At 36.3% G+C, this 129,251-nt stretch overlaps 2 protein-coding genes and 2 non-coding genes across 6 annotated transcripts in view; 2 read left to right on the top strand and 2 right to left on the bottom strand.

The window, feature by feature from the left end:
• The first annotated feature begins 27,013 nt into the window (after positions 1-27,013).
• On the top strand, positions 27,014-27,132 carry LOC149414197 (5S ribosomal RNA). Its single transcript, XR_016304174.1, has one exon. It is a non-coding gene; the product is annotated as a 5S ribosomal RNA (ribosomal RNA).
• Positions 27,133-27,454: 322 nt separating this feature from the next.
• LOC149414196 (5S ribosomal RNA) lies at positions 27,455-27,573 on the top strand. Its single transcript, XR_016304167.1, has one exon. It is a non-coding gene; the product is annotated as a 5S ribosomal RNA (ribosomal RNA).
• Positions 27,574-29,198: 1,625 nt separating this feature from the next.
• On the bottom strand, positions 29,199-99,808 carry mahj (LisH and WD40 domain-containing protein mahjong). The gene is made up of 29 exons (XM_089643655.1): positions 99,471-99,808; positions 89,488-89,638; positions 86,510-86,647; positions 84,624-84,748; positions 83,953-84,128; positions 83,409-83,516; positions 82,925-83,056; positions 80,788-80,873; positions 78,276-78,443; positions 76,428-76,673; positions 75,185-75,409; positions 74,678-74,838; positions 73,490-73,712; positions 69,067-69,189; positions 68,470-68,623; positions 52,373-52,518; positions 51,690-51,881; positions 51,014-51,195; positions 48,607-48,840; positions 46,637-46,835; positions 46,172-46,291; positions 44,635-44,726; positions 42,571-42,767; positions 42,053-42,150; positions 40,698-40,775; positions 39,959-40,076; positions 35,503-35,660; positions 33,006-33,075; positions 29,199-29,885 (listed from the first exon to the last, which is right to left on the bottom strand). Exons 1-29 carry the CDS (start codon positions 99,566-99,568, stop codon positions 29,485-29,487), a joined length of 4,599 nt encoding a protein of 1,532 aa, XP_089499781.1. The 5' UTR covers positions 99,569-99,808; the 3' UTR covers positions 29,199-29,484.
• Positions 99,809-122,851: 23,043 nt separating this feature from the next.
• LOC149414194 (uncharacterized) overlaps positions 122,852-129,251 on the bottom strand; it is a 16,697-nt gene continuing 10,297 nt past the window's right edge. For 2 of the 3 annotated variants that reach the window (XM_089643669.1, XM_089643668.1), the window contains exon 2: positions 122,852-125,244. In XM_089643669.1, coding sequence (XP_089499795.1) covers positions 123,273-125,219 — 1,947 coding nt within the window. In that variant the 5' untranslated portion in view covers positions 125,220-125,244 and the 3' untranslated portion in view covers positions 122,852-123,272. The remainder of the gene's footprint in view (positions 125,245-129,251) is intronic. The other variant, XM_089643670.1, reaches the window with a different exon arrangement.

Below are 129,251 nucleotides of genomic sequence, written 5' to 3'. Positions count from 1 at the left end.
ATAATCTCTTTAAAATTTTAATAGTATTATTCGAGTTGTGTGAATTTATTTCCACGCAAAGTAACCATTTTAATGTTGAATCTATAATCACTAAAAAATACTAATTTGCAATGGGCCCAACATAGTCAATATGTACCCTACTCCAAATTTCTTCAGTTATTGGCCATGGAGTCAATTCACTTTTAGCTAGTGATGGTTGAATCTCCGACCAATTTTCGCATCTTCTCGCTAAAGGTTCAATTTTACTATCTATACCCGGCTACCAAAAATAGCCCCTAGCTAACCCGTTCATCTTTGCTATGCCCAGATGAGATCTATGCAATAAGTTTAAAAAAAAATCTTAAACTTACTGGAATTATTAGCCTATCCTCGACATCTATTGGCATGTCACTGTTGTTAGCCTATCCTCGACATCTATTGGCATGTCACTGTTATTAGCCTATCCTCAACATCTATCGGCATGTCACTGTTATTAGCCTATCTTCGACATCTATAGGCATGTCACTGTTATTAGCCTATCCTCGACATCTATTGGCATGTCACTGTTATTAGCCTATCCTCGACATCTATTGGCATGTCACTGTTATTTTTGAATAAACATAAAAAACATCTTCTTCGACTGCCTCATCTACACGTGATAAATAATCAGAACAATTTAAAGCTGACTTGACGTATTGTGCTTTGTAATTGAACGAAGAAAGAATTACACCAAAGCGTTGAGATCTATTGCACGCTAAAACTGGAATACCTTTCTTTTCCCCAAAAATTCTACATAAAGGTTCATTCAAAGGCTTCCAATAAGCGCTTTGTTGGGAAGTCGCTGGGTTTTTTTAAAAATATGATTTAATTATTATTCTCGTATAAGGAGAAGTCTGGAAAAGGTTAGTTTTATATGCAGTTCCCCAACTAATGATAGCTTATTGTAGAGTTGATTGGAGTAAGGCGTAGTTTATTAAATATAGGGTTTATACAGACAAAAAATTCTGTTTCTTAAAAATATATTGGTATATATATATATTCATTTTCAATCAACTTTCGTATTTGATTTGATGTTTGTTGTTGTTTATTGTGAGTTTTGAAATTGTTGTGTATGATGACTTCAAAGTTTTTAGGTATATCATTTATTGTATCGTCGGTGGATAAAGTAATTTGTCCATGTATTGATTGAAAACAAACTAAGTTAACATATATAGTGAAAAGAATTGTCCGGAGTACCGTACCTTGGAGGGTTTCAAAGTCTGATATTTCTTTATCACTTTTGATCTGATTGATTTTTACGACTTTTGGGCGATTTTGAAGTAGTCGGAATTTCTTTGCATTGTTTTTTTATTCCATTATTATTTAATTTTCTTGGTAGAATCTAATAGGATATGCTATCAAAAGCTTTTTTGAAGTCAACACATATCTAATGATTCGTAAATGTATGAATTTTCATTAGCAAAAGCTTTTTGTGTGCAGACTGTTTTTATAAAACCGAACTGGTTTATGTGTAGAATTTTATTACTCTCTAGAAAATAGACCAATTGTTTTTTCACACTTTTTTCAAAGATCTTTCCTACGTTTGATAATTTAGGGCGATAATTAGTTACTTGTCGTGGATCTCCAGCTTTATAAATAGGTGAAATTATTGTGTTCTTGGTTTTATTCAATGGAGTTTCATGGATTTTAGAATATGTACCGTAATTTAATCAAATCCGGGAGATGAACCTCCTGTCACGTTTTGCATTTAGAATATGTAAAGATGAACCTCCTGTCATGTTTTGCATTTAGAATATGTAAAGATGCACCTCCTTTGATGTTTTGTATTATTTTGAAAATTTCACATTCTGTTGTTTCAAAATTTGATAAAATCTTTTGATTACTTGCTTTTCTGGGATAAGAGGTTTATAAATATTGTTTTTTAAAAAAAATCAATTAAATATGTTCGCACATTGTTTACGTTGGATATTAGCATCTATAATTTTGTTTTCGTGTTCAATGTACTTTATGTTATGTGTTTTTTAGTATTGCCCAAATTAATTGTTTTCCACATTTGTTTATGGAAGAAAGTATTTGCTTTTTGAAAAATTCCTCTTAACTTTTTTAAGAGTAACTGGTTGTTAATTTATTTTTAATTTTTTTGTACGGTTTTTCATTTTGTGGCTTTTTTATTGCTATTTTCTAAAGTTTCTCTTTATTTCTGATCGATTTTATAAGTCGTTGGCAAGATCCAAGGCTTTAAACATCTATGTTTTGATTTATAGTTTCTGTAGTCGAGTTATTAATTTGCTGAGATAATATTTTTTCAAAGTTGTTTGAAAACGTTTCGGTATCATCACTGTTTACATCACTGACCCACTGTTCATTTTTTTAGTTTTTATGATAAAATAGTCATCTTTAGGTTGATGTTTTGGTTGTTTAATTATCATAATTTAGGTTTAATTATATTACCTATCACAAAGCATATTATGCATGAATGGTGATCAGTTACCTACATTAGTTTTCCATATAGTTGACTTTCACTTTGTGGAGATCTATAATATTAATATTTGTCCAGATGTGGAGTGTGACCTTTTATTTAATAATTAATAATATTTGGATGATTTAAATCGCGCCGTTTTTGTGCAAAATCACAACAAGGGTGCGGTATTTTTATTTATATACCATATGAAGTTAAGTTCAGTCATAAAATTAATATATTATTGTCTAAATTCACATTCATGTTTAAGTTAAAGTCTCCTGCAATAAAGCATAGCTTATTTTTAAATTTTGATAATATATATTTGAAATCTATGTGGTAAATTGATTTGTTAAGTTTGAATTGTATTTCGATACAGTTTATTAAATCTATTAGGTGTTAAGTTTCTGTGACAATACTAAATTTATTGTGTACGAATATTACAAAGTCTACTATTTTAATTTTAACATGATTATATTCTGGCAAGTAATAAGAAGGTGATGCGTCATTAGTATAGGTTTCTGATAACACTATCAAGTCCTGTTTTTTTCTATTTAAATCATTAATTTTTAGAATTAATTCATCCCAATTTATATTCCATACCTTGTATGTTAGTATACATAGTGAAGATACGTATCATTGAGATTTTTGGAGATAATTTAATTACAGGAATCAGTGCATGGATATTGATATGAATTTTACAATTATTGTCTAGTTTGTTGGCCATTAAGTCTTCCTTTTGACGCAGTTTGGGTTAATTTATTAGATAAAGGAAATAAATACATATTAAATGCGACTAAACATAAAAATGTCAACTCAAATCAAAACATAGAAAAATTCACCTTGGACAACCTAATGAATACTTCAATAATAATTCATCATTCATAAAGAAAAACTATTTTATCAATCCCGAAAACAACCTAACGATTTTACCATTTTAGAATTATATAAAAAAATAAGACAACTTGATAAAAAAAAGTGCAAAAAAAGGAAAGTTGTAAAGATAATAAAAAAATCTGGTCTAAAATCAATAACATCATTGGGAAAGGTTATAAAAATAAACAAATAACATATAATAACGAAATAATAGAGACTAAAAAAGAAGCAACTAAAATAGCTAACATTTTTAATAACTACTTCGCTAAAGTCGGAAAGACCAGAGAGCTAAAGCAATCGACTCTAACCTAATCTTAAAAATACAACAATTACATCCGCACAAACTTGCCCAAATGTTTTGAAAAATGCACACAAGTACAAATAGAAAAATATTTTAAATTATTTCTATGTTATATGCTTCGTCCCAGTTTTTTTTGTATGATCAAGACTGTGTCGTCGGCTTGTTATATAGTTTGTATGATCAAGATCAAGGCTTGTTATATTATTTGTATGATCAAGATCAAGGCTTGTTATATTATTTGTATGATCAAGATCAAGGCTTGTTATATTATTTTTCCAGTTTTCGGAATGAATAATAATTGACTTAACTCTTTACCTTGAGGGATTCCAAATTATTAAGTTTTACATGTTGGTGTCGTTTAGATTCTTTAGATTCCCTTATGATCTATGTTTTTATTAGTTTTCTGCGGCATATCCCGTGAAAAGCTTTTCGTAAGTCGATAAATATATTTAAAAATTTATTGAAATATTTTTCAATAAATGAGTCATGAGCATTATAAATTGTTAAGGTTATTTTCTTTTTGCAATGTTGAAAGGAGCAGACATCCACAAAGCGGATAATGATGGCGTGTCTGCATTAATGATGGCTGCAAGTAATGAACACCTAGGGGTCGTCGAACACCTAATGTTGAAAGGAGCAGACATCCACAAAGCGGATAATGATGACGTGTCTGCATTAATGATGGCTGCAAGTAATGAACACCTAGGGGTCGTCGAACACCTAATGTTGAAAGGAGCAGACATCCACAAAGCGGATAATGATGACGTGTCTGCATTAATGATGGCTGCAAGTAATGAACACCTAGGGGTCGTCGAACACCTAATGTTGAAAGGAGCAGACATCCACAAAGCGGATAATGATGACGTGTCTGCATTAATGATGGCTGCAAGTAATGAACACCTAGGGGTCGTCGAACACCTAATGTTGAAAGGAGCAGACATCCACAAAGCGGATAATGATGACGTGTCTGCATTAATGATGGCTGCAAGTAATGAACACCTAGGGGTCGTCGAACACCTAATGTTGAAAGGAGCAGACATCCACAAAGCGGATAATGATGACGTGTCTGCATTAATGATGGCTGCAAGTAATGAACACCTAGGGGTCGTCGAACACCTAATGTTGAAAGGAGCAGACATCCACAAAGCGGATAATGATGACGTGTCTGCATTAATGATGGCTGCAAGTAATGAACACCTAGGGGTCGTCGAACACCTAATGTTGAAAGGAGCAGACATCCACAAAGCGGATAATGATGACGTGTCTGCATTAATGATGGCTGCAAGTAATGAACACCTAGGGGTCGTCGAACACCTAATGTTGAAAGGAGCAGACATCCACAAAGCGGATAATGATGACGTGTCTGCATTAATGATGGCTGCAAGTAATGAACACCTAGGGGTCGTCGAACACCTAATGTTGAAAGGAGCAGACATCCACAAAGCGGATAATGATGACGTGTCTGCATTAATGATGGCTGCAAGTAATGAACACCTAGGGGTCGTCGAACACCTAATGTTGAAAGGAGCAGACATCCACAAAGCGGATAATGATGACGTGTCTGCATTAATGATGGCTGCAAGTAATGAACACCTAGGGGTCGTCGAACACCTAATGTTGAAAGGAGAAAACATCCACAAAGCGGATAATGATGGCGTGTCTGCATTAACTGCAGCTGCAAGTGAAGGGAATCTAGTGGTCGTTGAACATCTACTATTGAAAGGAGCAGACATCCACACAAATAATGATGATGGCTGGTCTGCATTAATACACGCTGCAAGTGATGGACATCTAGAGGTCGTTGAACATCTACTGTTGAAAGGAGCAGACATCCACTCATCGAATAATACAGGATGGTCTGCATTAATGGCAGCTGCACATAAGGGACATCTAGGGGTCGTCGAAAACCTACTGTTGAAAGGAGCAGACATCCACAAAGCGAATAATGATGGCTGGTCTGCATTAATAATAGCTGCAAATGATGGACATCTAGGGGTCGTTGAACACCTACTGTTGAAAGGGGCAGACATAGACACAGCGAATAGTGATGGCGTGTCTGCATTAATGATAGCTGCAAATAATGGACATCTAGGGGTCGTCGAACACCTACTGTTGAAAGGAGCAGACATCAACACAGCGAATAATATTGGCGTGTCTGCATTAATGAAAGCTGCAAGTGAAGGGCATGTAGAGGTCGTCAAACACCTACTGTTGAAAGGAGCAGACATCAACACAAGGGATGATAATGGCTCGTCTGCATTAATGATAGCTGCATGTAATGGACATCTAGGGGTCGTCAAACACCTACTGTTGAAAGGAGCAGACATAGACACAGTGAATAATGATGGCGTGTCTGCATTAATGATAGCTGCAAAAAATGGACATCTAGGGGTCGTCGAACACATACTGTTGAAAGGAGCAGACATCAACACAGCGAATAATATTGGCGTGACTGCACTAATGAAAGCTGCATTTGATGGACATCTAGGGGTCGTCGAACACCTACTGTTGAAAGGAGCAGACATCAACAAAGCGAATAATGATGGCTGGTCTGCATTAATAATAGCTGCAAATAATGGACATCTAGGGGTCGTCGAACACCTACTGTTGAAAGGGGCAGACATAGGCACAGCGAATGATGATGGCGTGTCTGCATTAATGATAGCTGCAAATAATGGACATCTAGGGGTCGTCGAACACTTACTGTTGAAAGGAGCAGACATCCACAAAGCAAATAATGATGGCGTGTCTGCATTAATGATAGCTGCAAGTGAAGGGCATGTAGAGGTCGTCAAAAACCTACTGTTGAAAGAAGCAGACATCCACAAAGCGAATAATGATGGCGTATCTGCATTAATGATGGCTGCAAGTAATGGACATCTAGGGGTCGTCGAACACCTAATGTTGAAAGGAGCAGACATCCACAAAGCGGATAATGATGGCGTGTCTGCATTAATGATGGCTGCAAGTAATGAAAATCTAGGGGTCGTCGAACACCTAATGTTGAAAGGAGCAGACATCCACAAAGCGGATAATGATGGCGTGTCTGCATTAATGATGGCTGCAAGTAATGGACATCTAGGGGTCGTCGAACACCTACTGTTGAAAGGAGCAGACATCCACACAAGGAATGATGATGGCTGGTCTGCATTAATAAGAGCTGCAAATGAAGGGCATGTAGAGGTCGTCAAACACCTACTGTTGAAAGGAGCAGACATCCACAAAGCGAATAATGATGGCGTTTCTGCATTAATGATGGCTGCAAGTAATGGACATCTAGGGGTCGTCGAACACCTACTGTTGAAAGGAGCAGACATCAACACAGCGAATAATATTGGCGTGTCTGCATTAATGATAGCTGCAAGTGAAGGGCATGTAGAGGTCGTCGAACACCTACTGTTGAAAGGAGTAGACATCAACACAGCGAATAATATTGGCGTGTCTGCATTAATGATAGCTGCAAAAAATGGACTTCTAGGGGTCGTCGAACACCTACTGTTAAAAGGAGCAGACATCCACAAAGCGAATAATGATGGGGTGTCTGCATTAATGATGGCTGCAAGTAATGGACATCTAGGGGTCGTCGAACACCTACTGTTGAAAGGAGCAGACATCCACAAAGCGAATAATGATGGCTGGTCTGCATTAATAATAGCTGCAAATTATGGACATCTAGGGGTCGTCGAACACCTACTGTTGAAAGGAGCAGACATCAACACAAGAGATGATAATGGCTCGTCTGCATTAATAATAGCTGCATGTAATGGACATCTAGGGGTCGTCGAACACCAACTGTTGAAAGGAGCAGACATCAACACAGCGAATAATGATGGCGTGTCTGCATTAATGATAGCTGCAAAAAATGGACATGTAGAGGTCGTTAATCTTCTACTGTCGAATGGAGCAGACATCCACAGAAGGGAAAATGAGGGCTGGTCTGCATTAATGATAGCTGCAAGTAAGGGACATCGAAAGGTCGTTGAACACCTACTGTTGGAAGGAGCAGACATCCACAAAAAAAATAATAATGACTGGACTGCATTAAACATTGCTGCAAGTCTTGCACATCTAGAGGTTGCAAAACTGCTACTGTCGAGTGGAGCTGATTTAAACTCCCGGGATCTAGACGGTGATAGTCCTCTTCTCCAGGCGGCTGCTAATGGTCACGCTGAGATGGTGGTACTTCTGCTGCACCGCGGTGTTGATGTCAACTCACAGCGTTATGATGGCAGAACATCCTTGTCATGGGCTTCTCTAAAAGGACATATGAATGTTGTGGAGGTCCTTCTGCAGTACAATGCTGATGTCTCCTGTCAGGATAGGGATGGGAAGACGGCTCTCTCTTGGGCAGAAGAAAAGGGACACGGAGAAGTGATTGCGTTTCTGCGCAGCCACCTGGAAGCTAACCCGATGGAGTGAGTCTTGTAGACCGTACCACCATATCGTGACAACAGTCTTTAAGGGCAGTGCTTCTACAATTCAAGTCCACTACAATTTAAACTGTGAAGGACTAAAATAAACACAAACAATAATAACGTTTCAATATATGTTCTTAACACATAAGCTTTGTGAAACCCTTATAAATGTTAGAACCAACTACGTTAGATCAATATTAAAGCATTTTTAAGGTTTAAAATATACCCTAGTGAAATAATAACACACGTGAATATTAAATAAATAAAGTGAGCTGTCCTCTAATAGTCTAACACATAAAAACTATACACTATCTTATTAATACGTAATGAAAAACTAATCAAGTGCGGTCTTGGTTAAAACACTTGTAACAGAATGTCCCCATGAAACATGCACTAAAGTGTACATCAGTCTGTAGCAGTGACAAGTTAGTATTTAGTAGAATAGTGAAGCTATGGCTACCCTGGCCAGTCTATGCAATACGCAATCCAAGCAAGAGACAAGGCAGATGCAGCGCCTGCTGACTGAACACTGAACACATGCTCCAGGAATTCACTGTAATAATGACAATCTAATCAAGTGCGGTCTTGGTTAAAACACTTGTAACAGAATGTCCCCATGAAACATGCACTAAAGTGTACATCAGTCTGTAGCAGTGACAAGTTAGTATTTAGTAGAATAGTGAAGCTATGGCTACCCTGGCCAGTCTATGCAATACGCAATCCAAGCAAGAGACAAGGCAGATGCAGCGCCTGCTGACTGAACACTGAACACATGCTCCAGGAACCTCCTGCTCAACTCACTTCAACAGGTAAACTTATCTTTCTTTAAACTTGCGCACCTAGTTCATTTTCTAAAATGCTTTTTTTTGTTTAGCTTTTAGCTGAATATACTCCCCCATTTGGGGTACAATGTGAAACAGAAGGGAATGGGAAATGGAAGTACATAGCTATTCAAAGCTCACAAAATACTGCTTAAGTCATTTCTAGCAACCTTTCATTTCTAAATGGTGGTCTTTCTCAAGGGCGATACTGAGAGTATCTTCCGCTTTGGAATGTTCCGAGATGTTAACTCGAGATTCCACATGTTACTTGAAATGGTTTTAGCCATGTTTGGTTACCAGATTTGAACAGATAGTTACTGCCCAACCTTCCCCATCTCTTACTTTTTCTTATATCCTTCAGCCCTAGAGCATTACCTTATTGAATATGCCATAACCCTACAGACTCTAGATGGTTGGGTGCAGTTTATAATCTTGTGCGGTGGTCATATTTAAAAATGCCTGTGATTTGGTACACTGCAACCAAATAATGCAGTTTCTCAGATTATAAAGGTGGGTTTACAAGTTGCAGTAGGAATAACAAACTGCATGGGGTTAAATATCAGAAATAAAAAAGGTTAAATCATTTGTGCTTTCAAAGCATTCATTAAAAAGGGGTAATCTATAATAATTCTGGCGGGATTTTAAAATTCGCCTCTAAAAATGTACAAATTAAGAATTTTCCGAATAACAAACTTCACAAATAAAACATTTCCTGAACAAATCATCTCTACGATTGAACAACAATTGTATTTTCACTGTTTTTTTGTTATTCTCGAAAAAAATACCATTGTGACAGCAGTTTTTTTTTTTTTTTTAGGTTGACGAATAAATTTTCTATATCATTTTAAAATGTGACATTTTTGATTTGCTGCTAAAACGACTTGTTCGTGAATTTGGCGGCGTTAAGGTCACATTGGCATTTTCATTTTCATAGTCCCCGTACATCAGTATTTTTTTGATGGTGTCACTTGCCAGGGCTCCTACCAGGAAGCAACTTGACAAAAGTAAATATCTCTATCACAGCGAGGGTAGGGAGTTGGCATCGTTTCGGAGTGTGGGGTTTAAGATCGTTTTTAAATCAATATTTATGAATAAAAATATTCAAATGAAACATTTTTAGTATGACGATCAGAATCTTTAAAAATGAACTTTATATCTTCTGCACATAATGACCGAATGAACGATTTCTTGGCTCGCTAACATCCTGAATGAACATGTTTGAGAATTATCTACCTGATTCTGTCTGCCTCTAAAGTGAACAATTTCTTGAATAAACAACTTCCTAAATTACCAACTTCCCAAAAAATCCACATTCCGAAACCCGAATGATCATCAAATATTAGTTAACGTTTATTTATTTGTTTGTTTGTTTGCTTAAAGCCCTGCCTCCATTTGAGTACCGCGCTGAGTTCATGAAGAGACTGTGTAAGGATCAGGACCAGGATCAAGACATCGTACTCTCGGGAAGACTGATTTATACAGATCCCCCGCTGGTGAGTCACTAACTAGTTAATCATCACGCGGTTTCATGATAGACCGCCACTCAACTCTGTTTTGCTATACACTCCTTGCTTCATACACATTCATATACTCTTGTTATTCTGGCTCTTGACCATGACCTGACTCAAGTTTTTGATTTATTTGATCGTGCTGTGTCTTCCTCGGGCATTCCCGACTTCTTTTACCATTTACTTCCTTCCACTCCTTTCTTTGTTCATCCGCTCTAAGCGTCACTTTTATTTATCTTATCCATTACGCCTTGTATTCTTTACGGATCTTCAGATTTGTAACACGGTAGTACATGATTTTACCACACGTATGTCTCAGGAAGCACATTTTTAATTTCAGTCCACCTTCATCCTTAATCTGCCAGTTCCATGCCTAACTGCCATACATCAGGGTTGGTATCAGCACTCCATGGTGGATTCGATTACTTATTTAATCCATAAAGAGGCGAACATCCATGCGTAGGTAATTTATTAATGTACGCAATATCCAATGATTAATTTTAACATTATCTGTTCTTATCTAATCACATTGCTAAAATAAGATTTAGATATATTATTCTCTTTCAACCATTACTACCTTTTAAGTTTATTATATATAGTTCTTTCAAATGTGTAGATATAATATTAATCATTACTATATGAACATTGTTAGTTAAATGTTATCTTCCGAGATATTTATTTGAAATACGAACAATCTGTTGCAGGGAATCACTTGATGGGGGCAACACTCTCAAGGCAGCCACAGTCTATCTATAACACTGGACATCACTTGGGAAGCAACACTTTTAACGCAGTCACATTCTATCTACGCCACTGGACATCACTTGAGGAGAGCAACAATCTCATGGCAGCCACATTCTATGTATGACCCTGAACCCCCCCTGACGCTGGACATAATGTGCGAGTAGCAACACTATATAACTTATTTTGAATACCTGCTCAGTTACACTTTCTTGCTTAATTAAAAATTTAAAACAGGTTACGATACTTATTATTAATTTTAAATCATTTACCATTTTTTAATTAAATAATTTACAAAAGATAACCAACTTCTACATACATCGAAAAATACACTTAAATCGGTTTATCCAAAGTCTTTGAAAAAATTTGATAAGTTCTCACCGCAGAGTAATGTGACGTCAGTTCAGTGGTAGTAGTATCAACTCTCATTTTGTGATTTTAATATAAGTACTTAGGTTTATTGTGACCTTTTGTTGTTGTTCAGTTGTTGCCGCATTGCTGTGGATCGTGACCATTTCTCTGATGAACTCGACTCCTCGACTCCTCGTGGTCCTGCGCTGCATGCAGAGCCAAGGACACCGGACATAGCTGATATTTGGTCATTCCATCGCATCGGTGAACTTGTGCTTCTCCTGCCAAACAAACACTTTGCCAGTGTTTCTCCAGGTTGGAGTTCTCAGTTTGGAGAGCGACGTGACAGAAGCATCTCAGAATACGCTGTGGGCAGACAGTTGTTGATAGTCTATTGAATGATATATCAGTGCATCCTTCGTCACTTATAGACCAGCCTAGGTATATGAACTTGTTCACAGTGAGTAGTTTGTTTTTAACTAGCGCAGACCTGTGAAAGATCACAAAATAGTCTGAATTCTTCACGCATTCTTTTTTCTGTTATACTAAACAAATATATATTATTGGTGGTATTTGAGTTCATTGAACCAGATTTCACGAAGGACTAACTCACAGACAGCGGAAATTATTATGTTTGAAACTTTTCTAATAGCTTGGGAGGTACCTCTTTATTTTTTATATTAAATATCACAATATTCATTTTGAATACAGCGTTATAGTTAGTTATTGTTAAAAATATATATTTTTAGTACCTACTTATATGAAAAATATTTATAAATATAGTTTTTTTAATACCGTTATAAATTAGGAGGCAGGATTCATAATATCTATTTATCTTGCAGATTGTATACTCCTGTTTAATTGTTGCTTTCTTTCCCGAAGCCAAGATGACAATCCACGTAAGTAACATGGATTATCATCTTGGCTTAGGAGATATTCAATATTAATCAATAATCTAAGTAAGCTTTACAATTAATATTGAATATCTCCGTAAGCTTATACAACCTCAGCCTTAAACTTTAGTCATTCATAATATATATTATTTTAAAAACAAATATGTACATGAATTATCTTAACACAGCTTTAATATATTTAAAAAAAGGCATTTTTGAAAAGTTAACATGGTCCTGTATATTATTATTATCTGGCTGCACATAACACAAATAATATGTACATCGCAGGATCACGTTCCTTGGTGAAATGCATTGCACATTGCTACTTTACTTTTAATGATAAATTGCCCTTTATTGGTGAAATGCATTGCACATAACAATTGCATCGAAATATTATTTTTACAGTTTTGTACAATAAAAACAACAATATAAGAAGGTATATGCTATAATTAATTTTCCGCATTTTTTTTAAATAAAAAAAGAAAATTCCTAATTGGGGAATGTTGTGAGACTGAAAATGAAATGGGGAAGGAGATGGGTAAGATATAGCGCCCTTCGTGGCAGCAGGACGCGTCCTAACGCGTCCTACAATCGCTTTGTATTTTCAAGGGAAATGAGGCAACATCCCTTTGAAATTATTTGTAAAATCAATCAATCAACATTTGAACTTAAATAAAAATAAACTTTATAATTATTAGAACTTTGTAATATGTGATTTGAGTGCAGTGTTTTAAAAGTGAATAATCGGACATTTGCTCAAAAATATTGGACATTCGAAACGAACGGCGATCGGTAAATGCACTCCAGATGTTTTCAACGTGATTCTCGGAAACTGGGGAAGTTTGGACCGTGGCAAGTTTTTTTTTTCTAAGCCTAGGGTAATTTGTGAACTGTCGATTTTTATTGCGGGCAGAATGCACCACTTCAACAATTACCAGGAACAGGATTACATGGAGATAAATGATGGACTTGCCCAACGTCAGAGCGGTGCTGCCAGGGTCTCTTATTCATGTGAGGTGTCAGCGCTTTATTATTAGCAGCAGATACATACCTGGACGCTGTAGTTGGATGCGGTGGACTCTCTTGCTGCAGCAGCTGGTCCAGTTCCTTCACCATCTAGGATTCTTGCTGCAGAGTCTCCATCTTTTATCTTCGTAGAATGTCACAGCGGTGCTGCCAAGGTCTGGTATCTGTGAGAGGATAGTGTGTCAGCGCTTTATTAGCAGCAGACACATGCCTGGACGGATGACGAACCTCGTGCTGGCACTGTTGGTGGACGCGGTGGACTCTTTCGCTGCAGCAGCTGGCCCAGTTTCTTCACCACCTAGGATTCTTGCTGCAGAGTCTCCATCTTCTATCTTCGTGTCACCTGTTCCTAAACTTAATTTTACTTAACTTAACTTCACTCTATTTTTGTAATATTTATATTTTTTGTAATACCTGCATCAACTGTAAAGCGCCCCTGAGGTGATATCTCACAAAAGCGGCGCTATACAAATTATCCAATAAATAAATAAATAAATAAATAAAAAGATGGTGGGAAAGTACCTGGCTATAAAAAAAATATTCAGATCTATTCACCACACACGGCCAAAGCCATTGCAAGCAATACTTCAATTCTGAGAGTATCTTCCTTTCTGGAATGCGCCGCAAATAATTTATATATTGTTTAAATGAATAAATTTAATGAAATAAAATTGACTGCGCCCGCCGGGATTTGAACCAGCGACCTCCGCTTTACTTGTTGAGCCTTACGCCTCGACCACGAGGCCGTCATAATTGATTCATACATAATTTAATTGTATCCTTTACATTACCTGCCTCACTAGGTGTCACCAGTTCTATAAGTTAGGTGACAGAAATGTACTATTCAAATATATCGGTGCAACGTTATTGACAGATTAGTTAGTGTTAATGTTGTTATTATCGGTAGTTATATATTTTAAGGAAAAATAAAAACAAAGTATTATCAGTTTCAGTGCCGGCAACCCGGCCCTTTATTTAATTGTGATTTTTTATTACTTCCATAGTTTTGTTTCCCCGCCTCACTAGACAATGTCTGTTCTGAGGAGAGTTATTTATTTAGAATTAACGCCACAAGTGCCATTTACATATATGGCAGCTATTGATAGTCATACAATAATATGGAAAGAAAGGACAATTATATAAGTGTAATTAAATTATATAATGTCATTAAAACTCATTATCTGTTGATTCTTAATGAAATACAAGTCTAAAATGACTACATTATGAAATTAAACTAAACTAAATAGGAAAAGAAAGCTTTGAAATTTATGTTTGGATTAATTGAAAAATATTTTTTGATTATTTTAACCAAATTTTGATGCTTAAATATTTGTTTTTTTTTTTAAATTATGTTGATGTTTTTTTACAGTTTTATAGTTTTTGAAATTAAAATATTTTTACTAAAAATAATATTTCTATAGATCGTATTTTGGTGGATTTAATTAATTTGAATTCGTTTTCAAAAAAAATTCTGTATTTTTTTTATATTTGATTTAAATTATGTTTAATTATATTTAAATGTTATGAGAAAAGACATACAGATAGCAATGTAAGGATATATTATTTTTAAAGAAATAATGAGGCATACAGGTAACAATACATTGTATTTTAGAGGATTTGTCTTTTTTACTTAATGTAAATATAATGAACAGTGTTATAAAATTTGTTTTTTTTTTAATTGAATATACAAACTCATTACAATAATTTACAAATGTAGATATTTCGAGGCTGATTGCGAAAAAATTTGAAATTTTTAACAAAAATTGCCCAACTCAATTGAGAAATTATTTCTCGTGTTTGAGTTGGGGAGTGTTGTGAGTCATTATGGTTTATAGGTTGTTAAATTTCACTAGTTGATGTAGCTTAAAATTAACAAATAGCTATAAAACTAGTTGATAAATTTGATAACACTATATACCTAATTAAGAAAATAAGAAATTTAATTACAATCTAAAAAATATAACTTAAATAATATAATAGTTATTAAACTTAGAAAAAATAAGATATAAAAATAAAAATGTACTTATTAGGTACGAAATAATTGAAGGTATTACATTTATGAATTTCTAAGTTACTACGTGATCGGTTACTTATTTTTGTAGAAATTGTTGAATTGAAATGGTCTTTATGAATTTGTAACAGTGCATTCTTTTAAAAAAAATTGTTTAAGCTAAGAACCCTAAACGAGTCAAACAGCTCCGTGGTTGGAAATATCGATGGTTTTCTTAGGATGACTTTCAAAATTAACCTCTGAACCTTTTCTACAGGTGAAAGGTTAGTTTTGAAAGTCCCTCCCCAACCGATTATACCATATTGTAATATGGATTGGGCAAAAGAAAAATATATTATTTTAATCATATTATATGATAGGATGTTTCTCAATCTAATGAAAAAGTAAATAAGTTTTCTTACTCTGGTTGCCGTATTTTGGACTTGTTCGTTCCATTTTAAGTGTCTATCTACTATGATACCCAGATACTTTATACTATTTTTGCATGTTATTGGTAAACAATTTACATTACCGCATTCTTTTTTATTTTCACACTGTGATGAATGGATTTTAATGGTAATATTGTTTTCGAAATTTTTTCCTGCAAAGAGAAATATCCTGTAATATCAGGAGAATTTATTTATGTCAATAAATTATTTTCTAAATCCAAACAAGTTGCATTTTAAAATGTTCATACATAATTTATTTGCTCTTTTACTTGAACTTTGTTATTAGATAATCATTTACTGTACCATTTTACACCGAGACCCGGAGTGGTTCTCAACATTGGGTTGGATATTAATCCCTTTGTTTTGAATCTATCGCTGACCAAATCCACTCTGGTTGCAGGGAGACTTTAGATGCCCATTTCCACTCATTTAATTTATTTATATTAAGAATAAGGTAGGACCCAAAACGCTTCCTTGAGGCACGCCGTAGCTAATTGGTAATTGATTGCTGTTGCAGTTATTGATTTTCACAATTTGCTTTCGGTTTTACAGGTAATCGCTAATAATAGTAAGTTCATTACCATTTATACCAATGTTAGATAGTTTTTGTAATAGTTTAGAGTGTGAGATAGTATCAAATGCTTTGCACAGGTCTAAGAATATTGATATGCATTTTGAACCCTTGTCTAAGTTTTCATTTAGAAAATCTGTAACTGTTGCCAAGGCTTCGGAGGTGCCTTTTATTTTTCCTGAATCCAAATTGGCTGTGGGATAGTATGTTATTTTGTTCAAGGTATTCTATTAGTTGATTATTTATAGCTTTTTCAAAGGCTTTAGATAGTGAATTTAGTAATGTATGTATTGGACGATAGTTAGTTATGTCCGCTCTAGAGCCTCCTTTATATATTGGGATTATGATTCCGTGTTTTAGTTTGTCGGGGAATTGGTTTCTTAGGATGCTTAGGTTATTACGATTTGTTAAAGATTATTACTGATACAAGTTTTTATTTTATTGTATTTGTTGTTGATTAGCAAAGAGTTTATAAAATTTCAAAGGTAGGTGAATATTGATGTATTATCTATTTTAAATTTCTTCATTAGTTACTATGTTACTTTTGGCAACAATCAATGTCTAGTTATTTGGTAATTACTCGAGCCTGAAGGTAAATCTACAATGGCTTGCTAAAGGATTTATTTACTTGGGAAATAATACTTATGTCCTGTGAGTACTTTCATTGTGTTTTATTATTTGTGGAATTTTAAATAAGTCTCAAGGGCCTAAGGCTGTTTATAATTAATCAATAAGTCATTAAATTATTTGGTCATTAATGTAATTACAAAATGAATCTATTTATTTACTTAGAGAAATGTTGTTGGTTCTCATTAATCGTTTCATTCTATTATATATTTATAACTTCTATTTGAATGTCTCTCTTCTTGCTTTTATTATCTTCTGCTGTTTTATTTCCTTTGTAATTGTTGAATTATTAATTTCTTTTGAATCTTCTCTGTATTATGTGTGTAGTTAAGTTTTTCTTTGATATAAATAAGATGTTCTCACTGACGTGCAAAAACTGCAAATAAAATATAAATGTAAACTTCCTAATATATCATGTAATTTAACAGTAACAATGATGACGTATTATTTATTTTCTACTCCCTCTTGTACTCAATATCTATACAATTTGACATCTATGCCATGATCAGTACCTACTACCAAGTACCCTAAGTCAACGAAAGTACCTGGGTGATGATTGTTTCCATGTTTTTTCATTATTTCCATTATTTTCATGCTTTATTTATTTATTTATTTATACGCCCATTGGGCTTTTACATACATATTTCATAAAAAAATAATATTTTGAAGATTGCAAGTTCATAAAAGTAATAGTAAAAATACATATAACCATATCCATTTGACATATGCAAGAAATAGTACAAAAATAAGATTATTCCTACTCCTAAGTTATACAGACTTAAATTAGTAAAGTTTATATGTAAATGCTAGGTAGTGGCAGCAGTAACATGATACAATATGACACATATGAGGCCTTTGAGAAAGCTAACGAAATAATTATTGGTAGTATTGTTAACAAATATACTGCGTTTGACTGGTTGTAGTGGCCTGCTAAATCGAGGGCGACCGGTCAGCCATTTTACATAGTTTATATAAAAAAAATATGGTGAAAATTATAAATATAGAATAGTAAAGCAATAATATAACATTCACCTTTAGACATATAAAACCAAGCAAAAAGCAAATCTAACATGATAGTTAGTAGGTATAAGCCTGTTTTGTCAATCTTGAGGAAATAATTCAATAAGAAGTGCAATAGCTAGATGTTTATTATTTTATTTTAAAAGTTCTAATATTTTGGTTTTGAATTTGGAAACCGATTGGAAATGATAGACATCGATTGAACTATATTTGTTTCCAAGTGTATGAAGCCTTTGAATTGGAGAGTTTACGAAGTAATTATTGGCAGATTTGGTAACAAAATACAGAGCATTTAAACGGGTATCACGGGTAGGTATACGCAAATTAATTAAGCTCGTTAAATCGAGGGCGTTCAGGTTGCCATTTGATATATTGAAAAGGCAAACTAAGTCACTCACTGTGCGTCTTGTAGTTAAATCGCTTAGGTTTAGTAATTCCATTAGACATGTATAATTAAGTTCTTCGATTGGTATTCCAAGTTTGTAATTAATAAACCAACCTTAGAAACTTATGTTGTACTCTTTCGATTTTTTGCTGATGAGTCTTATAAAATGGAGCCCAGATTGTTGAGTTGTACTCCAAATTACTTCTTACCAACCCAGTATAAAGCAATTTGAAGGAATTAATTGTTTTAAATTCTTTTATCGTCCTCAGAATGAACCCCAGGCATTTCATGGCCTTGTTGGTTATTTCATTTATATGAGGAAAAAAGGTTAATTTACTGTCAAATAATATACCAAGGTCCTTAATTTGTTCGACTCTTTTTAGGACATTGTTGTTGATGCTATATTGATATTTAATGGGATTTTTGATTCGGGTAAAAGTTATTAATTGACATTTTTCAATGTTGAGAAACAGTTCATTAAGGGTGCACCACTCTTGTAGCCTCACAAGATTTGATTGCAATACGCTACAGTCATCATGATTAGTTATTGTTTTGTAAATTTTTAAATCGTCCGCAAATAAAAGTATCATAACTCCATCGAAGATGGAAGTTATGTCATTGATAAACAAGGAAAATAACACTGGGCCCAGATGTGACCCCTGTGGGACTCCGGTGAAGATTTCAAAGTGATGTGAAAAATGTGAATTGATTTTTACTGATATTTTTCTTTTGTGAAGATAGCTTTCGAACCATCTTAAAATATGCCCAGTTATACCTAGGGATCTTAGTTTGTTTAAAAGAATTTTATGTGAGACTTTGTCGAAAGCCTTACTAAAGTCTGTGTACACTACGTCTGTTTGAAGACGATTGTTCATGGAATTAGTTATATATTCCTGATATATCATTAAGTTTGTTAGAGTAGATCTTTTTGCTATGAAACCGTGTTGTCGATGTGAAATTACTTTATTGATTTCAGGCGAGAGTTTAGAGAGCAGGACAGATTCAAGTATTTTCGGGATTGACGACTGGATACAGATAGGTCTATAGTTTGATATATCAGATTTATCACCTTTCTTGAATATTGGAGACAGAAAGCTTGTTTTCCATTTTATCGGAAAAATGCCAGTTTTTATGGACAAATTAAAAAGTTTAGTTAGAGGATAAGTCAATACTGATGAGCATTTCGATAAGAAGATTGGTGATTTAGATAAATTGAAGCTTTTCCTATCGCTTCGCTTGAGTAGAATACAAATAAAATAATAAATTACTCAATTAAAAATATAAATGTCAACTATTAAAAAATATTTTTTTTCAATAGAAATGTATGAACGCATAAAGGAAATAATTTTACAAAAATACAGTATTATAGCTAAGATTATCTGTGACAGTTTCACTTGATTAATTTTTTGCTTTCTTATAAAAAAATTTTACAAAATAAAAAAAACAGTTTTTTGCTTGAAATCGAATGTTTCTAAACTCCGTTAGTCAAGCGATTTAAATGCCTATTACCTACAGTATAAGGTATAGCAAGAATATACACATTTTTGGCTTGTAGCTTCCTCTTAATTCGATAATCCATTTTTCTAGAATGACGCATGGGCAAACTTCACAATTGCGATCTGACAGATTGTATGTACTACGATGTACCGATTACTGGTGATAACTACCCGACTATTTGGCCAAATAACGCAAAGAAAACCCAACGATTCAATTTTTTAAATGCATTTAAGCGTTTTCTATCCAGACGCGGACCGGTTTCGTGTATGTACAGTGACAATGCGACAAGTTCAACTAAAGAAGTTCTTCGCAATGAATTTAACATTCGGAGAATTGAATGGAAGACGATTCCACCCCGCGCTCCTCACTTTGGAGGATTATGGGAGTCAAATATTAAATGCATTAAATCGCATCTGTATAGGGTTGTGGGTACTCAACTTTTATGTTATGAAGCTTCTCACAGTTCTGACACAAATAGAGGCTGTACTTAATTCACGGCCATTATGTTTATTAAGCAGTTCTCATTATCCAGAAGCTCTTACTCCGGCTCATTTTCTGATGTCTACCCCGATTCAGCATCTACCTGCTTATGATTTGACTAATGAACGCATTAGTCTACTGAAAAGGAAAGAGCTTTTGGACCACCTCGTTCAATCTTATTGGAAGAAGTGGCATATAGAGTATCTTCACTCTCTGCAGATGAGAAAAAATGGAATAGTCCCGCGAATAACATTCTAGTAGGTACCATAGTATTGGTGCATCAAGAGGATGCGCCCCACTTTATTGGCCGGTGGGCGTTTTTGAGGAGGTGTTCCCTGGTAAAGACGGAGTGGTTCGGGTCGCACGCGTAAGGACCCCTTCCGGGAACTTCAAACGACCAGTCGTAAAATTGTGTCCTTTGCCTACACAATAATTATTATTTCTTTATTTCATTATTTTTTTAATTTTCGTTTTAACTTTGTAATATTAATAGCGTATTGATAAGAATATTTATATTTCATCTTACTTTGTTTTACATTTGATTCTTTACTTTATTTGAAAGTACCTATAATTTCGGAAGTTACTTTCAACGCCGGGAGAATGTTCGCGCAATATATAGGGGATTGTTAGGTATGCATCCACAGGCTTAATGGACAAGTGTTATGTCAATACAAAATCCTGCAAATGTCCTACCTACCCTTTTACCCATCCCAAAATGTCACCATATTAAAATGATTGTTGCGACACATGTAAAATCGGACAAGTAGTGTCAATTGCTCATCAGAGTTCGTAGTGATAACTAATATCAGACAGGGCGATTATATATTTGTGAAGTGAAATTATCCAAAACTCGTTCCTGGACATTACTTGGGGGAAGAACACACTCAACACAGCAGTATTCTATCTCTATATAAATATATATACCAGTTTTCCTTAATAAATTTAAAAAATATATTTATCTAGTAGACGAATTTCATTACCCTCATAGGAAATCCACACTCAACACACTTTAGAATTTCATTACCCTCATTGGAAATCCACACTCAGCACACTTTAGAATTTCATTACCCTCATTGAAAATCCACACTCAGCACATTTTAGAATTTCATTACCCTCATTGGAAATCCACACTCAGCACACTCTAGAATTTCATTACCCATGATAGAAATCCACTCAGCACACTTTGATAAGTTGACCACCATCTTTTTAAGCGTATTTTCAGATATGTATATCTATTCGAATTTAGATTTTATTTTCTTGATTGAATGAATGAAGTGGAAATTAGCCCACTTGCCTACATCCGATCAAGGTGACACTCAGCAGATAGACTTTTTGTCGATGACAATGCATTCTACCAACTTTTGATGGCGCATATGCACACACACGCATTTTTGTGAAATTGGATGACATTATATTTAATAAATAAAAATTTACCTGTTACCTATTTTTTTATGTGAACTTCACACACATATCCCAACTGCTCCCAACCATCTGGAGCCAGTGCAGAGATGTGCAAAATGGGTACCCAAAACCATTTGAAATGCAAAATGGAAATGGGTCAAAGCTTTTCCATTTGAAAATGCAAAATGCAAAATGGTTTTTAGAAAGGCATTTCAAATGCAAAATGCAAAATACCTATTTTCAAAATACATTGAAAATGCAAAATGGTTTCTCGGGTCAAACAATTAAAATAATTATAGAATTTTCAACCAATTTTGTCATTTAATAATGGACATCAATGTAGAACAAACATATTACATGATGGTAAACGACTACAGATTATGAAACCACAAAAAATTTGGGAAGGGAGCAACTTGACAAATGTAAATTATCTCTCATAGCGAGGTTGAGGACTGACTGATATTTGGGGCTTATGAAAAAAAGATGAGTGGAGATAGTAGGAAGAATGTTGCAAAAAAGCATTTAAAATGGAAAATGCATTGAGAAAAGCATTTAAAATGCAAAATGCAAAATGGTTTTTAGAAAAGCATTTAAAATGCAAAATGGAAAATACCCATTTTGAATTTTGTATTTCCATTTGAAATGGATTTATTTGAAATAAAGCACATCTCTGAGCCAGTGGTACTATGGTATCCCCAATCGGGGTATGTTGTAGGGCTGAAAACAGTGGGTAGGGGAAGGGGAAGAGAAAGGTGGGCGGTTTAAGCCATTTCACGTAATGTTTCAATTTTGAACGATGGTCTTACTGAAAGTTTCTTCCAATCTGGAAAGTGCCGTAAAAAATATACTATTAATTATTTTAAATTGTGAAAGAACACAATTTGCCGGGATTTGAAGCCGCAACCCCTGGATTGCTAGTCAAGAGCCTTACCCCTCGCCCACGAAGGCTGTCCGAACAAACTGGCATCCTGAACCTAAAAGTGCCACTCATACATCGACCTCATCCCGACGAAGTCCTGGATTGCAATTAAAGGAAAGGATGCTTTGTTTGTCCTTCTTGCAAAGCGTGTCCATCCAGACCTGCTGCTGCTGACCTGAGTCTGGTCAACTTAAGAGTACCTACTCAACACACTAGGCATAAGGACCTATTTTAATGTCACCATTCACAAACAAATTATGCAGCAAATTCGCCAATTCCTTGCCTACATAGTTTAGCAAATGAAAATAACAACGATATACTTTGTTAATGCTTTCGATCGCATAATAAACTCAATTCTTTTGAAAAAGCTGGACCTACTTGCAGTGGCAGCTCGTGAATTTTGGGTGTAGTAGAATGCTAATATTACAAAAAATGGCATTATTGATGTTGCTGTAGCCGAAAATGTATTTTTATTTTATTCGAAAATTCGGTTTTTTGTATGAAGATTTGTCAGGAAATCCGTGAAAAAATCGAATTTTCGAAAATAAAAAAAACCATTTTGGATTAAACAACATCAATAAGGTCGAATTTTTAAAACTTATCACTCCCATCACACTCTAAAGTAACCCACTCCCTACTTGGTATATATGGTGACCTGTTTAGATGGATTAAATTTTACATTAGTACCCGTTATCAGGTAATCTTAATCAACGGTGTCGTCTTAAAATCTATCGAGGTAAAAACTGGTGTCCCCCAAGGGTCCCACCTAGGTATTCCGGTCACTCGAGCATCGTTAGGGTACAAAATTAAACTGAGTTTGAGTTTTGTACCCTGACGATGCTCGAGTGAAGCGAAACCGGTCGGTCTTAAAATTAATAAAAATTCGTGGTTTTAAACAAAAAATATTGTTTTATTTCATTAAAATGTTAAACCACAAAGTGATTGCTTTCTACGAAAATATAAGATATTATTTCTGATAATTTCAGTTTGTGATAATTATTGTTATTTTATCCAATTGTAAACCACTGTAATGTAAGAAATTATTTTTGCAACTATTGTAAAAACTTGTAAACATTTCAATGTACCCAAATGTAAAAGCCCCGTGGGAGTATAAAAAGAGAAAATAAGTGTGAATGCGGAAGAAGTCGGAGATGCCCAAGAAAGACATTAGCAATAGCTAATATGCCCACTATATATGTCCAAAAGTATGTAAATAAAAATATCAGATAACAATGCCTATCTCGCCACCCAAGCAGGACTGACATAAAATGTTAAAATACCCTTCTCTTAGTCTTGTCTGCGCAGCCTTCATCGGAGCATCTTCCATTGTAATACCTACCTGACACCTGTGCTCTAAAACCGCCTGTTAAGAAAGGGGAATAAAACGGTCCACCCGTTTCTGCACAGTCAGAGTTTTCTCCGGACCAGAGGTGGCTGCCAAAATACCAAAAAACTGTGGGGCGCACTTGAGATTGCAGGGTCAGCATTTGTGTACTATTAAAGTATCTGTGGGCACTGTACAGTACGCCCAGCTTCTGTGAGGGTAACTTGACTCTTGCTTCGATGGAGCCTCCGTGCCTGAGCTGGTCACTTAGAGTTACACCAAGCATATCAATTGAAGGCTTGTTGGGAAGATTGCTTCCGTTGAAGGAGACTAGATTGTCATTGGATCCCTTTTAGACGTGATTGGGTCTTTGAAACATTAAATTCGCCTAAGTTATTCTTACCCCTCTAGGGAACCCTCTCGAGGTAACCGCCCATTCTCTGCTTTAAAACCCTCCGAGCTGTTGGAGTTTGTATATCCTTTGGGGGACAAACCAAAATCTATGTCGTGGCGAAAATTTTTCATCAGCACTCCAAGAGTTAAAGAACGATTTTAGACGCAACTTAGAAAGTTTTTGGTTATTTTTTTACATAGTCAACACCTGACTAGAGGCCCAACTGCTCCCAACCGTCCCCAATTGAGGTATGATGTGAGGCTGAAGGTTATGGGAAGGAGATGGGGAAGAGGAAGGTGGGGGAGAACCTAGCTATTCAGATCTGGTCACCAAACACGGCTAAAAGCCATGTCAAGCAAAGTTTCCATTCTGAATGGTGGTCTTACACCAGGGCGATACTGAGAGTATCTTCCACTCTGGAACGTGTGTTATGAAAATAACATACGATTATTACTCTAAGTAGGAACCTGTCAAATCTGTGATTTATCTTGTCTATTGTTTATGCTCTGGCAACTTAGAACTTTAACAGGAAGTGAGAAAAAATTCAAGATGGTGGCACTTCCCGGCCGGTGACAAGAGAGACAGGCTGTCCGGTCGGGGGGTCAATTATTATTTCTGGAGGTCTGAGGCTCTAATCGAAAGTTATTTCATGGATTTGCGATTAATACCGAAATGTTCAGTTTGTGCTTCGAGATTAGAAGTCTAGTCATATTTCCCGCGAGTGGAATTCGCCCCGGGTGGCGTGAATAATGAAAACGTTTTTACCATGTGTGGCCGTGGGGGTAATCATAGTTTATCCAAGCGATCGGTGATTATTTCTGCCGATAAACTGTTTTCGCCGTGTGCATTTTGATTCAGAGCATTATTAAGTTCCACCTTGCCTCGTGGAAGGGCAACTTACGGATTAACCGTCTACTCAGGGCTGGACCACACTGGGCCGTAGGCCAGCCACATTCTGATGCCGTCTACTCCTCTTGGCTGGACCTCACATCTGATGCCGTCGTCTACTACCTACATGGCTGAACCTCACATCTGATGCCGTCGTCTACTACCTACATGGCCGGACCTCGCGAGGCCGTTGGCCAGCCACATTCTGATGCCGTCTACTCCTACTGGCTGGACCACACTGGGCCGTCGGCCAGCCACATCCTGATGCTGCCGTCCTCTAGCTACATGGCTGATTCATCTACTCCGCCATTCGCGGCACTCAGTGTTCGTTCCTCATAACTAAATACGTTCTTATTATTTTAGACAGGGTAGATAGATTCTACGTTCTGGTCGATGGGGGTAAGTTTTCACCTTTTTTGTATTTCTCTGTGAAATTTATCAAATATAATTTGTTACGGCCAGTCCAAAGTTTATCCAGATTACTTTCATTCTACAACCTTGCAACTTCCTTTCAAACATCATGTAGATGGGATATATTTTTCCCCGCCCTGAATGGAGAATTATGCTCTACCGTCGGTAGGTCGGTTTGGCGAGCTCTTTTCCAGTTCAACCACTGGAAGGGACTCTGGCGCGTTGGCCTTCAAAGACCAACAAAGTCAAACTTGGCCACCCACTATTCAATCATAATAACAGTCAATAATGTACTTAGAAAAACCACACACAATAACAGCCTATTAACACATCTGTGGGCTAAGTAAGTATCTTAACATTGTGTCAAATACATATTCATAACACGTGCCACAAGTATACTATATATTATTTTAAACGATTCCTTTCGGCATATATTTATATAGTAGGTTGGACAAAATGCCTTCCTTTAATGGCGTATATTTATTTAGTAGGTTGGACAAAATGCCTTCCTTTAATGGCGTATATTTATATAGTAGGTTGGACAAAATGCCTTCCTTTAATGGCGCATATTTATATAGTAGGTTGGACAAAATGCCTTCCTTTAATGGCGTATATTTATATAGTAGGTTGGACAAAATGCCTTCCTTTAATGGCGCATATTTATATAGTAGGTCGGACAAAATGCCTTCCTTTGATTAATCGATTTCTTTAATGGCATATATTTATATAGTAGGTTGGACAAAATGCCTTAGTTTAATGACGTATATTTATATATGTAGTAGGTCGACAAAATGCCTTCCTTTGATTAATAAATTCCTTTAATGGCATATATTTATATAGTAGGTTGGACAAAATGCCTTCCTTTGATTAATCGATTCCTTTAATGGCATATATTTTATAATTTGAAACACAAATAAAAAAAATGGGTGTGTCAAGCCTACGCAAGACAGAAGTGAAACTTCTAGTATTCTTCTCTCTCTCTCTTTTCATTTCATTCTCTCTTTTTTTCTGTCTATTGACATATTTATAAGTAGCATGTGATAAAAAAAATTAAAAGTTATAAAAAAAGAAAAAAAAAATTAGTTAAAGCGGGGATCGAACCTCGGTTCTTCACGACCACAGTCGTGCGCTCTGCCTGTAGACAGCGAAGATGAGTTAGGAGAGTGAGTTAAACTAGGTATATAATATTTACACCTTGCTAATGTTTTCAGTATTATTAGGGCTTTTTTATACTAATTTTCATATATTTATTGGCAGGTAGAGTAGAAATTAATATTGTTTAGCGTTTGCCAACGACCATACCATGTTGAACACACCGGTTCTCGTCCGATCACCGAAGTTAAGCAACATTGGGCGCGGTCAGTACTTGGATGGGTGACCGCTTGGGAACACCGCGTGCCGTTGGCCTATTTTTTATTTTAATTTCATGTTTTTTTTATTTTTTTATCATTACTATAATTAATAATATCATAAAATTCTTTAACTTTTCAAGTATGCTACAGGCCTAAAATATTACTTAGTGGATTGATATTATGGTCAACCATTGAAAAAAAAAATTCCTACAAACTTATTAATGTAATTACGATCTTTTTCAAGCGCGTATGTAATGATTATTTTTATCAACCTCGCACACACCTTGCTAATTTTTTCAATATTATTAGGGCTTTTTTATACTAATTTTCATATATTTATTGGCAGGTAGAATAGAAATTAATATTGTTTAACTTTTGCCAACGACCATACCATTTTGAACACACCGGTTCTCGTCCGATCACCGAAGTTAAGCAACATTGGGCGCGGTCAGTACTTGGATGGGTGACCGCTTGGGAACACCGCGTGCCGTTGGCCCATTTTTTATTTTAATTTTATGTTTTTTTTCATTTTTTTATCGTTAACATCATAAAAAATTTTATATCATTCTTTAACTTTTCAATTATGCTACAGGCCTAAAATATTACTTAGTGGATTGATATTATGGTCAACCATTAAAAAAAAAAAATTCCTTAAAAACAAAAAAATAATATTCCATGGCCGAGAATCGAACTCGGATCAACTGCTTCGAAAGCAACTATGCTGACCATTACACCACCAACGCCAGTTGTCGAGATGAGCTAAGAAGCATTTATATTTTACTTCAAAACTTTTACTACATCAAATGAACTTTAATCGGTCCCGCATTTTCGTTTCGGTCATGAGTTGGTTTTACTCCTCGAAATTGCATGACGCGCGTAAAGAAGTTTCACTTCAATAAAGTAGCATCCATCAGTATTGGACTACTACACCATCTGATTAATAAATTAATTATTCAGTTTGGTATTATGGGCTCAAAACAAAGCTTTGTATGAAAAAGTCTGCGCAGTCGGTAGGGAATCCACATAAACCGAGAGCGCTCCATTGTTGCGTACTTCAAGTGCACAGCTTCTCACTGCGCTCGCTGAAAGCAGGCTCTCTGGATCTGCTGCTTAGTACTACTGTAACCCTCGTATGATCTCACAGAAATCCCCTTACTGTTGTGATGACAAATCTAAAAGTCTGCGCAGTCGGTAGGGAATCCACATAAACCGAGAGCGCTCCATTGTTGCGTACTTTCAGTGCACAGCTTCTCACTGCGCTCGCTGAAAGCAGGCTCTCTGGATCTGCTGCTTAGTACTACTGTAACCCTCATATGATCTCGCAGAAATCCCCTTACTGTTGTGATGACAAATATAATCTAACGGTGTTAGATAGAGGAAACACCACGCTTTATATTCAAATCTAAAAGTCTGCGCAGTCGGTAGGGAATCCACATAAACCGAGAGCGCTCCATTGTTGCGTACTTCCAGTGCACAGCTTCTCACTGCGCTCGCTGAAAGCAGGCTCTCTGGATCTGCTGCTTAGTACTACTGTAACCCTCGTATGATCTCACAGAAATCCCCTTACTGTTGTGATGACAAATATAATCTAACGGTGTTAGATAGAGAAAACACCACGCTTTATATTCAAATCTAAAAGTTAACCACAGTAGAATTGAAATGAGCACCTTTATGAAACCAAAGGTTCTGACCGCAATTTGAAAAACAAAACTTATGAGCAATAAAGTGAGGTGACATTATGGTTCATATTACATTTGTCTAATAAAATATCAGTAATTTTAGTTACAACAAACGTAATGTGAATCATTTGTATTATGAGAAGCCTTATAGTACATTTGTCTATCGAAATGTGTTGTTTCTAAATACTCCGACTTTCTGACAGATTACTCTGATCTTCTCACAGAATACTCTGATCTTCTGTCAGAATACTCTGATCTTCTGTCAGAATACTCTGATCTTCTGTCAGAATACTCTGATCTTCTGTCAGAATACTCTGACCTTCTGACAGAATACTCTGATCTTCTGTCAGAATACTCTGATCTTCTGACAGAATAGAATTCTGAGGAGTTGAAGTTTGAAAAGAGGTACACAGACACAGTTTGAAATTAAAAAGAACCACAATTGTTGAAAAACTGTCTTTAAAACAATATATTATAAATCAATTGCACTTGGCTATTCAATACATCTTTGTACAACAATAATTACTTTTATTATCATAACAGAAAGGCAAATAAGTGGTAAATCCAGACCGCAGAATCATTATTTATTTATTAATCCCTCCTTTCCATTTCATGCATACTGTCAAATCATTTGAGGATATGATTTGATAGTAGAGTTAGAAATAGGTTTTCTATGATAAAACCTTTTATAATGATTCTGAATTTGGTTACACCTTGAGAACATTACTTCAATCCGTGTCGGGGAAGACAAAGTGGGCAAGGTGATCGCTGTCTTCGTTAGCCTCGTCGTGGTCATTGGCCTCGTCGTTGTCATTTGCCTCGTCGTTATCGTTTGCCTCGTCGTTATCATTAGCCTCGTCTTGGTCGTGGTTGTTGGGCTCGCTGCGGCGGCGGCGGCCCCGGCGCCTGGCGGCCCTCCGACCTGTGGCCATGGCCCGGAAGCCCCTCTGGCGCAAAATGGGCGGCAGCCAGTTGCGGTCGTCTTCGCCGTCAGCCGAGTCCGGGCTGCTGCTCGAGCTGCCGTCGCTGGCGTTGCCGTCCGAGTGGCTCGCAGCGCCCGCCTCATCGGTGGATGCATCCCCGTCCGCCACCAGCTCCGCAAGAGCGTCACCGTCAAACACCACCGAACCTGCAATAAGTTTAAAGATTAGATTCCACAAAGATTGCTAAATAATAATGTTAATAAATTTCAGTCCACAAGATGTGGCTACTGGCGTCAAATCTCTTTTATTTAATACCTCCAGCTTTTTAGGTTCATATATGACCGGGCATCTTTTTTTACTGTTTTTCTATGATGCGGAAATACATAATTTTTTCGATGTTAGAAAGAGAAATAATAATTATTTCCAGTTTGCCTCAAATATTTAGACTGGATGCCATTAATAAAATTTTAAAAATAGCCAAAGATTGAAAATAATTTCTTATTTTTTATTACATGAAAGAGATAAAAAGTGAAGTTACAAATTCCCTGAACAAAATGAATGTGTTTTCGAAAGATCGAGTTCTCTCTATTTTTCTACGTTTGGAGCATAGACATATGAATATTAGTAGACCTGCCCTAAGTGATTAAAAGCGTATTATCCCCACTCCCCATACCGGTTCCATTGAGCCGGCTGGGCTCGCATATGGCCTCAAGTGAAATTTGAAAACGTGACGTCATCATTCTTGTGCGAACTATGGTCGAGGCATCATCGGTTCATTTTACGAAATAACACGGCAAAATGTTGACTTGTACTATGAAAACTTGTAAAAATAGATGTGAAAAAGAGAATAAACCCAATTGTCGTATTACATTCTATAAGTAAGCATTATTTTGCTTTATTTTAATCACACCGTATTATATGAATCAGTTTTAGAAACATATACAGTAGAACCCCGTTAATTCGAACCCCGATAATTCGAAAAAACGCGTAATTCGAAATTTTCGCCAAAAAAATTTCCGCTGAAAAATTTTTTCATACAAATTTTTTTTTAATTCGAAATTCGTTAATTCGTAATTCGAAATTTATTTTTGTCCGCGCGCGAAAATTTGTTCGTGTAATTCGAAAAAATTTGATTTTTGCAAAAATAAATCATAATATTTAGTAAATCTGAATCTAAAAGTCAGCCGTGGCGGTAAAACGCCGAAAAATGTATTTATACGTCGTCCTAATTAGTATTATTATTTTGTAAATCTGAATCGATTTACACTGGAATGTCGTACTTTTTCAAATTTATTTCGAATATCCGAGTTTGAAGGGCCGAGAAAATACGTTTTACGCGGATATATGTCGTAGTTTTACGAGTTTACACCAAATATCTGAATTTAAAGGGTCGGCCGCGACGAAACTCAACCGCGAAATTTCGATTTACGCGTAAATGTATCATATATTTACGAATTTATTTCGAATATTTGAATTTAAATGGCCCGCTGCGACGGAAATCGGCCGTGAAATCTCGATTTACGCGTAAATATATCGTATTTTTACGAATTTATTTCGAATATCTGAATTTTAAAGGGCCCGCCGCAACGGAAATCACGCGATATTTCAATTTAAGCGGAAATATATCGTATTTTTACTAATTGTACTTCGAATATCCGAGTTAAAAAAATACGGCGCGACGGAAATCGGCCGAAAAATTTCGATTCACGCCGAAATATGACATATTTTTACGAATTTACTTCAAATATCTGAACTTAAAAGGCCGGCCGCGACGAAAAACTGCCGATAAAATTCGATTTACGCGAAAATATATCATATTTGTACGAATTTACATCAAATATCTGAATTTAAAGGGTCGGCCGCGACGGAATACGGCCGCGAATTCTCGTTTTACGCGGAAATATATCGTATTTTTGCGAATTTATTTCGAATATCCGAATTTAAAGAGCCGGCCGCGGCAGAATACGGCCGCGAATTCTCGTTTTACGCGGAAATATATCGTATTTTTACGAATTTAAATTCATATATTTGAAATAAAAGGCCGGCCGCGACGGAAAATTACCGCGAAATCTCGATTTACGCTGAAATATATCGTATTTTTACGAATATCTCAATTTAAAGGGTAGGCTGCGACCGAAATCGGCAGCGAAATCTCGATTTACGCGTAAATATATAGCATTTTTACGAATTTATTGCGAATTTCTGAATTTAAAGGGCCCGCCGCGACGGTAATCGGCCGCGAAAATAAAGAAATAATTGGTATTAATACGAATTTACAACTAAAATACCATCCGGATTTGAAGAGGCGGCCGAGAAAATCGATTTTCGGCGTATTTTTTTAATTTTTTTTTTCATAAAATTTCGAATTACGTGGGAATTCGTTAATTCGAAATTTGATTTTTGATGTCCCGTGGATTTCGAATTAACGAGGTTCTACTGTACTATCACATCACAATGTAGCGATTCTCAAGTGTGCTCATCGTTGTTTACTGGGGTAAGTAAATTATGAGACATTTGTAAAAGTGTCTTAACTAAATACTCTGAAACTAACTACGACTCTGAAAATAGAAGCTGCCTTACTTTGCCGAATTTGGACTTCGCAAATTAGTTCATAACGTGGCGAGTAATTTGCGCTCCCATGTAGAAATGTCTATTCATTCAAAAGCAGATTTTACTTTTAAGAACTAAATGGTGATATTATAATGCGAGATGCCTATTTACCTTCAGATTGATTTATTGACGAATCACAGTCAGCCTTACTCCCTTCGTTCTTCAACAGATGATTTTACCCCTCGCCATTATCTTCTCGTCTATTAATTCCTATGTCTGTGGTTTGGAGTACAAAATGTGGATTTTGACAACACTTGTCACGTTACAATTTTATTATTTAGAATTAGTAAAGTTTATTTTAAATACATAATTAATTTCTAAAACGGTATATGTTTTTAGGAAAAATGAAAACAATAAGATATCATTTGAAATACATAGAAAACATTGCAACTGAACAAGAAGTTAATGGTAAAAAAGCAGGGGAGCTGTATTGCCAGCCGCTTGGGCAGCGTTGCGAGGAGGGTTAAGGTAGCGGCTGTCGTATATGTGTAATATGTCTCTCAACTTTAATAAAACGTTTGGCAAAAAGTCATAATAATCTGGTTTTATTATGTTTATAACCAGTGTGAAAGAAAAACATTTGTTTGTTATATGCTAGAGACCCAGCGTCTCTTACAAAGAGACTTATGGGGTTAAATGAAGGAGCTTGGGTGATCTACGGCAGATATTTAGGTTAAATGTATAATGAATGGAAGTGGAAAAAGAATGTACGTTACCTTCGTTATCGGAACCGGAATCCGACCCTTCGTTGTCTGAATTCCCAACTTCCTCTTCTTCGTCCTCTTCCTGAAACAAACAAAAATTACATCATTAATGTTTGTTCAACACATCCGAGAGGGGAAGGAGAAATGAAGGGGAACTTGCTTAACTAGATTGGCAACCGACTGTCAACTGAGTGGTGACCCTCAAGGATCACTTCTGGGTCCAGGCTATTTATTTTTTACTCACAGATCTGAATACCAATTATTCCGGGATGTTCACATTGATTGAACAATAGATATATGATCCAAATATAAGCCCAATTCGGTCCTATACATACTTCCATTCAAAACTGTTCCACCATGATCACGAAATTCAAATGGGATAGCGATATACAATTTAAGGCAAGCCCAAGAGAGACAGACTTCATGCTAAATGGTCTAGAACTAAAGGGTACTAAGTCAGCGGCACATTTGCTTTCATTCAAATTTATCTGGAAGGCACTTCTAGTTTTCTTCTTTATTCTATGGCCACGACTAACTGCAAAATGACTTAAATTAAATAAATCATTGGACTAAAACTCAATGTTGAAAAATGCATTGTCCTACATATTGGAAAAACTAACCCCAAGCTTGCATACAAACTTACCATCATGTTGTTTCCTCTCGGGGGTAGGCAGAAAGAATTGAACACCAAACAACTCTGTCGTGGCACATTTTATGTGACACCTTACAAGAGCGACACTGTCTGTACACTGTAAAGGTAGGGGAGCTATGTCGCCACCCGGTTGGGCAGCGTTGTAAGGCGGGTTAAGATAGGGGCTGTAGAGTCCCTAATTATATGAAGGAGGAAAAACAGATACCGGTAACTCGTTCCGGTTGAAGAAGCGGCCCGTTCTAATGAAGCCAACATCAACTGTGAACGGGTGTTCCTCTTGTGTACGTAGAGTTTACTTGGACTAGCTGGCTCAATCAGACGGACTGCCCTCCTTTGCACAGAATCAAGTAGGTTTATCAAGTATTGTGGGGCTCCAGCCCAGAGGTGGCCCCCTACGTTGAACGTGCTTGAGATTTGTACAGGTTAAGCAGCAGGTTACTATTGAAGAATCTGCCAGCCCTACACAAGACGCCCAGTTTGTTGTGCTCCAGATTTACTCGGGCTTCAGGCTGATATACTTACTCCAAGCATTTCAATGGACTCTTTATTGGGGAGGGTGCTTCCATCAAATGTATAATACATAACTAAAATGATCCATCTCATCACTAACTATATACTAGACTAAGGGGGTATTTCACTATGTCGGGCTAAATATCTGACTAGCTAGCCGTTGGCTGGCTTTAAAGATCAGAATAACTTCGTTATTCAACGGCGACCGTTTCACCATTGTTGCCGAGCTTCCGGATAGATAACACTCCAAATAGTCTGGCAACATCGCAAAATGTTTGCAGTTACCCCATCTACTAGCACGGCTTTCATGTTTTGCCGCAATGTCTATGGAATGCTAGCGTTACTATCCAGTTTCCCGCCACAGTCCGCACACCGCAAAGTGTGCATTTTTTTGGTTATGTTATGTTGATTATCAGGTCATTTTAGATAGATTCGTGTCGAATTAATACATTGTTTCTTATTTTGAACACAATCAAATAATTCAGGATGGATCATACAAGCATTCAAATTCATTCGAGCTCTTAAAACTCGCGGCCTTCGCATTGCCGCCCTTTCACCTGCTTCTGCCTCCTCGATCTCTTCTATTAAATCAAAAACCTCGGTATCCATAATAATTCGCAACAAAATTCGACTCACTTCTCCGCTGTCAAACTCGGAATCTTTTGACGCCATCTTTGATTCGAGGAACAGCGCCTAACGTGAGGTTCGAGCACTGATTAGTCAAATCGAACTCTAACCCGAGCGTTAGCGTTATTCAGATATAGTGAAAACGAAAAAATGACTAATCCGCGGATTAGTGCTTAGTCAGAACATAATCAGAGATAGTGAAATGCCCCCTAACTATCATCAACCTACGGGTAACGGACTGCATCCACTGGTTCGTCCATCACTAATACAAAACTTCACGAACAATGCACATATATTATTATTTATATTCTGCACAGGCCGCATAATATACAGTACCATGTTTGCCTGGGAAGTCACTTGAGACGAACACTGTTTATTGCTTATTACACAAAATTAGATACGGTTTGCATGCAGAAGACAAAATTGTAATTGGAAATCGAAATGCCATCATCAATTCTAGTATTCAATTTAATAATATATATTTATGTTCTTTAATGAGCGTGTTTAGGAAAGGAAAATCAAATTGGGCAGTACAACAGTACAAGGATTTATTGTTGGGCTGTACAACAGTATAAGGATTTTTATCCATATTTGTGAAATAACACAATATAAATTATATGCCGGGATTTGAACCCGCGACCTCCGCATTCATAGTAGAGGATCTTAAGCACTCGACCAATAAATGAATATATGCTGCCACTGATTGGTTATGGTACTCACCGCCTCGTCGTCCTGGTCCCTGCGCCGTCCCACGTCGTACAGCTTCAGCACGCTCTCCTGCACGGCGTCGTACTCCCCCAGGTTCTCAGCCAGCGCCACCTGCCCGCCCCAGCCAGCCACGCCCAGCGCGCAAATATTGCGCTTCACATCGATCGTGGCTAAAAACAACCAAACACACACACAGACTTTAAGAACGCATATTAAAGTTAAAGGTATTGCAATCTGGACTTATAAGAACACACTTCTCAAACAGAGGCATTGCTTGACTGCTGAATATTTGTTATTCAACTTATATAAAGAATTTTTAAAAAGGTACAATAAGGAGGCAACCGAAGCCAAACAATTACCGGAAGTTTGAAAATATGGCTTATTATAAAATATTGCAAAGAAGTTGAGATTTATGAATGGTTGGATTTTTTAAATAATTTTGTTTTATAAGCCCGTTTAAATTAAGCCAAATTCTGTTGATTAGTAAGAGCTGAGGGAAGTTTATTCCAGATGAGCGGGCCTGTTACACTAAAAGAGCGATCATAGTAAACGGCTCGATTTGACATAGAAAGTTCAATTCAACGATTACAGTAGAATCTCGTTAATTCGAAATCCACGGGACATCAAAAATCAAATTTCAAATTCCCACGTAATTCGAAATTAAATGAAAAAAAAAAATTTAAAAATACGCCGAAAAAAGATTTTCTCGGCAGCCTCTTCAAATCCGGGTGGTATTTTAGGAGTAAATTCGTATTAATACCAATTATTTCTTTATTTTCGCGGCCGATTATCATTGCGGCCGGCCCTTTAAATTCAGATATTCGCAATAAATTCGTAAAAATGCTGTATATTTACGCGTAAATTGAGATTTCGCGGCCGATTTCGGTAACGGCCTACCCTTTAAATTGAGATATTCGTAAAAATACGATATATTTCCGCGTAAATCGAGATTTCGCGGTAGATTTCCATCGCGGCCGGCCCTTTATTTCGAATATCTGAATTTAAATTCGTAAAAATACGATATATTTCCGCGTAAATCGAGAATTCGCGGCCGTATTCCGTCGCGGCCGACTCTTGAAATTCAGATATTTCGTGTACTCCTAAAACTACGACATATATCCGCGTGAAACGTATTTTCTCGGCACTTCAAACTCGGATATTCGAAATAAATTTGAAAAAATACGACATTCCAGTGTAAAAGGATTCAGATTTACAAAATAATAATACTAATTAGGACGATGTATAACCACGTAAAAATACATTTTTCGGCGATTTACCGCCACGGCTGACTTTTAGATTCAGATTTACGAAATATTATGATTTATTTTCGCAAAAATCAAATTTTTTCAAATTACACGAACAAATTTTCGTGCGCGGACAAAAATAAATTTCGAATTACGAATTAACGAATTTCGAATTAAAAAACCATTTGGTATGAAAAATTTTTTTTGCCTAAATTTTTTTGGTGAAAATTTCGAACTACGCGGTTTTTCGAATTATCGGGGTTCGAATTAACGGGGTTCTACTGTACTAACATCTTGATCTGCTGGTCTTAGAGTAATCTGTGAATGTGAAAATGAAGGTGAATTTTATAATTGTCTGATTCATTGTATAGGGAAAGAGTTTGCCATAAACATAACACAAGATTCACTCAAAATGAAGGACTGGTAGTTCCGAAATGTACTAATAAATATGGTGAAAGAACTTTAAACTATATAGTAAAAATAATAACATGTATACTGCTAATGTTAAATATAATCTAAGGAAATGGTTATTGGATAATAATGATTTATACTGATGCCCCTGAAATGGAATTCATATTGTTAGAAAATGGAAAAACAATTATTTTGTAATACCTGACTACCTACCTCTATTTATGAAACTATTGATGTACTTGTTGATAATACTAATTTGTTCATACATTTATTTTTACTTACTTATTATATAAGGCTTTTATGCTGCTATTTAAACTTTTCTGCAATGTAACCAATTTATGTAATTATGTACCGTTCAAATTGTATCTTATGAATGTATAAATGTTGTCTCTATGTCCCTGCTGACAAACTACATAAGTAGTTTAGCGGGTTTAAATGTGAATAAATTTAAAAAAAAAAAAATATGTGAAAATGAGGGTTAGTATGTGAAAATGAAGGTGAATATATGAAAATGAGGGTTAATATGTGAAAATGAAGGTGAATATGTGAAAATGAAGGTGAATATGTCAAAATAGAGGTGAATATGCAGTCTTTTTCACCTCGATGAGACGAATTCAGTAGTATTAATAACTCAATTTTTATCAAAAGAGTGACAATTTGAAAAGCACCATTTATGCTTCTACATTGAAAACAAGTGTTAACCCATTGGCCTCAAACGAGCTTGTGTACAGCGATGTGTCTTAAAATCAAACGACTGAGGGTCTGATGTCTGTCGGCTTAAAAACCAAAAAGGGATACATTATTGGCATCTGGGTTTAAAATTTTAAATGCCAATCGCTCTGTAGATAAAGCATTTGTTTCGTAGTAATTGGCAGGACTCCGTTGGTACAATTTTTTCCTGATATTTACGATTGAAATTTTGTTTTATTTCAGATTCATTGAATTTTTTCAAAATGGTGTGTGGTTCGGGAATTGACAAGCTTGTTCGTAAAACGCATGGTGGGCTGCTAACAAGAGCCCAAATGGCAAAAAAATATATATTATGGTAAAAAGTATGATTAATGTACAACTTTTCTTAATTCAATTATAAAAAAATGAAGAAAAAAATTGGTTTTTGAAAAAAAAAAATTTTGATATCCTCGTTTAATCATATTATTTTTTTTTTTAAACAATGCATACATTTTTTACATACCCTGATTCAATGCACAAGTAAATTAAAAAAGATTGTTTCGTTTGCATGTTTAGTTTAAAAGTTATGTAAGATTTAGTACACCACTGCACTTAAAACTTTTGGTACAAAAGTAATTCGGATGTGAATGACAATTTTTTAGCCAGACAATTCGGAGGCCAATGGGTTTAGCTACTCCTCGTTTGCAACGTTGCCAGACATACAGAGAGTAGAAGGCGTGAAAGAGACGGAACGCTACGAGTGGCTATGAACATATGCCAGAAGTCAATTTATACAGATAGAGCAGAGAGAACCAATTTACACGTTGAGTCCAAAGGTCTCAAAGGTGTAAATTGGAGACGTGGGTTTTATTCTAAATGAATATCTTAGAATCTCGAGCGTAAGAAATGCAAAGTGGGCGTGTTTCATGATCCAAAAGTCTGCTAAATCGGGCTTAAATCATCATTATGAAATTCGAAATTTATTTTTATCCGCGCACGAAAATGTCTTTGTGTAATTCGAAAGAATTCGATTTTTGCGAAAATAAATCATAAAATTTCGAAAATCTGAATCTGAAAACGACCAAAAATGTATTTTTACGTGGTTATACATCGTCCTAATTAGTATTATTATTTTGTACATCTGTATCGATTTACACTGGTATGTCATGTTTTTTCTAATTTTTTTTCAATAGCCGCGAAAATTCGTTTTACGCGGAATATGTTGTATTTTTACGAATTTACTTCAAATATCTGAATTTAAAATGCGGTTAAATGTGTGGTATTTTTATTTACTTTGAATAACTGAACTTGGGGCCGACTGAGGAACTAAATTTCGGCATCTTTTTAAAAAAAATTTCATGATATTTCAAATTACGTGGGAATTCGTTATTTCGAAATTTGATTCGATTTTTGATGTCCTGTGGATTTCGAACTAACGAGGTTCTACAGTTTTTAATTCAAATTTCGATAATTCATGATTCGTGTGTGAAAATTTGCTTGTTATTCAAAAAAAAATGGATTTTTCTCAAAAAAATGACATAATTTCGTAAATCTCAATCTAACAGAAAGTAAAGTGCCGTTAAATTCGATTTAACGGCATTACTTTTAAAATCAGAATCTAAGGACGGGTTGTTTCGGAGAATCTGAACAATTCATCAAATTTCAACGTTCATTTTCAACGTTCAACGTTCTGTGAAATATTTTAAGTTCTGTTTTTATATCATTGTAGGTTAGTTGCTTGACAAAACTGAAATAAAAACAGAACTTGAAAAAATCTTTCACAGAACTTGAAAATGAACGTTGAAATTTGATGAATTGTTCAGATTCTCCGAAACAACCCGTCCTAAGTATTTTTACTTCAAATAGCTGAATATAAAGGCCCGGCCAAAATTCAAGTTACTGATTTTAATCAACTGCGAAAAAATTATGAATTATGAATTTACTTAACATTTGAAGTTGAAAGGCCAACCGCGGCGGTATTCGAACCTACCCGGATTTGGAGGGGCGGCCGAGGAACACGTTTTTTGGTATTTCTTGTTTTTTTCTCTTAAAATTTCGATTTACGTGAGAATTTGTTAATTTGAAATTTGGTTTGTGATGTCCCGTAGGTTCTAGTGTATCTATTCAGTTATTTAAACACTCACCTATACTGGAATAATCGTAGGAATCCAAAGTCTTGAAACTTGACTCGTATTGGCTCTTATCATCCGTGTCCTGTTCCATACACACAGAATAGATAACTCCTAGAGGGGAGAATATCACCTGAAATGGGAAATACATAATATATATTATAAAAATGTGTTAATAATGGCTACTGCCACTCCGAGAACTATTCGTTAACCAAAACCTGTCAAAGGTGCCGAGCGGCAAGCTACGGCCGACGATTTAACAGATTAATAGATGATTTGCCCACCAGCTTTGAGGAGCCTCTTTGACCTCTTCAGCAGGACTCTCTCGAGCCGGCGCCGTGCACCGCAGTTGGAGGGATGGATTCATAGGTCCGTCACTCCTGGACACACTGTCTCCAGGTTCCTACCCACACCTCACACCTTTTTCCTTCTTCAATTTATTTTCACACGCTGTGATTGGAACCCGCGACCTCTGAGTGTGTTGGTCGCCTCGACCTTAATAATTGCGAAAGCAATTTGTTCGTTGTGTGGCTGGGTTAAAATATGTTAGAATTTCTCACAATCAAACTAAATATATGAACTTGTGCTCAATTTTGTGAAACTTCAAAATACAATTGAAAAAAAAATTTATAAAAAAATGTAGGCATTAAAAAATTTTTAGGATTAGGTTAGGTTAATGGTTGACAGAGACTGGATGAGGTTCCATCCTCCTGGCCTACACCTGTAACTAGAAAATATGGAAAAAAAGTCTTACCTCTGATTTGTCTAATGTCGGAACTGTTCGCAATAAATGAAAAGTCCTTAAATCCCAAACTTCAGTATTGGAAATAATCTGAAAACAAAAACAAAAAATAAATAAAATAATGAAATTCGTTAAATTAACCCTCCCGCACCAGAGGGGGTAATACACGTACCCCAAAAGAGATTTAAAGATTCAGAGATATCTCACAAACATTCTTTACATCACATACTCTATAATTTAGGTAATCTTAGAAAAACTAATCGGTAATTAATCTGCATTTAAAAAAATTTATTAGTTAAAATTATTATTACTAATTATACAATTATTAAAAATGAATTAGATATTAAATAATACCTATCCAATTCCAATAAAATTACTGTCTCCCCGAATCCCCGTTACTTCACCCGGCGAGTGAGACACGAAAAGTGCATTTTACTGAAAACAGTTACAATAAAATGGATTTGAGTCACACTCATTTTGTACTATCCCTTTTACCATTTTAAATTACCGATTAATGACGTTCTAATATCTGAGTGTCACCTTAAAGGGAAAATAGATTATTAAGATATAATAAAAAAAAAAAAAGATACTTGATATATGGGGGACCCAGTGTTCAGTGTTCAAAGTGTTCAAATCCCGAAACGTCCATAGGAAAACCAAAATAACCCTGTATAAAACAATTATTAGAACGGTCTTGGCCTATGGATGTGAGGCGGGAACACTGACAGCAAAGTCTGCGGAACGGCTGGACACCTTCGAAAGAAAGGTACTTCGAAGAATGTTAGGAGCGGTGCGAGAGGGAGAGGCATGGAGAATCCGCCACAATAAGGAGCTATATGACATCTACCAAGCTCCCAGACTCTCTACTCATTTACGGCTCCAAAGACTAAGATGGGCCGGACATGTGCACCGAATGCCAAGCACACGTGTACCAAAGAAGGTTCTAACAGGACACCCGGGAGGCAAACGAAAGGCGGGCAGACCTATGCTGAGATGGGAGGACGATGTCAGGAAAGATGCCAGAGGACTACTCCATGTTGCAGATTGGAAGATGACGGCCGAGGACAGAGGGCGGTGGAGGCTCATGTTAAAGGAGGCCAAGGCTCGAAATGGGCTGTAGCGCCATTGAAGAAGATATGGGGGACCCTTGTTACCCCCCTTAGTGATTTTTACGTTAACGTAACTAAAGGTTAAAGACAAATTTTATCTTACTTCAGGTGAATGACTTGTCAAATAGCCCCATTTTAAATATATGCCCCTCCACTTAATTTTACCCACACCACCCCCTCGCCCCCCGATTAGCAGATTACCTGCCATTCGTATAGGTATAAGGGCGATACTGACAGGATCCTGATTTGCAAACTTACTTCTAGTCCGTTAGGGTGGAAGACGCCGCTTAAGGATTGGTTTAGCTTGTCAAACTTGTGGATCTCCTTGCCCGCCTTCAGGTCCCACAGTACTCCGTCTGTCGGGGGAAAAGTCACCTTATTAGTAAGGATTCATACAGTTCACTGGTGTTTGGGAATAACTTTATGAACAGTATGTTAACACACTTCCCGTGGCACAGGTAGATTTAGCTTCTGCGCCGGTCCTGCTTGAACGGCCGTGACGTAGCGATGCGAAGAGATAAGATTTGTGAGCTCAGAGCATATGACCAATGAGAATAGGTAATAATGCTCCTGAAACTGGAGGTGCGGCAACTATACTAAGCCTGTAGAATTCTGGGAAAACGTTTTACGACATAAACATGAAATATATAAATGTAATTTTCAGGCAGTTGGGTTTTTTTTTACTTTTTCCTATTCCGATGTTCAATAGGAAAGCTTCAATTCAGAGCGGTGGTTTTTCAAGGGGGCAATAGATACGGAGAATATGCAAGACTCACCAGAGAGGACCAGCTCATCGCTGGGACTGAAGGTGGCCCTGTTCTTGGTGTACTGGTTGCTTAGCACGGGCTGCAGCTTGTTGACAATCTGACCGGTGGTGATGTCGTAGACGCGTGCCTGCTCGCTCTTGGTGCCGATGACGCGGTCCTCCGCCACCTTGCTGAACTCCACGTACTCCTCGTCATTCAGCGTTAGCCTGTTAAGAGAACGAACAAACAGATAATATTATTGTAGCTGGTACACGAGTCCAACACACAGATAATATTATTGTAGCTGGTACACGAGTCCAACACACGGATAATATTATTGTAGCTGCTACACGAGTCCAACACACGGATAATATTATTGTAGCTGCTACACGAGTTCAACACACAGATAATATTATTGTAGCTGGTACACGAGTCCAACACACAGATAATATTATTGTAGCTGGTACACGAGTCCAACACACGGATAATATTATTGTAGCTGCTACACGAGTCCAACACACGGATAATATTATTGTAGCTGCTACACGAGTTCAACACACAGATAATATTATTGTAGCTGCTACACGAGTCCAACACACGGATAATATTATTGTAGCTGCTACACGAGTTCAACACACAGATAATATTATTGTAGCTGCTACACGAGTCCAACACACAGATAATATTATTGTAGCTGGTACACGAGTCCAACACACGGATAATATTATTGTAGCTGCTACACGAGTCCAACACACGGATAATATTATTGTAGCTGCTACACGAGTTCAACACACAGATAATATTATTGTAGCTGCTACACGAGTTCAACACACAGATAATATTATTGTAGCTGCTACACGAGTCCAACACACAGGTAATATTATTGTAGCTGCTACACGAGTTCAACACACAGATAATATTATTGTAGCTGCTACACGAGTCCAACACACAGATAATATTATTGTAGCTGCTACACGAGTCCAACACACGGATAATATTATTGTAGCTGCTACACGAGTCCAACACACGGATAATATTATTGTAGCTGCTACACGAGTTCAACACACAGATAATATTATTGTAGCTGCTACACGAGTCCAACACACAGATAATATTATTGTAGCTGCTACACAAGTCCAACACACGGATAATATTATTGTAGTTGCTACACGAGTCCAACACACAGATAATATTATTGTAGCTGCTACACGAGTCCAACACACGGATAATATTATTGTATTATTTTAAAACATACCTAAAGGTGCAGATAGGACCCTATGCAAGCAGCTAGGGCATGCCATTCCAAGATGTTGCTACATTTTAAGTATATATTTTCCTTCAAAGTATGTCCAACGAAAATTTGGCACAAGATTGAACCTCAAAATCAGAAATTGTTAAATAGATTATGAGAATTGGTCTTTGCAAAATGTTGACACCCAGAACATGAAAGATTGCCTCGAACAACAACCAACAGTCAGACACAAACAAAATGGCGATTGCAAATGGTTCAGTGATGTTAGAACCTTTTAAAATAAATGGGAGCTTTAAAAGCTTGATGTCAGAACTTCGTCATACAAGTGTCTACTGAAATACAACACAGATGGCTGTAAAAATATGTTGGTTATAGAAATGGTTTTTTATGTATTTTCTAATGTGCGGAGAAGTATTTATTCATATAATCTTGGTAGTATCCGCTTGCATTTCCACTCCCCGAGCGATGGGTTCACCACACTCCCAGAGCGATGGATTCACCACACTACCCGAGCGATGGGTTCATCAAACTCCCCGAGCTCTGTGTTCACCACACTCCCAGAGCGATGGGTTCTCCATACTCCCCGAGTGATGGATTCACTAAGCTACCCGAGCAATGATTTCACCACACTCCCCGAGCGATGGATTCACCACACTTCCCGAGCGATGGATTCACCGAGATGGCGCCACTTTAGTTCACAGTTTGCATACCAATAATTCCAGCAGGTCGGTATAAGCTTCAAAACTGTATCCTTAATTTGACCTGACTGGCGGAATAGACTGGCGATAGTTTTGGCGCACCACCCATTTTAGTGAGTACAAGCCGTCACTGGTCCTACTTACTGTATGTTGTAGTGTTTCATATTCCAGAGCGCGGAGATGGGTCTTCTCCAGGTGCTGGACGAAGCCAAGAGCAGCGAACCTTCTCTGTTGGCCTGAAACGCATTAATTCAGAGGATAGAACGCAAATATACAGAAAATAGGGACACTTATGAGTAATCAGCTGTCATTTGGCAATTTGTGAGTAATCAGCTGTTTAATGTTTTTTATAATTTGATGAAAACCGCTATCAAACAGGTCTAAAACCATTAATAATAAACCATAATAATGGACTATTGTTTTTCAATCTGCTGAGTTTTTTTTTGTAATGATTGTAGACATTCGACAAAAAAATTAAATAAAAATGTAAATGTTCGTTTGTTCAAAATCTTAAATCTCCGAAATTTCTTCACCGATTGCTTTGAAATTTCATCACAACGTTGCATTTGAATATGCGTGTTTTTATATACCTATAGTTACAGACACCCATTCATAGCATTAACGATAAATGGTGTTTTTAGCGATAGTAAAAAAGATTTTTTAGTCGCTATAATCAAATTCAAATAACATTTATTGCACAAAAATACAGAGTACAAAGGGTATAGCTTATAGGTTACATCCTATTTCTTCCAGTTAACCCAACAAATACACATTATATTAATCTTGTATAGACATATCGTAGAACGAACATGACGCACTCTACTGTAGAGACATGTGCCATGTTGAGATTCAATCAATAATACAATAAACATGTTTCAAGTGATTTTGCTAATTTAATTGTTTTTCCCCTCTTGCCGACTCTCATTCCTTGACGTTATCCTATTTAGCTATGAAAACACAAAATTAAAGCTATTTTTTCAATAATTAATGCTACATTTGTTAAAAATTAAACCTATGAATGGGTGTCTCTACCTATAGTATACACCTGAGTGACATGTTTATTTAAAGCTGCGCCATCTGATGGACGTAAAAGCGACACGTGCTATTGTTTCTTTTCTGCACAGACAGACTGAGCCACAGCACCACATGGCGGGTTACAGCTAGTAATAAATAACACTGTACAACTTCGACATTGTTTATAGCATTTAATGATTGTAGACAATATTTTTCATTTAAACCACGTAGATAATACACACATCCGTGGAATTGCCGTATCTTTTTATCGTCATGATATCTGTTATAAATAATTGAATAAATACTTCATTCATTACAAAAATTTCGTTGATCACTTGGCCATTTTCGTTGATTTCATCATTCCGTCGTAGAAGCCGGTGGCTTACGGAGTGGCACTATGTGCTGTTTGATTTTCGGCCTCTTTAAACGTAAAAATTCCACGTAAAGCCGAAGTAATAGATTGAGATCTTTGCAATCGTTTAACAAGGCTAGAAAATAATTAGTTTAATAAAACATCTATAAATATGCACAGTTATGACACAGGAATGTACTTTGACAGTTTTATGTGCTATGTAGCATCTATGTTAAAAGAATCCAGCGTTTCTTAAAGATTATTGTTGGCGACTATACTGTACTCAATGAATTGATTATCTCGTAGTCGGCCTACCTGCATGTGGTAGATATACGAGTCGTGCAGCTGGTAGGTGCTCTCCTCTTGACCGCTGGACAAGTTGAAGAGTTTTACGTCCCCGGCGGACGTGCCCGCTAAGAGAGTCTGCTGCGTGGGCTGCAACACACAAACACAAAATTTTGATTCACTCGATCATGTCTCGTCTTTCAACTCAAGTAAGGATTTTTTAGTGTAAGACTCAATGATTTTTGTTAGTCATTACGCAAGTAATGTTTTGTACTGATGTGGCAGAAGTCGTGAACTCCATCAAAACCTTGTTCCTGTCTTGTCTTAACATTACAAGATCGCTACACATTTCTCTCTTCAGTGTGTGCTAATATAAATGAAAGCGAGTACAGTTCTACCACTTATCACAATCAGAGCCATCTGTTGAAGTTTTGTCAAATGAACTAATCAGATAGATAGATAGATATATATATGTGTATGTATTGCGTGTCTCACGTGGAACATGCAGCAGGTGAAGTAGCTGTCGTCATCGGGCAGGCGGAAGGTGCGCACAGGGAAGAAGTGCGAGTGCAGCAGGCGGCAGTCGAGGCGCGAGCGTGGCGCACACAGCCCGGCCTGACGCAGTGGTGCGCGCGCGCAGGCGTTGGTGGGCGGTGCCCGGCGCGAGCCCGCTCCGTCGGGGCACTTGTGTGGTCTGGATTAGAAAACAACACATTATGGATGGAACGCAACATATTCAAACACTAGTCACTAACAACTTACAATACACTAGTAGTTCTGTAAACAGTAGACTTTGCGTTAAAAACACTAGTCACTGCTAACCCCTAACAACTTACAATACACTAGTAGTTCTGTCAACAGTAGACTTTGCGTCCAAAACATTTTGTCTCTTATTTAATAAATCAAAACCAAAATTTTATGTAATTTTAACTATACAATTTTTCCAAAGAAATGTCATTATCTCAATGACAAATCTTTTTTTGTACTACAGTAGAACCCCGTTAATTCGAACCCCGATAATTCGAAAAAAAACGCATAATTCGAAATTTTCGACAAAAAATTTTCCGCAGAAATTTTTTTTCATAAAAGATGGTTTTTTAATTAGAAATTCGTTAATTCGTAATTCCAAATTTATGTTTGTCCGCGCAGGAAAATTTGTTTGTGTAAGTTAAAAAAATTTGATTTTTGCGAAAATAAATCATAATATTTCGTAAATCTGAATCTAAAAGTCAGCCGTGGCGGTAAAACGCCGAAAAATGTATTTTTACGTGGTTATGCATCGTCCTAATTAGTATTATTATTTTGTAAATCTGAATCGATTTACACTGGAATGTCGTATTTTTTCAAATTTATTTAGAATATCTGAGTTTGAAGGGCCGAGAAAATAGGTTTTACGCGGATGTATGTCGTAGTTTTACGAGTTTATACCAAATATCTGAATTTAAAGGGTCGGCTGCGAAATTTCGATTTACGCGTAAATGTATGGTATATTTACGAATTTATTTAGAATATCTGAATTTTAAAGGGTCCGCCGCGACTGAAATCGGGAGCAAAATTTCAATTTACGCGGAAATATATAGTATTTTTAATAACTTTACTTCGAATATCCAAGTTAAAAAGTACGGCGCGATGAAAATCGGCCGAAAAATTTCGAAATATATCATATTTTTAAGAATTTACATCAAATATCTGAATTTAAAGGGTCGTCTGCGACGGAAATCGGCCGCGCATTCTCGATTTACACGGAAATATGACATATTTTTGCGAATTTATTTAGAATATCTGAATTTAAAGAGCCGGCCGCGATGGAATATGGCCGCGAATTCTCGATTTACGCGAAAATATATCGTATTTTTACGAATTTAAATTCAGATATTCGAAATAAAGGGCCGGCTGCGATGGAAATCTACCGCGAAATCTCGATTTACGAGGAAATATATCTTATTTTTACGAATATCTCAACTTAAAGGGTAGGCCGCGACCGAAATCGGCCGCGAAATCTCGATTTCCGCGTAAATATATAGGATTTTTACGAATTTATTTAGAATATCTGAATTTAATGGGCCGGCCGCGACGGTAATCGGCTGCGAAAATAAAGAAATAATTGGTATTAATACGAATTTACTCCTAAAATACCACCCGGATTTGAAGAGGCTGCCGAGAAAATCGATTTTCGGCGTATTTTTTTTTTTTCATAAAATTTCGAATTACATGGGAATTCGTTAATTCGAAATTTGATTTTTGATGTCCCGTGGATTTCGAATTAACGAGGTTCTACTGTATTATATTGATTATTCCGATTTGACAGCCTGTAGGCGGATCCACGCTCATGCGTACTCTGGCAGGATAAAAAGGCAGTTTCCAACACGAACACCATCTTGAACCGTTAGGACTTGGCTACACTCGGTCAACTAGCGCCACTGGCACTCGTACATTGCCTTTGTATGTCAATCGAGAGAACTCACTCAAAGAGGTTGAACTGTGGACAGGTGACCATGGGGTTCTTGCAGAGCGCGTGCTGGTTGGCCAGGTACTCTGTGATGATGGCGTCCAGAGAGACGCGCGGGGGAGGCGCGCCGGCGGCAGGATGGCCGGCGCCCGCCGCACCGTAGCTGTGCGCCTTCTGCAGGCAGCGCGACGGCGCAGACACCGAGCCAACACCAACCGGCAACGGGGTGCACGACGTCGACTGGCACCGCCTGAAACACAAGAAGCCCAACAATCTCATTTCTACAGCAATTAGTCCACTTTCATCCTTCCTGTGGCAGTTCCACACCGCCCTGACATATAACATTTCTGCATTATCATGTCTGTCTGTAAAAGCCCTACTAACATCATCATCACCACAACCTATTGTATTCACCGTTAGCGTCTCAGGCTAATTTGTTCGCTTTAAGGAACAGCTCATTTGGTCTAGCAGAAATCCTTGTGTCTCCGGTACTGTCAAGGTGACAAATATGATCTAAACGGTGTTATAAAAAGAAAACACTACGCTTTATATTAAAAATCAAGAAGTTGACCATAAAATAAATTAAATATACACCTCTATGAAACCTACGAAAAAATGAGGATACAATAATGTTTGTAATACATTTGTCTAATAATTAATTTTTTTCATTATCAGTAATTTCAGTATTTAGACAAAAGAAACGTAATATAAGCCATTTTAAAAACTTTTTTATGTTTGCATTCAAAAACAGTGTTTTAGTTTTCGGATATGTTTTATGGCACAGCGGACATATACACAAATTGCGACAGTTTTCATCTCTCGTGAACATGCAGTATAGTCTCTATAATTCAAACAATTAGAAACTGGATTTTACAGAACATTTGGGAGTTTGACGTTTTTCAGAATCTTTTAAAGTAGACGCTACACAGTCGAAGCCCGGTATATCAGTTGCTTTTAAGCTAGGCTTGTATATAGGTGGTAAGCACAGATATCACAAGACATGGTTAGATGAATAAATAGAGTGCTACTGAGACAATGAACAAACATATTCTGTGAATGGCCATCCTTTCAATAACCGGTGTCACATTTCGTAGTTGGATTTACTTCCTTGAGTCTTACGTCTCTGATCTCACTCAATCAGACCTATATCCTCGGCTAGTTATTTATTTATTTTATTTTATATATATGTAAATTACAAACAATACAAAACAAAATGAACCTATGTCTGCCCAACTGGGAAGGATTCCCGTTTCAGGACAGCCAAATTGTGTAGTTAGTACTTAATATTCTTACAATGGAATGGCGATGCTGTCAAAACAAACTTTGAGTACATTGTTGATTGCATTCGAAGTGACAGGATGGTTTCTTTATCCTTGAAAGTATCGCAAAGATGTAATTTATTACCAGGCTCAATTTGGATAACATTAGTAATTGCATTCAGAACAGATGAATGGTTTCTTTCGGGACATCACAAGTCTGAGATTCTTTCCAGGGCATTTTGGAGAACATTTACAATTGTATAGTTAGAATTTCCACACTTGTAGATCAGTATAAGACATATGAATCCTATAGTACTTTTTTTTAGAATTTCTTAGGTGATAGAAATTACACATTACTAGACCAGAATATATGCCGTATGACATATGAATTTACAATTTTAAAATTTCGAATCTTTATTTATTAAATGGCTAGTCATTATTATACAGTAATCGAAATAAAACCGCGCAAAAGATTCGTAAATTTAAATAATAACAACAATGAAGATCAAGTATAAGGATCAAAAATAACCATATTAAATGGACCCCACATTCAGCCGAGGATACGTTATTGAATTTGCACTTTCATTTCAAGTCTTGTTATATAGTCGTCTGCGCTAGTAAAAATAAAAATAATAATAATAATAACATAAGTAAATAAATGAAATAAAAAATAAAATAAAAAAAAGATAAAAAGAATTTGGCATTCTCAGACTATAAAAATATTACCATTCGTTATTTCGGCTACTGGCATCATACCTAGCTCTCTCATTAAAAATTTAGGCACATTAGATCTATCAATAAATTTATACATAAAAATGCAAAAATCAGTCATTTTTAAATACATGTAGGATAACGAAAGATTTTTTTTAAATATTTATGTTGAGGGATCAGTAGGATTTATAGGCCCTGTTAGAAGTTCTACCGAGCCGAACCCTCTGATATGAAAATATCTGGAGTCGGTGAATTATTTTCCCATTTGATCTCTGGTGAGTTGACGTGTTGTTCTTGTATTGTTTTGTATTTATTTTGCTTATATAATGCACTTGCATAATGTAGATTGACTAGATGATCATTTGTGGAAAAGTGTGTGGAAAGGTTTAGTTTTTTCTGTGGGGAAGATTTAACCCGGACATAAAGTCGAAATAAAGTAAAAAATAGACTTACCGTATCTTGATGGAGTGAGAGTTGGGTGTGGCGGAGCAGTTGGCCTCCTCGACGGAGGGCAAGCAGCCGTTGACCTGCGGAACGGAGACTTGCTCCCGGCACGGCGAACTGGTCTCCGTCTGCCCGAGGCTGCCGCCCCCGCTGCCGCTGGAGCCAGCTCTCGTGTGGCTCAGGAGTCGCGTCTGTGTGGAACCAATCAGTTATGACTGAACATCGGATTATACGCATTAAGAATGCCAAAATACAATGAACTCTCTTATAAGTTTTCAAAGGACTGGAAAAAAAATAGCTGTCACAGTATGCCTGGCAGATGTGAAACATCGAAAATGATTTTTATTAAAGGAAGTTAATATGAAAGTAAACAAGTCTTTATATTTTTAAGGCGATCGAATTAGCGGAGTTTTAATGTATGCATATTGTATTTGTAGACACTATGGGGAAAAAAAAAAATTTTTCTGAAAATAGACTTTCACCGAATCTCTTCAGTGAGAACTGATATATGTACTGTATACTGGATAAGGTGACCAGCGCCCTTGAGGTGATTTCTCACGAAAACGGCGCTATATAAATTAGCCAAATATTATTAAGGACGAGTGAGAAATCGGTAATACAGTAAATCAGGTTACAGTGAGAGACTTGAAGGAAAAGAAGGTTTAGGTTGGGTAGGTGGTGTTACCCTGAGCGGCGTGACGGGCTGGTAGACGGGTGGGGGCGGGGGCGCGGGTGCGGGCGCAATGGGTGCCAGGCCCGCCTCCATCCGCAGAGCCTCCGCAGCCCCCGCCAGCCCCCGAGCAGTCAGGTGCTGGTACAGCAGCTGATACAGCTGTCGGTCGTTGAACGTTATGTGCGTCTGGGCCACCACGTTCGCCTGCAACCAACAAAACACATCAACGTGCAATATTTTGTATTATAAATGAAAAAGATGTTAAGTCATGTCAAGTGACAGGAAGAGATTATTATGTATAGAAAAGTACATGAACAATATCATGGGCTTAAATTCAAGCAACGTTATCAACAAAAAACACACAATTATCCTAGGCCTTATCCGAGCCAGAGACAGCTGCGCATGAAATCCACAGCCACGATTGACACCAAAACTACATTCAAGCGCATCCGCTGGAGCCCACGCCTGTGCGTGTTGGCCTGCTATGTGTTGATATGTATGCTATGTATGTATGCAGCTCAAGTGAGCGAAGCTAAAGCTACGTGTGAATCAATAATTAATATTAGAATGTTTTTTTCTCAAATATCGAAAACTCAAAATAGCACCGTTGGTCTATTTGATGGTTTTTGACACACCCCGAGATGTGACGGTTCATTTGGATCTAGGCAGTAAGAAGAGGTGAAGGGAAACCTCACCCTGTGTATGTTGGCCAGGGAGGTCTCGAACTCGGCGCCCAGTGGCTTGGTCTTGCCGCTCACACGCTCCATCAGCTCTAGCGCGTACTTCTGGAACATGACGTGTTCCTGACGCTTCTCCTGCAGGATAGGCACCCTCATAAGATCTGGAATAGTAAAATATTAAAGCGTATTTCATCACATTACAAAAATTTTTTTAGATACATTCAGAATTACAGTAGAACCACATTAATTCGAGATTTTCACCAAAAAAATATCCCCTGAAAAAAATTTTCATAGAAAATTATTTTTAATTCGAAATTCGAAATTTATTTTTGTCATAAATTTGTTCGTGTAATTCGAAAAACACTCGATTTTTACGGAAAAAAATTATCAAATTTCGTAAATCTGAATCTAAAAGACAGCCTTGGCGGTAAAACCGCCGAAAAAAATATTTTGAAGTGGTTACACATCGTCCTAATTAGTATTATTATTTTGTAAATCGGAATCGATTTACACTGGTATGTCGTATTTTTTCCAATTTATTTTGAATATCTGCATTTCAAAGGGCTGGCCGCGACGGATCGTATAAAAAAATTCAATTTACGTGGAAATATATCATATTTTTATTTATTTTTTTTTATTTTATTTTTTTTTTATTTATTAAAAGTATACAATACAGAATATAGTATATTATATAAAGCATCGTACTCCCAGGAGTTAATAAACTCATTGCGGGAATGATACGCATTACATGAAACATATAGTTGTATGTATTAAATGGACATATGATGGGACATACACAACATTATTATTTCAGATAGTCATTAATAAGTTTGGTGTCGCGAAGCTGCGACTCCACTATATATTTTAGAGGTGGTGTGATATGCCACACGCCCAAAGGACCAGTCCCAAACTACTCCGAATGATAGGTATGGGACGATATATGCATCCGACAAACCCGATGGACAGTGCAATAATCAAAGGTATAAATCTGGGCTTCTGGAGCACAAGATAAGCCCAGATTGGAATGCAGGAAAGATGGACTCACCCGTTGATGACTATCACACGTCTCCAGGAGTATTAGTTGATTTCACTTCACAAAATATATGTATAACCGCCCTGTCTGATATTAATTATCACTCCGAACTCTGATAAGCAACTGACACCACTTGTCAGATTTTACATGTGTCGCAACAATATTTTTAATATGGTGACATTTTGGGATGGGTAAAAGGGTAGGTAGGACATTTGCAGGATTTGGTATTGACATTACACTTGTCCATTAAGCCTGTGGATGCATACCTAACAATCCCATATATATTGCGCGAACATTCTCCCGGCGTTGAAAGTACCTTCCGAAATTTTAAGTACTTTCAAATAAAGTAAAGAATTAAATGTAAAACGAAGTAAGATGAAATATAAATATTCTTATCAATACGCTATTAATATTACAAAGTTAAAACGAAAATTTATAAAATAATGAAATAAAGAAATAATAATTATTGTGTAGGCAAAGGACACAATTTTACGACTGGTCGTTTAAAGTTCCCGGAAGGGGTCCTTACGCGTGCGACACGAACCACTCCGTCTTTACCAGGGAACACCTCCTCAACAACGCCCACCGGCCAATAAAGTGGAGGCGCATCCTCTTGATTCACCAATACTATGGTACCTACTAGAATGTTATTCGCGGGACTATTCCATTTTTTTCTCATCTGCAGAGAGTGAAGATACTCTATATGCCACTTCTTCCAATAAGATTGAACGAGGTGGTCCAAAAGCTTTTTCCTTTTCAGTAGACTAATGCGTTCATTAGTCAAATCATAAGCAGGTAGATGCTGAATCGGGGTAGACATCAGAAAATGAGCCGGAGTAAGAGCTTCTGGATAATGAGAACTGCTTAATAAACATAATGGCCGTGAATTAAGTACAGCCTCTATTTGTGTCAGAACTGTGAGAAGCTCTTCATAACATAAAAGTTGAGTACCCACAACCCTATACAGATGCGATTTAATGCATTTAATATTTGACTCCCATAATCCTCCAAAGTGAGGAGCGCGGGGTGGAATCGTCTTCCATTCAATTCTCCGATTGTTAAATTCATTGCGAAGAACTTCTTTAGTTGAATTTGCCTCTAAAAAATTATATAAGTCATCCAGACAATTCTTTGCGCCTATGAAATTTGTCGCATTGTCACTGTACATACACGAAACCGGTCCGCGTCTGGATAGAAAACGCTTAAATGCGTTTAAAAAATTGTCCGTGCTTAGATCTGATACCACTTCCATATGTATAGCCTTCGTTGTTAAACAAATAAATAGACATATATATGCCTTTTGACTTTTTACCCCACGACGCCTAGAAAGGGTTATATTTATTGGTCCGGCAAAATCTACACCCGTATGTGTAAATGCCTTTGCTTCCTGAACTCTAGCTGTAGGTAAATCTGCCATTAGCGGTATAATATTAGAAGGTGCAGTTTTAAAACAGAAATTACAAGCATGTACTCTTTTGCGTATTAGATTTTTCCCCGATAAGATCCAATAACGCTGTCTAATTATTGACATAAGGAGATGTGCACCAGTATGACAATTCACACGATGGTGAAAGTCTATAATTATATCGACAATATGATCCTGTCTTGGCAAAAGTACTGGATGTTTGTTTTCAAAAGGTATATTCGCGTTTGTTAATCTACCACCTATACGTAACAAGCCATTATGATCTAGGAACGGGTTTAGTTTTCGAATTGAAGGTGAGCATAATTTATCCCTCTGTATTAATTGTATATCGGCACTAAAATACCTATTCTGTAAAGCTTTTAATACATTCATTTCAGCAATGTTTAATTCCGTGGAATTTATAACTGTTGAGCGTGATAACTTTCGCATAAATCGTAAAATATATACCACAATTCTCAGCAGTTTTGGCCATGAGGAAATTTTTAAAGCGAGATTATATATGGGAGAATTTTCCTCTCTTGACGTTATCGTAAATGTATGCGATTTTTTCAATTCCAAAGTATTCTCCTCCTCTCGTGAGGGGGAAAATCTTTCGACAGGCCACTCGGATACTGGGTTCACAGCCCAGGGCGGACCGTGCCACCAAAGAGAATGATCGACCAGCTGAGCAGGCAGTAGTCCTCGTGATAAACAATCACTAGGATTGGTAACGCCATCTATGTGATAAATATGTTTCGCGGGTAAATTTTCCTGAATTTCACTAACTCGATTAGCTACAAAAGTTTGCCACCGGTGAGGGGACGAGTGAATCCAAGAAAGTGCTATTTTTGAATCTGAAAAAGCAAATATATCGTTTATCGAAACGCGATTTCTATAAGTATCTATAATAGATCTAACGAGTCTAGATAAAATAAGCACAGCGCATAATTCCAATCGAGCGAGCGACACTGTTTTTAGAGGGGCCACCTTGGATTTAGAACATATCAAATTCATTGTAGTGTTGCCACCCTTATCCGTGACATGAAGATATATTACACAACCGTATGCTTTCATACTCGCATCTGCGAAGGCGATAATATTTATCGTGCAGTCCTCCTTTACTCCCAAATATCGAGGTAAATTTAAATTAGAAAGCATCGGTAATTCTTCCTTGAATTTGACATATCTATTAACAATACTTTGGGGTAGTTCCTCGTCCCATCCTACTTTCTCTAACCACAGCTCTTGTAAAAGTAATTTGGCATATAAAATTACCGGAGCAACCAAACCTAATACATCGAATAAACGAGCTATTGTGGAAAGAATTGATCTTTTACATATAGTTTTTTCCTCCGTCGGACATATCATAAATCGAAAACAATCAGATATCGGATCCCATTTTAATCCTAAAATGCTACATTTATCCGAAAAATCCATTGTCGCGCGGTGCGACTCTGGTAATTGGGCCAGTAAATGAGGAGAATTACTCGACCATTTGACTAATTCAAATCCTCCACACTTGAACATCGCCATTAAATCTGTAGCCAAAGTGATGCCTTCACTTATAGTATTTACAGAATATACAAAATCGTCCATATATAAATCATTAATTGCAACTTCCGCCGCTTTCGGATAACGATTTCTTTCATCGCTCGCTAGCTGCCGTATAGTTCGCATTGCTAGAAATGGTGAACAGTTCAAACCAAACGCGAGTGAATTAAATTGATAAACTCCGATTTGTTCATCTTCGTGAAATCTATAAAGAATTTTTTGATATTTACGATGGCTTTCCGTTACCATTATGCGTAGATACATTTGCTTAACATCTGCGGTTAATGCTACAGCGAATAAGCGAAATTTAATTAAAAGTGTAAATAAATTAGATTGCAAATTTGGACCTGTATACAAAATATCATTAAGTGACAACCCTGAACTGGTCTTTGTACTTGCATCTAATACAACACGAGTTTTAGTTGTTGATTTATCTTTACGAATTACTGCGTGATGAGGAATGAAATATCCCTCATCAATATTAGATGAAGACGGAACTTCAACCCTCATATATCCCTTTTCCAGATATTCAGAAACTACTTCATTATAACTGCAATGCAATTCTGGCGAAGTATTAAATTTCCGTTCTAAATATTCATATCGACGCTGCGCAACACGGCGCGAATCACCTAAATTATTAGGATCTATCTTAAACGGTAAAGATACAATATACCTTCCCGATTCATCCCGTTGGACTGACTCGAGGTACATTTTCTCACATTCTGCATCTTCAGCACTCATCAACGACTTAATAGGCATGTCTTCCATCGTCCAAAACTTGGATAACGCATTATATAAATCTACATTGGTTATGGGGCCGAACGTCCACGAAACCTCCGGCGTACACGTAGGTATTTCACCCATTACAATATACCCGAATACTGTCTGTATAGCCGGTGGTGCATTCGTATTATGTTTAGATAAAACCTTATTCCCCAGCAGAATATATGGAAATAACTGTGCACCTAATAAGATATCAACATCGGATGGAACGTTCCAGGATTCATCCGCTAAGTTTAAACCCACTAAATGCTCACATGACTTTGTGTCAACATGTTGTGTAGGAAGCTTATCAGTTATTTTATCGACAACTAATAGACTAATTTTATAAGTATCTTCTGAAACGCGGGATTTAATTTTTAACGCAACGTGTCCCAATATTGGTGTCTCTACTGAACCAACACTTTTAACTACTGAATTATTTAAAGGAATTATTTTAAGATTTAATTCATTACAAGTGTTTAAACTGATTAAATTTTGTTGCGAGGCGCAATCAATTAAACACCTTACGGTTACTTGATTATTTTTATTGTCATAAGCAAATAACTGCGCGGTTGACAGTAGTACATTCGTAGCTATATTACCCGCAGAAAAATTATTATAATGTTTATTATTACGCGCTATTAATGTAATGGCTTCGTTTTTCGATTGACTTTCAGTATTCACCGTGCTCTCAAAATGCAGAGCGGTGTGATGTCGTTTTTTACAAATTCTACAATCCGATTTAGATGGACATTTCACAGTTTTATGTTTATCGCTTAAGCAGTTTACACATAAATTATTTAATTTCACAAACTGAAAGCGAGCATTTGGTCTTAATTCGTTAAATTGTTCACATTTAAACAATTCAACATGATCAGAATGATTACATTTCCGACACCTGTTACGATTATTATTACTTGACTTCGGTTCGACCACAGCGAATGAATGCGTAACTTTGTTTTTATTATTAACAACTTTATTATCATATTGCCCAGTTCGTTCTAGGATTTTAACATGCGACCGAATGTATTCTATTAAATCGGCATATGTAGGTATAGCTTTCTCCCGTATAGACATTTCGAAATTTTGCACCAACTGTATATCTAATTTTTTCAGTGCAACATGTAATATTATAAAATCGGTTAGGTCATCAATACCTAATTCCTTGAGTGCAGCTATGGAAGACGCAAACCGTTCGATAAAATTATTTAACTCATTTGGGTTACTAGGTGCCAATAATTTTAAATTCAAAATATTGTTCAGATAAAAGGTACCTAGCACGCGTTTGTCCTGATATTTCTTTTCGAGAGCTTCCCAAATTAAAAAATAATTTTGTTCGTTCGGAAGTATTCCCGCAAAAACTGATAACGCCTTTCCTTGGAGTTTCCCTATCAGATATTGCATCTTTTGCGACGTATTCAAATTTTGATTTGAGTGAATGTTTAATTTAAAAGCTTCATAAAATATCGACCAATTCTCTTGATTACCATCGAACGATGGCATCTCGATCGGTGGGAGCTTAATTAATGGTGAATTATTTAACTTCTGTCGATCACGTGATGAATCTTGCTTTGCCATAATGCTTTCGCGTATAGAAACTACAAAACAGTACTTATTTTCGAATTTACTCCATAAATCGAAATTCATATTGTAATTTGAATCCTTTTTCAACTGAAGTGTATGAAATTCATCACAAAATGTGTTAAATTGTGCATAATATGTAGCTGTATTAACCGTTTGTTTAACAAAATCCTCCGAACTTCTCGTCTCCCTGTCCGCAATACTTTTCGCTTTCTCGTATAATTCATTAACACGATTATGCATCAAATTAATCTTCGATTCTAGTAACTTGATTTTAATATCCTGAGTACTATCGCTAGTCGCCATGATTAATTGTATGTAGAAATTTAAACACAACAATAATTACAAATGCAACCTAGTACATACAAATTAACAAAGTATAAAGAGGAAATAATATTTATTTATAACTTTAAATATGTTAATTTTAAATACCCCGTTGGTAATCCGGCTCGAAAGAACCAAAAATGGTGTCGCGAAGCTGCGACTCCACTATACATTTTAGAGGTGGTGTGATATGCCACACGCCCAAAGGACCAGTCCCAAACTACTCCGAATGATAGGTATGGGACGATATATGCATCCGACAAACCCGATGGACAGTGCAATAATCAAAGGTATAAATCTGGGCTTCTGGAGCACAAGATAAGCCCAGATTGGAATGCAGGAAAGATGGACTCACCCGTTGATGACTATCACACGTCTCCAGGAGTATTAGTTGATTTCACTTCACAAAATATATGTATAACCGCCCTGTCTGATATTAATTATCACTCCGAACTCTGATAAGCAACTGACACCACTTGTCAGATTTTACATGTGTCGCAACAATATTTTTAATATGGTGACATTTTGGGATGGGTAAAAGGGTAGGTAGGACATTTGCAGGATTTGGTATTGACATTACACTTGTCCATTAAGCCTGTGGATGCATACCTAACAATCCCATATATATTGCGCGAACAAAGTTGAAGTTTGAGCATGTTAGTTTGGATCTTTTTACATTGACTTGCACATTTGATCTCGTTGGGTAGTTGATTATATTTTGTGTGAGCTATGTATTCTAGGGATCTTAGTCCATATTTTGTTGATTTGATTTTTGGTATATGAAGTTTGTTGTGATTTCTTGTGTTGTGTTGGTGTACGTCGCAATTGTAATAGAGTGTAGTGTTGGAATGTGCCGAGTGTTGAATTACTTGTAATATAGTTTTCGTTATTTCAAAAGTGGGAATGGTATTAAAAGGAAGTATTTGGGTGTTTCTGTAGATGTCTTTGACATGTGTGTCCCAAGGTAGACTGAAAATATTTCGCAGGGCTCTATTTTGGACGACTTGGATTTCTGAAATCATTTTTTTTGTAGCAAATCCCCAGATTCCGGCGAGATATATTAGATGTGAGTGAATCATAGCATGGTAAATCGATTTTAATAGAGAGGGAGGAAGTAACCCGCGAAGTCTATATAAAACACCAGTTATAGGAGTAATTTTGGATAGAACATGTTTAAATTGGTGATTCCATGTGAGTTGTGAATCAATGAAAAGGCCAAGATATTTTGTAACATCAACCCTTTCAAGGCGGTTATTATCAAGACTTATATTAAGACTTACATTTTTTTTATTTGCAAACAGTATGTAATGTGTTTTTTTTATGTTTAGGCTAAGTTTGTTTAATCGCAGCCAGTTTGCCAGGCAAGCTATATCCCTTTCCATTTCCTTTTCAAGTTCGTTTAAATCATTATTGTGATAAAGAATCACTGTGTCATCTGCATAGAGTTGTATTGTACCCTTAAGTCCCCATTTAGCAATATCATTAATGTATATTAAAAATAGCAATGGTCCAAGTACGGAGCCCTGAGGCACGCCACATTTTATCGTTCCCATGTTGCTTGTCCCTTTTCCAACAAAGGTCTGACAGTGTCGATTAGAGAGGTAGCTACACAGTAACTTCAGGGGAGTGCCTACTATGCCTAGGTGTTCTAGCTTCTTTAGTAGTATCCCATGGTCAACCGTATCGAATGCCTTTTTTAAATCTATAAATAAGCCTGCAGCATGCTTACCCTGGTCTATATGCTTTTGGAGGGCGTATACAAAATCGAAGGCAGCACATTTTGTGTTAGATTGGTTTCTGAATCCATACTGTTGGGATGCGAGTAAATTGTTTGATAAGAGATATTTAGTGAGCCTAAGCTTAATAACCTTTTCAAAAACTTTAGAGACGACAGATAGGATGGATATAGGACGATAATTAGAAGGATTTTTTTTGCAATCATCTTTGTAAATCGGAATTATTTTTGCTATCTTTAGTTGATCTGGGAAGATTCCACTATCCAGGGATTGATTAATAAGAAAAACAAGGTGGTCAGCTAATATATCTTTGCAAAAGTTCAGGTACACTGGTGTAATTCCATCTAAACCTGGAGATGCATTAGACTTTAGTTGAGAGATGATACTGAGAACTTCTGTTTTATTTGTTTTGGCCATGTATAAGGACTGGATTGCTTTTTGATCCGTGTTTATAGTGATAGAATCATCTGGATATGATGCAATTGTGGCTGCTAAGTTTTCCCCAACTGATATAAAGAAGTTGTTAAAAGTTGAAGCTATCTGTGTTGGGCATGTTATTTCTTCATTCTTAATGAGAAGACATTCAATTTCATCTTTCTGGGGTGTCGAGCTATTTGTTAGAATTGCATTTATTATTTTCCATGTCTGTCGCGGATTACGCAGGTTTTCTTTAAATATAGTCGTGTAGTATTTGGTTTTAGCATATCTTCTATAGTTGGTAACTTGATTTCTTGTTTTATTTCTCAGTGCTGTGAATATATCACTTTGCTGATTTTTTTTCCAGAGTTTAAACGCATTGTTGCGCTGTTTGATAAGTGCATTTAATTTTGCATCAAACCATGGAGTATTACCCCTCCGTTGGTCTCCTATGCGTAACTCAGATTTATGTTGGGATGATTTTATTGCTGTTTTGATGTATTCATTAAAATTATTATAGTTTTCATTGGCATTACTGGTGGTTTCGTGTGGAAAGTTGTGGGATTCTAAATATGTTTTTAACATGTTTTTATCGGTTTTGGTGTTGTTTGAAAAAGAATGTATTCTATTATTAGTGTGATGTTTCAAGCTGTTTTGGTAATCTAATATCAAAATGTTATGATCACTTAGGTAGGCATCTATATTTGCAGTAGTTGAGGAAATATTTTGTCTGTTTGAGATGATATGGTCTATTAGAGAAGTAGAGGTATCTGTTACTCGTGTAGGATAGGATGTGTTACATATGAAACAGTTGTATGAGTCTAGCGTGTTGATGTACTTAAGAGATGTATTATTTTTTTGAAGAATGTCAATGTTGAAGTCACCAAAGATAAGGGTATCATTTCTACAGTTATTTAAAATAGATTCAAGATACATTAAGAATTCGTTAATGTTTGAGGTAGGCTTTCTGTATATAACATAAATATTTAACGGTTTAAAATTTCTATTACGGATATTAATTCCTAAGAAAGAATTTTCACTACAATGTTTTTCGATAGTTGTAGCATTTAGTGAATGGTGTGTGTAGAGAATCACCCCTCCTCCTCTTTCATTGGTGCGAGACGCGAATGTACTTTGGTAGCCGTCGATGTTGAAGAAGCACTCCTCACCATCTTCCAACCAGGTTTCGGATATTGCAAGTACGTGTACAGTGGGTTTGATGCTCTTTAAAGTTTCTTCAATCTCGTCAATTTTATTTCTGATACTTCTCGCGTTAAGATACATTATTCGAAGGCTATTTTTTATTGGCTTATAGTCTTCAATTTTCTCATATTTGTATTCATTTATACTGGCCTGGGTCCCGGATGCTGTAGTTACAGTTGAGTTAGCCATAGTCAACTCTCTCCATTGTGCGTGACATCATTATGGCACGGTAGGGGCAGTCCCTATCGTTTGATCTGTGTTTTGGTGCCTCAATTTTGCCTTTGGCCATTTTAAAGCAGTTCCAGCAACGGAATTCTTCTTTTTGTTCCTTTTTTGAGCATTCAGATGATTTGTGTTCACCAGCACAGTGTAGACAACGATCTTTTGATTCAGTACATCTCGCGGCGGAGTGACCGTATCCCATGCATTTATAGCACTGCATGATTGGGCAGCTGTCTTCGACTCGGACTCGTTGGAAACCTATATTTATTCTTTCTTGTTTTAACATAGCTGAGTGTACTTCTTTTTTGACGATCAGAATAACGTTTCGTAGCCTATCATTTTTCCTGTTGTTTGTGAATCTTAGAATTTTAATAGCTTCCTTATCATTTCCAGTGGCTTCGTAGATAGTATCATTTTGTTGCACAATCATGTCTAATATTTCGGAATCTTGTGTTTCTTTTTCGATCCCCTTCAAGATAACATTAGGTCTAAGACGTTTGCCCTCATGAGCAACCAAGTTACCATTGGTCAGCCCTGGAATTGCTGTTAGGATCTTCTGTGCATCTGACTTTTTAGGGCAGGTAATTATGACCTTGTTATTTTTGGCCTTTGACATACCACTGACACCCACTCTGAGGTCGGCTGGCTTGATAGTATCCTTTATTGTTGAGGTGATGGATTCTGACGTCGCTTCTTGGTCTGATGACGACACTATTACGGCATGTCTGGTGCGATCTCCTCGATTCCCTACTGCCGAGGCGTAACTGAGTACGGGCTCTTTTTGAGAGTTGGCGCAGAAAGCTGACATTTCCCTACAGTGTCTTTCTTCCATCTTCAGTTGACATTCTGCATTCTGCACCTTGGTTTCAAGTAATTCGACTTCCAGAGCATGAAGTTGTTTTCCCAGTGTGGCTCCTTTCTCAATTATCTCCAGCAAAGATGAGATTATTGTGTCGCGGACTTCTTTGGTTATGTTATTTTTGAGAGGCTCGGCTGCTTTCAGTGCCAGAGTGGCAATTTGAACAATATTCATGGCTGTCTCGGACTGTTTCGTTTTCTGGAGAGAAATATATTGGGGGATTTTAACAGAAGGCAGAATCGGTTTGGTTTTGAGAGGAGGAATTTTGTCTTCGTTGATAGATGGAAGCGCTGGACTGGACTCGTGTGTTATTGGTGAGGATCTTGTAGTAGAGGAGAATGTTGTTGCGGTGGTGGTAGAAAGAGCAGAGTTGAGGTTAGTGGGGATTGACGCTTGTTTATTAGTCTTAATTTCCTTCTTTTGTCGTTTGTCCATAACTTTTCTGCTTTCGGCTCGGGTTTGTCTTGGGGACTTAACTAGTTCTGGACTGCTAATGCTCCGGATTATCGGTGACCTCGGCGTGGTTCCCGATTTTTTAAATGGATCTTTAGCCCCTGGGGGGGTACACGGGGGATCTGCCATTTAAAGTTTATTTTAATGTTTACATGTCACTAAGAGTTGTATTGTATTTATTGTAATGTCCTGTTTTTTTTTTTCACTTGTATATTTATTTTTATATTTACTAATATTTATGGAAAAAAAAATAGATATAAAACGGTAATTATTTATTTGGAATAAATGGGGTTCGAACTGTCGTTCTTCGAAACTCGGCGCTAACGCGTTCGCCTCTAGTCCAAATTCCACTGTTGTTATACCGTCAAATAATAAATTATTATAATAATAGTGTCAGCACTTGGGATTTTTAAGAATTTATTTAAAATTACTTTAATATGTGTTTTTCGCTTTTGGAATAGATAACGCCTATTTGTCTGCAATCGGACTAGCACTTTATTTGTATAATGGGAATTGGCAGAGATACGCCTGTTTTCCGCAAATCGGCTAGCACTGGTAAAAGGTAAACAAAGTGAGCTCACTTTCAACCAATCGTCATGCAGCTACTTAAACTACCCGGTTTTAACAATATTATTGTTATTCGCTAGAATATCACTTGTAAATATTGCACTTGTAATATTTTCCGATGGAATACCGAGAGGATAAAAGAACACCGTTATAGCCCGCACAAAACTGCACTTATTTTCAAATTTGTATGTTCGAATTGACTTTTTTTACACACTTTCGGTTGATTATCGTAATTTTACTAAATTTGCTTAGAATATCTGAGTTAAAAGATATGGCGAAACAGAAATCGGCCGCAAAATTTTGATTCACGCCGAAATATGACGTATTTTTACAAATTTACTTCAAATATCTGAATTTAAGAGGCCGGCCGCGATGAAAATCTGCCGAGAAAATTCAATTGCGGCGGAAATCGTATTTTTACGAATTTACATAAAAAATCTCAATTTCGAGGGTCGGCCGTGACGAAAAGGGCAGCGAAACTTCAATTTTTGCGTTAAAATATCGCATTTTTACGAATTTACTATGAATAACTTCCACAACAAATGTGTCTGACATCTGTGTTGTGAGAAGTACCGAAATTCTATTACCTGTCGATGTTTACCATCCACCACTAGAAATATGCATGTCCAATCTTAAACCAATTCCTATCGTAAAAAAGGTAGTAGAAACTCGAAATTTCAAAAAAGCTGACTATGTTAAAATTTCAAATTTCCTTAAACAGACTGACTGGTCATTCTTTGATAGCGACGATGATATTAATGTACACCTTAAAAAATTTTACTTCATCGTTAATTCTGCAATTGAACAATTTGTTCCTTTAACGACTTACAGAGAAACTCTATACCCAAAATGGTTCTCAAAAGACCTGATAGACTTAATTTACCTCAAAAAATTATCTCATAAGAGATTCAAACAAAGTCGCCTGGCCATCGATTATACTGCGTTTCAAAAATTGAGGGCAGAGTGCAATAAGCTCTCCGCAAAATGTTACAAAAATTACATTAGTGATGTCGAAGGCTCTATCATGGACGACTCAAATTTCTTTTGGAAATATGTTAAATCCCAAAAAGAAAATGGTACTTACATACCTAGTAGTGTGTCATTCGATTCTAAATTATCCCAAAATCTTCAGGAAACTGTTAATCTTTTTGCTGATTTTTTTAGCGGCGTTTACATTAATGCAAGTGAAGACAGCAATATTTCGTGCTTTGATTTGGTTGAAACTCTTGATATATCTGACTGTAATGTAACCATAGACGATATTATATCTAAGCTGAAGAGTCTTGATTCCCGAAAATCCGCAGGACCTGATAATGTTCCGCCCAGGTTTTTAGTAAATTGTATGCATACATTGTCATATCCTATTCATAAGTTATTTACAAAGTCACTCTCATCAGGTGTATTCCCGGACCTTTGGAAGTTTAGTCTTTTAACGCCCATTTTCAAAAAAGGTAATAAGAGCGAAGTAACAAATTATAGGCCAATATGTATAATGTCTACTTTACCCAAACTTTTTGAAAGCCTAGTACTAGATAAGTTGATATCCCGAATCAATCGAACCATCTCTCCCCTTCAACATGGATTCATTAAAGGTAGATCTACTCTTACCAATTTGATATTGTACACGAATGATATTGTTAATGCCCTTAATGCATCACATCAAACTGATTCCATATATACTGACTTCAGTAAGGCATTTGATAAAGTAAACCACAAAATATTATTACGTAAACTAAAATTGTTGGGAATAAGAGGGAGCATGTTGGAATGGTTTAAGAGTTATCTATTAGGAAGGTACTTAGCAGTCAAGATAGATTCGTTTACTTCTTATACATTTGCTGCCTCGAGCGGAGTACCACAGGGATCTCACTTGGGCCCAATATTATTTTGTTTGTTTATCAATGATATTGTTAATATTTTTACTAATGTTAAAGTCCTGTTATTTGCCGACGATCTGAAGATATACAGAATAATCAAAGACGATGACGATCGCGCAATTTTGCAGTTGAACCTTAATAAACTATGTGCGTGGTGTTCTGTCAATGATTTGCAACTAAATTTAGGTAAATGCCAGATTATCAGTTTTTACAAAGGCAAAAATCCACTTAATTTTTCCTATTTTATGAATGGTGCTAATCTTCTTCGTGTATCACAGATTCGTGATCTTGGTGTTATATTCCACGAGAGTCTACAGTTTAACGAACACATCGATGAAATAACAAGCGATGCGATGAGAATACTAGGTTTTATTTTGAGAATGGGAGCAAATTTTAAAAGTATGTCAACATTAAAACATCTGTATTGCTCGTTAGTACGAAGCAAATTAGAATACAATTCCACCGTATGGTCACCGTACTACAAGGTCCATTCTCAATCATTAGAAAAAGTACAAAATAAATTCCTTCGGTACATTAATTTTAAAATGAAAATTCCAATCGAATTTATAAATTACAATAACTTGCTTGCTGAAACTAAACTTCTTAAATTATCTGATAGAAGAGTGTTAATTGATTTGCTATTTTTATTCAAAATTATTAAATCTTTAATTGACAGCCCTAATTTGTTGGAACTTATTTGCATTAATGTTCCTGCTAGGCAAACTCGCAGTAAAGATACTTTTAAATTTAACAAAAACCTCAACACTAATTATTCTATTTTTTCACCAATTCCTAGAATTCACAACCTTGCGAATAAATACTGTGAACTTATAGATATGTTTGGTTTTGACAATTTTGTGAGCTTTAAAAGGCAACTTATTTCGATTCTATCGGCTAATAATTAACTTTTATAGCTTTAATAATTTTATTACATCTTCTCCCATTCGAAACCTTTCAAGTAAATTATATCCATATTTGTTTGTTTTTTATTTGCTCTACTATACACTTATAATTGTATGCATATACCTACTAACTACTTTTTATACATAACACTATGTTCCATCTCAGATCTTATTATTTCTTATTCATGTCGATATTGCTAAATTCTATTAGTTTTTGCTTTTTACAGGTGCAACTCTTATTTTGTTATTTTTTTTTATTTTTTTTTTTTTTTAAATCTCTGTTATAATGTTCTTTACCTCACGAGTAAGTTACACTCTAATTTATATTGGTTTATCGATTTGTTAAACTCACAATTAATACTGGGTTTAAACACACCCACTTACTTACTTTTTATGTTGAACTTTCTTTTACTTACTATTTCATGCTTGGGTATATTTTATATTGAATCCATCTTATTAGTGTTTTGCTAATTTGCACAAAATTTTATTATATGTGTTGCTTTCTTACAATTAACTCCATTTATCTTCTTATGTTCAATTATTGTAATCAATGTAAATGTATATTTTCATGTAAAAGCCCATTAGGGCGTAAATAAAATAATAAATAAATAAATAAATAAATAAAATAAATAAACATTTCATCCATTCTACAAATAAATATAGAGTAGTGGAAGCATAGAACTAACTTCCACAACATGTCATCCATTCTACTAACATAGAGTAGTGGAAGCATGGAACTAACTTCCACAACATGTCATCCATTCTACAAATAAATATAGAGTAGTGGAAGCATGGAACTAACTTCCACAACATGTCATCCATCCTGCTAACATAGAGTAGTGGAAGCATGGAACTAACTTCCACAACATGTCATCCATTCTGCTAACTTAAGAGTAGTGGAAGCATGGAACTAACTTCCACAACATGTCATCCATTCTGCTAACATGGAGTAGTGGAAGCATGGAACTAACTTCCACAACATGTCATCCATTCTACTAACATAGAGTAGTGGAAGCATGGAACTAACTTCCACAACATGTCATACATTCTACTAACATAAACCTATCTAAAGCTCCATTGGATTCTCAGTAGGAGAGAAGAAAGGATTTACTTATAGTGAAATAAGATATACAGAATGCTGCCTCTTCATTAACTGATCTAATAATATGACACCACTCTGGGAAGCTACTAGATGGTGGGACAGAATATACTTGACTCACTCTGTATCTGACCCATGGTGAAGAGAGGCAGCTTGCTGATGATCTGGCGGACGGTGGGGCAGCGCGCCAGGCCGGCCAGTGCGCGGCACGCCAGCCCGCGCAGGCAGTCCGCGTCTGTTATCGGCAGCTTTACAAACATCAGCTGCAGCAGGACCTGAACAAGTACAACCCAAATGTTCAATCAATAGTTGGACAATACAGATCAATGGTAGCAATATGGTAGGCGGGTATGGGTACAACACCTCTGCCATTGGTCGTCCCAAGTGGCTAGCAGGGTTCATGGAGTGAGGTTTGTCCAGGTCTTGGCGGTGAATGCATTTGCTCACCAACTGCGTAGCGGGTATAATCAGGAGAGGCCAGTTGGGGGAGACCCATTAACCTCTCCAGCGGACTCTCTTGACCCATCACTGAACCACAGATTGCTACTCACTCATACCTTTTCTCACCTTCCATTTCTTAAAAAAAACCCTACACACAGCATCATCAAAGGTGACATAAAATTATTTTCCTCATTGCCTCCTGTGAAAAGTTAATGTAATTATTATTATTTTTAAATCTGTGTCTGGGAGACAAGGGACTGAAGATATGAGAACTCACCATAATACCGTTATTGGTCCGGGCGCTTTCCCAAACCTTCTGAATGACGTCCTCGTACGACTTCATGTTGGTCTTCTTCTTATTTGACCCCGTGGCAGAGAACCTGGCCGAAGAACTGCCCGTCTGCAAACATATAAACAACCATTTGGTATATAAACATAGGTGTACCTCAAGGTTCAGTCCTGGGCCCAGTTCTGTTTATTTTGTACATACCGTAATAAAATTCACCCCACTCCAGCTGTTTCGCACATGATACAAAATTACCCAAATAATATAAATCATGAAATAAATCAATGGACAAAGGATTGGCTTCTAAAACTCAACCTGAACTTGTGTAAGCTTGCATACAGACTTAAAACCCTTAGAGTCAGCCAAAATGCCGGGTGGCATTTATAAAAGTCTCACATAACTATCCTATGTAGGTTCCCCAAGATAGCAACTTATATTCAGAGAAATGTTATTTTTTCTCCAATGTTATAAAAAAATACAATAATATAATGAAGAAACACAGTCAAACTTGGTTATAACGAGCACGATGGGACCGACTAAATTTTATCCTTAGTCATTATCAAATTATTATAAGCAATAATTACTCGCCTGAAATATCCATGCAATTTGAAAATATCTCCTGAGTAAAAATAAATGCCGCCGACGGGAATTGAACCCGCACCTTCTGATGTTCAGTCAGGTGCTCTGGACCACCGAGCTAAGTCGGCTTATTCCCAGCCCGCCAAATAATTCAATATGTACTATTACCTCAATCAACAATTACTGCTTATTATATTTTTTCACCTGTAAACAACCAAATTTATTTTTGTAGGAAAGGTTTTGTTAGTGCTAAATTTCCCACCAGATTGCGTCGAGACATATTATATCTACATTTGTTGGTGAAATATTTTGACTTGTCATATTATATTATTATTTTTTAATGATAAATTAAGGTTTATAAGACAAGGTTTTTTTTATGTATAGCACAAAGGATAACAAATTATTATAAGCAATAATTAGTCACCTGAAATATCCATACAGAGTGAAAATATCCTTTGAGTTCAAATTTTATGTTTCAAAATAGTTTTTTTTAAGTCATATGTCGCAAATATACAGTATATTTTCAAAATATGTACTAAGAGTAATTATTACTTTAAAAAATAAAATTTGAAAAATACTTTTTTTACTAACCAAGTTTATAATCAATGATTGTTTTAAAGATTTCGCTTTCAAGCTTCTCAATTTCCTCCTCAAAACAAGTTACAAAAACTTTCATCAGCTGGTTCTATGCTTCCAAGAAAAATATCACTAAATTGTCTATATACAGAATTACAAGTTGGAATGTATTTCATACCATAACATTGTGATAGCATTAGACAACATTACAAATTGGACTGTATTTGATACAATACCATTGGAATAGCATTAGACAGCTTTACAAGTTAACGGAATGAACTATCTACGGGTCAGGAGAGATGTGCGCATTGCTACACATTTCTTTAGACTGATTCGTGGATGGTTTGAAAACTCGGTCATCATGGAGAGCATTCATTTCTATGTTCCCGATGGTTATCTACGTCACCGACAACATAAACTATTCTATCTCCCGGCCTGCAGAACTAACTTGCCAATGGTCATGCCTGCGGGGAGAGCAATCTTGCTGTTGAACAGAATCAATTCGGATATCGACATGTTTTGCATCAATGAAGCTTCCTTTAAAAGGCAAGCTCTATTAACACTGGTATAGTTGATATACACCATAGACATATGAATATTAGTAGACCTGCCCTAAGTGATTAAAAGCGTATTAGCCCCACTCCCCATACCGGTTCCATTGAGCCGGCTGGGCTCGCATATGGCCTCAAGTGAAATTTGAAAACGTGACGTCGTCATTCTTGTGCGAACTATGGTCGAGGCATCATCGGTTCATTTTACGAAATAACACGGCAAAATGTTGACTTGTGATATGAAAACTTGTAAAAATAGATGTGAAAAAGAGAATAAACCCAATTGTCGTATTACATTCCATAAGTAAGCATTATTTTACTTTATTTTAAGCTTATTCACACCGTATTATATGGATCAGTTTTAGAAACATATACAGTAGAACCTCGTTAATTCGAAATCCAGCGGACATCAAAAATCAAATTTCGAATTAACGAATTCCCACGTAATTCGAAATTTTATGAAAAAAAAAAAAAAAAAAAATACGCCGAAAATCGATTTTCTCGGCCGCCTCTACAAATCCGGGTGGTATTTTAGTTGTAAATTCGTATTAATACCAATTATTTCTTTATTTTCGCGGTCGATTACCGTAGCGGCCGGCCCTTTAAATTCAGATATTCGCAATAAATTCGTAAAAATGCTATATATTTACGCGTAAATCGAGATTTTGATGCGGATTTCGGTCGCGGCCTACCCTTTAAATTGAGATATTCGTAAAAATACGATATATTTCCGCGTAAATCGAGATTTCGCGGTAATTTTTCGTCGCGGCCGGCCCTTTATTTCAAATATCTGAATTTGAATTCGTAAAAATACGATATATTTCCGCGTAAAACGAGGATTCGCGGCCGTATTCTGTCGCGGCCGGGTCTTCAAATTCAGATATTCGAAATAAATTCATAAAAATGCTATATATTTACGCGTAAATCGAGATTTCGCTGCCGATTTCGGGCGCGGCCTACCCTTTAAATTGAGATATTCGTAAAAATACGATATATTTCCGCGTAAATCGAGATTTCGCGGTAATTTTCTGTCGCGGCCGGCCCTTTATTTCAAATATCTGAATTTGAATTCGTAAAAATACGATATATTTCCGCGTAAAACGAGAATTCGCGGCCGTATTCCGTCGCGGCCGGCTCTTCAAATTCAGATATTCGAAATAAATTCGTAAAAATATGATATATTTCCGCGTAAATCGAATTTTGTCGGCAGTTTTTCGACGCGGCCGGCCTTTTAAGTTTGAAGTAAATTCGTAAAAATATGTCATATTTCGGCATGGATCGAAATTTTTCGGCCGATTTCCGTCGCGCCGTATTTTTTCAACTCGGATATTCGAAGTAAAGTTAGTAAAAATACGATATATTTCCGCGTAAATTGAAATTTCGCGTCCGATTTCCGTCGCGGTGATGAAATACGATATATTTACGTGTAAATCGAAATTACGCGGCCGAGTTTCGTCGCGGCCGACCCTTTAAATTCAGATATTTGGCGTAAACTCGTAAAACTACGACATATATCCGCGTAAAATGTATTTTCTCGGCCCTTTAAACTCGGATATTCGAAATAAATTTGAAAAAATATGACATTCCAGTGTAAATCGATTCAGATTTACAAAATAATAATACTAATTAGGACGATGTATAACCACGTAAAAATACATTTTTCGGCGTTTTACCGCCACGGCTGACTTTTAGATTCAGATTTACGAAATATTATGATTTATTTTCGCAAAAATCAAATTTTTTCGAATTACACGAACTAATTTTCGTGCGCGGACAAAAATAAATTTCGAATTACGAATTAACGAATTTCGAATTAAAAAAAATTTTGTATGAAAAAATTTTTCAGCGGAATTTTTTTTTGCGAAAATTTCGAATTACGCGTTTTTTCGAATTATCGGGGTTCGAATTAACGGGGTTCTACTGTACATACTATCACATCACAATGTAGCGATTCTCAAGTGTGCTCATCGTTGTTTACTGGGGTAAGTAAATTATGAAACATTTGTAAAAGTGTCTTAACTAAATACTCTGAAACTAACTACGACTCTGCAAACAGAAGAAATTTACTTTGCCGAATTTGGACTTCGCAAATTAGTTCATAACGTGGCGAGTAATTTGCGCTCCCATGTAAAAATGTCTATTCATTCAAAGGCAGATTTTACTTTTAAGAACTAAATGGTGATATTATAATGCGAGATGCCTATTTACTGTCAGATTGATTTATTGACGAATCACAGTCAGCTTAACCCCCTTCGTTCTTCAACAGTTGATTTTACCCCTCGCCATTATCTTCTCGTCTATTAATTCCTATGTCTGTGATATACACACTGTTAATATTAATCTAAGAATTATTATTATAAAAATATTTTAAAAACGCATTGAAATTAACAATTTTGTAATGTTTTTGAAATGAATAAACAAATTGAATTGAATTGAAAATTGGACTGTATTTCATATCATACCATTGAGATAGTATTACAAGTTGGAGTGTATGTATATTCCTGAGTTTTATCACATTTTACTGCTAAATAAGCGTTTTTTACAATAAAAATAATACACTAGGCTTTCCCGTAAATAAATACAGTATTGACTTTTAAAATTAAAAATTATAACAAATGACAAAACGACAAGCTAGAATAATATTATATGTATCACCTCTAAAAGCAGTGACGTTGAATAATAATATAGACAGCTTGCACGCTACTCACCCTGTGCACGGGCGCACACACGCAGTTGACGAGCACCTTGAGCGCGGCCTTCTGCACCTCGGCATCGCCCACGATCTCCCCCTCGGCCGCGCCCAGCACGATGTTGGTGCCCACCGTCAGCCCGTCCTCGGGCATGTCCACCTTCTCGCAGAGCGTGAGCTGGGTGCGTGGCGCCACGCAGCACGCCGAGATCACGTCCAGCGCCGAGCGCACCGTCTCCGCCCTGGGGATCAAATCAAAACTATTACAATAATGCTCATGCTATGCACCACACTCATTTTAACCCGTCGTATCCCGGAACCGCATATGTGAGTGCGGCACATTCTATACGAATCAAAAAAAATATATATATATTTATGTGCGATTTTGACCTTTATGTATAAAGAATTTGTATGAAAAACAAGGTCACAATCGCTTGGGCTATTCTCGTTCTTTACGCAGCAAATACCGGAATGACTTCTAGCTTTTCAGATTATTTACAAAGAATTTTTCTGTGGAATGCCAACGAAATATTTGCCGCGTTTTACAACCATCAAAGTGTCAAAGCGTCTTCTTTCATTATTTTTGATATAAATTGATTGTGGAAATAATAGATTTGAGGTATCATCAGAAAGATAGTTTTATCTACATTATTTTGATGTAATTTTTATAATATTTCACCCAAGAAAAGTGATGAAAATTAACTTCGTAAGATTATCATAGAAATGTCAAAATTTTTACGTCATAATGAATAATTATATTTTTAGCATTATTTATTTACAGGTTTCTTGTACAAAATAATATTATTAGTAACAACAATTGTATAAACTACCGAAATCTGGAAGAATTGTTATCATATACTTATATAATGCGACACAAAAAAAATTTAAGTGGAAACTTGACGTTTGATTTTGGAATTTGAGCTTTTGAACTTTTTCGTGTGAATTTCCTGGTATCGATGCTCCGGGAGGTTTGGTTAAAAACCAACGAAAGTCGACGAAACCAAGAAAGTCCCAAAACCGTTACTTTTCTGCGCTAGCTGCTTCTGGGTCTAGTTATTTTAATGTGCGCTCCTCAGCGGTCAACTTACGACTGACGTCGTAATTTATACAAATCAATTTTCAAACCCTTCTAGCTCCATAAATATGGTCACATGCTTTGCCCCTAGCTCGTCGAAATGATACCCAGAATTGGGTATTATTGACTCACCTTCCATTAAAGTTCCACTCGTAGGAGAAGGCGATGATCTGCAGCAGCAGGGTGACCCCGCCCAGCCGGAGCAGCTGATCGCACGGGGCCCAGCGGGTCCAGGCCGCAGCCTGCAGCCTCTCGATCTGCTCCTGGATCTCTTCCGGAGACGACTTGCAAGCCTGCCACACACACATAATAATTATATATTTTATGAATTACTTATATGACAAGGATGGACTTGGAGATGGATCAAGAGTCTGGCTGGAGAGCCAAAAGGACTCCTTAAGTGACTTCTCTCGATCTATGCTACTAACATAGAGTAGTGGAAGCATGGAACTAACTAAATAATGGAAGAGATTTGGTTCTGGAGAAACATACTCCTGATGGGGACCAGCAGAACCATTGGCAGGTTGTCAGCAGGAGGAAACTTATTATGAAGTTTGGCCAGTAAGAGGTGCCAGTAAGCCAAGGATGAAGCAAGCAAGTTTTGACAGCATCACAGCGTCCATCATCGGACTTTATTACCTTGTACGCAGGTTGCTGGGCCTGCGCCTCGCCGGGCCTCCCCTGCCGCTTGAGTGCGCCGGCGCGGTGGTGCAGATGACTCTCGAGGTATCGCTTGAGCGCGACGCACACGTGCCGCACGATCTGCCGCGCCGCGCATGACTCATCCTCCGACAGCCGCACATCGTCCTCCACCGACAGGATGGGCAGCGTTGAGATCACATTGTAAAGCTTACGCAGGCCGTCCTAGAAACAGATCCAATGTAGGTAAAATATGTTGCAACAATTATAATAATAGTAAGAATAATAACTCCATCTGTACAGGGTGTTACTAAATGAAAACTTAAATGAAATTCGATTAGAACGACCGAGAGATCAAAAACTACACAGCCTTACCTTACCTTAACATTCAGTCGGAATCTCCGACACACTCATTATTACAGGCGACATTATTATTCGTCTCAAGCGCGTGACATCACCAAACACTGTTAATTTTTTAGATCTATTGAGAAAAAAAATCTTTGGAGAAAGACTAAACTTTCTCGCTAAATCCTTTTACAGAACACAAACTATTTTACCACAATTTTTTTGATATTTTATTTAACGAAGTGGGTCGCGGGTAGCTCATCACTGATCTACAGTATTTGGTAAGACCTACGTCATCTCAGTTGGGTCCACAACAAGAAGCTTGTTCTTCACGTCTGAGGTCAGCCTTTGACTTCACCACGACTCTTGGAGAGTAGGGACCGAAAAGTCGTTAACACCTCACTCTAATTTGTTCAATTTGGAAACAACTCATAAAGGTATCGTCGTGTCTCTCTTATTTTAATGGTGAGAAATATGATCGAAAGGTTGTTAGAAAAAGAAAACACCATGCTTTATATTCAAATCTAAAAGTTAACCACAGAAAAATTTTAAAGAACACCTCTATAAAACTAAAGTTTTTGAAATTGAGATTAAAACTTTGTAAATTTTTTATAAATTATATTTATACAAAATTAAAAAAAAAGTGAGGTGATTTACTAATGCATTAGTCTAATAAAACTTTTTTTTTTTTTTTTCGTTTTCAATCATTTTCGTTCAGTAAAAACGTTATGTTATTTTTGCGTTACAAAATTATACATTTAAAAAATGATGCGTATTTCTAATAATAAAATAAAATTTGAGAGCGTAATTCATCACCTTTCAAAAACAGTTTTTAGTTTTGGGATTTTATTGCAAAGTGGAAATAATCTGAGAATATGCAAGAGGCGCAAGTGGTTACCTGGTTGTCGAACTCTTCCAGGATGACCCGGAACTGGAAGGAGAAGCCGAAAAACATAGTCGCGTGGCACCTTCCAGAGTCGTGCGAGCACTCGAGCAGCCACAGGGCGTAGCGCACCAGGTCGGCGAGCACGCGGCGCGGCAGCAGACACACGCGCTCCATGGCCTCCTCGCAGTACGCCAGGTAGTACATGCAGATGGACACTCCCGTGGCGGCCACGCTCGGCCGCGGAACTTCCAGGAACCTCTGCAACCAGAAAAGATTACAGACTTTATTCTATTTTATTTTATGATTTTGACCTAACCCTAGCAGATTTACCAGGAACTCACGGCACTCGCCTCCATTTTATGGTATTTTGAACCTTAAAAAATGCTCCAAGCATACTAAAATAAATCTTGTTCGCTTGGCATGGAAATAATGTATCTCAATATTATTCTAGCTTGACGTTTCGTCACTTGCAAACAAACGCAAATTTCATGTCAAATGTCATAATTTTATTTTCAAAAGTAATATTTTTATTGTAAAGGACGCTTATTTAGCTGGAAAATACAATAAAACTTAAGGAAATTTTCTTATTTCTTCTTTACATTATATTTTTATAATGCATGAAAAGTTCTAGCTGCCTTTTTGCTTATGACGGCAGTATACTCCCAATCATACTGCATACTCCTCTCCTTTGGCTCTCTGAACCCGCAGATACATCCCCACTAATATCAGGTCAGAGATTGCAATACTGAGGGAATACAAGAAGGCGGTGCTAAATGATATCATCTCTGATGCTGCTGAAAACCCTTCTGCATCGAAGAGATAGAGAGAGGATCTTCAAATTACTTCTTATTCCAGAAGATAGGTGGAAACTTGAGTGGAAATCTGCTGACGTGGAGAGTGCCCATCTCGCGCACGATCCCACTGAGAGACAAACTGGGTTCTCGCTGCCTCGTAAACTTTGGTCCGCCATCAATAGGTAAAGGTGCTCCTATGATGCATAGGTTTATCAATGGTCGGCGATGTGTGAATGCAGTGCCGTAAAGACCACCGAACGAATACCCACTTATTTCATTCCCCGCAGGGATTGACGAGGTTCACAGGGCGAGCACGTGAACTGGCTCGCAGACATAGATGACTCCCTCTGACCCCCCCCACCATATTAACCTTTCCTCATCTGTGGTGTGTATTTACTACACATTACTTCTAATAACTTTAATAACTCTATAAATATAATAAATTCTGGGTTCAGATTTTAGGTATTCCTCCGTTATACATTTATGCACTGAATTAAAAAATAATATATTACATAGTTTTCAAATTCAATTAAAAAGTTTTTTGTTAAAAATCGGGAACAAATACACAAATACAATCAACCGTGTGATACTAATACGCGAAGAGTGTGCTAGGAAATGACACGCTATTGATGTCCCGCTTTAATTCGCTATGCGGGAACATGAGACATCCACACTTCTGCAGTTGTAGTTTTTGATTTAGACCATCGATACCTACGACCGCACAGCTGTGTTTGTGCCAGCCGCCAGCCGCGCCGCTAGCCAGTTGGCCGCGAACCGTCGTTAGATGTGGACCCCTCGCACGTTTCTTTAGCATCTGCCGATGGTTTTTTCATGTTTTCAGCAGTTAAATTACAATTATTATCACTTTTGATATAAAATATAATAAACATAATCGATTAGCTATGAATATTCATATTTTTCCGATATTAAATCGCCTTTTTTGAGATGTGTGTTGACTACACAGCACCGGAACGCGTGTATTTTTTTGGCACAGTAAGGGAAAGGTTAAAGAAGAAGAGTAGCATAGTGTGGTGGCCATGGCATTAATCAGAATAATTTGACATACCTGCAGTCCGTTCATGTTGATGAACTCTATTGAGAACTTCTTGTGACACAGCAGCGCCGCGAGGTATTTGAGTGCCTCAAAGGCGAGACGCGAGTCCCGAGATTCACGCAAATTGACGTACGCCAGGATCAGCTCCAGGGCGTTCTCCGCAAACACATGGCTCAGAAACTACACACGGGCAAACAATAATTAATAAATAAATAGAATTCATTTGAGGTAATAGTCACATCATTTTCAGATATCTCCTGGCTAGCAGTAACAGTAACAGTTGACGCACATCGTCTAGATCACACTTAGGGGGTATTTCACTTTGTCGAGCTAAATATCTGACTAGCTATCCGTTGGCTGGCTTTAAAGATCAGAATAACTTCGTTATTCAACGGCGACCGTTTCACCATTGTTGCCGAGCTTCCGGATAGATAACACTCGAAATAGTCTGGCAACATCGCAAAATGTTTGCAGTTACTCCATCTACTGCCACGGCTGTCATGCGTCACAGTCCGCACACCGCAAAGTGTGCATTTTTTTGGTTATGTTATGTTGATTATCAGGTCATTTTAGATAGATTCGTGTCGAATTAATACATTGTTTCTTATTTTGAACACAATCGAATAATTCAGGATGGATCATACAAGCATTCAAATTCATTCAACAAAATTCGACTCACTTCTCAGCTGTTAAACTCGGAATGTTTTGACGCCATCTTTGATTCGAGGAATAGCGCCTAACGAGAGGTTCGAGCACTGATTAGTCAAATCGAACTTTAACCCGAGCGTTAGCGTTATTCAGATATAGTGAAAACGAAAAAATGACTAATCCGAGGATTAGTGCTTAGTCAGAACATAATCAGAGATAGTGAAATACCCCCCTTAGACTTATAAAATATTTCAGGGCCCACTATTTAACTACTAAATTAGTACATTTTAATGACATGAACAAAGACAATGGTCACTTTTTTGGAGGATTTTGATTATGGCCAATTTAAATGGGTTGTTGGCTGAATGATTCTGTGGTTCTCCAATCCGCAGAATCCAAGATTGCGTGATTACTTTCAGTGTGTAATAATGAGAATTTGGATATTTTCAATTTAGTTTTTATTTTAACAAAACTCACGTTACAATAATTTTATGAAGAAAACAGATCGCGTGCGTTAAGAGGAGATTTAGGGCTAAACCGGCGGCTAGACCACTGGAGAGAGAATGAAATATTTGCCGCGCAGGTTTACAGTGATACCAGTCTCACATGAATGTAGGTAAAAGTAATGTTGTCATTATTTTCGGGAGATGTAAACTCCCTATAATTTACCCTACACTTTTAAATGGAAATAGATTTAAATAGATCCTTCAGGCTAATTGGTACGCTTTTGTTATATCTCCCTTACTGTCATCTAAACGGCATTAGAAAAAGAAAACACCACGCTTTATATCCAAATCTAGAAGTGTGCACCTTTATGAAACCAAAGGTACCGACCGCAATTTGAAAGAAAGAAAAAAAAGAAAGTAAAAAGAAGGAAGAAGAAAAAACTTATGGAGACTTTGTGGTTTTATTAATTACTTTTGTAAGTAACAACAAAAGAGTGAGGTGATAGTAACTTTTGTAATACATTTGTCTAACAAAATGTGTGTTTTTATATATATTTTTTTAAAGGAATGTAAAGTGAGCGAATTTAATATTTTTTATATTTGCAATCAAAATTTTAATATTTAAAAATTAAATGTTCATTTCTAATAATAAATTATATGTTCATTTCTAATAATGAATTATACATTTATTTTTAATAATAAATTATATTACTATTTTTTTTGTAAACTAATGTTTTTAAGACAAGATTTTTTATGCATAGCACAAAGGGTAAAATTTATTTTATAAGCAATAATTATTAGCCTGAAACACTCATCCACATTGAAAAATCTCCTGATAAAAGATACATTAGTTTACAAAAAAAAAAAAAATTAATATTTGACGTTCTAGTATTTTCATTAAAAAATGTAGACAATTTGTCTCGACGCCATCTAATGAGAGAGTTGGCACTCACAATGCCTTTCTCATATAAAATAAAGTTGGTTGTTTTCAGGTGAAAAAATGTAACAAGCAGTAATTGTTGAATGAAACACTAGTATATATTGAATTATTTCGCGGGTAAGAGATAAGCCGCCATAGCTCAGTGGTCAGAGCTGTCGACCGGAAATCGAAAGGACACGGGTTCAAGTCCCGTTGGCGTCATGTATCTTTTATCAGGAGATTTTTCAATGTGGATGAGTGTTTCAGGCGAATAATTATTGCTTGTAAAATAATAAATTATATGTTCATTATCTAATAATGGATTATATGTTCATTTCTAATAATGAATTATATGTTCTTTTCTAATAATAAATTATATGTTCATTTCTAATAATAACATTTGAAAGCGTATTTTATCAAAGTTTTTAGTTTTCAAAGCGGAAACACTCTGACCTTCTAACAGAATATGCCAGAGGCCTGAAGGTGTATAAAGAATGTAAGAGATACACACCTCCTGGTACTCCCCCATGGGGGTGAGATATCGCAGTATCAGCATTTGTCTAGTAGCATCTGTTGGGGGATGAATTTGAATATTTCCTGCAAAAAACAAAAATAAAATAATAATTCATTATTGAGCTTGAGGTATATAAAACACCATCACAATCAACCATCAGCGCCATTTTGATTTTTTGATATTTGAACAGACCACACAAATAATATATTTTCACATTAACCTCTCAGACAAAGACATTTATATACTATGTGTTCCTTTGAGAACTGTCAAAACGTGATAATTTTTGTGTTATTTACGAGTTTTGCTAAAAGCATCATAACTCACGTCTTGGGAAACGTAGCCTCATTCTAAAAAATGTTTTGGAAAGATTATGAAATCCACTATCGAATTGTGTTGTTATAAGTAAATATTTGCGTTTCTAAATATATATTTTATGAAAACGTCAAAAATATGTAAGAATCGATAACCAATATTTCAAAGCCGTGAAAAATGAACTTTTTTCTGAGTATCATAAAGAAATAACACTTTATAAATTGAAGAAATATAATTAAAAACTATTAGTCACCTCAAAATATTAACCGTCCAAACTAAAATATTTTTAATAAATTATTTAGAAACGCAATAAATTATGAACAAACAAGATGACAGATTCAATCGGCTTAGATAATGCAGTTCTACGTTCCATAGATATTGTTGAATACAGACGCGTAGCGTTATTCATTATCGATACTCTGTTTTTTAAATCATGGCAATCCGTATACTAGTGATGGAAATAAATCGATTTTTGTAAAATCTCGCGCGTTTACGTGAAAAGACGTTCTAATGTCTTGACCCCTATTATCATATTTACGTCTTTTGACGTTCTAATGTTCTGAGTGGTTAAGGCCGTTCGTACATGGAGATACTAGTGAGTCTAGTTCGTGCGCACAGCATACGCTCCACTCACGATTACCCGCTGTACTATTTTGCTAGTGTTGGTTGAACCCTATGCGGGTTGCATTCACATTTACCACCCGTTTAACAGAAATGGCGCTCGAACGTGATTTGAACGTTAGAATTTGTTTTGAGGATGGGGAAATATTCATGTTTAGATAACTATAATTTATCACAATATGTAAGAAAGGATTTGAACTCTATACTAGTGCGTATTATTTTTTTCTTGTTAACTTATACAGTAGAACCCAGTTAATTCAAACCCCGATAATTCAAAAAAACGCTTAATTCTAAATTTTCGCCAAAAAAATATCCAAAGAAAATTTTTTTCATACAAAATGATTTTTGAGTTCGAAGGGCTGAAAAAATACGTTTTACACAGAAATATGTCGTAATTTTACGAATTTACACCAATTATCTAAATTTAAAGGGTCCGCGGCGACGAAACTCGGCCGCGATAGTTCGATTTACGTGTAAATATATCGCATTTATTTAGAATATCTGAATTTTAAAGGGTCCGCCGTGACGGAAATCATTCGAAATTTCAATTTACGCAGAAATATATCGTATTTTTATTAAATTTACTTCGAATATCTGAGTTGAAAAATCCGGCCCAACGGAAATCGGCCGAAAAAATTCGATTCACTCGGAAATATGACGTATTTTTACGAATTAACTTCAAATATCTGAATTTAAAAGGCCGACCACGACGAAAATCTGCCGAGAAAATTCGATTTACGCGGAAATATAATATATTTTTACGAATTTAGATCAAACGTAGGAAATGATCAAATATGGAAGGGTCGGCTGCGAAAATTTGATTTACGAGTTAACACATCGCATTTTTACAAATTTCAATTGAATATCTGAATTTAAACTGCCGGCCGCGACAGTAATCGGCCGCAAAAATAAAGAATATTTTGTATTAATACGAATTTACTCCTAAGATACTACCTGTATTTGAAGGGGCGACCGAGAAATTCTATTTTCGGCATCTTTATTTTTATTTTTTTCTCAAAATTTCGATTTACGTGGGAATTCGTTAATTCGAAATTCGATTTTTTATGTCCCGTGGATTTCGAATTAACGAGGTTCTACTGTATAATTTTTCCTTTCTTTCCATATTGTCTTATGACTTTCAATAACTTTCATGTGTGTAAATGGCGCTTATGCCGTTAATTCTAAATAAATAATTAAATACCTATAACATATGTCTCCATCTCTGCCCAGGAGCTGTTGGAAGCCGTGTCTGGGGGGGGTGGGAGATGGATCTTGGTGGTGGGGGGCAGGGGGATTCCTCGAGGGGGGGACATCATGCCCTCGGCCAGGGGACCTGTAATCAATTCAATCAAACAACCGGTTTATATCCAATGCATCTGGTTTCCACTGGGCGTTGAGAGTTCAAGCCTCTGCTAGATAAGTCCTCCATCATTGCACAAGCAACATGCACCCACTATGATGATATAAATAAATATTATCAGGTTATTCGTAACCTGAAAACCTGGTTAGTAATTTTAACGTATGCCTCAGGGAACTCATTTCAACAGCATTCGGTCTAACTTCATCCTTCCTCTGCCAGTTCCATGCATCACTGCCATACATCAGAGTTGGTATCAGCACTCCATTGTGGACTGCTAGCTTCGCTTCTTCAGTGTGATAAGTGTAGACACATCATGTGTACTTACTGGAAGCAGTTGTGTTGAAGCTATTATCGTTTGGCGCTGGTTGTTTGGACGGTGTACCTCCAGCTTCTTCGTCGCTGGCATTCGCCCCTCCCCCGTCGCTGTATCGCACTACGCAAAAAAAACACAGGTAATAATATATTAGCAGCTAGAAGTAGACTACATTTACGTTTTGGGATCTATATTTAGAAGTGATTACCACACGAGTCCCAATTCCCCAATTAGACTAAGTTGCGAAACTGAGGGAAAAGAGATAAGTAGAGGAAGATTGGGAAGCACCTAGCTGTTCAGATCTGGTCACTATGCACAACCAAACAGCCAAAGCCAATACAAGCAAAGTGAATGCTGGTATTTCACTTAGGTATAAAATATTTACTAAAAAGAACTTTTAACCAGAGGCCAAAAAATTGTTAAATTATCTATTTGATAAATAATTTTGATATTTCAAAATGTTTCATCAATTTCACTAAAAGTATTACAAATCTGTGTATATGTCCAAAGCCAGAGGCGAAAAGGCTCACGTAGAAATAAATTAGTTATGACTCACGTCGTTTTCGCGTGCCCTCCTCTTGCTGCGGCTGGTGCGGTGTTGGCGCGAATCTTGCGAAGTGTCTGGTGGCGGCGGCCTGCTGCTGGGCGGGCGGCTGCGCGGCCTCCTGTCCGCGTCGCCGCAGCTTGTGCAGGCGCTGCAGCATCAACGGTACCAGCTTAGCATTCTGCTCCCTGCCAATACACAACACACTCAATCAATCAACCATACCGTGTACTACACTGAGAATTACAGGACTGACAGACAAAAAAGGGTTTCTCATGTATGCTAAACACAGCGAAAATGGCTAACAATGAGAACATGATGAATAACATGGTCAAAATGATGAGCAAAGTAAGCTTGGTCAACACGGCGAACATGATGAATAACATGGTCAAAATGATGAGCAAAGTAAGCTTGGTCAACACGGCGAACATGATGAATAACATGGTCAAAATGATAAACAAAGTGAGCTTGGCCAACATGGTTAACACTGTGAACTTGGCAAACATGGCGAACACGTTAAACAACACCAAAATTGGTACTTGGCAAGCACGGTTATCAATGTGACATGGCAAACACGGCTAACGCGGCCAACATGACTTGTGATTTGGCAAATGTGTCCACCATTGTGACATGGCAAACCCTGTGACTTGGCGAACATAACAAATCTTTTGAACGTCACTTACCTGAACTGTGCGGCGATGTCCTGCACCTCCATGGCGGCGGCGAGCAGTCCGGTGGCATATGTCTGCAGTGGCTCCACCGAATTCTCTGCCCATCCATACAGGCGGTGAATCAATCCCTCATTATCCTAAACAAACAAACAAACAGTTCATTATGCATTAACCTTTACAATGTTGGTTTGTTCAACGCCACCTATCCAAGCACGCAGCGTGTTACGACACCCTCTTAAGGGGATAGCTGTCAATGGATCACATATGCGACAGCTGGTTGACCAGGTTAACAATTTTTCTTCTTCTTATTTTAAGATTATTATGAATAATTAATTGATAATGTCTACAGGGAAGGTGGGCATGTTCCAAATATGCGAAAAACGTGCCTGGAAAGCAGGAGAAAATGTACAAAGGAGTTACGCTAGTCTGTAGTGTGAAGGACAAAAATTATAAATGAAGCCAGTCACTATTACTGTCAGAATCCAATAGAGCGCAACAAACAATGTGCAAGCTGTAACTGACGCCGAGGGAACTTCTACTAAATATTAATACATTTTTCTAAACACTTTATATTGTGCTTTTTCTCGAAAATGTTTTATTAATTTAATTTACTGTAAAAGAAATTCTTAATTTAACTAAAAAAAAATTCTATTTAAAAATGTTACACACCTTCAAACTGCCGATAACGTAATTTGTATAACTCCCCCACCACCCACCCACCGTATATAATAATGTTATGTATGGATGGTGGTTGGAAAAGTATCATTCAGAAAGGAAACATTGCTTGAAATGACATTAGACATATTTGGCAACCTTCCTCTTTCCCACCTCCCGTCAGTCTCACAATGTATGTACCACAATAAGGAATTCGAGTGAAAATATATTTTGACTATCGAAAAATATGTTTATGTCGACAAAAAACATTGATTCTCAGAACTAGCTGTACCCCGTCACGTGTTGCTGTGTCTCAGTTAGTCTGTGCAGATAAAAGAAACAATAGTCCAACGTGACACAAATATATAATATAGTTATATGGCGTGTATTTATGGTGTGGTAACCCCATCACCATTGAAATACATCTGTGGGTGGAATTTGACCTCCTCCACAAATGTTTCCCATTGGCTGCGGTCAATGGCTACTCCCAGTCCTGCTCCAATCCTTTTCCACACACTCTGTCCACATCTTCCTCGGTCCAACTCTGGCCATTGTTCTCTCTGACATTCATTTTTTCTTTGTGCATCACAGACTGTAACCATTTACAATACACGTGTTACATTACATACATTATTATTAAAATAAAATAATATTATAATGCGTAACGTATGGCATTTACATGCCCCTTAGCGCCGTACCTCGTGTCATGCTATGCCGAGTCAGTACGTCTGTCAGATCACGGTGCCGTCCATGTCTGTAGTTGTATGGTACAAATAACTTATTATAGCCCATATCTATTCAATAATGTATAATGTTTTACCGTCCTCGATTGGAGACATTGTTAGAGCATTATCAGGTATCTAAGTAACTTTTACAGAATCTGTTCTAATTTCTCAAATGTATGTTTGCTGGTATGAGGCCCATACAGCTGAGGCGTATTCAATTTTAGACCTTACAATGCAGTTATATATAGCCATCATTGTTTTGGGATTATAAACTGTTTCCGAGATCTTATTACAAACCCTAGAAGCTTGTAGCATGATGATGTCAACTGCAATATGTCCAGCTCATCGCAACAGTCTTTGGGACCTACAGACCTACCTTACAATGATCCAATACTCAATTAGATTTTCAATAAATGCTCAAAAAAGCCTTCCATACAGTTTTTTAAATGCGATTATGGCATAAAGTCAGCGATTATTGGGTCACAAAGAACAAAAAATATATATGATTCATTTATTCACCTGGAACACGACGGACATCTCAAGTCCGGGCATCAGATCGAGCGTAAGACGGCAGGCGGCGATGTTCAACTTGCGAACGTCCCGCCCGCTGATGTTCAGGCGACTGTAGTAAGTGTCGCGGACGTAATCGTTCACCAACTGGAATGTAAAAAACATTGTATTGATAATATATATTTTTTAGCAAAACAAACATTTCCGGTTTACCAATAACCTTGTTTCAAAGACCCAATCCTGTCTGATTACGTCTAAAAGGGATCCAAATGATAATCTAGTCTCCTTCAACAGAAGCAATCTTCCGAACAGGCCTTCCATTGATATGCTTGGTGTAACTATAAGTGACCAGCTCAGGTACGGGGGCTCCATCGGAGCCAGAGTAAAGTTGGCCTCTCAGAAGCTGGGCGTACTGTACAGGGCCCGCAGATACTTTAATAGTACACAACTGCTGACCCTGTACAAATCGCAAGTGCGCCCTACTGTCGAATTTGGCAGCCATCTCTGGTCCGGAGCCCCAAAATACCTGAAAAAAACTCTTGACTCTGTGCAGAAACGGGCGGTCCGTTTGATAGATTCCCTAATCTTAACAAACGGACTGCAATCTTTAGAGCACAGGCGTCAGGTAGGTATGCTGTCCTTGTTCTATCGGTATTACAATGGAAGATGCTCTGAGGAACTAGCGTCATTGATCCCTTCGGCACCGGTGAGTAGTCGGGATACACGCCAAACGCGCGCCCAACATTTGTACACGGTTGACATTTGTCACATGAGAACGGGTCGCTTCTACGATTCGTTCTTAGGTTCAACAGCTCGGCTGTGGAACGAACTGCCGGCCTCTGTGTTTCCTCCCTCCTACAACATGGGACTCTTCAAGACCCATGTTCACTCCTTCCTCTCCACAAAAAGACCCTCCACACAGCATCCCCAAAGATGACATAGGCCCTGAGGGAAATTATTTTCTTCAGGGCCTCCTGTGTGGAGTTAATATAAAAAATATAAAAAAAAACCTTACAACATTAATCTCCTACTACCATCATTATATTTATTTATTTAGAATTAACGGGACAAGTCCCATTTACAAACATGAAAGTATTGACAATATATAGTCATAGGACAATATGGAAAGAAAGGAAAAATTAATACACTAGTACAGTTATTAAAAGAAATAAATAAGGAACAACAACAAGAAACCTGTTATGCAGTGATCTCATTACCACTCATATGTCAGGTGCCAGCCGACATCACTATTTGTACGCTACAACTCAGTTAACTCGGCCGGCGGCCGACAAGATAAGACATGCGTTTGTTCGACATTGTTTCTTGTATTCGACAAAAAAAAAATATTTAAATTCACGTTTTCATAAGATTTTGACTGTTTTCCGTTTCTTCAAATGAGAGATGTGTACAGAATTTGCCTTGGACTCTTTCAATGACGTTAATATGATTATTAAAGACAGGCGACCAATTGTAGAGTTATATTCTAGAATGCTTCAAACGAGAGATGTGTACAGAATTTTTGATGTGTGAATACTTTTTAAATCGTAGGAAATCCTTACTATGATCCTTACATAACATTATAAGCGGAATTGAACCCACTACGTCTAGAATGAGAACCTGACGCATTCATCAACTTACCAGTTAAGTGTAAGTAGTGTCAGTTAGGTCTAAGCGGAATGTTTCACAGAAATTCTAACGGTCAATCAACGCCATTTTGTTTTTTTGTCAATTATGACCTGTGTAATAGTGTATGTAACTCTGTAACTACAGGTCATAGAAAGATTAAATTTTAAACTGTGTAATAATAAATGTATTTCTGGAACAACATGTGATAGAAAGCTGAAACATGGACTATATAGTGATGAGTGAAACGCTGTAACTACAGGTCATAGAAAGATTAAATTTCAAACTGTGTAATAATAATTGTAACTCTGGAACGACAGGTGATAGAAAGCTGAAACTTGGACTATATGATGATGAGTGAAACGTTGTAACTACAGGTCATAGAAAGCTTAAACAGGGAACTGTGTAATAATAAAAGTAACTATGTAACTACAAGTCGTAGAAAGCTGAAACTTGGTGTGTATAGTGATGAGATTAACTATGCAATGACAGTTTGTAGAAAGTTGAAACTTGATACGTATAATAACAGATGTAACTCTACGATAAGTTGTAGAAAGTTGAATGTGTATAATAATAGTGTAACTCTGCAACGACAGGTCGTAGAAGGCTGAAACTTGTTGTGTATAATAATAAGTGTAACTCTGTAATTCCAGAAGATTCCAACTCCCGACAGTCAACCCTTAGGTCAGCAACGTCATCAGCTATCGGAAGGTTGAAGGAACCAAAGCGCACACCAGATACTAAGTTCGGTGAGCGTGCTTTTGCCGTGTCAGGACCTAAAGCCTGGAATGGACTGCCACATGATTTGAGAATGATCGCAGACTCGACAGAATTTAGGTCTAAACTTAAAACGCACCTTTTCAGACAGTCGTATCCATAATTTCAGAAACCTCCACTTTCACAGTTGACGGCAATTTAAATTTAAATTTAAATTAACAAAATGTAAAAAATACTAAAAATAAAATAAAATAAATAAAAATAATAATTAAAAATAAATAAATAAAAATGATAACAACTAACAATTTGTAGGCTTTTAAGACAGTTAAAATACATTTAAATTAAAATAAAAACTATAGCAGACTTAAGATCATGCGACGACCAGTGTTTTTTGATATAGTGTCCTCTGCGTGCAGTTCTATCTTTTATAAGCATAAACTTTTTAATATAAGTGTGTTTGTTGGAAGTGACTTGCCAGGTAAGTATGTTTTGGTATCATTTCTAAATAACAAATGTAGATCCTAGGAAATAAATTGTACAGCGCCCTTGAGGTGATTTTTCACAAAAACGGCGCTCTACAAATTATCCAATTATTATTATTATTATTATTATTGACAGGTCGTAGAAAGCTGTAACTCGGAGTGTACCTTTGTCATGAAGTTGTCCTTCTTGAACATGACCTTGAGTGCATGGCCGAGGGCACACGAGGGATCAGTGCGGGAGGGGTGGCGCTCATCGAAGGGATCCGGATCCTTTTTCATGAAGTTCTCCGTCTCTGCTTCTATGATCTCCGCCAGCCTGGAAAATAAATAAATACATTATAAGCATCTAATCTTTACGCTGAGTTTGCTCTTTAAACCGTGACAAACGTGAAAGAAACAATATGATATTATTATCATATTTAAGTGTGTACAACTAAGATTTGTTGGTTTCACAATGTGTCTTCCGTTTGTTTTACACTTCCGACAACTGCATGTGTCTCCTGAGGTGGCAGTGTCCCGTTAGTAGTCCTACCAGTTCCTTCAGAGAGTGCACTGTCCATATAGAGTAGTTGCCTTATTAGTCTAGCGTCTGGCCCCTTTACTGGACTGTCTCAATCCGGGTGCCCTCTCACATTCCTTCTAGTGTTGGGATTCGACCAATCTTTCAATATGTAGTTGGGTATGGCAAGCTGCCACTCGGCTCGGATCCTGTAAGTGGTGCTTTCGCCCCTTTCCTTGCTAGTCCCGTCGCTTGCCACCCTTCGTCGTACCCAGATCAGGGATATTTGTTTATTTTCAATATAACTCGTTGTCTTTCGTTATGTACATTTGTAAATGTGATTTCTTTGTTTGAGGTGAGCTTGCTACATTATAGCCCTCAATTAATTCACCGTTAATACTCACCTCTGCCATACTTATGGATAGACACGCTAATGGCAGCATGATGGTTAACTAGTTAGTATGGACTTATTAAATCATACTTATATAATAGAACACAACTAGTGCTTATTAACGGATACAAATCATCCCCTATAGTTGCAACTTCTGGAGTACCACAGGGGTCAAATCTTGGCCCCCTGCTTTTTCTTTCACTTAAAATAAGAAGGCAATTGAGTGACCTAATATGTTTGCATAAAATTATCCACGGCCATCTTGATACCTCATTATGTCTTAGCAATATTGAAATAAATGTCCCCAATTCCCATTGTTTAAGACACCATAGCATTTTTCACCTGAATATTTTCAAAAATAATATCGCCTATTTTAGCCCTCTGACCCAAATGTGTCGACTGTACAATAAGATTGAGTGTGCTGAAGTAGATATTTTTGTCGATAATTTATATAGATTCAGAAAAAAATTCTGCTATTGTTAAATAATATGTTGCACTGATTATATTATGTATTACTTGCGTCTCTTACTTGTCTGTAATATTTGTATTTAATATATATTTTTAATTTTGAATTTTTATTTGTTTTATATTTTAATCTTTATTTAGGTATATGAAAATTAATGTGTCTTTGTATGTTAACTGAGTTTTTATAACTGGATTGTTCTCACGTAAGTGAGATTGTCTGTAAAAACCCAGTATAAATAAATAGTAATCATGAAATAAATTGCGCAAAGAAAGGGTCGAAGTAATGCTGTTGCTCCTGGGTCCTTAGGAGTTAAAGCAAGCGCTTCCTGATGCGTTTTAAAACAACACTTGTTGCAAACTTTGAAACGTCAATATGTTAACTATTACAGAAATACTGCTTATTGCTCTTCTCTGTCTTGAACAATGACATGATGGTCAATCAAAAAGACCATCGTCGGACGCTTGCTGTGGTTCACGCAATATATATGGGATCGGTAGATATGCATTCGCAAAGACTTGATGGATAGGAAATCTCAAATCCTGCTTATAATGTCTTACCTAACCAATGTACCTATAACAAAAATGTCACCTTGACCGGATGTTGTTGCAAGATGTCAATAAAGTGATTTTATTTTTTATTTTTATATTAACTCCACACAGGAGGCCCTGAAGAAAATAATTTCCCTCAGGGCCTATGTCATCTTTGGGGATGTTGTGTGGGGGGTCTTGTTGTGGAGAGGAAGGAGTGAACATGGGTTTTGAAGAGTCCCATGTTGTAGGAGGGAGGAAACACAGAGGCCGGCAGTTCGTTCCACAGCAGAACTGTTGAACCTAAGAACGAATCGTAGAAGCGACCCGTTCTCATGTGACAAATGTCAACCGTGTACAAATGTTGGGCGCGCGTTTGGCGTGTATCCCGACTACGCACCGGTGCCGAAGGGATCAATGACGCTAGTTCCTCAGAGCATCTTCCATTGTAATACCGATAGAATAAGGACAGCATACCTACCTGACGCCTGTGCTCTAAAGATTGCAGTCCGTTTGTTAAGATTGGGGAATCTATCAAACGGACCGCCCGTTTTTGCACAGAGTCAAGGGTTTTTTTCAGGTGTTTTGGGGCTCCGGACCAGAGATGGCTGCCAAATTCAACAGTAGGGCGCACTTGCGATTTGTACAGGGTGAGCAGTTGTGTACTATTAAAGTATCTGCGGGCCCTGTACAGTACGCCCAGCTTCTGAGAGGCCAACTTTACTCTGGCTTCGATGGAGCCCCCGTACCTGAGCTGGTCACTTATAGATACACCAAGCATATCAATGGAAGGCCTGTTCGGAAGATTGCTTCCGTTGAAGGAGACTAGATTATCATTTGGATCCCTTTTAGACGTAATCAGACAGGATTGGGTCTTTGAAACATTAAATTCGACGAGATTATTTTTACCCCAGGAGGAAATACTCTCGAGATAACCGTCCATTCTCTGCTTCAAAGCCCTCCGAGCCGTTGGAGTTTGAGAGCTCAGTGTAAATTCAAAATTAAACTATCAGGCAAGGAGGATTGATCTCTAACATAACCACAATCGTGGAATAAATTATTGTGAATGTAACTTATTATTCATATTTCGAGTGCATCCAGAATCTGGAAGACTGGCCCCAACTGCGACGGGTGGCTTCCTTTTTATCCTATAATCCAATCTGGGATTTTCTTATGTTACAGAAGCCCAGATTTAAACAGTGAAGAATACTGTCTACCGAGCTTAGTGGATGCATTAAAATGAATTGTCCCATATAACATTGCAACTAGCATAGTTCTGCGTGTTGCTTAGGGCTTATTCCAGCAACATCAACAAATAGAGTGGAATCGCAGTTTGGCGACACCAGCTAAAATTCCTTGCATAAAGCCCTATACTCATACCGGGGAGCTTACTATAACTGTAACTGTACTAAAATGTAACCTAAAGTAATGTATTGCTGTATAGGAACCTATATTAAACATTTATAAGTAAACCATAGACAAAATGCGAGAAATAATTAACTAAAAAATCTGCCTCAACACAGGTTCACCTAGTGAGGCAGGTTATTAAAATATAGTATATTATGCCATATCTATATAACACTCTTATACAGGGTGTATCGGCATGTACCCGACAAACTTTAACCAGCTTTTCCTTAGCACATTTAGAGTAAAAAATGTTATGGGCACTTTGCTGTCCGGTAATATTTTTTTTCAATTAAAAACAAAAAATGATAAAAAAATCCACACTCCGTCACTGTCATTGTTTCTTGTGTTCAACAGCTGTTATTAGCAAGTGTGTCAAAAAGTGTCCTCGCTCTTTCATACACACTAAATAATAATAGCTAAAAATGAGACGAATGGTGCCATGCCATTTCGTTGTGATCGTAAAAGCGCGCTAATGTAGATACGTACGTATATTATTCAACGAAACTCGAATAAAATATTGCCAGGTGGGTTTTCAAACTTTGACAAAGGATAAAACAGTAGTGACATGTGGTGAAAATATGAATACTAAATTTTTTATTAAAAAAATGTTACCGGACAGCAAAGTGCACATAACATTTTTTACTCCAAATGTGCTAAGGAATAGCTGGTTAAAGTTTGTCGGGTACGTGCCGATACACCCTGTATACATATTTACTTTTTCTTCTATTAGAAACTGTTCTATTATTGTAACATTAGTTTTTTAATTGTTCGTTATTGTTACTAACTTACATATAGGTATTTTACTTACTAATGATATATTATATATTCTGTAATTTTTTTGATGAAATAAATAAAATTTAAAAATTAAACTAGGCCATCGAGTTGCTCCTATGTTTTAACGCTCTGAAGTTTCAAGTAAATTCTTAATTCAAACATTGTTCAAATGTACGACAAAGATAGACATTTAAATAATATGTATGTACAAACTTAATAGACAGACATAGGACATGGCAGCGTTTATGCACTTAAAATAGCCCAAAAATTTAACACAAATTTTGTACTTAGTGTCGAAAACATAAATAAGAGTATTCCATTAGTCGCAGATACCTCTTCTCAATCATCGGAAAAAAGAGAGAATAAAAATATTTTCAGGTTTAATAAAATTGACAATGAGTATTTAATGAAAATCATTAAAACAATGAAACCAAAATCATCGCCGGATGGAATTACTATAAGCATAATCAAAGATGCACTGCCAGCTATAGGAGACAGATTAGTTGCACTAATAAATGAATCTCTGACTAAGGGAATTTTTCCGCAGTCATGGAAAACCTCCATAATAACACCAGTGCCCAAAATAATAAATGCTAAAAATTTCGAAGACTTCAGACCAATAAATGGATTGCCTAAATATGAACAATTACTAGAATGCATTGTGAAAGAACAGATGAGTAAATTTATAGAAAAAAATAACATCCTAGTAAAAGAACAATCTGGGTTTAGAAATAAATATTCCTGTGAAACAGCAATAAATTATGTGATAAATGAATGGAAAACAGCTATGGATCAGAAGAAAATCACAATAGCAGTGTTCTTTGATTTTAGACGTGCTTTTGAAACGATAGACAGAGAAAGACTAATAATGAAATTGAAGGACATAGGAATCCGTGCTAATGAATTGCAGTGGTTTATTGATTACTTAAAAAATAGAAAACAAAAAACCAAAATTGGAGATACTATCTCTGAAGAACAAGAAATCAACATTGGAGTTCCTCAAGGATCTGTTTTGGGACCGCTCCTATTTATTTTATATATTAATGATATAGTGAAGTGCTTAACCTCTCAGACAAAGGCATTTGTATGCTATGTGTTCCTTTGAGAACTGTCAAAACGCGGAAATTTTTGTGTTATTCACGACTTTTGCTAAAAGCATCATAACTCACGTCTTGGGAAACGTAGCTTCATTCTAAAAAATGTTTTGGAAAGATTATGAAATTCACTATCGCATTGTTTTGTTATACGTAAATATTTGCGTTTCTAAATATACATTTTCTGAAAACGTCAAAAATATGTAAAAATCGCTGACCATTATTTCAAAGCTGTGAAAAATGTACTTTTTTCTGAGTATCATAAAGAAATAACACTTTATATATTGAAGAAATATAATTAAAAACTATTGGTCACCTCAAAATATTAACCGTCCAAACTAAAATATTTTTAATAAATTATTTAAAAACGCAATAAATTACGAACGAACAAGCTGACAGATTCAATCGACTCAGATAATGCACCTCAAGATTCCATAGATATTTTTGAATGCAGACGCGTAGCGTTATTCATTATCGATACTCTGTTTTTTAAATCATGGCAATCCGTATACTAGTGATGGAAATAAATCGATTTTTGTAAAATCTCGCGCGCTTACGTGAAAAGACGTACTAATGTCTTGACCGCTATTATCATATTTACGTCTTTTGACGTTCTAATGTTCCGAGTGGTTAAAGTACTGTTCCATCAAACTTTTTGCAGATGACACACTTTTATATATTATAGCAAATAATATTGAAGATGCATTGTCAAAAATACAAAATGAACTTAATGAATTATCTAAGTGGTTAAACATAAATAAATTGAAATTAAATGTAACTAAAAGTAAATTCATGGTATTAGGGAAAAAACTAAACGTACATACTGTCCTAAATATAGACAATCAAAATATGGAAGAAGTAAAAGAAATTAAATACCTGGGAATCATAATAGATAACAAGTTAAAATTTAACACTAACTTTGAAATTTTAAATAAAAAAATGGCGAAAAAGGTTAATTTCTTAAGTAGGATAAAAGGAAAATTGGACATTAAAACAAGGATATTGGTCTACAATACCACTGTAGCATCCCATCTAAATTATTGTACAAGTGTAATATTTCTAAGTAACAAAACCCAAATTAAGAGAATGGAAGTAATCCAGAACAGAGGCATGAGGTCAATACTGTGTTGTAGCAGGTACACCAGAATAAAAACCATGCAACGTCAACTCAATATTTTAAGTGTGTGGCAACGATTAGTTTATAATACCTTAGTGTTTATTTATAAGCTAAAAAATAAAATGTTACCTGACTATATGTCAAAGAATGTTAGAATTAATAGTGCAGTTCATTTATATCCTACGAGAAACTGTAACGATTTTAGGCTTCCTAAAACACACTTATCAGAAACACAAAACAATATTTATTATAAAGGTTTTAAAATGTTCAATGAACTCCCGGTAATTGTTAAGGAAGCTAAAAGTCTTGCAGTTTTTCGTGGATTATGTCTCAATGTTGTGAAATCTAAATTTTAGTATGTAAGAAGTAAATAATATTGTAGTAGTCATAGAAAATAATATATTAGGTATAAGATGTAAACTCTTATAACTAAATAAAATATACATTAAAAAAAAAAAAAAGTTGCGGAGAATACTATATTCTACATCATTGGTGTGACCAGAGGGTCCAGAAATGGAATGAATATTATAAAAACGCCAATGTATGTAATTAATTTGCCGGTACTCATATATTCTGAAACCGGTAGTACAAAATTTTTTTTTAATTCAATAATGAAAAATGTTTCTCGTGTTTGAGTTGGGGAGTAGTGCCATTACAATATATTAGATTGGGTAAAGAAAACGAAAGAAAGTGTTTGTGACAGCTTATCTGACGAACAAACTTACGTGCGATACTAAACACAGTAAATCACAAACACATGCGATAAATATACAGAAAATAAAGACACACTTAATACACACATATTGTTTTAAAAACACTTTGTAGTAGTTAGATAATAGGGGAGAGTGAGGTATATTGTACCACTTTGCACTCAACTCTCTATACCTATTGTATGATTGAAATGGGTTAGAGACACAGACATAGGAATTAATAGACGAGAAGATAATGGCGAGGGGTAAAATCAACTGTTGAAGAACGAAGGGGGTAAGGCTGACTGTGATTCGTCAATAAATCAATCTGACAGTAAATAGGCATCTCGCATTATAATATCACCATTTAGTTCTTAAAAGTAAAATCTGCTTTTGAATGAATAGACATTTTTACATAGGAGCGCAAATTACTCGCCACGTTATGAACTAATTTGCGAAGTCCAAATTCGGCAAAGTAAGGCAGCTTCTATTTTCAGAGTCGTAGTTAGTTTCAGAGTATTTAGTTAAGACACTTTTACAAATATTTCATAATTTACTTACCCCAGTAAACAACGATGAGCACACTTGAGAATCGCTACATTGTGATGTGATAGTATATGTTTCTAAAACTGATCCATATAATACGGTGTGAATAAGCTTAAAATAAAGTAAAATAATGCTTACTTATGGAATGTAATACGACAATTGGGTTTATTCTCTTTTTCACATCTATTTTAACAAGTTTTCATATCACAAGTCAACATTTTGCAGTGTTATTTCGTAAAATGAACCGATGATGCCTCGACCATAGTTCGCACAAGAATGATGACGTCACGTTTTCAAATTTCACTTGAGGCCATACGCGAGCACAGCCGGCTCCAATGGAACCGGTATGGGGAGTGGGGATAATACGATATTAATCACTTAGGGCAGGTCTACTAATATTCATATGTCTATGGTTAGAGAAGTGGAGTTAGGTTCAAAAAATTTTATTGGGTACAATATTATTTAAATCATATTTTACAGGCATCTGGGATGTTTTCAAATTAAACGTTTTATAAAAAATGATTTTCGGTACGATTTAACGAACCGGTATGGTAAATCGTACCTAGACCATTATTGCAATTTATATCGAAGAAAACATGGACATTTTTAAGGCATGCACGTGTCGCAAATGTCTGGGTTACTGGTGCAAGCTTCATGCACCCATTTATGGCAACGAACGCACTGGATCCAGTCTCCTTTGGGTCCTGCATTTTCAAAATAATTGCCAAAGCATAGGTGGCACACGTTTTCTTTATCGTCATCATCAATATCCGAATCATTCAAAACGACAAAACTGTCAGCATCTTCACTATCACTACTACTGCAATTTTTGGCCTTCTTTCGTCGAGCACACTTCTTACCCTTAATGGGCTTTTTATCAATTATTTAAATAATATTATTTTTCTTTTTTTCAATTTTTAATTGGGGTATTTTGATAGCTGAGCGTTTACCAGCAGCAAATTCTAGTCCTTTTTTTTATACGGACTTGCTGTTATTTCAGCAGCCTTTTGTGCCGTGCGCATGTTCTTTTTTCCTTGGGTCTTTGGTATTGGAGAAATCTCAAGAATTGACCGTTGAAAAGATATTTTTACGACGCGTTTGAATTTGTTTGTCCCAATTCAACTTTCAGAACTGCTTCTGGTGGTGAAAAGGAAGACTCTGACGAGATCTCTGGTGTTTGTTGTACTGGACTCTTTAATTTAAAACTAGAAAATAATTTACTTATGAAACAACTAACAAATTACGGTAAATCGTACCGGTACGATTTAACAAACTCTGAGTTTTTATGAAAAAATTACAAAAAAAAAACATGTAACGACAGGTGACAAATATGATTTTGCAATGGTAAATTGCAGAATACAAACATGCTAAGTGAACTTAATTTGAGAAAAAACTAACATAACCTACCTTTGAACACGAAATCACCTTACGCAGGAGCCGAAAAAATTAGACGAAGATTGTGAAAAAAAACAAAAATACAGTGGCAGTGGATGCCAGCGCACGAATGATTCAATACTAAATAAAAATGGCGGGACAACGCTTCTAACGGTTGGCAGAGTATTGCCAGGATTAAAAAATAGTGACCCGTACCAAAAATATCGAGGTGGTACGATTTACCGACCACCTCGATATACCATACTCTCCCCTAATGAGATGAATTTCAGTTTCAGGAAATAGAACATAATGCTTTTTAATAGTGATTTCATTAAAATCAAAACCGATTGTTACTTGGCGGCCATTGTTGTTCAGATTTTTTTTCTCTTATTTCAAAACATGAACTTATGACCTTAAAATAGGTTCTTAAATTGACAGTTTGAGTTTAATTAAAACATATATAAATAAAAATATTTAAAATTATTATGTCAAAACACAGTGTGTATTGTGAAGAAATGACATCAATTTTACGAAAAAGCTACTAAAATCCATTATTTTCCATTTTCAGAGACTGAAATACTTACTTCCCATTGTTATGTAAGTGATACACAGTGGTTTTTCTATTTAATGTGCATATTAACCATGTATATCCACTAGACCTAGTTCAGTGGAAACACGCACATTGTCTAAGTAACCTATTTTCACTTTTAAAAATTATCCAAAGTTTTGTAAGCAACAACAGATGTCGCAAGATACAGTTGGAATTGTTGTGCTGTGATTAAAGCACCACTGTTAAAGTGATTAAAACAACAGTTCCGACTGTCGAGAGCCTGTGGAACTATAATGACAACCCCAATCGGGTATGTTGTGGGGCAAGATAGGTTGAGACTACCACCATATTTTATTTAAAGTAAATACGAAATAACACATTAATAAATATAATGTATTGGCGCACGCCGGGATTCGAACCTGCGAACCTCTAGAACCGAGGATTTTAACCTCTCGACTACAAAAGCCTTGTCATACATTTTTGACAGATTTAATTTTAGATTACCCCCTGCCTTGACAAATAAAAGCTAAAAAATCATTCATTACATAAATGAATACGTATAATGTGTTGATAAACGCAGAACAAACATTAATCCAGTGCTTAAGACAGATTTGGGTTCATATGAGGCGAAATTTAAATGCTTATTTACAAAGTCCACCCAGATTTTGACAAGTGGCAGGGACGTATTTTTGAAAGCGTGTTATTTGCAATTACCTGGTTAATGTCGGAATCGGATCATAATTAGATGTCGGGTGTTGTTCCTCCCATTGCTTCAGGAGGTCCGTCACCTCCTGCGACGGCTGCGAGTCCATGTTAATATCATAAAATTACAAAAGCAAGAAGATAACCTAAAAAAACAACACTGTTCTTTCGAGGTCCCGTCAAAGGGAAGTTTTTCACTTGTGTTAACACTTTAAACTGATTCTTTTGATGTTACTGATAAACTGGAAGATTAAAATTGAAAAGTTTAGGTGTTTTTAATCAATATTGCGAAAATAATTTGAGAATGCATCTATTCTCGGTCCCACGTTTGTGTTTAGGCTTATACACTAGTGATGTTTTCGAGATTGAGATGTTAGACATTCGTGGCACGGTTACTTTGTAGGAACCAGCTATTTTGAAACCGGTTTAATTTTTCAATATTTTTTCAAACAATGAAGTGACGTCCCTGAGTTCGTGTACGAATGTGTTTATTTGATAACTAGCTATACCCTACCATGTGTTGCTGTGACTCAGTCTGTCTGTGAAGATATAGAAACAATGGTGCATGTTGCTTTTATGTCTAACAGATGGCACTGTTTAAAAAACATTTTTTTACCTGTCATAAGTGACATATAAATAATTTAGGTATACCAAAAAATAAGCGTATTCGAATACAACGTCGTGTCAAAATTTCAAAGCAATCGGTAAAGAACTTTTGGAAATTTAAGATTTTGAACAAAAAAACATTTACATTTTTATTTATGAAGTTTTTATATTCCTCGATGTTGCTGACTGAGCGTAGCGATATCTTGTTTTAACTCGACTATTTTGCTTTCCGCCTCTCCGTAAATTTGTTTGTAAAATCGTTTATCTGAAATTTGTTATTCGCATTTTAAAACATTGTGGTACCTGCACCACTGAAAAAAGTTTTATTTATAATTAAGTATCTATGCAAATCAGACTGAATGGTGTATACGTGAAATCCCTGAGACGTATGTGTGGTAAAACAATGTATGATCGTGTGAGAAATGAGGAGATCCGCAAAGAATGCAAGGCTAGTGTTAACGTAAAGGAACGCTCAGATGGTTTGGACATGTAGAACGAATAAAGGAGTGTAAGAAGAACCATATGACGAGCCTTTTAAATCAAGCAAAGTTGTAGCGTGTAAAACGTGTTAATTGGAAATACTTAACATGCTTTAACATCAAAATCTTATCGTCGTTATATCTTACTTGTCAATATTGGAAGAGTTTGGGTTATTGTTTTCGGCAGAAAACATGAAAGTCATCATTGTCAAAGTAATTCACAGAATTTACAATGTTTGCAATCACTTCATCCACTGATTGTGAAGACACAAAATGTGTCGGCCATCCGCCATCTTGCATCACTTACCATTCTTTACTTGAAATAGTATGTAGATATCATGGATTACATATCTCAAATCGTTTGTTAAAAAAGTGCTACATCTACTAAAGTGATCACCGATTTAAAAACGATTTTTGCAAAAATGTCAGTTAACATGGTCTTCACCCGAGCAGTTAAAATATAGTTTTTTGAACGTGGGGTCTACTCTTATAAGATCTTAAAATTTGAAACACGGTTACAAATAGTTTTAAATAACATGACATTATACGAAATTCCTACTGCCGTCATTTTGAGGGGAAATGTTGCTTCTGCAATGATGGAGGACTTAGAACCTACGACGCTTATATGGGAAACATACTTATTCTTTCACTAAGCTAAAGCATAGAATAATAAAGCATGCGCTTTGCTTTTTGCATACCACGCAGCGTTGGCGAAGTTATTCGGGAATCCAAGACGGTTATTAGTTTTTTTTTTGGCTGACCCCACCTCCTAAAATTGTCATCCGCGTTCTCTTTTTTGCCAGACTCTACTAACTAGTCTTTACTGATACTTTACGGTCGAGGAACCTGCAAGGAACCTTCCCGCCACGGGGAACTGGCTCCAAAAGTAACAGCATTAAGAACCGGTTCCATTTTGACTAAAATCTAACCATCTCTACAGTATAGATGAATTATAGACAAAGATATCAGAGAAGCTCTCAAAATTTCCATTCAAATTTAAAGTCCATCAATAAAGCTACTGACATCTGGCGGATGAAACTACAATCACTAACAAATTATGTGTGCCCATGTCTAGGTTAAAATCCCTAGATCTAGGGAGAAATCCGATCATCAAGCAATCAAATCTTAGGAGAGTTCATGTTGGCACTTTTCTGTATCAGCTCCCAGAAATGCGAGAAATAAGTACTCTCACAGATGGATTGCTTGCATATAACATCTGTCATTCTTGTTTTTTGACTTCATTAAATAAAAATTCCAGCGAAAATGAAAGATGTTTAAGTATCTAATTACAACATTTAAAATACCTGTCAGTGGCTGCGAAGACATCGCGTCTGGTTTCCACCCAGGCGCCGCGAGTTCGATTCCTCAGCTGGCTAAATTCTCCATCACGACACAAGCTACAAGTAGTAGGGGATTTAAACATATTTTCACCATTTAGGTATTTAAGATGGATGATATTTCGCATGATTAAATAAATAAACTTTGTAAGCCATATTCATCATTATCTACAGACCACGCCACCATTCTATTAAGACTCTTGATGCGATTATAAAATGATGAATGATGTTTTCAAATGGCGAAATGTATTTAAAAATAAGAAATCGTAATAAATATAATATATGGATTTTTCTCCTTGACTACCCACTTTAATGTAATAACCATTTATTATGCGTGAACTATTTTAGTAACATTTTATACCTTACAACTGACACCACGGGCAGAAATCATAACAATCTATATTTATAAACGTAAATATGTATGTTAGTCATAAATCTCTAGTTTAAGCCGTAGTTGTAAGTCATATTATGGCGGTATTGTGTAAATACCCACTAGGTGATAATCATATGTATAGTTTTAAGTCATTAGTTAGTTATAAATCACTCAACATTAATCTTAGTTACATGCCACTAGTTGTAAAGCTATGAAACTTAATTATAAGCCAAAAGTGATAAGTTATAAGTCTAATTGATAGGAATAAATTAAATGCATAAATTACGTTGTTGAGCGCCCTTAAGGTGATTTTCTCACGAAAATGACGTTATACAAATAATCCAATCATCATTATCATAATAGATTTCTCGAAAAGCTGAAACCTTACTTGACAAGCTGAAACTGGAAATTGTGGAAAAAACGGCCACATTTTTAGAAGATATCGCGCCGTCTCACCTCAACCGGAAAATCCACGATTTGCGGTTTGAACTGCCTGACCTCCTTTCTTACTCATCAAATCTAGCCCCAACCGACTTTTTTTGTTCCCTAGGCTAAAATTTGAGCTCGAAGAATAGAAATTTTCGTCAAGAAGCCAACTACATAAACAACTATTTTGACTAGAGAAAGACACAAAATATTATTTGGACGGTTCAAGAGATGGGAGAATCGCTGGGATAAGTATATAGACCAAATAGACTTACAAGAAGATTATGTTGAAAATAAAAATATATTTAAAAAAAAAGTCTTATTTCTTTGTTATGTCGGAAACTTTGACTACCCTCGTATTGCAACATTTACGGTTGTATCGAAAGCCACAAATTCCTATTTTTCCCCAGAAATGAGTAAATTTCCCCAAATATCGAGTACAACATATAACTGATTTTCGTGTATACAAACGAAATCCTTTTTGTAGTGTTTATTTCTGCCGCTAGAGTTGTAACATGTTCATATTTTCACCATACAGTTTCTTGTGTTGTCATCAACTGAAAAAATAGGAGGACCATGTTTTTGTGTTGGCAAACTCAAAAATGACCGTCAAGGAATTATAACGACAAATTTTAATTATAAGTATAACAGAAGTTCGTTATTTTAGCTTTATAATTAAAAAATAAATAATAGTACCTATTGTAATCCATGAACAGTCTTTAAGGTGAAACAGATGTGACAATTCCCATACAATCTATTTTTCAGCCACATTTGAAAACTACAGATAATATTTTATTTATTTTAGTACCGAAAAATAATACTCGTAATGAGTTTATCGCGAACGAAAATTTCACTGTTCTATCACTTATAATAACCAAGTAATTAAATTAACAAAAGTAATTATTTTATGCGGGCACCGCCAGCCGATATATGCCGTGTTAGAAGTACGTGCTAACGGAATGTGTTAGAAGGAGACAAACATATGTGCGAGCCATATGTTTCACGTGCACGCTATTAGCCCATTCCTACGGTGTTAACTGTTAAAGTGGTCAGTAAAAATGTCAATTTGCGCGGCTTGATTTGTTATTCTGATAGAATGTTCGTTTTGCTTTTTTACGAATGTTCCAGTATTACTCGTCGCAAGGAACATTTGCGGTTTTGGCACGCAGTAAAAAAGGCAAAATTAACTGTATAATAATTATAGTGAGAGCGGTTGTAATTATTTAGAACTTTCTTAAATCTGTAACTATCACTAGCTAGACGCCCGCCAATTCACATTCTCTCATTCATTCATTCTACAGTCATTGTCTGCCGCGGTTTGAAGTGACTTTTTTCGATTTTGTACAGCATTGTTATTCCATAAAAATGAGGCGTGCCCTTTATAAGAATCATCAGTATTCCGGGAAAAGAGTGAATCCAAGACTAAGTGCGAACGGGATGAAACGTCAGCACGGCGAATCGGAATACAGGTATTATGAAATTATTTCAAAATATTTTATTATTTTTTAAATATTTTCTCGGTACCTACCTAACTAACTAACCATCACGCTTGTTATTTTATGACCCATGTCGCTCGTTTGGTATAGGGTGATTCATATTTAATGTTGCTCAAAAATTATACTCCTTTAATGCCTTTATATTATATCTTTTAGTTCCCACAAACACTGTCGCGGAAATAAAGAAAACAAGTGTTCGAATGACGAGACCCAGGAGGATAAATCCAGGACTGCTTCTCTGAGAGAAAGATGATGAATTAATTGGACAAAGTAGACCAATTCAAGCTATCGGACAAAATATTAAAACAAACATTGAAAGAAAAAGGATCTTACAAAAAAAAGAAATATGGACAGAATATGTGAAAAGAATAAAAAATAAATAAATAAGTAAATAAAAAATCTTTTACTATCGTCGTTCCCGCCAGGCATCGTGAGTTCAATTCCACAGCTGGCTAATTCCTCCATCACGACCCAGGCAACGCTTTCCGCTTACTGTGATGGCAGTTTTACAACTAGTTTATGGACACCGTGTATAAGATATTTGTACAAAAAGTTTTTTTTTTTCAATCACCTTTCTGCCCTATAAAGGATTTACTATTATTAACATGACATGTTTGTCATTTGTGAACATAAAATATACCCATTTACAAAATACAAAAAGTTTTTTAATGTGAAAAGGCGACTTCATATGCACACTGTAGGCATCGTCTTTGTGGACACTCATATATTACGACGCACGTGGCGAGCTGATTTCAAAACAATGCCTATATTATTTATATGCGAGATGATGTTATGATGTTCGAGAGCCCTTTCTGACTTGTGCATATGACAAATTTGTTTCTCCGTCTGGCAATTCTAACCACTTCGTTGGTTTGATGAATGCGCCCCATAGAAATGTAAGAAAAAGTGTAACCTTTTGACTTATTCGCGAAATATTTGTAAGCAAGCAACCGCGCGAATACATGGTTACTATGTAGGTATATACCTACATCGCTTGGTATGATTATGTCCATTTAGCAAAAGCGGCCTTTAAAAAAGAGGTCCAGTTAACGCCAGCTCCCGGCACACATACCGTTGTTCCTAGCCGGCTCCTTTTATAAATTATTTAATCTTCCCAGGCATTGATTTAGTTTAGTGAATTGAACAAACCTCTATCTCGTGTCTCTTTCATACTCATGCGAAACATCGTAAATTTTTTGAAATGGAGTCTTTTTCGCAAATGGTTTTGGTTGGGTAAATAAAAATTTCCTGTACCAACGCGCGCGGAGCTGCGTGAAATGTCATTTGTACGTATTTTTTGCAATGAAATTGTGTATTTTTCAGCCGTTTTCTACGATTATGTAATTATAGGTACCATAAAAAATTTATACAGATTAATATTACTTATATACGTTCGCAAACCAATAATTCATCTCAATATTATAAAGCATAACGTGTTAAAAGTGTTTTATTAGACGATATTGAAAATAACACCATCTATCGGCATAAAGTTTCGAAAAATGTTTTGAGATGGCCCTTAAGCTCTGTAATGGCAAATAATGTCTTTTTTAGTGAGTTGTAATTGATTTTTGAGTGTTGGATCTAAAAGTTCGCGGTGAAGTTCAAGTTTGAATTTGTGCAAACAAAGTGATGTCACCGTTCATTGCTGTTCATGTCCTAACTTGTTTTTTATAACATCATATTTGTAGATGTGGTGTAATTGATATTTTTTTTATTATTTTTTATTGGTTTAAGGTACAGTTATAATGTATACATATTACAAAGTTGTTTTTTTTAAATATCAGAAAGAATAAAGCAGTGGCGTAGCTAGGTAACCAAGGGCCCTGGGGCAAATTTAAAAATGGGGCCCCACTGCTATGTAAACTGATTAGGTTTTATCAAATAAAAATATGAAATATACAAACAATTTAAGAATGCTAAGCTACTCAAGCTCTTTTTAGTGCACTGCAGACTGCAGGGCAGGTAATAAAAATATTAAACAGTAACAACATAAATTACAATTAATACTTGGTGTAGGTTTGGCTAATAAATTGAAATAGAGAAGATTCAAGGGTTTATTATATAAAGGTCAGGCCTACCAACTGACTAAATAACTATTATATTTACAATTTTTTCCTAGCTTTAGTTTTCGCAAAAGTATCAATGACTTCGTTTAGATCCAGGCTTGATGCGATTTTGTTCAATTGCTATTAGCGATAAATGTCGGAGTCGAGTTTGGCCCATCTTATTTCTTAAATAATTTATTATTTTTTTTAATTTGCTAAATGACCTTTCAGCTGCTGCAGAAGTGACAGGAATTGTAAAGAATAATAATATTGCTGTAAATTGCATTCTAGCATTCCATATTTGCTCATTATTTCCTTACATAATTGGTGAACAGTCCATGCTTGAGTTAGTTGAGGTAAAACTAGATGGTAAATATTAATAAATTGAAGTGAAAAACTAGAGCCTATTATATCTGAATATTTTCTTTGGAATTAGTCACACTTTTGTAATAAAGTTGCTTCATCAACATGTAATAAAAATGTTGGTGTTAGAAAATACGACAGACTGCGCTCATACCAATAAAACGTGTATCTAATTGATATATTACTGTGTCTAGTACATTATTGAAAATCTCAATTTTAAATATTTTTTCTCGGTTTGGAAATCGGTGATCAGCAGCTAATACATCAAAATGTTTTTTAACTTTTCTTTGCCTTTTTTCTTCAATATTGGAATCAATACATATTTTCTTGCAGTTTCACTGGCTTTGCACTTGAATAATTCGAAATCATTTCTATAAATTTGCAACTTTGCTTTGGTCTCTGCTAAAACTTTACTCGCCTCGCCCAAATTGATGTCGCATTTTTGTAAAGTTTTGGATGCATAATTGATGTCGTTCAATACACTGTGCATGAATTCGCAAAGCAACACGAACTCGAAATTCAGTATTTTTGTTTTAATACTCACTGCTTCCCCTACGCTCATCTTTATTAGGACTCTTTAGAACTATTTCTGATAATGCTATGAAAATATCAAAATAATGAAGTTTTATTGCAGATATCGTATTGACACTACGGACCATCTAGTCGGATTTTGGTTTTTTTAGAGTGGTGTCCGATTCGCCAGTGAATTTTGACAGTAGATCCCAACGTTTGATGCTGTTTCCGAAAAAGTTATACAAATCTGCAACGTTGCGAAAAAAATCTGTATTTCCACACAACTGCTAACGGCATCATTTATCACCAATAAATTCCCTAGGCATAACTTTTGAATTTCTCTCAACTGAGTTGTCATGATTAAAGTGGGGTTGCAAGTTGCAACCTGTCATATTTTTTTTTAAATGGGAGAAATTTCCAAAAGTTCAGTTCGATCGAGATTTCTGGTAAGGATTAGAGGGCCCCCTGAGCTTGAGGGCCCCGGGGCACTGCCCCGCGTAGCCCCTAGGTAGCTACGCCGCTGGAGTAAAGTAACACACCTAAAAGTTGGGGAAACGTAATTAATTACTATTTTAACATATTTTAAACAAAGAAAAATAAAATACAGTTTACAGACGATTGATGTAAAAAATAATAGAAAAAAGGAGTAGAGAAAAAAAGAAGACAGCAGTAAAAACGATACCTATCTAATATTATTTTAGAGAAATATGATATTATTTAAAAGGTGTAGTAAATAAATTTCTATTGCTCTTTTAGAATTGGAGTGAATAATGCATTCTTGTGTTTGTGTATACACTCACTAATGTCTTTGCGAAGGGCATGACAAGAATACTATTTTGACCTTAGATGAATTAAAAGGGTATATATGTTACTGATACGACGCGCGTGATTCCACTGAACTGGGTCCAGTGGACAAACTTATGATTTACTGTGTTAAGTATCGCATATAAGTCAGAGAAGCTGTCACCGGCTACCACAAACTGTGCACAAATCATTCTCGAGCAAAAATCAAATCTGATGTACTTTCTTTCTATTCGCATGTTTTCAAAAATCTCTTATTATTTCAATAAATACAATTATTCACATTGCTTTTCGAATAAAATAAAGTGAGACAGCGAAAGCAGAAAGAGTCTGAAGGACAACCTAGTGACAGTACGTTGCATGCTCGTTTGTTCGTCATGAAGTAGAGTAAAAGCGGCCCACTGAGAGGCCAGCATGCTCATTGCTCTCCTGTCTAAGATCGCCCATCAGTGCCCGCTTTAAGCTCGCAACTGGCGTCACGAGAGGCAATACCATTTAGATATGTATGATGTTATTTGTAGCCATTTGATCCTCTCACACTAATTCGTCAGGGCTATTCTTTTCTTGTGCTTTTTTTAAATATTTAAAGCGGAGATGGTTTACACGTAGTTCCCGTGAGCAGTTAGTCCATAGGCCCATTGTGCTATCTCCCATTTTACCTCAATCCTTTAACAACAACCCAGTCCCTTTAATAAAGTTCCTCAGGGTTGTCATTGGGTATGTGGCTATGTCTTCTGGTTCTACTGTATGTCTCCACAGGTATCTCCGCCTAGTTCCCACCAGGGCAGGACATTGGCACCATAGGTGAATTGGAGTCTCTTCATCCTCTTCACATTTCCTGCATCTATTGGTGTTTTCCACTCCCAATATCTGCATGTGTCTCCTGAGATGGCAGTGTCCCGTTAGTAGTCCTACCAACTCCCTCAGTGAATTGTTATGTTTGCACATAAGCTTGCAAGAGCTTACTGTATAGTTATGTATGTCAATCACGCGCGGCCGGAAATCAAACATGCACCCAGAGCGTGTAAACACACTAATACATACGCAGGAGCTCGCGACATCACCGCCTGATATTGGTCACGTAGGCTTACAAGTACCTACAACCAATCATATGGCTAAGATGCAAAACGTGTCCTTATAAGGGCATGGGGCACGCGCCAAAGAGTGGGACAAGCCCCCCCCGCGAGCGACCAACGCAGGTCAAGTACTCGCGGCCAGCTACCCACGCTTCAGTTCCCTGGGAAGCGCGCGGATCGCAACATGCTGTGTTGGTTCCGAGTTAACTTTTGCCGCTCAAATCTGTGACACCGTAAAAATGGACCGGCGGAATTGTTTCACCTTGCGTGTCGCCTCTCGAGTACCAGTTCTCCACTTCAAAGGGATCCCCAGAATCACCAGCACCATTACATTATAGAGCTGTGTCCTGTCTCCATCTGCCGATGGCCACCAGCCCCATTACGTTATATAATTGGGTCATGTCTCCATCTGCCTGAGGTCCACCAGCACGCAACATTATATAATTGGGTCATGTCTCCTCTGTCCGGGCCACCTGCTGTCCACGGCCCAGACACCGCTGCTCACCAAAGCCGGGTCGTGAAGAACCCCTTGGCGAACCGACCCGTGCTCCAGCTCTTCCTCGCCGCATCCGCCATTGCAGCGAGCCGCCTACCTCAGTTGATGTCGGCCGTCCTACCTACCGTCCACCCCAGGCTGAGACCAGTGAACTTGTAGACCCCTGCCTCAGCCCTGGGCGTCTGCCGCTCCAGCCTGTTTGTGTGGAGCCCCCTTGGCCCTCCAACCAGTGCCCCCGCCCTGCTCCATCGTCTCTGCGCCTCCAGCCGCCGCCCTGGCGTCCCCTTTGTCGTCCAGCGTGGCGTGCCCACGTGGCAGCCCTTCGGCGTCCATTCTGCACCCTGCCATGGCACCAGCCCTGGCACCTGCCGACCGTCTCACCGCATCCGCCGTAATCTACACGTGAGCTAATATTATACCTTTGCCAATCAGAGCCCTTAGAGTCCATAGATTGCCTAAGTATCACGTCAGGCCTTAAACAGCTATGTACCTTTTGTAGAACTGTTTGATAACCTGTATTACCTGTACAATAAACACTCATATCAAGAGACTTGTTTCATTTGGGAAATTGACTATATATTAATCCACACCTTGAAGATTGGAGTGCAAGCTCAGCTTGTGTACTCACCTATAGTATATTACTTGGCTTGAATGCTAATGTAACCACTTATAACTATAAGTTACGTTAACAAGCCCTAATGTAACAGAATTTCTGTCCATATAGAGTAGTTTCTTCGTTCGTCTAGGGTCTGGTCCTTTTATGAGTTTTTTCCTGGGATTTGACCCACCTATCAATATGTAATTTAGTGTGGCAAGCTGCTACTCCTACGGCCGGCTCGGATCCTGCAAGCGGTGCTTTCGCCCCTTTCCTTGCTAGTTCGTAAGCCCGCACGTTGCCCTCAGTACCTTTATGTCCTGGTACTTAGTTACTTAGGTAGTTCTGTAAGAACAGTCCTGCATTCCATCACCAGTCTGGAGTCGCATCGGTTACTTCCCAGTGCCATTAGGGCTGCCTGGCTATCAAAACATATGCTTATGTTTTTATTCCTGTACCCAATACGTATATTCTCCTGTGCGCAGGCCAAGATGGCTTCCATCTCAGCTTGAAACACAGTACAGTATGTTCCTAGAGGTACACTGAGTTCCTGTGCTTTCGTTATTCAATTTCAATCCAGAAGCAGGTACGTGCTATATTTCATGTTCGATTAGTATAAACATATCGCGTCTATGTATTAATATCAATGATTTTGACATACTTTGATCTCCGTGGGCAATTGCTAACGGTCCGAATGGACGATTTTTCTTTTTTCTATTTTTCTATTTTTTTTTTTATATTAACTCCACACAGGAGGCCCTGAAGAAAATAATTTCTCTCAGGGCCTATGTCACCTTTGGGGATGCTGTGTGGAGAGTCTTTTTGTGGAGAGGAAGGAGTGAACATGGGTCTTGAAGAGTCCCATGTTGTATGACGGAGGAAACACAGAGACCGGCAGTTTGTTCCACAGCCGAGCTGTTGAACTTAAGAACGAATCGTAGAAGCGACCCGTTCTCATGTGACAAATGTCAACCGTGTACAAATGTTGGGCGCGCGTTTGGCGTGTATCCCGACTACGCACCGGTGCCGAAGGGATCAATGACGCTAGTTCCTCAGAGCATCTTCCATTGTAATACCGATAGAACAAGGACAGCATACCTACCTGAAGCCTGTGCTCTAAATATTGCAGTCCGTTTGTTAAGATTGGGGAATCTATCAAACGGACCGCCCGTTTTTGCACAGAGTCAAGGGTTTTTTTCAGGTATTTAGGGGCTCCGGACCAGAGATGGCTGCCAAATTCGACAGTAGGGCGCACTTGCGATTTGTACAGGGTCAGCAGTTGTGTACTATTAAAGTATCTGCGGGCCCTGTACAGTACGCCCAGCTTCTGAGAGGCCAACTTTACTCTGGCTTCGATGGAGCCCCTGTACCTGAGCTGGTCACTTATAGTTACACCAAGCATATCAATGGAAGGCCTGTTCGGAAGATTGCTTCCGTTGAAGGAGACTAGATTATCATTTGGATCCCTTTTAGACGTAATCAGACAGGATTGGGTTTGAAACATTGAATTCGACATAATTTCATTTTAATGTTCATTTTTGTTCACAGTTCGTTTGGTATTGTTTTGTCTTTGTGGATACCACAGAAGAGTCCCAACTGCTCCCAATCTTCTGCAGCCAGTGGTACTAAGGCATCCCCAATCGAAGTATGTTGTGAGGCTGAAAGTAATGGGAAGAGGAGAGGAAGGTGGGGAAATACCTGGCTATTCAGATTTTGCCACAAAACACGGCTTATGCTCCCCGTACTAACGACGCAATAATAAATATAGGTACTAACGTAAAATACTTGGGTCACATTATTAATCAAGACCTATCGGACGACAAAGGAGAAGCCTAAGCATAGTGTCTAATATTATTGCCCGAAAATGTTGCAAATACAGTAATACTGTTAAAAAAAACATCATTCAACGCATTCTGCACCGGCCTGTATACGAGACATGGTGTCACTACCAAACTCGCTCGATGGAACGACTCCGAATCCAATATAATGAATCCTGCAGAAACATATTTGGATACAGGAGATACAGCAGCGCATCCACAATGTTCACTGACTAATTTGATTTGCGGCCTGATGAGACACCGAGTGCGGCTAATGGCCTCCGCCAACACAGTGGTGACCGCAGCCTACCAGCACCGAACGCCATTCCTGAGTGAGCGCTGGTCCCAAGCTCCTCGAGACCAAATGATTATCATTGCTAATTTATTTTTCTTTATCTATGTTCGCATTTTCACATATCTATTGTACAGTAAATGTTAATATCCACATGGGACCTGTGGGATTTCACTAACCTCCTCACGTTTCAATTCTGAATGGTTTTCCTTCACCGGGCGATACTGAAAGTACCTACCACTCTAATGTTCGATTGCTGTTGCTTTTCAAGTCAAAAGGGAAAACTGAAGTGTATGAAATCATTAATTATTATCACTATACTGCTGTGTTTGGCAATTTGCTAAAGATAACCAATCGCCCGATAATACCAACAGCACGTGGAGCTCCATTGTCTCCAACCAAACCCACCCTAAAAATTATCCTCCTAACACCAGAAATAATTTACCTACTCTCCCTGCAAGACCCGCAGTACTTATATACCCTAAAGACGACACGGAACTTACCTCTAACCCATCATGATTGGGAATTACAATCACGGGAGTACGTGAAATTAGGAATGGAGGTGTAGTTGTGCATCCCAGTCCTAATGCCGAGGCCATTAAACTGGCCAATGCACCGACCCTATCCGACGCCGGTCTGAAAGCGGCCGTTGTTTCCATAAACTTCCTCGGATAGCTATCCACAGCTTACTTCAAATTGTGCCCCTCGAGAACATCACCTTGGCTATACATCAACAAACTCATGAAGAAACTGGTCTACAACTAAATGATTTAAAAGACAAGTTGCAGTTCTCACATAAAGTTGGACCTCGCACTGGACGGTGTATCCACGACTTTCGAGTTCCTCCCTCTGTTCGCCACTCCCTCATTCGCGTCTCCAAACTAGCTATGGACTGGCAGGTACATTCCGTAAGGGACTGGATCGACAATCTTAAATGTGGAAATTGTCAATTCTACGGACATACTGCGACAAAGTGTAACACTGACACGCCAACCTGTTCCCACTGTGGAAAACCTGGACACAATCGTGATACTTGCCCGACGCCCGACAAGCCACCATCATGCGCCACCTGCAAGTTCTTCAGGAAACCGGCCACACACAACACTGGCTCCCCTGACTGTCCAGCCCTCCAAGCCGCTGAGAGGCGGGAATTATCTCGTGTAAATTTTTAGGCTGAACCGGAATAATCATCCCAGTAATACAATTTTCTATTCCTATTATCAAAATATTCGCGGTCTCGATACTAAACTGAATGCCTTCAGATGTTCCGTAAACATAAGTCTTTATGATTTCTTATTTTTCACTGAAACATGGTTATCAGACAATATTGCTTCAACCGAACTTGGACTGCATAATTATGTGGCGTCGAGAAGAATCCAGATTAACTAATTAATAATAAACCGCTCGACCTACTCAGTACCTACTCCCGAGTTACGTACTTGCAGCCGAAATCGTAAACAAAACAAAGCAACCTCCCTGCTTCAAGTATATACTCGCCTACCTACGACGCTACGATCCCCAAAATTATAATATTTTTCGCTGTGACCGCTCCTCCTCTTCAAACAAGTCTAGAGGTGGTGGGGTTATGATATGTGTTAAAAAAAATACTCTTGCCACATTCTTGATTCTCGTAATGATGTATCTGAAGAACTATTTGTTTGTATTCTTTTTGGCTCTAAGAAACTTATCATTGGTTGTATCTACATTCCCCCATCCTCTTCAAAGGATATCTACAAGTCACATACTGAAGCAGTTGAACGTATTTCTATAAATGCCGATTCAATTATTTGCGGTGATTACAATCTGCCAAAGGTAATATGGCTTAATGACAATCATGGTGTGAAAACTCCTAGTAATATTTCCCTTCAAGCTTCCATAATAATGATTCTATTTGCCTACTTGAACATGTTCCAACTAAACTCGATCTATAACTGTCCAGGTTACTGTCTTGACCTGATCTTTACTAACACGCCTAGCGCTTGTGTTAGTGAAGCTTGTGACTCATTACTACCAATAGATAAATATCACCCACCGCTCGATATCAACTTCACTAATCCTTTCAAAAATGTTACCTTAAATTCAACGGTTACATACCACTACAAATTTAACAAAGGTGACTATACTAGCATGAACAGATATCTCGCCCAAACTTACTGGACATTTCTTGAATCGAACATCAATATTAACGATGCTACATTTAAATTCAACGAATGTATAACTCATGCCATAGAATTATTTGTACCTAAGGGAACTTATTCCCAGCCTAAGTTTCCCATTTGGTTCAGCATGAAACTAAAGAAGTTGATAATCGAGAAAAAGAAAATACACAAATTATTCAAATGTACGAACAACTTGGCGCAACATTGACCGGTCAGTGGTTGAGTGGGCATAGCGCTTGGGTCTCACCCGAGCGTCGCGTGTTCGATTCCTCGGCTGGCTAAGTCCTCCATCACAACACAAGCAACATTTTCGGCTTTCTGTGGTGGTAGTAGGAGATTTTCAAACATTGTTGGGTTATTCGTAACCCGGGAATGTTTGTCTTTCTTTAAAAAAAAAAAAAAAAGATTATCATAAATTTTCTCAGCTAAGAGAACTATCCAAAATCGAATCTGTTAGGTGCTACAAATCCTACATCGAACTCACTCGAAGTCACAATTAAATCTTAACCCTAAACAATTCTGGAAATTTGTTAAACAAAAAAGTACTAATGATAATGATCTCCCTCCAAGTATGTTCTTTAATGAAAATCATGCTACCAACGGTCTCGACATTGCCAACCTTTTCGCTGAACACTTCTCCTCCGTCTACTCTGATACCTCGTGCACTATCCCTTTACTCAACTATACTTCTTCTTCGATGGCGCTACAGCCCGTATCGAGCTTTGGCCTCCTGCAACAGTCGCCTCCAACTCCTCCTGTCCTCAGCGGCTGACTTCCAGTTTGTCACCTGGAGAAGCTGTGCTGCATCCCCTCTTACCTCATCTTCCCACCTCAGTCTGGGTCTTCCCACTTTTCTCTTTCCACCTGGGTGACCAGTCAGAATTCTTTTTGGGACGCGTGTATCCGGCATTCTCTGTACATGCCCAGCCCATCTCAGCCTGAGGAGTCTCATGTGTGCAGAGATGCTAGGGGCCTTATATATATAGTACAATTCTATATTGTGCCGGATACGCCACTGTTCGCCCTCTTTCACGGCTCCACATATTCTTCTGAGTATAGTTGAGTCCTCTGAGAAGAATATGTGGACTCAACTATACTAATACTATTGATTTAAATAACTCCTTAAAAAATCTCCCCAGCAAAACAAGCACTGGTCCTGATGATATTCCAGAAATATTACTGAAGGAATGTAAATTTACTATATCTAAGCCAATTTGTTTGTTATATAAGTTGTCAATATCATCTGCCACTTTTCCAGACTCCTGGACAGTTTCTTATATCAGACCTATTTTCAAATCAGGCAATAAGTCGAACGTAGAAAACTATAGACCCATATCGATATTATCCCATATTCCTAAAATATTTGAGTCAATAATCACGAAGAAAATCACACCTATCGTTAAAAACGTACTGATCGAGGAACAGCGTGGATTTAGATCTGCTAAATCTACTACTACTAACTTACTATCCTTTACCAATTCCATCGTCAATGGCCTAGAAGATAACTCACAAATAGATGTTCTATATACCGACTTCTCTAAAGCTTTCGACAAAGTAAACCACTCAATCCTTATGGCCAAACTATATGCTATCGGTATTTGAAACCCCTTGCTATCATTCTTTAATTCTTATTTAAGCAATAGAAAACAAAGAGTTAAATTAAACAACTTTGTGTCTACTATTATTGAAGTAACGTCCGGCGTACCTCAAGGAGCACATCTAGCGCCGCTTCTTTTTAACTTGTTTATATTTTTTTTTTCTTTTAGTGTGATAATTATATTTTAATTTTTAATCTTTATTTTTAGTTTAAATTTATCTTTATTTTAATGTTGTTTTTCTTTTTTTTTTTAAATGTATAAATTCTTATATTATAAAATGGGGGCCTCAGCACGGGTAAACAACCCAGTGAGGCCAACATTACTGAATTAAAATATGGAATACTGTAAAATAATGTATCAACATAAAAATAAAAAAAAAAACAACAACATTATTAGTATTTTTTCTCATACACGCTTTTGGTTTTTTTGCGGATGACAATAAGATTCTAAAAATAATAAAAAACCACGATGACTGCCTTCTTTTCCAATCGAATATCGACTCTTTCAGTGATTGGTGTAAAATTAATTGTTTGAAACTAAATGTCGATAAATGCAAAATTATGTCCTTCTATAGATCAAAAAAACCGATAATAAAATTAATTTTCTTGCAAATCAATACTATGCCATTTATTAATTCACACAACTTAACATTGTGCTATTTAAATATGATTTAAGATTTGTGCTATTTAATTTATTAATAAAAAGTAATTTTCTTATGAATCAATATTATGCCATTTTTTAATTCACACAATTTAATATTGGGCTATTTAACTTATTAATAAATGTAATTTTCTTGCAAATCAATATCATGCCATTTATTAATTCACACAACTTAACATTGTGCTATTTAATTTATTAATAAAAAGTAATTTTCTTATAAATCAATATTATGCCATTTGTTAATTCACACAATTTATTATTGGGATATTTAAATTATTAATAAAAGTAATTTTCTTGCAAATCAATATTATGCCATTTATTGATTCATACAACTTAACATTGTGCTATTTAATTTATTAATAAAAAGTAATTTTCTTGCAAATCAATATTAATCCATTTATTAATTCACACAACATAACATTGTGCTATTTAATTTATTAATAAAAAGTAATTTTCTTGCAAATAAATATTATGCCATTTATTAATTCACACAACTTAACGTTGTGCTATTTAATTTTTTTATAAAAGGTAATTTTCTTATAAATCAATATTATGTCATTTGTTAATTCACACAATTTAATATTGGGCTATTTGACTTATTAATAAAAGTAATTTTCTTGCAAATCAATATTATCCATTTATTAATTCACACAACTTAACATTGTGCTATTTAATTTATTAATAAAAAGTAATTTTCTTATAAATCGACTTCAGTACCTACATTCGAACTGTGCGTGCACGCTAAAAATCGCTCTGCATAAATGATCAATATTTAATAGTTAATTTACCGAAATAATCCAAAAATATTGGTGAATATATAACTGCGGAACAGTGGTGAACTTTTTATTGCGTACTTGTATTAAAACGCCCGCTGATCAGCATCCTAAAGTGATCTTAAATCTGTGTCGTGTTCAGTGAAAGTGTTGTCGCAATTGTTATTTAGCGCAAACCAAATACTGTACCTACTGTCAGGCTAATATCACATATTAGTACCAATATTATCACGGTTGCGGATAAGTAGGCCGTGGCGTAGAGGATTGCAACTTTAGCGTCGCTCACTATTGTCGCGGAGGAGCTGAGTTCGCTCCCTGCTTAAAGCAACTTTTTTTTTAAATAAAAGAAAAAATAATAATCAAAAACTATAATAATATAAGTGTAACGCCATCTAGTGAATTTCATCAAATACATTAAAATGAGCAAGCTAAAGAAAACCACCAAAAAAAACACCATCTAGCGACTCTGATGATGACTACAACACAAATAAAATATTTAAATTCATGGAAAAAAAGTTTGAAGATTTATCGGAACAATTGATGAAATCTTTTAGAGAACAAATCAAAAATGAACTAAGAGATCTTAAGAAATCTGTAGAATTTTGTTGCAATAAAATTGATGAATATGAAGAAAATAATAAAAAGAAAGATACACTGATCAAACAACTGCAATCAGAAAACAACGAAATAAAACAGCAAATAAACAAACTGGAACAATTACACAAACAAAATAACATTGAGATACAAGGTATTCCTTTTAAAGAAAATGAAAACTTACCAAAAATAGTCAATAATATTATGGAAACCATCAAATGCGAAATGGAATCATCAAAAATAACAAATATATATCGTATCAGAAACAGAAACCCTTTAAACAAATATCCAGCCTTAATTGTATCATTCCAAAACAAAGAAACAAAAGACAAAATCATCGACCAAAAAAGAAAATATGGTGTCTTGTACACTAAAAATATAAATTTTCCGGAAGATAACAAAATTTTCATAAACGAACAATTAACGCAACTAAATAAACACCTCCTGTTTCTGGCGAAATCCTCAAGACTCGGCTACAAATTCATCTGGGCGAAAAACGGTAACGTTATGATGAGAAAAGATGAAACAGCTCCAATCATCCATATAAGGCAGCCGAATGACATCCCTTCAGAATAAAGGACCATCTAACCGCATTGCATGTGAAAATTACTTATATCCATCAAAATGTCTGATGAAAATTTTTTGTATGAAAATTACATTTGTAAAAACACTAGTGAACTAAATAATCACTTTAAGGACGTTAACTTTTCAATTCTTAATATGAATATTAGAAGCTTAAGAAGGCACTTTGATGAGCTTTGTATTCTTCTCGATAGTCTTGATTTTTCTCCTAGTATTGTCATTTTAACAGAAACGCAAATGAAAGAAGTAATTCCCTATAACTTGCCAGGATATGTAACTATTTCATCCGAATGTAAACATACTGGTCACGATGGAATCACTTTATTTATAAAAAATTGTCTTAAAAAACCTGCCTTCGAAATTCTAGACTTTAAAACAGCTAACGCAATTAAATTAACATTTACCCATAGTAATTGCACTTATTTGCTATTAGCTATCTATAGATCACCTTCCTTAAATGAATCTCTATTCAATAATGAACTTAATTCACTTCAATATTAACTTCAATATTAACTGGTGATATTAATATAAACATTAATGAAAACAACAAAAGAACAAAATGTACAAATGAATACTTAGATTGTTTGTCTTATGCAGGATATCAATCATACATAAACTCACCAACAAGAGAAAATCTAAATAATTCCACGACTCTAGATCACATATTTATCAAAACACACAAACACATTATAACTAAATCTTCAACTCTAAAAACAAACATTACTGACCACTACCCAACATTCTACGGACACAACATCTTAACCACAAATTCAAAAGAATACTCTAACACTGTTGAAATAAATGAAATTAATTACAACACATTAAACAATTTACTTCATTCAGAAAAATGGGACAACATACTATCAATAGCTAACCCAAATTCAGCATTAGAATTATTTTATAAAACTCTAGAAGCTTATATTTCCAAGAGTACCTACAAATAAAATTGTCATCGCTAAGAGAAATTATAAAAAAATTAAGCCTTGGATCACTGTAGGACTAATAGTCTCTATCAAACAAAGAGATAAATTATACAAAGAGATGTTAAATTATCAAAAAGCCTGTCAAAAAAATAACACAAGAATTATGCCTTTCATGAAAACGAAATATTTAATGTACAGAAATTTACTAAATAGGTTAATAAGAAATTGCAAAAAGAAGTATTATTGTGAAAAAATTGATAGTGCAAAAAATGATACCAAAAAAACATGGAATATTATTAATGAAATCACGAACAAAAAAAAAAAAGTATCAACCGATGTCAATGAGATTATAATAAATGAAAATATTATAACTGACAAATCGACTATTGCAGAAAACTTTAACAACTTTTTTACAAATGTAGTAGATCAAATACTTGAATCTTCTAGTAAAATTGATAATACAATACCCGTAGACTCATCTTTACACTTAGACTCAACTAACGATTCAATTAACTCCTTAGAATATTTTTCACCCATCACAACAGATGAAATTGATAAACACATTGACGGTCTAAAATCAACAAATTCTACAGGAATTGATGGTTTATCAGGTAACACACTAAAAAAAATAAAACATTACATTTTAACTCCATTGCTACATATTTTTAATATATCCTTAAAAGAGGGACATTTTCCCGAACAATTAAAAACCTCTATCATAATACCAATTCACAAATCAGGAGAAACGCACATATTAGACAACTACAGACCTATTTCCTTGGTCTCAAACCTCTCAAAAATATTTGAATGTATCAAAAATAGAATAATGAATTACCTAGAACAAAACAAAATTCTGTCCCAAAATCAATATGGCTTCAGAACAAAACTAAGCACTGAAGATGCAATATTCGATCTGACTAAAAAATTATACACATCTGTTGATCAAAATAAAAAGAGTTTAGCTATATTCCTAGACTTAAGAAAAGCTTTTGATACGGTAAATCACAATCTACTTATTAAAAAAATGAATCAAATAGGTTTAAAAAATGATACACTAAAAATTCTTACTAGCTATCTCAAAGACCGAAAACAAAAAACAAAAATAGGGGATTTTTATAGTACTGAAACAGGAATAAAAAATGGAGTACCACAGGGAACTGTGCTTGGCCCAATTCTCTTTCTAATATACATAAACGATTTATGTGATGTTATAATCCCTGGTAAAATTGTATCTTACGCAGATGATACAGTAATAATAGTGAATGGAAAATCCTGGCCTGAAACTTTTTTGAAGGCAACAAAATGTATTACATATGTCTCATCATGGCTAGAAAGTAATAGACTCTTCTTAAACTATAATAAAACATTTTACCTAACCTTTTCTAAAAATAGTAAAAATAAACCCCCTAATAATCTTAAAATTCGAATACATAACGTTAACTGTAATCAAGAAATATGCTCATCTTGCTTTGAACTCGGAAAAGTTGAAAAGATTAAATATTTAGGTATTGTTATTGATACAAAATTAAATTGGCAGTCACAAATTAATAATACCGTCTGTAAATTAAGATATCTTACATATACATTTTACAGACTAAAAGAAGTGCTCAATGTTGAAAAACTGAAAATTATTTATTTTTCTTTGGTGCAATCTTCACTCATATACGGAATAATAGGATGGGGCGGTGCGCTTAATGCACATATCAAACCTTTACAAATAATTCAAAATTATATCATCAAAGTTATGTATAGTCGGAAAAGAACATTTTCAACGGATGAGTTATACAAAGAATCTAAACTATTCTGTCTCCGTAAACTATGTATTTATTTTGCAAACTATGAAATACATCTTTAAAAACAAAAATAAATTCGAAATAAATGAAAACAGAACCAACATTAGAAATAATAATGTATTTTATACTCCCCAAACGAACACAAAACAAATGCAAACACACTGCAGTTTCATTGGACCTCGTACTTTCAATCTTTTACCGAAAAATATTCAAGTGATTACTAAACTTCCTCAATATTTAAAAGAATTAAAATTATGGCTTTTCGACACAGCAGTTGAAACTTTTTTTATTTAATTTGTATCAATTTATGTTTCTCATAAAATATTCACCATATATTACATATATTACAATAAACACTTATAACTTCACTATACACTATTATAAACACTTTTTATACAAAACGCTTATACAAAATGTAATCTTGTTTTTATTTTATATGCCCACAATTTGTTTATTTCTAGGTACAATAAAATAATAACTTAAATATATTACCCACGCACAGGCTGCGCCTTAGTGGGTTCCCATTATTCGTATTGATTTATATAATATTGTATGTAATTAATGTAAAAATTGGGAAAAATAAAGGAATTAAAAAAAAAAAAAAAAAAAAATATTATGTCATTTGTTAATTCACACAATTTAATATTGTGCTATTTAACTTACTAATAAAAAAGTAATTTTCTTACAGATCAATATTACGCCTTTTATTAATTACACAAATTAAAATTGAACTTTGTAACTTATTAATAAAAGTAATTCTCCTAAAAATCAATATTATGCCATTTGTTAATTCACAAAACTTAACATTATGCTATTTGACCTAATAAAAGTAATTTTCTTACAAATCAATATTATGCCATTTGTTAATTCACAAACCTTAACATTATGCTATTTGACCTATTAATAAAAGTAATTTTCTTGCAAATCAATATTATGCCGTTTATTAATTCACACAACTTAACATTGTGCTATTTAATTTATTAATAAAAAGTAATTTTCTTATAAATCAATATTATGTCATTTGTTAATTCACACAATTTAATATTGGGCAATTTAACTTATTAATAAAAGTAATTTTCTTTTTTTTTTACAGTAATACCGCACAAGAGTCCCAACTGCTCCCGTCTGGAGCCAGTGAGACTATGGCATCCCCAATTGGGGTATGTTGTGAGGCTGAGGGTATTGGGGAGGGGAGGGAGATGGGGAAGAGGAAGGTGGGGAAGTACCTGGCTATTCAGATCTGGTCACCAAACACGGCTAAAGCCATTGCAAGCAACGTTTCAATTCTGAATGGTGGTCTTACACCAGGGCGATACTGGTAGTATCTTCCACTCTGGAACGTGCCGCAAATATACTATATATTATTTTTAATTAATTAATTGTGAAATAACACAAATTAATCAAATAAAATTTATTTGCGCACGCCGGGTTCGAACCCGCGACCTTCGGATCTGTAGTCAAAAGCGTATACCACTAGACCACGCCGGCCGTCTTGCAAATCAATATTATGCTATTTATTAATTCACACAACTTAACATTGTGCTATTTAATTTATTAATAAAAAGTAATTTTCTTATAAATCAATATTATGTCATTTGTTAATTCACACAATTCAATATTGTGCTATTTAACTTACTAATAAAAAAAGTAATTTTCTTACAGATCAATATTACGCCTTTTATTAATTACACAAATTAAAATTGAACTTTTTAACTTATTAATAAAAGTAATTCTCCTAAAAATCAATATTATGCCATTTGTTAATAATTCACAAAACTTAACATTATGCTATTTGACCTAATAAAAGTAATTTTCTTACAAATCAATATTATGCCATTTGTTAATTACGTTATTGTGCTATTTAACTTATTAATAAAAGTAATTTTCTTGCAAGTTAATATTATGCCATTTATTAATTCACACAACTTAACATTGTGCTATTTAACTTATTAAAAGAATTAATAATTATAGAAATGGGCCGCAGGTTGTGCATGCCTGACAACGGTATTATAGTATATTATTGTATTTCAGCTATATAATTGTAGTTCGTTGCGAGGTTCATCAAAATGGGCGAGATGAATTGACTAATTTCATACCTAACCTGTTCATCCGATTCACTTTCATCTCCCAGTAATATTTGTAAGGTCAGTGTTTCATTACCTGAGGCAATTGCCTCTCTTGTCAGTATTTCTTCTCTAGATGCAGGAGTCAGGTCGCTTAATACAAATGCTGTTAAAGGCCTTGTTAAAACCAACAGTTCATGATGACTCGCTCGCTCGCTCACTCGCTCATCAACCGGTTGGGATAAAATGATAATTAGTTTTTTGTCACGACTTATTTTTAAATTTTCTAATATTTTTTCCAGTAATTCATTCGGGAGCGAGTTATCCGCGGAAGAAGCAAACTCCAGAATTAGTAGGTTATCAATAGTTACATCGCATTGATTTAAAGCTGTAAAGTCCATATCCGCAGCTATACCATTACAACTCAGGAATGTATGGCAGTTTTTATTTATATATTTTGTATTCAAATTTGTGTTATTAATTTGCGTTAAAATATTGTTTAATCTGGCAGCTTCAAATGTAATATCACAGGTCTCAATTTGTAAAACTCTTTGCTGTTCAGATTTCAGGAATGTCTCCAAACCCAAGGTGTCTTCGCAGTCCACGATGTCAGGTAGGGTTCGGAGGTATGCTTGACCTGCCAAATACAAGGGGGCCGATTTTATACTCCTGTTCTGTTTCCCCACAGCTTCCATTATCTCTGCAGGTAAAAAGCGCAGCAATTGTCTTGTTTGTCTAATCACCTTCTTCAAATCTTCCCTTGACTCACAGGTAATAGTGTTTCTTCTAGTATCCACCTTAAAGGGTGGGTATGTTATGTCATCAAGAATATGGCGATGTTGAAAGTCGACAATGTCGGTCAATTCAACAAGTGGATTGCTTTGAAATAAGCTCCAGTTATGTATGAAATTAAACTCTTGTTCAGAAAACACCCCGAGGTGGCAGATGTTTTCCTCCCAGGGAGTGGTCAAGTGTTTTACGATTGTTGTATTTTCCGAGATATAAAACGTAGAGTTCCTGTGCAGCTTCATGTGAGTTTTGCGCGCACTACGTCCTTCCGGCCAGCGTTCAACGACGTATTTCTTCTTCCCTTCACAAATCGCTTCGATAAACTTACATCTATCATGGACAGTCACACTGTCTAGTTGATATAAATCTCCAGCGTGGAAGTTGGTGGAGTTTATACGATTTGGAGTTGAAAATATAGTTGTGATGTCTAATTGTTTCATACACATGGAACTATTATAGAGTAAGTCAAAATCTCTGATTATCTTGATGAACATATTCTCAACCCCCGGACTGTCCAAGGCTAGAGTATGCGCATGTAGTCCTTCATCAGGGCTGCTAATTCTGCAGAAGCCATCGCCTTGCCTTTTCAGATATTTCACGGTCAAGGTGGTGACCGCGGACAGCCACGCTCCCAGGGAATGCCCTGCGATGGACAATATGAAGTGGCTGTGCTCTTCTTCGTTTGTCTTCAGAATTGCTTCCTTGATGTTGTCAACGAAAGTTATTGCAGAACACATATGATTCGTGTAGGAGTTAAAATACACACCTTTGACATCTACAGACAGTGGCCCTACCTTCCAAGGGTCTGTTCCCCGATGGGCTATCACAATTTGTTGCTGCGATGGATTCCAAAACGCAGAGCCGAAATATCCGTTGAAGCATTTATCTATCGTGGAACTGTTCTGAGCCGTGGTGAGCAGGTACCAATCTTCGGGCAGGACCAGATCGCCCGTACAATCCCCGTAAGCCAGATCCGCAAATGACGCCAACACTTTCTCACTGGGGTACGGGTCCAAGGCCATTTTACTTCTATTATCTTCAAAGGGATGGAATTGTTTTAGGGTTTCCTGCCATTCTTGCGAGCTATATAGTAAGTGCTTGTCCGCCTGCATGTTGAGGTGATACTGGAGGTGGAATCTGCAATGTGAACAAAAACAGAATTAGTATTTATTTCTTGAACAGTACAAGTCACATTTTACACAATGCAGAAATATAATATAATCAGTACATACAATACATATAAGTAGTATACAATACATATGCAGAACTGTGTTTCACCATAATTATGAAATTCAAATGGGACGGTGACATACGATGTCAGGCAAGTGTTAAGAGAGACAGAGCGCATGCTAAATGGGCTAGAACCAAAATGTTCCAAGTCAGTGGACACATTGTGGACAGGTTTGCGTGAAGTCTTAGAATGCGGCAAGAGTAACAGATTGAATTTTGCCCCGCAAAAGACCATGGGACTTCTAATGAAGGGTTTCCTCGGTAGAAGGAGAAATCCGATTATTAAAATGGGATTCCTTTATTCGATTTGTTGAAAATGCGATATATTTTGGCGTTGTCTTAGAGATAGATCCTCTTCTTTCCAAACGCACATTAAGAGTATTTCTAGTATACACTGTTCAAACTGAGCAGGTTTTGAACGGCGGTGAGACTACAATCTCCGGCACTTGGCCTCCTATACAGGTGTGTATACGTTGGTGGGAGGACTCCCCTGCTAGCGCTATCTGGTGCATGCAGGACAGATGCATTGCAAGTTCTAGCTGGCATATTTTTGGCACTGGTCTTGCCCAAAAAAGGATTGACAATGTTAAATATGGTAAAGAGTGAAATGACAGAAGGGATATAAATAAAACATTTTGTATCATACAAATCTATATTAAAAAAATAAAGATTTTTTTTACAAAAAAATGATAATAAAAATGGGTTAATACAATTATAAAAATAGCTTTTTCCATCGCGGACCTTTGTGTAGGTTTTTTGAAGATATACATTTCCGTAGTACATTATTTAGATTTAATACTAAGTACACACTTTACATCAAATGGTTTGGGGTAAAGATATGCAATTCCATTATTTGGATGTATCTCTTAAGATTTAGCCAGCCTTAGGAATGTAAGCGAACGAAAATATATTTTTCACAACTTGATTACAAAACATCGATATTTTCTACTTCCTATATGTATCTATTATGTATTTATTAAATCCATATAAAACTTCCTCAAGAATTTCTCCAAATGATAGTGCAAACCTTATCAAAATCCGTTGCGTAGCTTAGAAGAACTAAGCGCACAGACGCGGATAGCGACTTTAATTCATTACTAGCAGACATGTACCCGGTGTTGCTCGGGCTTGTGAATTCTAGGATAAACATTGACTTTTCTCTACTGTGAAGAGTTCTGTGAAAGTCTTATTCAAGTTCTGGTATTATATCATTATAGGCTAGTTGCTTGACAGAACTGAAATAATAACAGAACTAGAAAATATCTTTCACAGAACTCGCAAATTAACGTTGAAATTTGATGAATTGTTCAAATTCTCCGAAACAACCAGTCCTAAATGATAGTTCAACTTTATTTATATGTTCTAATAGTTTATATAAGCACTTCCCAAATCACTTTGTCGGCAAATCAATTACACAATATTACATTATAAGAATATAGCACGAAAAAACACATTTAAAAAACAATTATTTAAAAAAATTATTTTCACAATTTATTCTTTTAACATACATTTACAATTAATGGCATAACAAAATAGTGAAAAATATGTTTTTTAGTATTTCTACACCAATGAAGAGAACTAGTTCTTGAGTTTGGTGTAGGAGTAAAAAGTAATATCCTAGAGTGTATGATAGTACAGGATGTGGTAACATTATACATAACAATATAAATATGGTTAGAAATGAAGTTAATGCATTTTGTTAATGATGTTTTTTCAGTTTGTGAGTTTTTTTTAAATGTAATTTTACTTTTTTCTTGAATAATAACAAATCTGTTAGTTTTTTTTTTCAGGACGAGTATTAAAATTTTTATTCCTTTGGAAATATATTTGCTGTGTATAAAATAGAGGAATTTAAATGTTATATTTATTTCTTAATTATGAATGAAGTTTTAATTGTTTTCAACTTGTAATATTGAGTCTTTTGTTAGAGATGTCTTCAATTTTTGGCACTTGAACATTTTTGAACATTCTTGCAGAAGGGAATGTAGATTGTTTTTTCAAAATTATTTTAATAATTAGTTTCTCTACCACCTTTAACAATGTTTTGATATGCACCTCCCCATTCAATATTACCATACGGAATTAATGACTAGACAAGCGCGTAATATACCTTTTTTAAATTTATTTATTTTAGGATTTGCATTTTCCCTTACATAAAACGAGAAGCCACAATATAGAAAATAGATAATAACACTTCAAGTGACTACAATACATAGACTCGGTATATCAGTTGACATAAACCGAAGCATAGATATCAGCAATATTATAGGTACATTTTTTGTTAAAGTTCCCCATTTCAGTCAGCACAGTTGCTATATGCGAGGATAGGTTAGGTTTTGCTGGAGACAATGCACTATTTATGAAATTATGACAAACTAAACCCTGAAAACACTGTTCTGACCAGTGGCGGTTCTTGTCTTAGTTCAATTGGTGTTTGACCCCCCAAAATTATAAAATTATGTGCATCGAAACAACTGGTCTTGTTCTCAATTTATTTGATTTTTAACGGCGGGGGCGAATGACGAGCAGTGATCAGCAGTGACATCTGTTGTCTCTAATAGAAGCTTTCATTCACAAGTCCACACGATTCGCTGGGTCAATTTAAAGAATGTCCCCTTTGGCATCTTCTGTCCCTATGCGCGCCATAGAATAAACGAGATGGCACTATATTTTTCATCGAAGTAAAAATTAGGTACCGAAGAAAGCTAAGGGACGCTTAGGTCATAACCGTGGGGGAGACAACACGGTGAATATTAGGTATATGTTTTACAGAGATGGTGACATAAACACATGTCGGTTTTTCATTTTACACGCTTGTAGTGTGTGGAACAATCACAGACATATGAATATTAATAGACTAGAAGTTAAGTGTGAAGGGTAAAATCAACTGTAGAAGAACGAAGAGGGTAAAGCTGACTGTGATTCGTCAATAAATCAATCTGATAGTATATAGGCATCTCGCCTTATAATATCACCATTTAGTTCTTAAAAGTAAAATCTGCTTTTGAATGAATAGACATTTTTACATGGGAGCGCAAATTACTCGCCACGTTATGAACAAATTAGCGAAGTCCAAATTCGGCAAAAAAAATTTCTCCTATTTTCAGAGTCGAATATTTAGTTTACGTATTTAGTTAAGACACTTTTATAAATGTTCATAATTTACTTCCCAGTAACAACGATGCGCACACTTGAGAATCGCTACATTCGACCAATGTTGGAGGGTTGTCACAACCGCTCTGTACCTATTAATAATAAAATATTGAAATCTGAAAAAAAATAACATTTCACTTTTAAGAAAATATATAACATTTCACTTTTAAGAAGATAATAGAAAAGTAAAACAACTAAAAAAACAAATGAAATTATATAGACACAGCTTTTACCAGCGATTCCTAAGAGTATTTGGAGTAAAAATTTGGACATCATTTTGCCTTCCGATGACACTTTTTCAATTAAAAACAAAAAACATGATTTTCTATCACACATCGCCACTCGGTATAACCTAGCGCATTACGTGATATGCACTCCTTCTCGTTCCAGCAGTACCGTACATACGAAACAAGCGCGTACCTAACACGTGGTCCGTTGCGATGTGTGATAGTATGAAAGATAATATGTGATCGGTGGCGACGTGCGATAGAAAAATATAATATTTTAATTTTAATAGATAAAAAAATGTCATCGGACAGCAAAATGACATAAACATTTTTCATTCCAAACATGCTCACTGTATCTACATTTTACTTCCAAACTTTTTTAACAAAATTTTTCACAATTGATAACCAACCATTTATCCTATAATAAGTGTTGTTTATGAGTTGTGTAAAGTTCAAAACTCGTTTAGTAATAACGCCATTAAAGTGGAATAAATTTAAAAATTATTGGTTTATTATCCTTTATTAATACGACGG

Source organism: Hesperophylax consimilis, chromosome 20 (genome assembly GCF_061612785.1).
Source record: "Hesperophylax consimilis isolate HC1 chromosome 20, BYU_Hcon_1.0, whole genome shotgun sequence".
Lineage (NCBI taxonomy): Eukaryota > Metazoa > Arthropoda > Insecta > Trichoptera > Limnephilidae > Hesperophylax > Hesperophylax consimilis.
This window is presented reverse-complemented; position numbering and strand designations above follow the sequence as displayed.

Bases quoted from the DNA above. Each gene is read 5' to 3' on its own strand.
- mahj (XM_089643655.1), bottom strand. From the start codon at position 99,568: ATGGACTCGCAGCCGTCGCAGGAGGTGACGGACCTCCTGAAGCAATGG. The intron at 89,639-99,470 runs GTAATTGCAAAT...TTTATTTTCCAG, and splicing joins CCGATTCCGACATTAACCAG to GCTGGCGGAGATCATAGAAG. The intron at 75,410-76,427 runs GTAACCACTTGC...ATCTGTTTCTAG, and splicing joins TGGAAGAGTTCGACAACCAG to GACGGCCTGCGTAAGCTTTA.